General features: G+C 46.1%; 1 protein-coding gene and 1 non-coding gene across 2 annotated transcripts; both read right to left on the minus strand.

Moving 5' to 3' along the window:
- Window positions 1-22,589: 22,589 nt before the first annotated feature.
- Window positions 22,590-22,748, minus strand: LOC142430152 (U1 spliceosomal RNA). The gene has a single exon (XR_012780617.1). It is a non-coding gene; the product is annotated as a U1 spliceosomal RNA (small nuclear RNA).
- Window positions 22,749-45,221: 22,473 nt separating this feature from the next.
- LOC142429063 (sphingosine-1-phosphate lyase 1-like) lies at window positions 45,222-97,182 on the minus strand. Its single transcript, XM_075534045.1, has 14 exons — window positions 97,156-97,182; window positions 88,957-89,122; window positions 77,346-77,413; window positions 72,669-72,816; window positions 67,558-67,634; window positions 63,089-63,217; window positions 52,809-52,897; window positions 51,813-51,918; window positions 50,892-50,990; window positions 50,135-50,284; window positions 48,145-48,383; window positions 46,879-47,025; window positions 45,911-46,031; window positions 45,222-45,362 (listed from the first exon to the last, which is right to left on the minus strand). Exons 1-14 carry the CDS (start codon window positions 97,180-97,182, stop codon window positions 45,222-45,224), a joined length of 1,707 nt encoding a protein of 568 aa, XP_075390160.1.
- Between the last annotated feature and the right edge of the window lie 24,810 nt (window positions 97,183-121,992).

Consider the following 121,992-nt stretch of genomic DNA (forward strand, 5'->3'; position numbering starts at 1 on the left):
TCGCCCTAGGGAAGCTGGGCACCATTACCAGCTAGCACAGGGTCCCTGGGCTGTCTCCAGCAGACGTTTGGCTGGTCAGAATGGAAGCATTTGTGCAGCTTATTTCCCTTAGTGGCTTGTATGTGTGTCTGAAGCAGGGGGCTTTCTGCTCCTTCCTCTTCACCAGTCGGCTAATGGTCACTCAGAGTCACCTCTATGACTGCTGGTTTGTTTTTTGCAGTACAAGATTGAGCAGAACACAACTGGCGGGGCCTAGCATGTCTGCTCAGACTGGTACAGATGTCCCCTTCATGACCTCTGCCATGCTTGCTGTCCCATCTGCCCCTTGGTTGACGCCACATTGAGGGCTTCTTGTTTCCCATGATGCTCCCGTTGCTTTGTTGGGAAGGGAGCCTGGCTTCCAGACGCGCTGATGAGACTGTCTGGATCGAGCTGCCTCTATGAGTGGGCAGTGAGCAGAGCCAGCCTGAACCCTCCCTGTGGTGAAGTTGGTCAGACACCAGGCTCCCTTCTGTCTTTCTGAGCACCAGAGCAGGGTGAGCACCCAGGGGCAGGTGCACACCTCCGGTGTTGGTGGTCCCCTTTCCCCACGCCTGAAGCTCTCACGTAAAGACCAGCTCCCCCTCCCTTATGTTTGTCTGAAGGATATGTGTGAACAGGAGGGGAGAGCCCTCTGGCAAGATTTCCCTCTCCCTTAATGTGTTTTTCTAGCTCTTTTCCCTCTTAACTCCGCTCCCCAAGGTACTAGGACACTGTAGCCTCAGGTACCAGACGTTCCTCAGTTTTGGCGTAAAGGGAGCATTTTAAGATGAGGAACTCTCTTAAGACAAGCAAAGCATTTTGGGCCAGCACCAATGTGTGCGAAAGCCTGGAATTCTTTCACAAGACTCTTCCCTCAGGGTGATGCAGGACAGGACCCAGCCCTGTGCTCACTCCCTGCCCTCTCCCCTCACCATGTGGGGGCCCAGTCTCAGTTGGGCCCCTATCCTCCTTTCTCCTCCTACTCCGGAAACAGCAAGCTACTACTGATCAGGACCCTGGGGAAATGAGTCCTCTTGGAGTGTTTTGTTTGTGTCAGGGCTTCTTAGGACAAGTCCTTTAAATGTACCTCTGCTCCATCCCCTTCTCAGGGACTCCCGGATATTCCGCTCTGTTTAGAAGGTCTTCCTTAGCGGTCCAAGGGGCTGCTGGCCAGGGATAGCCAGGCTGACAGAGAAGGTGTCCCCCAGCTCACAGCCCGTGTGTCTGAAACGTTATTCCTACACTGTAGTCGAGTCTAGCTGGCCGCCTGCCCGCAGGCGTGTGTGTGTGTGTGTGTGTGTGTGTGTGTGCGCGCTGCGCGCGCGTGCGCATGTATTCCTCCTGTTTGCTGCACAGTGCATTGTGGGTGCCAAAAGTGGGTGGTGCCTGTGCGTGTCCGGGGAAGGGCTGGGCTCCCATGCACGTGGCGATGACATGCTTCTCCGCAGCTGCTGAAATGGAGTGTCCCAGTCAACACAGTGCAGGACCTGCCCTTCGTCTCCCCAGCCGCATTGCTGGGGCTCCAGGGACCCAGGTCCACCCGGTTGGCAACACTGACCTTGGCCAGCTGGTGAAATGGAGAAACAAGGGTCCCAGTGAGTGTGCTAACACTTCCAGTGTCTCCCTCCACCCCCGGGCTGACCCTGAGCCACTCTCTGCCTCTGGGTGGGAGCCTGGGTTCTGGTATGGAGGGTGCAGCTTTTGAAGGGACCTCCTGCAACCATTTTAATGTGTGATCTGGGGCTGATTTCTCTTTTCTTTGGTTTTATTTGTGTCTGTGTGTGGGTGGGTGTGAGAAACTTCAACTTTGGAAAAATCATGTTCAAGTCCAGGGGGTTGACTGCCACTTAAAAGCCATGCCCTTTGGCATGATGCTTGGTTCCTGTGCACGTCACTCCTGTCCTTTGAAATTGAGGAGACAATACAGTGAGCCTTCTAGGAGCTGGCACGCAGCGGACGGCCTTGTTTCCCAGGTGTCCCAAGATTTCTTTCCCGGACTGGGCAGGGTTGCCCCTGCATGGGCATCAAGAGGAGCCAAATGTTGGGGTTGTTAAGTCCTGGAAGGAGCTGTGGAGATGATCCACTGCCCCCTCCTCTCCTGTCCTAGATGAGAAAAGCGTGTTTTAGACCAAGGTTATGACTTCATGACCTGTGGTGTGAGGCTGGGGCGCGTCCCCAATGTGAGACTGGTCTTGGTTTAGAGCAGGCCTCCACAGACTGCCACTCCCTGGCCATGTGCTGCTCGTTCGGTACATACATGTGACGCTGAAGTAAAATTTTTAAAAATACATGATGTTATTTAGATGATTTCATTTGTTTTGTAAACATATAGTTATGGCTCTCAAATAATTTTTGTATTGTGAGGGGCAGGAGTGGCGCCTCCATCTCAAGTTTGCTGACCTGTGGTTTAGAACATAATTTCCAAATGTATTTGGCCTACAGCCCCCTTTTCAGAAAAAGAATCTCAGCACCTCCTGACAATGAACAACTTTCACACCACAGTTATAATCCAGGAAAGGGTGGAAGTGTTTTCTTTCTCAGTTCCCGTGGGGGAGTGGTGCAGCGTGACCCCCTGCTCCATGGGACTTTATTGCCCACTTTGGAAAACACTGGTTGAGAGGAAATGAGCAGTGTCTTTCACCTGTGATCTGATGGGTGGATGGGTGGATTTTCAAAATCCCCTAGACCCCTGCCCTAGAGTACTACGTAGTGTTCCCACATGTGTTAGTCTGGGTAAACTAGGGAAACAAATCCACAGAAACTCATGTGTAAGAAAGAGTTTTATATAAAGTGTAAGTGTACATTAAGAAATCATCCCAACCTAGTGCTGCCCAAGCCCACAAGTCCAACATTAGCCCATATGTCCAACACCAATCTACAAAGTCCTCCCCAATCTCACAAAACACATGCTGACTGCAGGAGAAAGCCGAATCGGTGAGCATGTAAGCATCTCAGCACTGGCAGGGGCCTCCACACGGCTGCTCTAGGACCCAGGGCTTCATCGGGGTGGGTCCATGTGGCTTCTTACCACACAGCTCACATCTTGGGGTTAGGACATCACCCGGAGAAGCCCCAGGGCAAAGCCACTTCTTCCTGAGGTGGACCACATACAGGCACTCTCACTGAGCAGGGACTAATTGTGTGGATTCAACAACTTGAGCAAATTGGAAAGCTGTGAGGGGTCCATCACCCACAGCATGGGGTGACCTAGAATGAGGAAAGGTGCAGACAAGACTCTAAGACACAACTGCCCACCTCTTCCCCGGGCAGCCTAGACTCTGATTCACTCGAGACCACATGTGGCTACAAAGGGGAGAGAAATCCCAACCCCTACCCAGGCACCCCCCTCAGAGCTCAGTGTGGAGGGGAGTGGGAGTTTCAGAAGAGGCCAGCCAAAGGGAGAGCCTGACTGGTTTAAACACAGGGTTAATGACAACAGGAAGACAGGTAGGTGTCTCCTGGCCTCGCATTGACATCAGTGGCTATAGCTCTTGTATAAATGAGGCCCTGTTATGTTCAGACAGATAGAACGAGTCCATTTTTCAAAGGCTGACACTTCACATTGCCCCTATTTCCACCTCAGGACCCAGCTCAGAACCCTCTATTCTGTCTCTAACAACTTGCTCCCATCTCCACATAATCCCCAGGGCATTGCCCAGAGGTGGCACAGCACCCCTTTGAAAGTCTCTGGTTTGAAATTAGCTTCCACACTTTGTGGCAGACAACTAGCTAAGACAAGTCCCTCACTCACACTTCTCACGCCAGCCTCTTCCCTCAGGTGCCACCTTACGAGGGACTTGCTTGACTCCAGGTGGGAGTGATTCCCCACTCGCCATGGTGGGGAGCACCTGCAGGGACTCTTGCTATGGTTACTGCTGTGGGTTTGAGAGGGAGCTCTTGTGCCGGCTTCATGATCCTTGTACTCTGGAGGCCACTGTGCTGGCCTTGCAGTTACTGTGCTGATCCAGCTCAGTAAGGATTTGTAATGTGCAGGGGAAGTTCCTGTCACAGGGCAACCCTTGACCAGTGGAGTATGGGAGCAGGTGGACAGATCTTTCCTGGTTACTGCCTTCGGTGAAGGTTCAAGAACATCTTTCAAAGGATTCACAGGCAGTCTGAGCAGCAATTACCTGTAGAAATTGGATAACACATGATTATGATTTAATTGTGCTCTCCCCAAAGAAATGGGAAGTGCTAAATTTGCCATACTTGTGAATGCACCCTATTTGGAAATAGGATCCTGCAGATGTAGGTAGTAGGAGGTCGTACCGGAGTTTGCTGGGTCCTGATATGAAAGTGTCATCTTTATAAAAAAAGAGAAAACTTCCCCTGAATAACTGGTAGAAAAGTTAGAGCTACTTTAGGAAACAATTATTTAAACAAGTGAGGTAACTGAAACCCTGAGATGGAAAAATTATTCCAGTGATGTGGCAGCAGAGATGGGCTGAGGAAGGAAGAACTGGGCTTATGTTCTAGCTTCATCATGCACTTACTACCTTCCACTCTGTATTAGTCTGGGTTGACTAGAGAAGCAAATTCATAGACACTCATATGTATATAAGAAAGAGCTTAACTTCAAATACTCTAAGCAAACACCCCAGCCCAGTCCAGATCAAGTCCATAAGTCCGATATTAGTCCCTATGTCTGATACTAGTCCATAAATTCCTCTGCAGACTCTCCCGGCACATTCAATGATGCTGAATTCAGGAAGATTACAGACAAGTAGGTAGAAAGTCTTGTGGATCCAGTGGCAGTGGAATCATCTCAGCACTGGTGTGGTTTCTAGAATCCTCAGTAAGCCATGCCCACATAGAGGCCTCATTGACTATGACCTGATTGATAGGCTGGACTGCACCCCTTCATTCATGTTGACTGGAGATTATGTAATTGCTGCACACCATATGGATCTCAATTTTCCCTGTCTCTATAATGGAGCCTATTCCTTTTTCATAGTCCATTCTTAGTCTGGAAGCTCCACTGAGACCTGTTTTCCTTGGGCAACTCCGCTGGTGTTGGAAATACCCGTGACCTAGCTTCCAGCATCACAGCAACACTCAGCAGTAGGACAAGCTAATGAAACTTTCCGACTAAGAGCAGAGTAGAAAGAAGGACTACACTGTTTATGAGGAATTATCCACTGAATAACCACATGTGTAGCCGTGGAACACTGTCATTCACATATGCTCTCAAAATATGACCGAAGAAAAGCTGCTTTTCTTAAACAGAGTCAACCATAATGACGTGAATAATGTGAAGCTTTCTGGACCTTAAATTACCCACGGGGCATGACAAAATGAGAAGAAACAGCTGCACATTAGCTACCAAAAACAGAATGTGGGATATATGAAAAAAGAATCCAGGAAAATTTGAAGTTGTCAAAAATGAAATAGAATGAAAAAGGTAGATATTAGGGAGCTAATGCAGCTAAAGGTAGGTATTAGGGAGCTGAAATGGACTGTCCTTAACCATTTTCAATTAGGCAACCAAGTGGTTTACTGTGCCAAGAATGACAATTTCAAGAGGGATGGTGCCTCATGCATTGTCATAAAAGACATTTCAAGATCAACCTTGCACTGGAATGCTGCCTGGGATAGGATAATATCTATAAACATACAAGGAAATCCAGTCAATACAACTGTTATTCAAATTTGCACACTAACCACTAAAGCTAGTGAAAAAGAAATTGAAGACTTATACCAAATTCTTTCCACCTGAAGTTGATCAAACATGCAAGCAAGATGCATTGATAATTACTGGCAACTGGGATGCACAAATTGGAAACAGAGGAAGGAATAATAGTTGAAAAAAATATGCCTTTTGTGTTAGAAAGGAAGTTGGAGATCACATGATAAAATTTTGTAAGAACACTGCCTTCTTCATTACAAATACCTTTTCAGCAACATAAACAACAGCTATGCCTCAGACCTCACCAGATGGAATACACAAAAATCAAATTGACTGTATCTGTGGGAAGAGATGATGGAGAAACTCAGTTCCTGGCAGCTAAGACTAGGCATGGGGCCAGCTGTGGAACAGACCATCAATTTCTCATATGCAAATTAAGGTTGACACTGAAGAAAATTAAAACAAGTCCACAAGAGTCCAAATACAACCTTGAGTACATCCCATTAAATTTCAGAAACTGCTCAAGAACAGCTATGACTCATTGACCACTGATGACAGAAGACCTGAAGTGCTGTGGGAGGACACCCAGATGACCACGTGTGAAGAGAACGAAAGACCATTCAGAAGATTGGAACAAAAGCAAAGGTTAAAGTGGATGTCAGGAGAGACGCTGACACATGTTTTTAAGTGTAAACGGCTAAAATAATTGGAAGAAATGAAGTCAAAGAGCTGAACAGAAATTTTCAAAGGTCAGCTCGAGAAGACAGCATAAAGTATTTCCATGAAATGTGAGAAGACCTAGAATTAGAAAACCAAAAATGGAAGAACATGCTCAACCCAACTGAAGCAAAACAGAAGCCTTGAGTTGGAATATTAAAAGTTCTATAGGTAAAATATTGAATGATGCAGGAAGCATCAAAAGAAGATGGAAAGAATACACACTATCGAAAAGAATCAGTTGACAGTCAACCATTTTAAGAAGTTACTTATACACAGAAACCAATGGTACTGAAGGAAGAAGTCCAAGCTGCACTCTCTGAAGGCATTAGCCAAAAACAAGGCTCCAGGAGTTGATGGAATACCAATAGAAACGTTTCAACAACTTGATGAAGCGCTGGAAACACTCCCTGTCCTATATAGCTAGAAATTTGAAAGAGATACTTGACCAACCAATTGGAAGAGATCCATATTTGCACTCATTCCAAAGAAAGGTGATCAAACAGAATGTAGAAATTGTAGAACAATATCATTAATATCACATGCAAGTGGAATTTTTCTTGTAGATCATCCAACAATGTTGCAGCAATACATTAACACGGAGTTATCAGAAATTTGAGCTCGATTCAGAAGAGGACATAGAATAAGGGATATAATTTCAGATGAATCTTCATCTTGGCTGAAAGCAGAGAACACCAGGAAGATGCTTACTTGTGTTTTACTGACTATTGCAAGGCATTCCACTGTGTGAACCATTACACACTATTGACAGCCTTGAGAAGATTGGGAATTCCAGAACACTTCACCGTGCTTCTGTGGAACCTATACATGAACCAAGAGGCAGACTTTGGACTAGAGTAAGGGAACACTGCATGACTTAAAATCAGGAGAGACATGTTTTGGGGTTGTATCTATTCATCATAAAATCCTCACAATGGGATCGGTAAACAATATCATGATAAATGGGGAAAAGATTGAAGTTGTAAAGGATTTCATCTTGCTTGTATCTACAATCAATGCTCATGAAAACTGCAGTCAACAAATGACACGTTGCTTGGGTAAATCTATTGCAGATGAGCTTTTTAAACCATCGAAGAGCAAGGATGTCACTTTAAAGACTAAGGTGTGCCAAGCCACAGTACTTTCAATGGCCTCATATGCATTTGAAAGCTTGATATAGAATAAAGAAGATCACAGAATAATTGATGCATTTGAATTACAGTCTTAGTGAAGAATATTGAAGCCACCAGGCACTGCCAAAAGAACACATCCTTCTTGGATGAAGTACCAGCAGAACGCTCCTTAGAAGGAAGGATGATGAGATTTTATCTCACATACTTTGGGCATGTTTTCAGGAGGGACAGGTCCCTGGAGAGGGACAGGGAAAGAGAGGAAGACCTAACAGCGGCTGCTACAATGTGTGCAAACTTAACAATTTCCAGGAGGGCCCTGCCTCGGCAGTGTTCCCTCCGGCTGTGTGTAGGGTGGCTCTAAGTTGGAGCAGACTCAATGACACCTAACAGTGGGAAATGAGGACCCAGAGGAGAGTGTATGTAGATGCATTGTTTACTCTCATATTTAAGAAGCCTGGGAGGCCAGGGCTCTTGGTGGAGGGAGGCCTTCCTACTTGTGAGTTAGAGATGAGTCCCAATAACGTTCTCATCATTAAGACGAATCCCTACAATATCCTCCCATAATAGTGCGACTTTAAAGTTACTTCTTATAAGCACATGACAGCTTTAACTATAGAAGCAGACATGATGAGATTGCTCTTCCTGCTCAGGGAACAGTCACTTCCCCTTTACCTGCACCCAGCACTAGTGTTATATTACTCCTCCAATGAACTCAGGGATTTCTAGGGTTACAATACTGCCCACTTTGTTATGTATGTATTTACCTGTAATTAGGGGGCTTGCATTACCTGAGACTATATAAGTTATTATAAGAATACATTCGCCTCTCCTCTCCTTGACCTGCTTCTTGATGCCAGAGGAGATTGAGCAACCCCAAACTTCTATCTGTCTCTTAATTTTTTCCCTTCAATCACACAACCTTCCCTTAGGACCAATCCGGATGTGGGTTGGATCCCACATATGGCACCACAGATCAGGAAGGAAGAAGGTCTCTTGAAGGAAGAATAATCTCTGTGGAGACAGTGGTTGTATAACCGCACCAGATGGTAGGGTGAATTGGGAGAATTATTTTGAAGTGAGAGTCTGGTTGAAGGACTTCTAAATATTTAGATAGAAAAAGGGGCAAAAATTAAATCTAAAACTTACTGTACTATGCTCACCCATCTACTGAATAAAGAGAACACAGTAGTAACAAGCAAAAAGATACAATGATTTCTTTTACAAGCAGTGAAAAAGTATAACACAAGGTTCCCTGAGGAAGGAACTTTTGACCTAGAGACCTGGGAGAAGGTCGCTGTAAACTTAAAGGGCACAGAGAGTGCAGGATATCCTCATGGGATCCTGGGCTCTAAAATAACATGATTTCAGAGCATCTACAGACAGAGCAGGAGCAGGAAAATGAGCATCAGTAAGGAAAAGACTGAAGTGAGCTACGCAATCATACAGAAGCCAGCAAAAGTCATCCAGAATAAGCATGAAATAGTTGAAAAGGCTTAAAAAAAAAAACGGAAGAAACTGTCTGATTCAAAAGAAAGCCTCATGGTAAATGCCTCCACTGGCCCCCACTCCTACCCCAGCCCTCAAGCAATGCAGCGGGGAGAGGCCCCAAAGCCATAAAATAGCAGAGGAAAGAGATAAGGGCAAGAAGAATACTAAGATTAGCAAAGCATCATTACTTTCAAAGATAGTAAGAGGAATTGCTGAAAAAGGAGATTTTAAGACTCGATTAGCCTTCCCTGTCTGTGTTAGCAAGAGGGAACCTAACACAGAGAAGCACAGGGATTTCAGAAATGTCATTGTAATGGTTTCCCTTTTAAGGTGTTAAAGGACTTGAAACAAGCTGTCTCAAATTACATTCCTGAATTTCCCTTTGTAATTAGCACAATTAGATAATTAGTGGAAGCTAATGGGTACCCACAGACTGGCAAGCCTTAACAAAAGGTTGCCTTTGTCCAGTTTATTTACCATATCTAGTCTGGTGCTCTGGGATGCTAAAACACAAGCTCACAATGTCAGGCTGAAGCAGGAGATAGCAGGGCAGGCTGGTGAGGAGATAGAGCTGGTGAAAACACTTCAAGGACACTGCGAGAGGCCAGACCCCTCGTCCGCCCTCCTCCCCCCCTTCGGTGGCCCTCAGGCCCAGGTGCAGAAGACTAACCATTACAGATAACTTTGAATGCTGCTGCTTAGCTCCAGACCTGCAGACAACAGTTACAGTGGAAAATTCCCAGGCTACTCCCTTCTCCAGACCTGAACTATAAAACTCCTTACCTCCCTCCCGGGCCCACAACTTCTCTGGTCCTGATTTAGGGAACCGTGGATCTTGCCCAGGAGCTCTGAAATAAACCTTTGAAACGGTTTTTCTACTTTTGCCTTCTTTCTTTCCGTTGCCAAATCAACCTCACGTTTGGTGCTGAAACCTGGGAGGAGTAAGAGGTGTCTTGACATGCCACCGCCCTCCCCCCCCCCGCCCTTGGGCAAGTGAGGCACCCCTCTCTCCTCCATCCCTCTTCCCTCAGACCGAGAACTCTCAGCTGCCATCCTCCACATCTATGAGTGAGTACTTGACTAAATTTTATCTCTGCTATTTCGGCGGCTGTCTCTTGCTGCTGGGTTCTTTCAATGGAGGCTCTGTCCATTAATTTCTGCTGCTGCTAAATCGTGAGCCCACGTCAGAGCATCGAAAGGACAGACACCTGAGTCTCACTGTTCCTTTTTGGGGGTAGCTTGGAATTCAGGCTTCCACCTCCCCCCTTTCCAAGGGTCAGAGACATTCGGGGATGCCTGGGTCTCTCTGTTTCCTTTCTGGGGAGTTGGGAGGCTGCTGAGCCTCCTTTCTTTCATCCAAAGTTCAGAGACTTTTGGGGACACCTGAGTCTCTTTGCTAGTTTTCCATGAGAGTTGAGAAACCAGGCTCCTCCTCCCTCCCCCCAGTTACAGAGACCCAGTTGGATACTCGGTACACTGATTGTCTAGCACAGTCTCTTCCAAGAACCCTGCAACATGGGAAACAAAAATTCTAAGCCAGACTCCTCCACACCTGTAGCTTGTTTCCTGGCTAATCTCTCAATCTTCAGCTTAAGCCCTGATCTCCGACCTAAACACTTTGTTTTTTTTTTCACTGCAGTTCTGTTTGGTCACAATATAAACTAGATAATGAGTCTCAATGGCCACTAAATGATACTTTCGATTTCAACATTTTGACTGATCGCAGTAACTTTTGCCAGTGAACTGGCAAATGGCCTGAGGCTCCCTACATCCAAGCCTTCTTTTTTCTATGCTCCTGTCCCTCTCTCTGTACTACCTGTCACCCCTCTCAAGTTCTTTTAGCCCCATACTCTCCTAACCAGAAACACTTGTCAGCTCAGACAGACCCACTGCTCCCCAATATTATCCCCTTGTCTTTCTCCAACCCAACTCCTTGTCTGCCACCCCAGTTAAGCCTCCTCCATATTCTGCGTGCCCCTCACCATAACCTCCCTCTGATACCCCCTCAACTCCCAACCACCTCTCCGACAATCCCCCTACTCCAGGGCCTAAGCTCTCTCCTTTGTCTTCCTTGTCAGTCATCATACCCGTTTGCGCCAACCCCTCCTCTACCCCTAGGGGAAGTTGTGGGCACTGAAGATCTCATCCGCATCCATGTTCCCTTCTCCCACACTGACTTGCCCAAATTGGAAAGTGCTTAGATTCCTTTCCCAATGAGTCCACCACCTACATCAAAGAGTTTTGCTACTTGTCTCAAGCCTATGATTTATCCCGGCATGATATATTTGTATTCATTTCATCCACTATCACCTCAGCTGAAGGAGAGTGTATTTTTTGCCACTGCCCAGCAGCATGCACCAGGTTCATCTCACTGAACCCAACATGCCCGTGTGTACTGAGGCCGGTTGGAGGCAAGAATCAGGCTGGAATTATCAAACATATCCAGCTGTGTCTTGGTCAGTCTCTAGGAAATCTCTCACAAAGTAATTGATTTTGATAAGCTCAGGGAAATTACTCAAAGGCCGGATGAAAATCCAGTGGCATTTTAAAATTGCCTGACAGAAGCCCTTACCTAATACACCCTCCTAGACCCAACTTCACCAGCAGGGACCACTGTCCTTGCCACACATTTCATTACTCAATCAGCTTCAGACATTAGAAAAAAGTTTTAAAAGGCCAAGTTGGCCCTCAAACTTCTCTTCAGGTCCCGGTAAATATGGCCTTTAAAGTCTTTAATACCAGAGAGGAGCAGGCAGAGGTAGACATGGAGTCTTGAAATCACCAGAAGGCCAATTTACGGGCCCAAATCTTGCCTTGATTGAAGCTCTGAGGCCCTTGACAACCACGAAGACATCCACATTCTTCCCAGGCCCTGGAAACAAGTTTCAGACCACCCCCAGGAGTCTGCTTCAAGTGTGGTCAGCAAGGTCAATAGGCCAAGTGCTGCCCACAACCTTGCCTGCCCAACAAGCCTTGTCCAGCGTGTGGTCAATGGGGTCCCTGGAGAAGTGACTATCCTTCAGTGCCCAGATGCAGAAGGCCAGTCCCTCCAGCCCTGACCCCCTGTTGACGCTACTGGGCCCAGTTGCTGAGGACTGACAGGGACTCAACCCTTGCTGAGAGTAGTGAGACAATCAAGGTAGCAGGTAAGATTTTGTCCTTTCTGGTCAAGACAGGAGTTACCTTCTTTGTTTTGCCTTCCTTCTCTGGTCCTGTACACCCTTCTCAGGTCTCTGTCATGGGAATCAATAACCTTCCTTCACACCCATTGTCCACTGGACCCCTTACATGTCTGGTGGACAACAAGCCAGTTATGCATTCTTTTTTAGTTATGCACTCCTGTTCTACCCCTCTGTTTGGCCGTGATTTTTTTAACCAAGCTGGGAGCCACTTTACATTGGGGCCACTACCCTTCTGCAGCCTTTATCTTCTCCCTCCTTCCCACCTCAGCCACCACAGACCCACCCCCCTTACCTCCATTGTTAGTCAATCTAGTAGTATGGGGTACCACCACTCCAGTTATTGCTACCATTGCCCAGTTCTCGTAAACTTAAAGAACCCTACTGTTTTCCCTCCCAGTCTTAGTTCCCCATCTCGTTAACCCACCACAGAGGCCTAAAACCCATCATAGGTTGCCTCCTCATCAATAACCTCCTTACTCCAGTTCACTCCCCCTGTAACACTCCAATTTTGCCAGTAAGAAAACCCAATGGTTCTTATCGTTTAGTCCAGGACTTGTGCCTCATCAATGAAGCTGTTATTCCTATACACTGTGTAGTTCCAAATCCTTACACTCTTTTATCACACTTCCCCCCATCTCCACTACCCATTTTTCTGTTTTGGAACTTAAGGATGCTTTTTTTCACCATTCTCCTTAACCCTGTTTGTCAGCATTTATGTGTCTTTACCTGGGAAGACCCTGACACCCATACTGCTTCCCAATAGTCCTGGACCATCTTGCTCCAGGGTTTCTGAGATTCACCTAGTATTTTCAAACAGGCCTTAGCACATGATGTGCTTCAATGTAGTTTATTCCCCAGCACCCTCCTGCAGTATGTTGATGATCTACTGTTATGCAGCTCTTCCCTTGATCAATCAGCTGCCCATACCATTGTCCTACTTAACTTTATGGCTGACAAGGGATACCGGGTGTCCCCATCAAAAGCAAAACTTTCAAAAACCTCAGTTACATACTTGGGGCTTCGCCTCACTCTGACAACCAGGGGACTGACCACAGATAGATGACAGCCGTTAGTGACCTCCAGCTTGGCAGAACGATCCTTTCCTTTTTAGGTTTCTTGGGCTTTTCCAAGCATTGGATTCCTAATTTTACCCTAATAGCTAAACCATTATATACAGCAGCAAAGGCCACCCTACTGGGCGACTTGATTGTCCTCATACTGTTAAAAATGCTTTCCTCACTCTCAAAACCCTGTCATTACAATCTCCAACCCTAACCTTAGCTAATCCAAATAAGTCATTTTCACTGATGAACGCTGGGACATTGGGTGGGGTCTCCTGTAGCCTATCTTTACAAGCAACTAGACGCCACTGTACAGGGTTGATAGCCCTGTCTCCAAGTCCTGGCAGCTGCCGCTCTCTTAACAAGAGTCCCTGAAATTTTCCTTAGGATAGCCCCTACAAGTCTTCTCTCCTCATCACTTGCAAGATCTCCTATCCTACCATTCCTTTTTCCTCTCTCCCCTTCATGAGTTCAGGAGCTTCATTTGCTTTTTATAGAAAATCTGTCCATTGCTCTTTCTCAGTACCCATCTCCCAACCCAGCAACCCTATTACCCCATCAAATGCAGCCCCCAGTTTTCATTCATGCACAGATGTTGTTGAGACCCTACCTTCCCCCAGACAAAATTTGAGGGACCAGCCTCTCCCGGAAGCTGATTTCACCCTGTTCGTAGATAGAAGCTCAAGTGTAGACACTCAGGGCCACCGCCGAGTCTCATATGCTGTAGTTTCACTCACTGACACAGTCGAGAAGGATCAACTTTGCAAAAAGCTAAACTATCGCCCTGACCCAAACCCTACACATAGCCAAACATAAGTCAGTCAATATATTCACTGACTCCAATTACACCTTTATGATCACTCACTATCATTCAGCAATAAGGAAAGATGGGGGCTCCTATCTACTAAAGGCTTCCTCATCATTAATGCTAAACTAATTGCCAACCTCACCATCCATTGCAAAGGACATCAAACTGATGGTTCCCTGTTAACACAGGGAAACAACAGAGCAGACATAGTTGCCTGCAGTCTAACTAATTCAAACCAGCCTCACCCCTCTCCCATGCTCTTCTTGACACTGCACAATGTCCAGTCACAGTATACAGACACAGAAGTACACTCCTTGCTGTCCTAGGGAGGAACCTTAACCCCAGAAGGATAGGTGATCCTGCAAGAAAAGCTATTCTTACCCCAAGCCCAGCCAGTCACCATCATGCAACAGATCTGTCACTCTTCACACATCGGCCCAAAAAAACCTTGGCCATTTCCTTAAGCCTCTGTTTCATCACCCATCATTGCAAACCCTTGTGAACACTGTTTGTTCTGCCTGCTGCACTCGTGCCTCTGCCAGTCTGCAGGGAGGACTTAAGCCAAACTTCACCACCATCAGCTAAAAGGACATCTCCCAGGACAAAATTGGCAAGTATACTTCACCCACATGCCACCACACAAAAAGCTGATGTACCTCCTCACCTGGTTGATACCCTTACAGGGTGAGTAGAAGCTGTTCTTACCAAACATGAAACTGCAGAAGTAGTGACAGACACCCTGCTGACCCACTTCATTCCCAGATTTGGTCTCCTCACCTCCATCCAATCTGATCATGGGCCTGCTTTCATTTCCAAGATTACTCATCAGCTGTGTTCAGATCTAGACATAGATTGGAAGCTATACATTCCATACAGACCTCAGTCATCCAGAAAAATAGAAAGGACTATTGGGCTCCTTAGAAATCACTTCACAGTTTACTGTAGAACTCTGCCAATTCTGGGTCACACTTTTACCTATAGCTATTGCTCAGGCTAGAGCCTCCCCTCGTAGTCCGACCTTCCTTGGTCCTTTGAAATTCATGTTTAGAAGACCATTCCTACATAACCACCACCTACCAGTCCAAGAACCCACCCCCTTGGCATCCTACCTCCCTTATCTCTCTCTTTTAAGACAGCTGCTCTGGGAACACAGAGACAGGTACCTGCCCTGACCTGAAGAAACAGAACAAACTTCTCAGGTGGCAGCACTGCAACCAGAAGCCGCAGTGCTTCTTAAGATTCTTCATCTGAAACTTCTACAACCACGGTGGTCAGGTCCACACATCATAATCCTTACCACTCCTACCATAAAACTCTTAGGAGATCCCAGATGGCATCATATTTCTCGAGTCAAACGCCCTCATGAGGCCCCTTACATTTGTCAGGTTTTGGAACCCACTCGAATTCAACTTAGCTATAGCCATAACCCTGATAACAATGGCTGAAGCCCATACCCATGTATGTGGTGCTTTAAAGTCAAAGAAACCTACACCCCTCAGTCAACTGAAATAACTCATCTTGTTGGCCAGAAAGACTGCTCTCTCCAAGGGTGCCAAAGTCAGCTTGTTATTCGCCTCAATCTTAAGGCAGTCACAACCCATTTTAGACCACATGCTTGCTTCTATATGATCAAAAATGGGCCGCTATTGGTTGTGACCTGAGCGGTATGGAGGGTGTCCATGCTGGTCATGCAAAATACACAACGCATACAGCGGACGAGTACTTGCTGAGTCAACCTTTTTCATTCAGGGCGGGACATTCCACCTTCCTATTACTGACCCACAGAACCATAAATGGGCCCAGGGAGTCACAGGCAAATTATACAAGTCTGAATACAGCTCATGACCCTCAGACAGTAATAACATTTACAGGGAATACGTTTTAACCTTTCAAATCCAGGGACAAGTCTCCGCCAATATTCTCAAGGAGGAACAAACACTTCAAAATGAGATACCTCACCAACCTTGGACTACTGTCATGTCCTCGTGGATCCAGATAATCCAACACACTCTACTCTTCCTTAATCGAACCCATGCACTAACAAATGCACTCATTGCTTCCTGTGTGCCTCCCTTCAAAGACCCCTGTTGGCCACAGTCCCTGTCAACTTTCGTAAGCTTGTTCCCAAAAATGCACCCCCAATAGGATGTACCACTCCACTGAGTCAGATCTCACTTTGGGCACCAGAGGAAGTGGATTAGACTCAGCCACAGCAAGTCTGTTACGTCGAGATCAGAATGTAAGTGACTTTTCTCTGCATGGAATTTGCAGACATTATATAACTGTTAATACTAAAATTTTCTCCAATCCCGGACAATTCTTTTGGTGAAATGGAACTTTAACTAAATGTGTAAATTCCTCCGCAGCAGGACTTTGTTCTCCAGTTACTGTAGTTGCTCAGTTCACTCTGTATGGTCAGTCTGAGTTAGCAAGGGTCCTCATTTTCCGACGATCAAAGAGAGTGGTATTCCTTCCTATAATGGTAGGTGTAAGTCTAGCCTCTTCAATCGCAGCATCTGGAGTGGATGCAGGTGCACTCAACCACTCCATCATCTCAGCACAAGGATTTTGAAGAATGACTGCAGATTAATTTGGAGTCTACCACAGCCCCCTTGGCCTCCATTTCCTACAAAACAGATGGACCTTACATCTTCTCACTGCTGAAAAAGAATCTGGGCTGGTGGAACAAGACATAGAAATGCTGACCCACCTAAGCGAGGACCTCTGCGGTTACAGAAGGGCAAACTACTCTCCGTTTGGCTGGCTGCAACCTCTCTTGGCTACCTGGTGTTACCCCCATTAGGGTCACTAATCCTTATCTCTTTATTTTTTCTCTTAGCTCCATGTTTTCTCAGATCTATCCAGCAGCACATACAAGAACTGTCCAGGGTCACAGTGAACCAGCTACAACTTCACCCGTATACTCACTAGTCTATGAGCCCCTCTTCTGCTTGTTCCGGTGTCTAATTGTACAGCACCCCCTGCCAACAAGAAGTAGTTAGACAGATGACGTCCTGTATCACCAAAAACACCAGAATGTCAGGCTGAAGCAGGAGTTAGCAGGGCAGGCTGGTGAGGAGATAGAGCTGGTGAAAACACTTCAAGGACACTGCGAGAGGCCAGACCCCTCGTCCACCCTCCTCCTCCCCTTCGGTGGCCTTCAGGCCCAGGTGCAGAAGACTAACCGTTATAGATAACTGTGAATGCTGTTGCTTAGCTCCGGACCTGCAGACAACAAAGTTACAGTGGAAAATTCCCAGGCTACTCCCTTCTCCAGACCTGAACTATAAAACTCCTCGCCTCCCTTCTGGGCCCACAGCTTCTCTGGTCCTGATTTAGGGACCTGTGGATCTCGCCCAGGATCTCTGAAATAAACCTTTGAAAATCTTTTCTACTTTTGCCTTCTTTCTTTCTTTCCATCGCCAAACCAAGCTCACATACAAGACATAGAAGGTATAGCAATAGGGGTAAACCAGTTACTAAGGGAAGGGAATTTTATGACAGGGGAAGTGCAACTTCCACTTACTGAACAGCCATTCTCACAGATTCCTGAGGTTTGTCTAAGGATCTGGGAGAAATAACACCATCAGGAGGGAAACGGCCCAGTTACCTTGTGATAAGGCAGTGGAATGATGAGTTCTATATAGATTTTGTGTCCCGATTATAGGAGGCTAGGAACGAAAGGGTCAATAATGAGGAAGCAGTGGACAGTCTAATTCACAACCTTGCTTATGAATATGGAAATTTATATTGTAAAAATTCCATATGTCCATATAGGGGACAGGGCATACTTTTAGACTATGTCAAGATTTGCAGGGGAGTACCATCTGCAACATATAGGGCAGGCCTCACTGCCGCTATGGCCAGTTACACAAAGCCTAAAGGGAAATATTTCAGCTGTGGGAAAATCAGTTAAGTTCAAAGAGAGTGCAGGCAATGCAGGCCAATCAGCCAAACTGTGAGACGTGAGTTGAGGCCCAAGTCAGATCACGGGCCAGGACCACCATGGTCAGATCCAAAAGAACCAAGACTTTGCCCCTGCTGCAGGAAGGAGGATCACAGGGTAAATAAATACTGCTGAAGATTTAGCAGTATGGAGTTCCATTAGCAAATGTTACCCAGCAGGGAAACAGGAAACAGAGCTTGGTCCAAGCCCTTTCCAGCAGAGCATGGGTGGTGAGTCTGAAGTCTAACTCATCACAAAAATCCTTAAGCATCGATAACACCTATCACCCACCCACGCAGCAAGGGGCCAAATCAGGCATGGCTTGCAAGAGCTTGGTCTTTGTTCTCCCTGCAGTAAATTTAACTAGCCCAGAAAAAGTTCAAGAGCTCCCACAGCAGTATGTTAAATCCCAAATTCAGGAGCCTTTGCATGAAAGAGCAATACAGCTTTTATCAGGGAAATGTAGCCTAATTATTCAAGACATTCAAGTACCGTATATACTGGAATATAAGCCAACCCGAGTATATGCCAAGGTACCTGGGAATTGTTACCTGGGAAACCGGAAAAACTGATTGACTCGAGTATAAGCCTAGGGTGGAAAATGCAGAAGCTATTGGTGACTTTCAATAATCAAAACAAATGAAAATAAAATTACAAAAAATTGAGACATCAGTGGGGTAATGTATTTAAATATTTATTTAAAATAAAAAACATAAATAAAGGACAAAATATTTAACATTAGTAAACCTGCACAGTAAGTGGAAAATAGGTTCAACAAAAACAATAAGGTATCAACAATGATACCTTAAGAGTATGATTCCCTGAGCTCAATCAACAACCAAGCTAAAATGTAAAGAGTTAAAATCCTTCAAAACCGGATTCCTCATCATCATCATCCGTATCCCAATGCAGAGCTTCAGCTGGTGTGAGGTCATCATAGACGCTGTCCTCACTGAGATCGCCGTCATCACCATCACTGCTGTCATTTTCATACAAAGCGCAGTCTTCACTGCCATCCATAGCATTACTAATACTACATTTCTGGAATGCACGTCGCACCATGTCTTCAGGAATGTCTACCTATGCATTCTCAGCCCATTTTGCTATTAACTCTATGTCAGGCTTCATGAGATTTCCTCCTTTTGTTAGTCGGGCTTGACCAGATGACATCCATCCATGCCACATCCTTCGTACATGGTCTTTAAAAGGCTTATTCAAGGATACATGTCATAGGATGGCTCTGATTGGTTAGATGTGAGTAAACAAACATTCAAAGCCCTGCAGTGTCAGCAGGGCTTTGAATGAACAGCGGAGAAACAGGTATCACCCATGAGATAACAGGCGTTCGTCCCATTACCTGGGGGGAGGGGGCAGCCTTAATTAAGCCTGTAACCACACCTAAGTTTTATAAGTTAGTTCAAAAATGGTTGAACAAACTCATGAAGAATTTTTTCAGTCTTTCAAATTCTTCTGAGAGTGCTGAGCGCTCACAGTGTCATCTTGTGTCATTTTTCAAAGTATGCATGTTTCTCAGAAAGCAAAGCAAAGCTCCTGAACATGCGATCTGATCTATTTTTGTTTATTTTATTTTAATAAATAATTGTATTTGGGGCTCTTAGAGCTCTTATAACAATCCATACATCAATTATATCGAGTACATTTGTACATATGTTGCCATCATCATTTTCATAATATTTTCTTTCTGTTTGAGCCCTTGGTATCAGCTCCTCTATTTTCCCCTCCCCCAACACCTCCCCCCACATATCCCCCCTGATAAATTAGAAATTATTTTCATATTTTACATCTCCCGCTGTCTCCTTTAGCCCATCTTAATGTTGTTTGTCTCCCTAGGAAGGGGGGAAATTATGCATCTATCATTGTAGTTGGTTCCTGTTTCTCCCCCTTCTCCCTATCCTCAGGATATCGCCCCTCCCATTGCTGTTCCAGAGGGGGTTATCTGTCCTGGATTCTATGTGTTCAGAGCTCTTATCTGTACCAGGGTACATGCTCGGGTCTAGCCAGATTTGTAAGGTAGAATTGGGGTCGTGATAGTGGGGGTGGGAGGAGCATTGAAGCATAAAGAACTAGAGGAATGTTGTGTGATTTGTCAGTGTTATGCTGCACCCTCCCTGTCTCCTAATTCCCTTTTGACCCTTCTGTGAGGGAATGTCCAATTATCTACAGATGGGCTTTGGGTCTGCACTCTGACCCCCATCATTGGCATCAATATATTTGTTTGTTTTGCCATTATGGAAGTTAATATGGCGATACCTAAAACAAATGGAAATTGAGCAACCACATGACCCAGTAATACCCGTGAGAAGTAAGTAACAGTTCACAACCAGACATCGGTGCTCCAATGTTCAATGCAGTGCAGTTCACAATCTCAAAAGAATGGGAAAAAGTCTGAATTTCCATCAACTGACAAAGGATTAAAAAACTCTGGTGCATACATATAATGCAGTCCTGTGCATCTCTAAAAAGTAGTGAAGATTGCATGAAGCACATCGCCTCATGGGAAGAGTTGGAGGAAATAATGCTAAGGGAAGTAGGTCAATCACAAAAGGACAAGTACATTAGCCCACTGAGGTAAGCTTAGAAAGCACAAGGGGCAGAGGGGAAACGCCACCAAGTGCATAAATCTCTAGGGTGAGATCCAGGCACTCTAGCAGGGGTCGGACCCAATCCAGGGATGCATGTGGCAGCCAACTAAAAAGGAGGGAAAACAGGGGGCGGGGAGAGGACATAGATAGTGGGGAACAAGGCACTACCCCATGCAGGGGAGGGAATTTTTCATGTCTCCACAGGAAAGCAAGAACGGGACCAGACTCTCTGGACAGGAGCAGGAAAGCAAGGGCTGAACACCCCCCACAAGAGCGAAAGCAAGCCAGAACAAAAGGTGCAAGATAAGACAACCGGCACCAGCAAGTGAGACCAGATGTGCCCAGTACAAAGGAAGCTGCAAGAAGTCGACAAACAATTCTCTGAGTGGCCAACTCCCATCTGCTAATTGCCCCACATGCTGGAAATTCCTCACCAACCCTTAAAGACCCATGTCCCGTGGCTGGCCGTGACTTCCCTGGGCTACTTGCTAGCCCACAGAACCTCGTCCGGGAGCTTCCCTCTAATACAGCTACTGCTGTTTCTGCTCTCTCTTGTCCTGTCAGCTATCTGTGTCCATCTCCTTGTGCCTCAGTTTCCTTTACACAGACCACAATCTGGGGTGCCAAGTCTCTAGGGCAGTGGTTCTCAACCTTCCTAATGCCGCAACCTTTTACTACAATTCCTCATGTTGTGATGACCCCTCAACCATTAAACTATTTTTTGTTGCTACTTCATCACTGTAATTTTGCTACTGTCATGAACCGGGCGACCCCTGTGAAAGGGTCATTCAACCCCCAAAGGAGTCGCGACCCACAGGTTGAGAACCGCTGCTCTAAGGCAACATATAGGTATGAAACTGTGAACTAACAGAAAGGCCTGCTGGGCTGGCCCCAGTCCCAGCTACACGAATCCCCTCCCCAGAAGAATGAACTACAGAGGAGGGCACTGAGGATACAGCCTAGGGAGAGTGGGCAACCTGGCCCACCATACTTCCAGGATAACATTCCTGCTCAAAGCAGCCAATGCACAGAGAGGACGGTGGTGCTGGCCCTACCATGAGCCCCACAGGGCTACAGGGGACAGCACTGGAGACACAGAGTGGGAATTGTGCCCGGTCTGACCCCCACCTCCTCCGCCACTGGAGCAAAACATGAAGGGAGTGCTGCAGAACAGAAAGGGGAGCAAAAAGATGAAGTACCCGAGTAATCCTGGAAATAGGCCTTGGAATCAGTGGGCAGGTTGTGGCTGATTGGGAGACATTCAGAAGGGTCAGCAGAAAGGCCTGAAACTACTGATAGGACTGGGGGGGGGGTTTGGTGGTGGTGGTGGGGGCTCTTTTTCTTTTTTCTTTCCTTTTCCTTTTTCTCATGTCTATCCACATAGGATAGGCAGGATAAGATCCGGAGGAGAAAACAATTGAGCTGACTGTTCTGGGGGGACATGGGAAAGGAGGAGGTGGGAGAAAGTGAGGGGGAGCCAACTAACCTAGGGACAAGAGGACAATAAGAGACCTAAAATTGATGGTGAGGAGGACATAGAATGCCTGATGGGGTTGCTCAAGCGCAATTAGCTGAGAGAAAGTACTGAGAGTCGAATGAATGTCGAACATGATAGTGGGACAGGAGGAAAGAAAACAGAAATAGAGGGAAGAACTAAGAGGCAAAGGACATTTATGGAGGTATAAATGTAGGCATGCACATATGTAAATAAATATATATCATGATGGGAATATAGGTCTATGTACATATATTTAAATGTTAAGTTTTAAGGTAGCAGACGGGCATTGGGCCTCTACTCAAGTCCTCCCTCTCTCAGTGCAAGAACACTTTGTTCTAATGATCCAACATTTTGTGATGCTCACCTTCCTGACACAATTGCTGAAGTGATTTATTTTATTAAAGATCATTTTATTGAGGGCTCTTAAACAGTTCTTATAAAAATTCATACATCAATTGTATCAAGCATATTTGCACATATGTTGCCATCATTAGTTTATTTTTTTTCAGGGGAGAGCACGAACGCAGTCCCCCACTACCACAAATTATGCAGTTTCCCACATTTGGGGAAATGGCAGGGGTCAGCACATCTGAAGTGCAATAAATAAGCCCTGCACTGGGAAAGCCACCTTCGTGATCATGGTATCTCCCCTGCCAGGGAAGTATGTCATCGTTATTTTTTAAACATTTATTTTCTATTTCAGCCCTGGTATCCGCCCATGTTTTTTCCCTCCCTCGCTGCTCCCACCTTTGGGGGCCCTGATAAAATGTAAATTATTCTTTTCATGGCTTACACTGACCACTGTGTCTCTTACCCCATGGTTTCTGTTGTTCATCCCCCACGGGGTGGTGGGGTGGTGGTGGAGGTGGTGTGGGTGGTTCTATGTCCATCACTGCGATCGACAAGCCTTCCTCCCTTCCTCTGTCCCGCTTACCTTTACCCTCCTGGTATCGTTACTCCTATTTCTGTCCCTGAGGGGTTTATCTTTCCTGAATTCTGTGTCCTGAGCTCTTATCTGTACCAGTGTACAGGCTCGTCTAGCCCGAATTGGAAGGCAGGACTGGGGTCATGATATTGGAGGGTGAGGCAGTCGCAAGGAAACAGAGCAATATTGTGTGTTTCATTGGTGCTATACTGTGCCCTTGTTGGCTCATCCCTTCCTGTGACCTTTCTGTGAGGGGATGTCCCATAGTCTACAGATGGGTTTCAGGGCTCTGCTCTGATCCCCCTTGTTCTCCACAATACGATTTTTCTTTGTTTGTTTGTTTTAGATTTTATGATGCCTGTTTCCTGATCCCATCAATACCTCATGATTTCACAGGCTGGTGTGCTTCTTCCATGTGGGCTTGTTGCTTCTGAGCTAGATGGCCGCTTGTTTAACTGCAAGCCTTTAAGACCCAGATGCCATATCTTTTGATAGCCGGGCACCAACAGCTTTCTTCACCACATTTGCTTTTGTATCCATTTTGTCTTCAGTGATCGTGCCAGGAGGGTGAGCATCGTAGAATGCCAGGCTGTTAGAACAAAGTGCTATTGCCTTGAGGGAGGGCTTGAGCAGAAGTCCAAAGTCAGTCCAGTACCTCAATGTGCTGCCATGTAAATACACGTGTATGGGCAAGTAACTCTATTTTTATGAATTAATATATTTACATATGTATACGCCCATGTTTATAGCTTTGCTTCCTAGATTTTCCTCTGCCTCGTTTTACCTTCGTCCTGTCTCACCATCACACTCATCCTTCTTCTGCCTCTTTGTAATTCCGCTCAGATAGATTACTGTTGCTCCAACACCCCCAGGATTCATCCATCTTCCTCCAGGTTCTACATCCTCCTCCTTGTTGATTTTAATTTCCTAATTGTTTTCCTGTCTGTGGAATTGTTTGCTCACTACTCCCTCTCCCTACTTCCTTATCCCCCCAAGTCCCTCCGGAACCCTTGGTCTTGTTGCTTTCTCTCAGGATTGCTTCCCATACCTATCTTGTATTTGTAGACTAATGGAGACAAAACAAAAAGAAAACAAAAGATTGACTACAATGAGAAAATAAATAAAATAACGAGCAAAAAACCCTGAGAAAGCATACAATATTCCAAGTCTGTATGCCAACCTTTGTGACTTTCCCCCCCCCCTGGTCCTGGGGAGTTCTGAGAACTGCCACTCCTAGCCTGAAGTCTACTTTTGGGGCTCCGCGGGGGCTTTGTGGCTTGGCTTTGCTCCCGCTGCTGATCTATTATGTTTCCTTCTTGGTTTGCCCCACTGTCGGGCATTCAGCCCACACCCACTCCCTACCATGTTTTCCCAGTATTGTCATCTGTCGCAGCCTGCTCCAGTGAGGGGACCACACATCTCAACCTGTCCTTCGCTGTACAGTCCTCTCTGTGCTTTAGCAGCTCCGTGCAGGGATGTCAACCTCAGGCCTTGGTGGGCCGATAAGGGGACTAGACCCTCACTCTCTCTTTTCCTTCTTGGTTTGCTTCCATGTGGATGTGGTAGGCCAGCCCCTCTCCCCAACCTGCAGGTTTAGTGTTGTCCTCTGTAAGCATGTACATCTAGGGGAGGGGTCAGTTTGGCTCTGATCGGGGCCAGCCCTGTAGCCCACTCTGTTCACGAGTTGCTCCACGTGGCTACATTTCCCTCAAGGTTTGGCATGCAGTGCTGGGGTCAGCATGCACACTCCATATCTGTAGAGACATAAATACCATCCCCTTGGGTGGGTTAGTGTCCTGCTCCCTCAGTGCCTTCGTTTTTTTTAACCCCTTTCTCCATCCCCCTTTTCCCCTTTCCCCTTCTTTGTGTTGGAATGACATGTACATCCTTGGGTGTGGCCTGTCCCCCACCTGACTGCCTGGATCTCAACCCATATAATGTGAGAGAAGTGGCTTTTCTTCTGTACCTACTATGCTGATTATACTTACCTCGGCGGACTCATGTTGTCCTCCTTTAGTGATTAACTACCTTCACTTAGCATAATTTCCTCCAACTCTTCTCTTGAGACAAAGTGCTTCACGAGATCTTCGGTGCTTTTTATTTATGCGTAGTACTCCAGTGTGTGTATGAGTTTTCTAATCCACTCATCTATCGATTGTTGTTTCCAATTCTTTGCGTTTGTGAATTTCACCACAGTAAACATTGGAGCCCAAACAACTGGTCCTGGTCTACTGCTTACCTCTTCTGCCTATATAAATGCTCAGTAGAGGATTTCTGGGTCATAGGTAGTTCAATTTCCATTTGCTTCAAATATCACCAGATGGCTTTCCCCAGTGACTATACGTAGCTACACAACCACCAGCAGCGGAGGAGAGTTGCGGTTTCCACAGTCCCTCCAATATTTGTTGCTCTCTGATTTTCTGATTTGGGATATCCTGAAAGTTGTTGGGTGGTAGTTTATAGTTGTTTAATTTGCATTTATCTGATGGCTAATTGTTGGGAGCATTTTCTCATATGTTTTTTGGCCTTTCAGGTCTCTTTCCTAGTGAAACTTCTGCTCACATCTTTTGCCCACTTCCTCGGGGGGTTAACTGGTTCTTCTTTTTACAGGCTAGCAGGGTATTATAGATTTTAGTATGAAGCCCTGTTTCCGTTGTGTCATTGTTAAAGTCCTCTCCCAGTTTGTTGGTTCTTTTGTTACTCTCTTGGTGAAGTCATTTATCACACACATGTTCTTTATCCTTAGTATATCCCATTTGTTAGTTTTGGTTTTATCTGTGCATGTACAGTTCCCTCTTACAGTTAGCTTATGTCAGCAATTCCCAACCTGTGGGTCACTGCCCCTTTAGGGGTCAAATGACCCTTTCACATTGGTCATCTATGACTATCTGAAAACACCTATTTCCGATGGTCTTAGGTACCAAGACACCGCTCTATCAGTCTCCATGAGGATCCGCCCACATGCAAATATAACTACATATGAGTGCCCGGCATGAAGACTGTTACACATGCTACATCATGCTTCAAGACTAAATTTAATTTATTTGTAATTAGAAATAAATATTTCATAATATATAATTACATATTGTTTTGTGATTAATCACTATACTTTAATAATCTTTAATTGTCTGGTGCAGGAGCATTTTTCTTTAATTGCTGTTTATACTCAAGTATAAGGCAACCTGAATATCCTCGGAGGCACCTAAGTTTACCACAAAAATCGCATAAAAATGTGCTGAAAAAATAGGCTTATACTTGAGTATATAGGTATGTTATTTTTATGTTTTTCTCCCCTGGGATCTTTTTTTTTGGTAGTTTCTTTCTTCTTTTAAATTGTTGGTAGTTTCTTGATAGCCATAGGTATTTCTTCTTTTGCTGTGGGTCTGTTAAATTTCTTGACCTGTATCTCAGATCATCAATTTTCCAAGTATTTGTTTATGTCTTCCACATTTTTATATTCATTTAAATACAGGTTTTCATGATGCTTTGGATGTTCCTTTTAATTTTGTTGGGGTCCATTTTGATTTCCCCAGTTTCATTCCTCATGCTGTCTGTCTATTGATATTTGCTCCTTCTTTTCCTTGCTTAGGTTTGCCAGCAGTCTGTCGATTCTGTTGTTCCTTTCAAAGAACCAGCTTTTTGCTGCATTGTTCTCCTGTTTTCCCACTCTTTTAACTCAGTAGTGGTTTTTATTATTTATTTTCTTTTACGATTGAATGGGTTCTTCTGTTGACTCTGTTCTAATTGGTGGAGGTTTTGTGATAGCCTATCAGTGATATGTCTCTCCTTTTTCATATATGCATTAATCACTATCCAACTTCCTGTGATACCTGTTTTCGCTGTATCCCATTGGTTTTGCTATGGTGCATTCTCATTCTCGTTACTTTCTAGTAACTTCCTAATTTCCTCTCTAATCTGTGCCAGTACCCATTCATGTCGCAGAAGATTTTTATTCATCCCCCATTTGTTTTCTCTTTTTTTCTGGCTGTCCTTTTGTTGATCTCCAACTTTATGGCATGGTGGTCTGAGGGACATCTTAGTGATCTCTATGTGTTTGAATCTACTCAGGCTTGAGTGGTGTCCCAGTGAGTGTTCTATTTTTGAAAATGAGTCATATTCACTGGAAAGGAAAGTGATTTTTTTTTGCATTTGGATGGAGAGTTCTATAAATGTCTTTCAGCTCTAGTCACCTAATTGAAGTGTTTAGCTCTGAAGCCTCCTTGATTAGCTTCTTTCCAGTTATCTATCTTTCTCTAATAGTAGTGTATTTAAGTCACTTACTATGATTGTTGAGTCTGTGATTTTTCTTTTCATCTTCTGAGTAGTTTGAAGAATTTCATTAGGGTCTCTTGTTAGGCACATATATATTTACAATGTTACTGGTGCCTGGTCTCCTGATCCCTTGAGTATTATACAGTACTCATCCGTGTCTCTTGCTATGGTTTGAACATTGAGGTCACTTTTTTCAGAGATTAGCATTGCAACTCCTGCTTTTTTTAAGTTGATGTTTGCCTGATGTATTTTCCACCAGCCTTTTATTCTTAGTCTATTTTTGTCTGCGAGTTTAAGATGTGTTTCTTGCAGGCAACAGATTGATGGGTTTTGTTTTCTGAACCAGCCTGCTAAGCTTTGTCTCTGGTTGTTGTTGTTGACTGGGAAGAGGTATCAGAAGATGCTCTTTTCTGGCAAGACTCTTACCTCACTGTCTATCTTAATACATAGTTTGGCAGGGTAGAGTATTCTCAGGTTGGCATTTTTTCTTTCAACCTTTGTAAGATATTACTTCGCTCTCTTCTCCTCTTCATGGTATCTGCTCATATGTCTGAGCATATCCTTAAATGAGCACCATTGTAATTGACTACCGTTTTTCCTCTAGCTCCTCTTCAAATTTTCTATTTTTCCTCAAAGTTGGACAATTTAATTATTATGTGCCTTGGTGAGTTCTTCCTGGAGTTTAGTTTGGTTGTTGTCCTCTCTGCTTCCTTTATGAATACCTGCTGCTCATTCATGAAGGTAGGGAAGTTTGCTTCGAGAAATTCCCTCACTACTTTAACTGTTGCCTTCTTCCTTGCACCTTGATGTGGTAGACGAATTACTCAAATATTCTTACTCTTCATTGCATACGTCATTGATTTTGAGATTTTTCTCCCACCTCCTTATTTATCTTGTTTGGCTGTCTTTCCCATTTGTTGAAGTCTGATTGTCCTCAAATCTCTGGTACGATTCTCTGCCTCTTCTAGCCTGTTGGTGCAGACCATGATCTTGTGTTTTGCTTCGATTACTTCATCCATTAGTTCTTGTATTTACCTTTGTTGTGTGGGCTGCATCCCCTCTATTATGGGCGTCAGCTTCTCTATCTTTGTGTCCTTATTCTGTGTTTCTCCCCTCATATGCTGTATTACTACAAGTAGCATTCTGAAGAATTCTTTTTGTGGCAGATCAACATCTGATTCTTTTATGAGTGTCATGAGGTTTATGACTTCCTCTGCTGCTGCATTTTGTTTTCTTGTTGATGGTGTTGAGGTATGTTGCTGTTCACGCGTCATTTTGGAAGAACTTGGGCACCATGTTCATTGGAGAACAGGGGTCCTGAGCTCTTTGTCTGTGAAACCAATAAGAGTGTTTTTGAGGACTACCTGTGGCCAACAATGATGTTGGGTCAGATTGCTATGTAGGCAGGGTGCTGGTTTGGGGTAGTGCTGAAGCTTGGGCACAGGGCTGGTCTGGACTGCCCACAATTTAAAGAAATTTAAAGACTCTCTATAGAGTCCCAAAGTGGTAGATCCAGAATTAGGTTTGGGCTGTAACAATCAGAACATGTTGGTTTTTCCTGTTTTGTTATGTTAAAATCCTAGGCTCTGTTCTGGTGATTGGAATCCTGGCTGTCTTGTTATGTTAATGCTATGCTAATGGCCAGAGTTCTGGCAGCTTACATTGAAAGTTACACAAAAGTACACAGCCTGGAACTGAAAGCATATTTTAAAATGTATTGTTTTTTAATTTTTATAATGGGCTTGTGGGTGTCCTTGTATTGGGGCTGTACTGCTATGTCCCCTATGGAAAGGATGGATACCAAATTAGAAGAGAGGGTTTAGGCCAAACTGGATCTGAATTCTCCCCCAGCTGCACTTCTGTGTCATTCCAGGCTCTGTGCTGGACAACACGGCAGATTGTGCTCTGGGGATCTGTGTACTGTCACAGGTAAATACCTCTGTGGCACTTCGGTTGCTGTACATTAATATCTAGTTGTCTATCGTTATCCACATTGGTAGGTGTGGAGCTGGGGAGAGGGGAAAAGAAGATTGCAGATACAGTCACTCCGCTTCTGGCTGGGGAGGGGGCTGCATAGTCTGAGACTGCAGAAGCTACGTTTGTAGCAGAGAGGAGAACTCCGGTGTAAGGTCTTGTCGCTAGTTCTTGGAGGCTCTGTGAGAATCAGATTATCACTACTTTTAGAAAACAGCTTGGGGAAACTACTTCTTGATGCAGGACTCAGAGCTTGCATGCAGAAAGGGGTGATGGCTATCGTCCTTTAAGACCTAGAGATGGGTTAACAGAGCCTGTAGGCGGACTCTGTGAACTTAGAGCATTTCAGCGAGTTCTCAAATCACTTCTTGGGTGAAAATCACCAGGGGATGTCTGAACCAGACCCTAGTACACCAAATCTATTTTTTAGCACCCAGCATCCCAGTATTGGCCTCTTTACCTCTTAATTTTCTGATTTAGCAATAGCAGGTGCCAGACAGATGATTCTACCTGGACGCCATTTTCCCTGTTCTCTTGTCTGTCGATCGGGTCTATTTTGAATCAAACAAATCGCCCGAGATTGCTAACAGTGTCTTAAAATCTCAATTATTAAAACAGAAGGGGGAGATGAAAAGTAGTTTTATGTGTGGCAAACTTCATTTAGACATCTAACTCAATTTTGTTTTTCTCTATGAAAAGCTCCTAACAAAATTGGGGCAGATAAACACATTTTCACACCCCATCCCAGTTTAAGTCCATTGTTCTGATGGTGTCTTGGGCCTTCTTCAGACTCATGTAGTTGCAGTCTGATGATGCAGAAGGGTAAAACGGGAACCAAAGAGCTCACAAGCTCTGGGTGCAGAGTTGTGTGGATCTAAGGTTGATGAAAATATAGAAGAGTGCCAACAGTTTTCAGGGTGAGGGGGGGGGGACACATGAAGGCACGCCTAGAGGCAGATCCCAGCAAGGATGAACACAAAGGGCCAGAGAGAAGGACGCTCCAAGTTTCTCTTACAAAAAGGTCAGGCACCTCCTAGCAAGGACCATTAGGCTGTGACCCCATTGACAGGTTGGCCTCCACTCCTACAACCTGATAGACACTCTAAACTCTACGCACATCTTCTCACTGGTGCCATGTTGGCACACAAAATATAACTACCACAGGCAGCGAAGGGCATCAATCCAGAATAAGTATCTATTTTGGTAAAGGAAAACAGCAACTCCTCCACTATAGGAGTCCAATGGAAGGACCTTGCCATCAGCTTGTCTCCCAGAGTATAGGTGACTTATCAGGGACCCAGGGTCACCATGCTAGCAAGAGATGTTACCAGTTCAGCCTTCATCCTGTTTCCATACATGACCTTATTCCTATACCCACATCACTTCACTCATGATCCCATTAAGCAAGGATAAGGTAGCTGTGGAAGGAGACTCACAAACTTAAAGACAGACCATTGTATTTCTCTAAGCTTCCTTCAGAGGAGAGAGTATTTTTCCCTACCATGATAATTCTGTATCATTCTAGGAATTCTTATATAAAACTCCTCCCTGAATAGCCTTGTCAGTCATCATATCAGCTTGCTTCTTTCCAAAAATATGGTCATCTAGGCACACCCTTCATCTCTGACCCCAGATCTATGTACATTTTGCATCTTATGTTCTAGTCCAGTGGATTTCAACCTTCTTAATACCGTGACCCTTTAATACAGTTACTCATGTTGTGGTGACCCCACAACCATAAAATTTTCATTGTTACTTCATAACTGTAATTTTGCTACTGTTATGAATTGGGTGACTCTGTGAAAGGGTCATTCAACCCTCCAAAGGTTCACAACTCACTGGTTGAGAACCACTGTTCTAGACAGAAATAGCCTGCCTGAAGCCTGGTTCACTGGGAAGATTCGGCCTTTTCATGGACCTGCAGGACCACCCTGAGCAAGGTTACAATGCCATATCTGAAGATATCTAACTCATAACATCATCCAGAATAATTTATGAACCTTAGATATTTGTTTTCATTCAAATGACCATAAGGAACTCTATGAGCCATAGGTATGGATAGAAGGATTGTGGCATCAAGGATTAGGATTAGCTATGCTGTGATAGCTAAAACCTTATGTAGTACACACGTGCTCTTAGATAAACCTATTTGGTCCCCTCTTATATAGAGTTCCATTTTTTTAATAGAATTTATGTTTAACCATGGGCTGGGTAGATCAACTGATACCTGCCTCATTTGGGCCCATTTATCATGGGCAAGACAGCAAGCTAAGCATCATTTCACAGTAGAGGCTATTTGCAGAAGACAGATTGTCTTACCCTAAAATCCTTGGCCCTCCTCTGAGATTCTTCTAATTAAGGGTTGCCAAAATGTTCATAGATCATCTCAGTCTACCACACATGCTTTGATACCAACATCCGGCCAGATCATGAAAGCCAAGTGGCAGCAGTATACCACAGGCTATTCTAGTTGGAGTTTCTTACTGCTCTGGATGCTCCTCAAAGCATTCCACCTTTGCTGTCACCACTGAAGTGGCTGGTGGCAAGTGAGGTACATACTCTCTTCAAAACCCAAATCTGGCTGTCAGGCATTGTGAATTTGGCTGACCAGTGAATGTCAGGTCAACAGCAATCGTACCACTAGAGGCAAGGCTTTGGGGGCCAAGCTACTGTCTTAGATATGGCATGAAGTATATGACATTCAAGGACTGTGCAGGAGTGGTTATTGGACAATTGTAAGGACACTTCATTCTCAGTGACAGCTTGTTTTGTTTCCATGGATGCCGCAGGCTGAGAAAGTCCTATGCCTTTTTACCAGCTGAGTTGGCACTTCATTCATCCCCAACCAGGCCTGCGTGCCAGACTCAGTTCCCTGGAGACCTAGGGGTCTGCAGCCCCTCGTCCAGTTAGCTACAGGCAGCTGAAGCGGAATTCATGGACAGACTGGAAGTAGTACAGACAATCTCCTGGGGACCTGGAATGAGCGTGTGAGAAGCTACATCATGACATCTGGAGAAGGCATCTCAGCCTCCACCACCAAACACTAGATGCTGCAGCCGACACTGCTAATGGGGCCCAGAGTGGTCATGTAGAGTGACGCCCTGCAGTTTGGTGCAGTGTAGCTGTCACCGTGAGCAGGGCAGACTTTTATCCATGGTCCTTGACAGCTTCTAGTCCATATCTGAAGGCACATCTCTTTGAGGAAGCCGGAGCCATGTGGCTATAGTCAATCTATGAGAGATGTGACAGAGGTGATCAGAATTTCAGTTTCTATAGTGGGAAGCGGGGTTGCTTCCCAACAAGACTTAAAGGGCCAACACCTTTCCCCAAGAAGGGTGAGCGTTCAGACACCAGGGTGTGTCAGCAAGGCTAGGTTTCTACGTGTGACCCTGGTCTCCCCGGTATGCCTCTTACCTGCTCACATAAGATGAAAGTCCCTCGAGCCTCTTAACATGTCTGCGGAGGGACACCGACTAGCCTTCTGGCAGGGGCTGTTTCACTGCCACCTGGACTCCACTGGGGATGCCTTCACTCACAAGGTCACTTACAGGTGTTTCCAGGCTCTCAGCCAGGGCCACATGGGCAAGCCAAGTTTCATGCCAACGACCTGAGCTGTAGACATCTCAACTCAGGGTGCAGAGACAGACCTGGTTCCAAACAGAAAACAGAGGGTGATGGGAGAAAAAAAAAGTTTTTTATACCCTTATAAGAGAGTACTCAGGGATACAAAAGGCACATTTAGAGACCCTTGATCATAATTCTCCCTGACCCCCAGCCTTTCCCTGCTTTTCAAAGAGCAGGGTATATAATACGTTGTTATCTATATTGGTCCCAAAGTAGTAATTTCAGTGTTGCTCCCCACACCCAGAAAAGGGGCCTCGGGATACCCCTTTTCTCCTTCAGCCAGAAGCCACAGTCTGGGCCCCGCTCCACACCGAGCCCCTCATGCTCCCCGGGAATACCTTTGGGTGGGGAGTAGGCGGGCACATTTAGTCCAGACCATCACCTCTGCTCTTGGCTTCTCGTCGACATACATGGGCGATCGCTTCCAGCCTTCCGCCGGTGTTGGCCCAAGTCTTCCCATGACGTTTCCCGTGAGTTCTGGAACCTAGAGAGCTAAACCAGTGTCAGGGCAGCTGTGCTGAGTAATAAGCCCAAGGCCGCCCACAGCGGTGAGATGTGTGCTGGGGGCTGTTTCCCCTCCTTTACCATATGCTTTCAGGGCACAGTGACACTCCGGCTAGGAACCCCCTCCTTTCCCTCGAGGGCTGTTTGCTCTTCTGGGTCCCCTTGGCTTCAGGGACCGAGTGGGGAAGACAGTTCACCATGTAGCCCAGGGTCTGCCAACTAGCTTCACGCAGAAACCAAGCCCCGTGGGAAATATGGGAAAGGACTTACCTGGGTAGACTTTCCCGAGCTGTGGACAATATGCAAGAAATGCAGGGAAGTCTCTTCTGAGGATCATGAAGTGCATCATCTAGGTGGACAACTGAAGCTTCTCAGCAGGGCCAGAAACTAAGCTGTGTAGACCTGAGTCCTTCTAGCAGACGTGGTATGGCCTCCCAGCCAGTCTGACCAGTACCAGACAGTGTCTGCCCCCCTGAGCACTAAACAGATGTCAGTTCATTGCGGGTTCTTTGCTCAGTGTCTGCTGCTGCAAACTGCCTGTCCTAGAAGCCTCTGCACAGAAGATTCAGGAGTCCCCTGCAGGAAGGGTGGTCTTGCTCCTTGCATGCCGGTTCTGTGTCTGCAGGAGGATTTTCTGCTGCTCCATCGCAATCACTGTCATAGTGGCTACTGCTTATGTGTTAAGTTTACAGTCAACATTATAACATGCAGCTCTAAGGCCCTCACTGATCAAAGTCCCCCACTCTGCACTGCAAATGTCTACACATGGACCAAGGGTCTTCTTTCCAAGCTGAACAACCTCTGGTTTTGACTTCATCACATCCTCCAACAAATATTTTGGTTCAAATACGTACATACTTCCACAGAAAACCAATCCTGACTGGATGTCTAATGACCCAGACCCCTCAGGAATGAAGGTTGCTGTCACCCCACCAGGCAAACACCATGGCCAGCTGAGGTGAAGGGCTGAAGGCAAAGGGAATACAGAGAAGACATGTTCTATGTACTGGATACAATTAGTTTGTTTTCATTTATATGTATGGTAGATGTGTGATGTTAGGTTTAAATGTTATTTAATTAATGTATGGAAATTATCTATGGCTAAAGAATGGTGTAATGGTGCCAAGTTGGCAAGGAGTTGACTGTGATAGATAGGTTTATTCGGCCAACCTGACCAATAGAAACATGTGGGATCAATCAGGTCGTAGTTTGCTTGGAACACAAAGAGATAAATGGATCTACAAGGCGTGCGCCCCTCTGCCTTGCTCTCTGGTGATTGGAACATGCAGGAACGTGCTGCTGTTTTAGCTAGTTCTCTGCCTCAACCTGTGTGCGACGCTACCTGTGGGCAAAGCCAACCTATGGATTGTGTCATTACAGATAGTGGTCACGAGGAATAGTTCTGAGGTAGGAATCCATATAAAGAGCTTCCAGGGCGGACCCTTTGGCTGGGGGTAGTGGGGCAACATGTTCCAGTAAATGCTCCCCCTTCTGGAAACCCAATGGTTCTGGAACCTGGGCTCTGTGAGCGGCCCCTGAAGGTCAGTTTGCTCACCTTCATATTTCCAGCATCTAGCCTAGTATCTGGCCATCGTCAGCACTTAACACATACACCTTAGGTTAGCTATTCCTCCTGGATCTCAGAGTCCCCTTCTGGGTAAGAGTCAATAATTTCCAAGTCTCCTTCCAAGATGCTGATCAGGTGAGCTCATACCACTTGAGATTTTGATTAGAAGTCACTGGCCTTCCCTCTTCCCTGCCTCTTCACCCAAAGCCAATCTCAGGCCAGACGGACCACCTGGAGCTGTGGGAAATGAGTACCTCCATGGCGAGGGTGGGCCAAGGCTGCTCTAGACTTGACAGTAAAGCCAAGGACCCATTCATCCTCTTCTCCCTCGAGTCCTCTGCCCCTCATTTGCTCCTCGCATACCAGGAACATGGTATCCGCCATCGGCACTGACCGCAGGAAAGGCCACCACAGAGGGAACGCTCTTTGCAGAGGTACCTCCTGAATATGGTGGTGTTGGCATTTCATGCAGTCAAAGTGCTCAGCTGCTAACTGAAAGGTTGGAGATACCAGTCCACTCAGGGGTGGCTCAGAACAAAGGGCTGGCAACCTACTTCTTAAAAGTAGCCACTGAACCCACTTCAGAGAGCAGTTTTACTCTGACACATATGGGGTCCACAAGAGTCAAAACTGAGTCGATGGCAAACCATGGCAGTGAGCACTGACTGTGAGGGGCTGTAAGAGGACATGCCCTGGTGGGAGTCCGGGGTAGAGAGGGCATCCAGAAGGCCAAGAGTGATAGACACTTGGACACATGCGTCCCAGAGATTGGCAAAGGGGTGGAGGGAGGAACTTCAGAAAGCAACCTGCCCTCTGCTCAGAGGCTGAGGCATGAGTTTGGCACAGAGGTGTGGGAGATAGGCAGACGGCGGGGCTACAGGGGACGGGGAGGAAGAGAAGTTGAGGGCAGATCATCAGAGCCTCCAGGCAATAAGCTAAGCCATGGCCCCCTCTCACGCCTCTGTCTCAGGGGAGACAGCGATACATGATGTCCTCTCGGCCCTGGACCACCTTGGACCTTTTCAGCAATCTGAGCTCCTAGCTTGCTCTGTGAGCCCAGGTCATCCATTGGTGCCCCGGGGGCCTGCATGTCTCTGCTTGGACATGAAGAAGGTTCCTATAGGGCCTTTACAATTGATAACTGTCAGCCTGCCACACAAAGGGGGCTATCGCTCTGCTTGAAGTCTACCATACTACCCCCAGGGGCCCATCCCCCCTTCCCTCAGAACCCAGCCATCCCTGTGGCCCCAGTGACATTGAAAGACATGCTGTTCTCCATCCTACCCAATGGGCCATGTGCCAGCACCTGCCTTATCCCCAGGAGCCATCTGTCATTGTCTCAATATGTTGGTGGGAAAATGACTTCATTAGCTCCTCCTCAACCATCCGTTCCCTGGTGCAGAGAAATATGAAGCCTCCTGCCCCCCAGTCAGGGATGGCTCAGAGCTCTGAGGGCAGATTCTTAAACGCTTCCCAGGCACGTCTACTTCCCATACCATTCTTCCATGTGAAGTCAGAGGGATGCTCCACAGGGCAGGGGGAGCAGCCTGAGCAGGTATCCCCAACTACCCCTCCCAATGTCACTGAAGTCCCTACTGAGGTGCTCCAGTCTCCGGGGTCCATATATGCAAATGCACCTCAAAGGGAGAGAGCACTCAACTGGGAGACACAGATCTAGATCTGCTTTCTTTGCTGTGTGAACTTGATCAACTGAACCCAACCCCAATCCTGGGCCCCATAATTAAATTTAAAAGTTGGTCTATGTGTTAGTCCAGGTAGACTACACAATCACATCCACAGACTCATATGCATACAAGCGCATTTAATATTGCGAGAACATCCCAGAAGAGTCCAGTCCATAAGTCTGATATTAGCCCATAGATCCTCTTCAGACTCATGAAACACATGCAACGACACTGAATGCAGGATGGATCCAGTGGCAGTGTAAGAATCTTAGTGGCGTCAGGAGTCTCAACGTGGCTTCTCCAGCTAAGGGCACTAGCGTAGTTCCATGCATCTTATCAGTAGAGTTTCTCAAAGGGAGTCAGTGGAGAGAAGCCTTCCATCTCCAAGGAGGAAAAACCAGATTTCCCAGAATTCTCAGGAGAAGGCCATGCCCACACACAGAGGCCTCACTGGCTATGACCCAATTGACAGACTAGACCCCACCCCTTCACTCTTAATCCTCTCAAGTCCCAAATTGACACCAGATTAAGTGACTACCAGTCTAGCATCTAGATGATCACCAAGCCCTGAGGAGGAAAAGCTCTGGGATTCGGAGCGCCGACATTTCTTGGAGAAAGGAAGCACATTCTGATGCCCTCTTCTTGCAGGTGGCTCAGGTCTGTCAGCACGGGCACACTGGCTGGCAAACAGGGCTTTCCACTAAACACCACCTTCTTGAACCTGGGCTTAATTTGGAACTTCTCGTTACCACTGGCTGCGGCCTCAGGGTTCTCCCAAGCAGTAGGCCGTGCGCAGACCTGAGGCCAACCCCTGCCACAGTGCCTTCGTTGATGATGGGACCACAAGGTTGGGAGAAGCTTCCTCCCAAGGATTCTCAGACCCACAAAACCATCGCGCCTCCCCAGTCGATGGAGACTGTGTGTGATGAGAGACGTAGGCGGTGACTCCTGATGGGCTCCCCTGGAGCTCAAGAGTTGTCACTTCCCTGCCATCCAACACTGGAAACCCCTGGGTTTCAAAACACCGAGAACGGCAACTTGCCTGTATTGGAGCGCTATCCAGGGAACTCAATTAATAAAGCCAAGTTGGATCTCCCAGTGTGGCACTCCAGAGAAACTGCCAGTCCATGGATCAGTCCATGGGTTTGGGCAAGCTTCCTTTCAGGACTCTGGGGGTAAAGCTGAAGCAGCCATGCTAACTGTCCAATAAGTGTGCTAACTCATCTTTTTCCAGGGAGGTGGGGGCTGTGTCCACACCGGCATGTATGTATTGGCACCCCATGGGGAAATGAGGCAGACTCATGAGTGTATATTAATGTGATGTTATCCACCAACATCAGCTGAGAGGAAGGACTCAGAGAAGGGAGAACAAGCCTCTCAGCAATTGTGGTTTATTTGAAAAGTTTATGGGTCTTTTTATCCCAATTACCTAGCCATGCTCCTCCCTCCTCCCCCTCCCCCAACACAGTCCTGGCCTGACAGGGCCCTGGTCTCAAGACTCTGGTCTGAGGAGTTGAAAACACAGCAACTACAAGGCCCTAGTTTTCTTTTATTGTTGTTGTTGTTGCTGACTCTGCTCTAATTGCTGGAGGCCCTAGGGATGCAACAAGGGGTGTGTATCCTGGCTGTTTGCCCAGAGTTTAAGGAGGAAGAGTCCATGGAAGAAGTTGGGCAGTGAGGGTGACAGACTCAGGACCACAAGGAGAGTGGGTGCTGGGCTGGAGAGACACTTCGTCTATCTGGACCGAGGCTGTGTAAGAGGGAGAGCAGAGAGGCCTTTGAAGTCAGTCAAAGAATTTAGAAACTGATCCCATAGGTAGGCTGTTTTAGAAGGCCTTTAGTAGCAAAAATGGCTAGACCTGGGGATGCGGGGACTCAGAGAGTATTTCACCCAACCATTTGTCTTATAGGTGGGAGACATGAGATCCAGAGGTGGGAAGGGATATGTTTAAAGTCACTTTGGTGTCTTAAAAACAGGGTCAGGCACGGTAAATTCAAACCACTGCCCACTCCATGCCAGAGTAAGTATCTTCAGTGGGGGTGGGAGGAGGGGGCACCATAAGAGCCCTGGGGTCACTGTTGCCTCTGGAGTCAGGACATGGTTCTGTGGCTCACAGTGTGGTCAGCCCGCAGGCTTCCTGCTTTTTCCTTAGAAACAGAGAATATATCCAGGTTTTAGCACTAAGGCCCTGACAGTCACTCGACACCAGGAGGCAATTAATGACTGCTACGTTCAGCACCAAGAGTCAGTGGACAGCTCCTGGCTGTGCAGCCAGGAGACTAGCAGGCCCTTAAGGTGTGAGGAGCAGTGGACAGAGGGGCTGGTTTACTGGCTTCTTTACTGGGAGACCCAGATGTAAAGTGAATGGTTGTGATACTTATCCCTCTCCTCGCTAATAATAAGTGGCCTGATTTGTTAAGTGGAGACAGATCCGAAGATGTCATTTAAAAAATGAAACGAGCCCAGCTGTACTGCCTTTATGTACTGCGCAGATGCTTGGTGGGGGACAGGCTTCCAGGGCTTGGGGCCTGTCTTTAACCCGCCCCCAACTCTCCCTCTCCTTCCACCTCACTGGGCCTGCGTCCCCTGCCTGGTGACCCTTCTGTTGGCAGCTCTCCTTTCTCTCGTGCATTGCCCCCCTCTCTGCCAACCACCCCCCTCCCCCTTGTAGTCCTTCCTGCCTCTGCCTCTTTTCCTCCTCTGAGCTCTCCTCCCTCCTTCTCTCATGCCCCCTGGACTGTCTACCTCTCACTGACGCCCTTAAGTTTACCAACACCCTTCAAATATTGCTCCCAAGGACCAAGGTTCGCTAGTACTTGAAACCCAGAACCCACTCCTGGGACACAATCACCGGAGCCATCTTTCTTCTTCCCAGGTTTCCCCCCCTCCCCCCCGAGGATCTGCCTGAGCCTCCTGATGTGGCATGATGACATCTGGGATAGGTTTATTGCGCCAAGGAGGCTCCTGTAGGAACATGTGGGCGCAGTCTAAATCAGTTTGCAGTTTGATTGGAGGGCGACCAAGATGACTGGCTCTGCTAGGCTGTTGGCTGAGCTAGTGATTTGCCTCAACCATGTGCTCCACTACCTGTGTGCCAAACCAACCCATGGATCATGCAGCCCTGTGTGCATCACTTGGGCTGTATTGGGGCTTGCTTTGCTTTCCTCCTGTGCTATGCCTCAATTTCTCATCTTCCTGCTGTTGCCACCCTACCTGTGTCTGCTGCCTGCAGGCAGACTCTGCTCATGTTGCCTGGGGGCAGATTCCACTGTGTTCTTCCTTGACCTTAGATCAGCAGCAGGTGTGAGTTGAAGGACCTTCAGTATATTAACTGTTCCAAGAACGTGAGTTGAACTGAGCCTTTTGTACTGCTCTGTGGACTAATTGACATAAATACTTGAGTATAAGTATACCTAAATATCAATCATAGCATATAATTTTACCACAAAAACAGCATTAAAATGTGGTGAAAACTTGGCATGAGTATATACAGTAGCTATTGTGTTCCATCTTGCTAAATAAACCTATTATATGTGGGTCCTGGTAGAGAACCCTGCCTAACACAATTGGTACTGGGAGTGGTTCTACATAAACAGGATCATCAATATGGGTTTCCTGAACTGGTCCTCCAGCCTTTGTGAGCCTAATAGTACTGAGAATGCTGCCCCCGGAAGCCTGGATGAGTCTGCCACTGTTACTAGAAAGGGTGGGGTTGATCCATGGTGTGCAGTGGCCAAGTTAATATCCACGACATCACCACCAATAGATGAAGTGCTGGTGAAAGGAGAGGCTCCGAGTGATCATGTGTTTGATTTTTCCAGCAGTTTTGTCAGGATGACAAGGAGAGGGAAGCTGGTTGGCTGGTCCTCCTTACAATGGAAAGTGTGATCAAGGAGAGGGATAATCTAGAACCTCAGAAGCACAGCTCAAGTGCCGAATAGAAGACCTAAAAGCTTCTGCATGTGCTACAAAGGAGAGCCTTCTCTCCTCTAGTAATAGAGCAGACGTTGCTGAGAACAAAGCCAGAGTCTGATCATGCAAGAAGCTGAATTACAGTGACAGCTGAATTGTAGGTCTAGAACAGAGTCTGGTATTAAAGTAAGGGCATTAATCACAAAGAATTGGGATCCTGAAACGTGGATGGGAACATATGGGCTGATGATCCAGAAGAGGAGGCTATTGAGCCCCTAGAGTCTATTGAGCCACCCAGTCAATAGATCCATGCTTCCCATCCGAGGGGATTAATCCACTATTAATCAGTAAAACAATTCACACTTGAGCAGATTAACCAAACTGTTCAAGCTGAAACCTGGAGCACTGCCTGGGGGAGATACTGTATAAGATATTGCTGAGAGCCCCCAGGAAACACCCTCACCACCTGTTATTTCCACTGGACATGTTACCAGAATTGCCTCCGAAAGCTCCTAAAGGTGAAGTGCAGATGATGGCCCGGGAAGAAGTGCTGCATACTCACGAAGACCCAAGTTTTCTAATCCGTACAAGCAGAGGCCTGGGGATATCCTTGGGAATGGTTTCTGAGGGTGTGGGGAACGTAAGAGTAGAGATCGGTCTGAGCTTCCTGATACGGCCCCTAAGCACAGATGCCTCTTTCAAGGTCTCACCTCGAGAGGCTATGAGAGGATCTAATAGCTTCTCTGGTTGGTTCCCGGAAGCAGGGGCTGCCAGATGGCCTAGATTAGCCCAACTTGAGGAACCTGACCTGCCTTGGTACACTGTAGAAGAAGGCACCCAAGAGCTTAGAGAAATTGGTATGTTGAAATGGATCCATCAGGATAATCCATAGACCCGCAAAAGGAGTGCCCGAGGGCATACCTGTCACCACGACCATCAGACCCTGGTTCCTTACTCAGGGGACAGGAATCAAGTCAGCTGCTCTAGTCCCACAGCTCTTCCATTCGTGGACACTTTGGGTGGGGGTTGATGGCAGCGGTTCTCAATCTGTGAGATGTGACCCCTTTGGGGGTGGAACGACCCTATCACAGGGGTTGTCCAATTCATAACTGTAGCAAATTGCAGTTATGAAATAGCAACAAAAAGAATTTTATGGTTGGGGGGTCAGCACAATATGAGGAACTGTATTAAAGGGTCGCGGCATGAGGAAGGTTGAGAACTTCTGGTTTATGGTTTTCAAGGCAGGCCGACATGCCTGGTCCCCGCCTTTTTAAAATTCCACAGTCTGACTGATCTTTGCCACAGCGGTGTAATGTCTCTGTTGCAGATGAGACCGCTGACGCTCATGGCAGAGCCCGAAGTAGAATACAGACCCCTGTCCAGGAGGTCTTCCTCTGCAAGCTCGCACATGCTCAGGGCAGCGACAAAACAGAGCACCAGTATTAAATGAAACGTGAAGACCCTCGGATGCCAGATAGAAAGGTGAGCACTGTGTGGGAGGCAACAGGTGAGCATCCATGAAATGGATACCAGCCCCGGTGTTGGGCAAAGTGCTGGCCGGAAATAAGGCTCATGCAGGTCACCCACGGGCAAGGTGGCTCGAGCTATGAGACCCCGGGCCCCACTGCCCTTTTTGGGCAACTGAGAGATCCTAAACAGGGCTAAGGATTCTTGGCCCATGCCTCTACCACTTCAATGCCTTCATTGGCATCTGTCCCGTAGGGCTGCCCGCTGTGTAACTGAAACCCCTGAGCTCAGAGGGCCTCTCGGGAGTATGGTGTCTCTTTCTAATAGATAAAAGATGGAGGGCTCCCCAGTCTAACTCTTGCTACTCTCAGCCCATGCGTTTGGATCCAACCCAAGTGGTTCCGGGGCAAGGCCAGTCGATTGCAGTTTCCATTCTCAGAAAAGGGAGCTACATGACAGACAACAGAGCCACACGCACACACACACACACACACACACACACACATACATCACTCACGTATACCATTGGAATGTGGGAGGGAGCTGAGGGGGACACCATAGATCATCCATGCTTGCGCCCCTCCCACATCTGAATGCACATCTCCAACATCTGCTCCGGGGGGTGGGGCGGGGGGGCCAAGGATGATAAAATGATGACAAGATAATGCCTGAAGTTCATTGTTCAGTTCCTGGGGACACCGATGTCACAGACACAGGAGTGATCGTCTCCTCCAGTAGCCACGTGCACAGATGCACAGAGTCGCTCACATAGGGACTCAATTTGAGGTCATAAGGTCTAGAAATGTTCCCAGACTGTCCTTTCATCCCAAGGTCACAGTGGCCCCTGACAACCTCTCCGGCTGCAAACTGGCAGCATTTCTGTAAGCGTCCTTCTTTAGGCATCCCGGGAACGATAATGGACAGGGAGTATCAGCCTGTGCATTCACTGAGCACACGATATGTGTAAGGTACCAGGTAACACTTCACCGTTACTCTGCTTATTGACTAAGAGCACCCCTGAGCACAGGTGCTACAGTAAGTGGCCTGTGAAAGGCAGAACGTGGGCAGGCAGAACGCTGGCGGAAAGGAAAACTCTATTACTGCCACTCAAAGGATCGCTCTGCCAGGGCAACCCTGCCCAGTCTGGCATAGAAACCTTAGGAGACCTGGGAAACAAGGCCATCCGCTGCGTGCCAGCTCTGAGAAGGCTCACTATATTGTCTCCTCGATTTCAAAGGCCAGGAGTGAAGTGCACAGGAACCGGGCATCATGCCAAAAGGCATTGCGTATAAGTGGCAGTCAGCCCCCAAACTTGAACATGACTTTTCTAAAGTTGAAGTTTCTCACACACAGACACAAATAAAACCAAAGAAAAGAGAAATCAGCCCCGGATCACACGTTAAAATGGCTGCAGGAGGTCCCTTCAAAAGCTGCACCCTCCATACCAGCACCCAGGCTCCCACCCAGAGACAGGGAGTGGCTCAGGGTCAGCCGGGGGTGGAGGAGACACTGGAAGTGTTAGCACACTCAATGGGACCCTTGTTTCTCCATTACACCAGCTGGCCAAGGTCAGTGTGGCCGACCGGTGGGCCTGGGTCCCTGGAGCCCCAGCAATGCAGCTGGGGAGACCTAGGGGCAGGTCCTGCACTGTGTTGACTGGGACACTCCATTTCAGCAGCTGCGGAGAAGCATGCCATCGCCACGTGCACAGCCCTTCCCCGGACACGCACAGGCACCACCCACTCTTGGCACTCACAGTGCACTGCAGAACAATCAGGAGGAAAACACACACACACACACACACACAGACACAGACACGCGCGTGCACACGTGCAGGCAGGTGGCCAGCTAGACTCGACTACAGTGTAGGAAGAATGCTTCAAACACAAGGCTGTGAGCTGCAGGACACCTCGTCTGGCAGCCTGGCTCTCCCAGCCAGCAGCCCCTTAGACGGCTAAGGGAGACCTTCTAGACAGAGCTGACTATCAGGGAGTCCCTGAGAAGAGGATGGAGCAGAGGTACATTTGCCTGACTTGTCCTAAGAATGCCCTTGACCACCAAATGGACTCATTTCCCCTGGGGCCTGATCAGGAGTAGCTTGCTGTTCCCCGAGGAGGAGAGAGGCACACTATATGACATCATAGAGGAGGACAGGGTCTCAACTGAGACTGGGCCCCCAGATGGTGAGGGGAGAGGGCAGGGAGGGGGCGCAGGGCTGGGTCCTGTCCTGCACCACCCTGAGGGAAGAGTCATGAGAAGGAATCCCCCAGGCTCTCGCACACATTGGTGCTGGCCCATCATGCTTTGCTTGTCTTAAGAGAGTTCCTCATCTTAAGCTGCTCCCTGTAGGCCAAGGCTGAGGAATGTCCGGAACCTGAGGCTACAGTGTCCTAGTACCTTGGGGAGCTGAGTTAAGAGGGAAAAGAGCTAGAAAAACGCACTAAGGGAGAGGGAAATCTCGCCAGAGGGCTCTCCCTTCCTGCTCACACCTATCCAGGTAAGAAGGAACTGCTGGTTCCTTCAGACAAACATAAGGGAGGGGAAGCTGGTCTTCACGTGAGAGCTTCAGGCGTGGGGAAAGGGGACCAACACCGGGGATGTGCATCTGCCCCTGGGTGCTCACACTGCTCTGGTGCTCAGAAAGACAGAAGGGAGCCTGGTGTCTGACCACCTTCACCACAGGGAGGGTTCAGGCTGGCTCTGCTCACTGCCCACTCATAGAGGCAGCTCGATCCAGACAGTCGCATTAGCGACTCTGTAAGCCAGGCTCCCTTCCCAACAAAGCAACGGGAGCATCATGGGAAACAAGAAGCCCTCAATGTGGCATCAACCAAGTGTCATATGGGACAGCAAGCATGCAGAGGACAAGTGAGGGGACGTCTGTACCAGTCTGAGCAGGCATGCGAGGCCCCACCACTTGTGCTCTGCTCAGTTGTGCTCTGCACAGAGTGACCACACATTGAGTAAGGTGAAAGCTAGAGGTTAGAGAAGGAGATGGTTAGAACACTTCCTAGTGTAGCACTTAAAACACGGGCAAAATCACTATGTGATGAAGCCCGCCTTCAGGAAAGGATGGTGAAAGGTGGAAGGAGAGTCCTGAGGGCCGAGCTGTCTTGCCATCCGGGTGGCTGTGCGCTATGGAGTAAGGCCAGATGTCGAAGCTGTGCGAGGTCCGTGCCACACCCGGGGAACTTCTGAAGGCCAGGCTCAGCGGGGCTTGGGAGAGCCATTCATCTGGCTGCCCGAGGTCACTGTGTCTGTAGTGAAGAGACTGTCCAGGTAGGACAAGCCGACCTCTGTCACCATGTTCCGGTCAACTATTGTCTGGACCAGGCCGTAGATAGCACCCTACAAATCCAAGCAAGTCAAATAGTCAGTGATTGCGGGGCAGCAGCAAGACTAAGGTTTGGTTTCCAATCTCTTTTCTGCAGCCCTGGCTTCCCACATGGCCCCATCCTGCAGCCTCCACCAGGTCACCCCCATCCCAGCCAGGCGTGTCATCGCACAGACAGCAGCCATAGGACATTGCTCATAGGTACTGGCCAGCCTGTCTTTTCTGTCTAAAGAAACCCTCTTATGGGATTTACCATGGACAATTCCAGAAAAAAATATCATTTGTTGACCTGGTGTCAAGATGTCCTTTAGAAATGCACAAAACCACCACCTGTTTGGTTCAGCAGGTCTTAGATTTCAGCTGCTCTACAGAGACGGGGTGTCTCATGGGAGCCCTCAGCCCCCCTGGGAATGGGGGAGGCAGAATTCCTCCAATGAACAAACAGGTAAGAGGTCTGCGGGACAGGAACGGAGTGGACCAGGCACCGGTCATTCCTTCTTCCACAGGATCCCTGTCCCTGCACCCCCACCGCCCCCAGGCGAGTGAGAGCCTGTGTCCCTACCATTCCGGTGGTCTTTGCTTTGGGGTTCTTCATGATTTGGGTGACAGATTCCCGGACGTCCTTCAGAAACTGTATGGCTACTCGATTCCGGGTATGGAGTAACGTGATGCCGAAATGGATACTGTGGGTGGGAGAGAGGAGGATGCGCAGTTTTTAGGACAGCATCCCACAAGCAGGCGTCCACGTCCAAGTCATGGGGACATTGCTGCATCTGGTTTGCCAACAACCATGCTGCCCTCAGGCTCGCAAGCCCCGTGTCCGCTTCAGCACAGCAAGTTGGAAGGAGAGCCAGACCTGTCATGCCGCCCTCCTGCCCAAGTCAGGCCTCTGCGCACAGCCATGCTCCCACCAATGAGACTCTTCTGTCTTAGAACCACTCTGACAGCTCAGGGCTACTGGCTGAAATCTTGAGGAACTTTGGACAAAGAAGCAATGAACACAGCTGGAAGGAGGAAGGGCACAGGGGCACTGAGAAGGCCTGGTCGCGTGTCAGAGGAGAAAGGAGACGAGATCATGAGCACTGAGCAGGCTGGTCAGCTACAGCGGACTCTTCCTCTCCAAGCGTGGAGGCTGCGTGGCTAGGAAAGCGCACTAACCAAGCTCCTGGCAGGCTCTGAACGAATACAGAGCAGCAGAGGGTTCCCAGCTAACTATTAATCAGGAATTACAAGGCACATTGGAAACACAGGTGTTGTCATGTCATAGACTGAAGGGCACAGGGATAGAAAGAGAATGGAGGGAAAGCTCCTTCACCCTTGGTCCCAGGAGGCTGTACCGAAGTTTACCAGGCACTGAAGTAGCTTACGCCTTATTTAGAAAGGTGTAAAGGCCTTAGAGGCTACATCTCACGATGCCAGGGGACAAGGAAGAAGAAACCTAGACTCTAGCAGCCAAAGTCCACCTTCAGAAGCCCAGGCTCTCTGCCAGCCAAGGAGCAAGGGGAGGAGAAGAGGATTCCTCAAGCTTACCTGGGCGGGAACTGCAAGGGGTTCAGGTACCAGCCTTTAGCACTCATCAGGTTATACAGGCGGTAGATGTCAAAGTCATTGGAGCCCAGAGCAATGATGGACAACTGAGGATCCCCGATGACAAAGATGCCTTTGATATTCTTCAACCTGAAAACCAGAGGAGAGAAAAGAGGAAGTCCAGTCACACAGGCGTCTCCTTAATCACCTGTGGACCTCTGGTTTTCTCACCTTATAAATAGAGTAAGCTAGGCGGGGATAGTAGGTTGTATGGGTGTGTTTGGGGGGGTGGGGGACATGGGTCAATGCTATGAATATTCAGAGCTCCAAGGCCCACCCAGGTAACATGCACATGTGTCCCTAATTCCTAGCCTGTCTGCCCAACTTCAACCGGTGACATGCGCACAGGGCCATGTGAACACCAGGCTGGCCAAGGAGGACCTGACTCAGTGTGGTGCCAAATCAAGGCTGTAGGACGAGACGTCACCACAGTCCCCAAGCCGCGTCACACATCCTCAGTGTGCACTTTCCTATGGCACTGAAAGAAAGTCCAATTCACAGAGCGGGGAGGAGGGTGGGATTCTGGGAAATTCATCCCTCCACCCCTACAGTGCTGAAAAGTCCACAGTCATGTATGTAATCCCCAGAGAAAGGGAGGGTACAGTGTCCCTCACTCGGCAGCACATAGGGACCACACGTGGGCCTTTACAAATGGCACTTGGCTGCTGACCCCTCCCCTTCACCTTCCAACATCCCATGGTCAGGGAGAGGGAGGGCGGGCAACATGTGGACAGAGAGTGCAGCCAGTTCCAGGCTGACAGGAGCCCAGCTTTCAACCTCCTCCCTTGTCCACGCCCTCTCTCACTCTTGAGACTCTGTATTCCAGCAACTGTCCAGTGTGATTCCTGAACCACCAGCACCAGATCTCCTGGAAATGTGCTAGAAATCCACACCCTGGATCTGTCAGTCTGAACCGTCTGTCTACCACCACCCTGTGTGGCTCCCCTCGGCAAGACGTATCCAGGGAATTGGTGGCCTGCAGAGCAGCCCTGATGTCCGGCTACCCAGATACTGCGCTGTCACAACAGAGCACGGAGCTGACTGTCCTGCCAAGCCAGCACCACACTCCTCCCTGGCCACCCTCCACGCTGGTCTCAAGGGATCACACTGGGGCTCAGCTAAGGGAGGATGAAAATGCCTGGGCCTACGAGCTACAACAAAATCCCCAAACCCAAGGGACAAAGCAGAATCCCAGTGGCCCACACGTACTCTGCTTTGAGGAAGCGAGTGGTTTTGATGATGTGCTTGGTCGCCTCCACATAGCCGTTCTCACCGAAGTGCATCAGGGTGGCCCAGCAGGCTGCACTAATGCCGCCAGGACGGGAGCCGGCCATGGTGGGGGAGGCGTAGACGCCACCCTGCCAGTCTGTAGTCACAAAGAACTGGTAGCTCCTATACTTCTGGTCACTGTACAAGATCACCGAGGAGCCTTTGGGGGCATAGCCATACTGAGAGGGAAGAAGCAGAGAGGTCAGAGTGCAGGCTTGACCAGACAGCTTACCACCTAGTGTCACACCCGTTTCCTCAGCAGTTTCTCTGTAGTCTGTGTCCCACTCACCTTAAGGATTCAAATTCATGTCACGGGTGGAAAGGGCATACGGGATGTGCAGGGGGACGAACCTGAGGCCCAGGGAAGGACAGTGCAGGCCCAGTGAGGGGTTGACCTCCTGTCACCGGGCACTTGCTCTCCCCTGTTTCCACCACGTACGTCAGAGTGATGGTTCTACTGGACGCCGGAGCAGACAGCACGAATTAACATCACGGTCGAAGTAAGCGTCTAGGGGAACCTGACTCAGGGAGCCCGAAGCACGTCTTCTAGGGGTTGTACAGCAGTTGCTGAGCGGCTGCTGATCAGCAACCCAGCACTAAGTTGCAGGACACCGGACTCCTTCCTGAGCATCACAAGCCAAGCCTTTCACTTGTTGTGACTTTTCCTTTTTGTGAGCGCCGTGATGCTCTGAATCAAAAGTCGACTTAAGCTGGCTTTATAAATAAACTATGTGACTGCTTTCCTGATGAAAACATGCCCTGTCAATCAGCTCTCACTGACGCCATGTGGGACGACTCATTCTCTGATCACACAGACAGATGGTAAGGAGAACAGGCTGGAGATTGTAGGGAAAGATGGATCATGAGGAAAATGAATCGACCCCTTAGCAAAGACCAAGAGGTCTTACCTAGACTCATTTAGAGCAGGCTCAGGGAGCACACCCAAAGCAGGGACCATTCCTGAGGCTGCCGGGAGTTCTCCCGCACCTGGAGACCATCTGTAGAGTCCCGACCATGGTTCCTAGGACATGCCGTGGTGGTTACGCTTTGGGCTGTGATCCACATGGGTGACAGTTTGAAACCACCAGCCTCTACTCGGGAGAAATAAGGGACTTTCTACTCCCATAAGAGTTAGGGTTTTGGAAATTTCCAGGTGAAGTTCTACCATGTCCTATAGGGTCAATAGGATGGCAATGACTGGTCAGTACTGTGTACCTTGATTGTGACTCCGTCCAGCTGAGGTGACAGCACAGGCATTGCAAATCTCACAAGCCAGCAGTTCCTAAGCACATGGTTCTTCTTGTCTCCAAGGTTCAGGAGCCCAGGAGCATGGGAGTCATGAAATCCCCATGGTCTTTACTCGCTCACTGCCATGGAGTCAATGATGACTCATAGTGACACCTCCCTGCCACCCCCCACAATCCCCACCCACGCCAGGGTTGGGTTTCTGAGAATGTAACTCTTTCCAGGAGCAGAAAGCTCCCTCTTTCTCCCACAGAGCGGCTGGTGGTTTCAACCTGCCACCCATATTTGGATCACAGTTCAACTGGTAACCACTACAGCACCAGGGCTGCTGCCACACTCCCAGGAACGCCGCCATCAGCGCCTCTCTTCTCCCGGCCACACTCACTAAGCTCAAGGCTTCAGGGAAGGTTTTTACAGGGGCAACTAAAGGAGTCACACAGTCCCTCAGGCAGCCAGCGGACACCTATCCTCTCCTGGCCACTGCTAAGACACAGGCTACAGGTTCTGGTTCACTGCAGCCTGGCACCCCTACCTCCCGTTCTTAGCTGCTGAGGTACTTGCCCCCATGAGAGCAGCTTCCAGGTATTTGTTCTGTTCAAGGAAGGCTTCAGCCAGCTAATGTAGTGTAGTCACAGAGCCAACTGGCTCCTCTGGTTCCCACTCGCTGTCCTCAGGCTCAGCTCACCTTATGAGTGTCCGCGGAAATGCTGGTCACACCCTCCACCTGGAAATCAAATGGCTGCTCCAGGGGGTAGCCTGCCTTCTCCATGAAGACGAGGAGGAAGCCGCCCAGACAAGCATCTACGTGCAGAGGTATTTTGTACTTGACAGCCAGCTAGTTTGAGAAACAAGAACATTTTACAAGATGCTGGGGGAGAGGTGCCTATCAAGACCAGACTCCTGGGGTCTGTCTCGGTGTTTTTTTTTTTAATGCTGGCTATTTTGTTTTATGCCGAACAAATCTCATCTTTCAAATACACTTATTCTTCAAACTATTCACCGAAAACGTACACTCTCTGAGTTCTATTCAAATACAAGCTCAAAGTCACTGCACAATCCAGTAGGAAGCGGGTGGTGCCCTGAGGGGTAAGTCCTTTAGTAACTGCAGCGGGAAGAGGTGTGAAGGGCAACCCATTGAACACCATCCTCTGGTGAGCAGGTTCCCAAGGGTGGCTATTCCTCATCTGAAGCTCAAGGTCATTCTCACTGCAGAATGACGAGTTCAAACAGAGGCCTCTGCCCTGTATTATTCCTCCCCAAGAACAGAAGCTAGTGCCTTTCGGCCCAGAGCTGCAGGCTGACCGCAGGGCTGAAGAACGCTCTTGAGGAAAGCTGTGGTCTGCCCTAGGATCAGCGCCGCTCCTCCTTGCCACGCAGGCACCAGTGGATTCCACGTGAAGATCCCACACTGGCCGCTAGACCAGCCCATGGCTCTCGTGTACCTTGGCCACTTCTGGGACAGGGTCGATCACACCATGAGGAAACTGTGGGGCGGAGCAGACGAGCATGGCGGTGTTCCGGGAGATGGCTCTTTTCATGGCCTGAGGACACAGGGTTAGAGGAAAGTGAACATCCATGTCACCACTGTGCTCTCTTCTGCTGCCAAGTGCATCTTGGGCACTAGTTGCAGTCAGCTGCTCCTCCTCCCCAGGCTGGGAGAAGCCCGTCCCTGTGGCAGCACCCAAGCACACCCCAGGGGGCCCATTTGGGGGAAACTACCTGTGAGTAAAATATAAGGGGAGGCTGGGGGAAGGTGGGAAAGATGTGTGAGGAGACTAGTGGGTTGGCTGGCAAACGATCAAATTGTACGTCCCAAGCCAAGGTCTCTAGCGGGGACACCAGGAATGAGGTTGTTTACTTTGCCAGGTGTGTTTCCTCATCAGTGAACAGTAATAATATCAACAGGTTCAGGACCTTCCTGGCAGGGTGCAAGGCTCAACTGTCCAGCTGAGAAGCCTCTGAGAACTGCAGTCCTGCCCAAATCCTCAGCACACGAAGTCCGATGATTACAACAACAACAGCAGGAGGACCTCTATCAGGCCGATCACAGCCACGGCGAGAGTCTCGGGGTGTAGTTTGTCCTTTATCGACAGAGAAGAGGAAGGTGATGGTTTCCAAGCAAAACCCAAGGCTGTAAAGACCTGGGCTGCCGATTGGATCATGTCCCCATGGGGAGTCACGTAGCCATGAAAAGACTGAAGCTCCATCAATCATCACTGCCAGTGCCACTTGGCATAGCCTGGCTGCTACAGCCCGGGGCCCTGTCGAGACGTTGGAGGTAGCTCTGGGGAAGCTAGTGTGTCCCATGTATTTCCTGCTTCTCAGAGTCCAGGGCAGACAACACACCCTCCAGGGCCACTCACCTGCACATCCACCTCCATCATTTTGTTCAGGGGAACTCGCACGATCTTCATTCCGAAATAATTGGCTGCTTTGTCAAAGGCAGCATGGGCAGTTTGGGGGACCACCCTATGCGACAGGGAGACAACAGGTAAATTCAGATAGGATTTCCAAGAGTCCACAAGCACACTTCTGATATTCTCCCCCACATTTCCTTAGATGGTCTATACATTGGTTTTACATTTCAAGCAAACCCAGAATATGATCAACAGACTTCTCCATAGAAATTTCTGCGGACACTGTGCATATTTGCTTTCTGACCTCCCTCAGTCACACCTCTCTTACACTTCCACTGTCCCCTAGGGGTTCAACAGCTCAGTGCTGAGCAATGACAGACACACCAGGGACTCCCAGAAGAAAAAAACTGGAAACAGATTCATGCTCTTTGACTAAGTATGAATGACAGCACGAGACCGGGTGCAAATGAATTCCAAACCATTGCCCAGCCCCCGGGGAGAAAGCCCTGAACCCAAAAATGCCGCGTGCCCACACTGTGCCTGGCGGGGCTGCACAAGGGGCGTCCAACGGCCACAATGTTGGCTGTGGGGCCGCAGGCCGTCTCAGAAAAGATTCTTCTTGAGTTTGGTTTTGTCCCTCTCCAGTCAGGCGCTGGGCTGAGATTTCCTAAGGGGACCCTGGGCAGTCTATTGAGGCGTCTTTTGATGACCTGAGATGAGCAGAGCTTTCCTGAGACTTCAGATCGCTGAACCTAAATGACACAGCACTCACAAAGATAGCCCTCCCACTCTGTGCCCCCACGCGGAAAGAGGACTCTCCTCACTGCTGAGGACTGATCATGGATAAACTTGGGCTGGGGCAGGAGGGAGCTAGTGGGCAGACAGAGGGGAGAGTGGCATACGTGTGTCAAGAGGAAGCCCTACGGTCTGGCTCAGGTTCACCTGGCAGTGCTCCTCCACACAGATGTGGAACGACAGGAAGAAACCACCACGAATACGTACATCTCTGGGTACTTGATCCCATTATCAAAGGCCAGGTCCCGATAGGCTTTGCAGGCCATCAATATGCTTTCTGTCCCGCCAGAGGTTACCTGGAATAAAGAGGAGATGCCATGTGGGTGCGGGAGCTAGGAAGAGCCCTTAGGACGCCCCTCCTTCCCAGGCCTCGAAATTTCTGACCCAGAAACAGAAGTGAGCTGGGTAGCATGCTGGGCGGCACACAGTGGAGGCATCATGAGAAGGGAAAGGGGCTTTGCTAGCTAGTCTAGAACCAGTTCAGGGAAGGGTCAAATTCCTAAGAGTGAGCAAAACGCCCACAACTGTCTAATTCAATGGTTCTCAACCTTCCTAATGCCTCCACCCTTTAATACAGTTCCTCATGTTGTGGTGACCTCCAACAATAAAATTATTTTTGTTGCTACTCTGTAACTCTAATTTTGCTACTGTATGATCATAATGTAAATATCTGATATGCAGGATGTATTTTCATTATAAATTGAACATAATTAAAACATAGTGATTAATCACTAAAGCAGTATGTAATTATATCTTGTGAATACTTATCTCTAATGACAAATAAATGAAAGTTGTTCTTGAAGCATAGGTAACAGTCTTCACACCGGGTACTCGTAGGCGGGCAATCTGCATGTGGACAGACCCGCATAGAGACAGATAGAGGCGCAGCGTTCGGTCCCTAAGACCATCAGAAATATGTGTTTTCCAATGCTCTTAGGCAACCCCTGTGAAAAGGTCATTTAACCTCCAAAGTGGTTGCGACCCACAGGTTGAGAACCGCTGGTTTAGACAAACGCATTCTTGTCCAGAGCCCATCTACGGGAAACCATTTCCATCTCCATCGTCTCATCTCGTCCATTTGTGATTTCACAGGGCCCTCAACTCCACTCAAAAGCATCAGAATCACTGGCTTTGACTTTCAAATATCAAAATCCTTTCAGGAAGGTGCAATGATGGGGTTACCCACAATGCTAGTGAGCCGTGCACCACAGAGGCTGCAACACTGGGCTCAAACATCACAATTGTGATGACAAAGGACTGGTGACGTTTACTCTGTCCATCACAGGGTCCTGAGAGTGGGAATGGAACTCGGTGGCGCCCAGCTAGAACAATGCCATGCACGGGAGGCACACACAGTTTGCACGTTCGGGATTCCATGGGGATGGAGGTGACCTACTCAAGCTACTGCCTTTAGATGGTCTGTGAACATTGAGACAACTGGTTTCCTAACGCCACCTGGAAGTCAAAGAATGGTCTATGGACTTAATAAATGCCATGTTTTCTTGAGAGCTGTGTTGTCGGGTTTTTTTAAAATAACAGAATCATCTATGTACAGTTTTGGCAAACAGAGCTCCACAGGTCAGATGAGGGTTATGTTTTGGGCAAATCAGTCATTGTGCTTTAAGAAAATGACACTTGACCACCAGCTATTATTGAACTTATTCTGCGCTTGTTTCCCTTACCACACAGTCATTGAGAAATCATCTTGAATAAAATTCTACTCAGATATTGCATTATTGATGCTGCTCCATAGTACCCACATGATGTTGAGCCACCTTCCTTTGGAATGGCCATAGATACAGATATCTTCCTGCCAGTTCGTCAGGTAGGCTACTCTCCAACTGTCTTGGCACAGAGGAGTGAGCCTTTTTACTAGAGCATCCATCTGCAGAAGTGGGTTACAGTCTAGGAAACCGATGGGGCAGTTGGCTCTTTCATACAAGGTCACTATTTCTTGGCACTGTCTTGAGCACACACAACAAAAGACTCCACACTTGTAAGGGTGGGGATGAATTCAGTCATCCCAAAACTCCTAGCTCCTAGCACAGTCATGGAGTGAGTGCCTGGGTGATGCAAACTGTGAATGTGCCCTGCTGCTGCTAATCTAAAGGTTGAAAGTTCGACTCCTCCCAGAGGTGCTAAGGGAGAAATCCTTGGAGATTGAGTTCAGGAACATCAGTCACTGAAAATCATATGGGACACAGAGCTACGGACACCTGACACATGGATGGGCACAAGGAGAAGTCAACTCCAACGCAACTGTGTTTTTAGCATATTAGTAGCTGGCAACTAATAGACACCCAGCTAACATTTCCTGAGGGCGAACTTGAGCCTTCATTACATCATGGTCCCCACAGGCTCTTTATATTCATATTCATCTGTCTACGTTTTGGTAATATCTGAAAGAAAGAAAATCTTCCAAATAAATAAAAAGGCAGAGCACTGAGCTAGATGGACATCTTAGTTTTATCATCACTAGAGACTGACAAAATCTTAGAGAGGAGCTAAGTATTTAATGTACAAGGAAGAAACTTGAGCGCCTGGAAGATCACAGCCATTCACCCAATGTCATATTTTAACATCTACTGATAAGTAAAACTGAGATTTGTTATCCAGTGTGGAGTAAGATGAGATGGAATGAGAAAAGTCATGACTAAAATTTCCTAAAACCCACACAGAGGGCAAACATACCACTGGATACAAAGTCCCAGTGGTCAGAAGAAACCATTAGCTGAGAAAAGTCAGGCATGTTTTCACTCAGCAAGTCTTCATGAAGCATGTGACCACTGTGTCCACATAGACATGCATGCATTCAGCTGGGGCACCAGGCACGCGCTTTGTGGCACTGTGCATCCCAAGTTGCAAAAGACAAAGTTCTGAGAGTTGAGGTCAGATCTGCAGAGCAGCAGCATGTCCTGTGGGCCGGCATCCAGTCTGACTCAGAAGGTACCATGGGGAGGCAAAGTCAGCAAAGGACCAGCAGTGTTCGATTCTTCAGTCATTAAACACTGACCTCAGCAAAAATACTCCCAGACCTCTGGTCAATGACTCCCTATGTCCTTGTTTACAACTAATCAATTCTAAATAATCAATTTTGGGCAAAGTCCTGTTTGCCTGTGATGGTAAAAACAGGGCCAAGTAAACTCTAATTTTTATTTTTGACTTTGCCACTTCTGTCTAAACGTGCTCCCACTTTCATAAGTTTTCCTTCACCGCATCCCCAAGGAGAAAGAAATGTAATTACAAAGTTAAAAAACACAACCGAGAAGCCTCCATATCTACCTGTGATGTTATTCAACTCCCTTGAGCTGCTATACAAAACTCTGGTTATAGAATATGATATGTAGTTCAGAAATCAGAGCCGGCTGCGCCTGGGAGAGAGGTGCTCTTTCTGCTCCTGTAAAGACTCAGGTTCTCGCAAATCCACACAGGTAGTTCTACTCTGCCCTATAGGGTCGATGTGCATAGACCTCAACTACGTGAAGGTTTTGTGTTTGTGTGTCTCAGAAAATGAGAGCAGAATGTAGCTCACTTCAGAATATTGTCTTAGATGTTGTTTGGCCAAATGACTCTTCCACAAGCTAAGATTCACTTTCAGGTAACAGTAATTTCATTTGTTTGTAAAAGTATGCATATGGCTCTTGAAAATTTTTTACATTGTTGTGTGGGGCAGGATTGGCTCTTCCGTCTCAAAAGTTTGCCGACCCTCAGTCTACAGACTATGTGGCCAACCACAGACAGCCAAAAGGCATTCAGCAAAAGGCTGGGGTGGGGGTAGGGGGAGGGCAGTGGAAATCATGGACATCATAGTCAATAAAGAGCACCAGAGCCACCTAGAAAAACAAATGTATGGAAGAAAAAATTCCATGGGACGGGGCCTTTTAATATGTAATGGTCTGCCACAGGGGGAAGGAGCCATTTATGGGACTTGTAGTTCCAACAAGATAGATTAAAAACCCCGAGAAGACCTCCTGACTAAAAAGCTCTGTGTAACAACAGAGGCCACACGCATTTGAGAGCTGAATTTACACCATTATGTAAAGGAAGATCACAAAATAAGCATTTCTGCTCAATTGGTTCTATTTTTTATAACACTTTCCAGTAATGACAAAGGTAATCCCAAAGCTTCCCTGAAAAACTTCATGTTAATCCTAAGTCACCTTATGAGCTGCTTAGAGAGGGCCAAAAAAAAAAAATCACGAATATAAGGAAATTTGGCATCAAGAGTAAAGTCACTGAAAACAATCAAGAGCAGAAATAGGTAATATTCACAGATATATGAATGACGAGACATGAATGATTATATGGAAAATATCTAAAGAAACAAAAGATACTATCGAAATGATACGGCAAGAATAGTGACTTTAAAGAACTAAACCTGGCTCAGTATTAGAAAATGAACGCAATATACCACATCAACAGAACATAAGAAAACTACACGATCCTCACTACAGATGTAGAAAAAGCATTCGATGAAAGACAACACCTTCTCTTGATGAAGCCCAACAGAAGAATGGAATCTAAAGAAATCCCTCAGTAGGATTCAGGGTACATGTGAAAAGGCAGCACTCAACATAATACTTAATGGACAAGACTGAGCGCCTTCCTCTTGAAGTTGGGAAGAAGACAACAATATGAACGAATGTACAAGAACTGGATGAAGTAGGCAAATTCTCACAAGTACACACCCTACCCAAATTCTCAACAGATGCACAACAAGTGAAGAGAGGGAATCAATGATGAACCACAATAAAAGCCCCAATCCAGATGGTTTCACTTGAATATCAAATCTTTATAGAAAAACTGAAACCATGCTCTTTCAATATTGTTTAAACTCTTCCGAAGAAATACTCCATAATTCAGCGTATGAAGACAACATCACTCTGACACTGAAACCATAAAAAGACACTATAAATGAAAAAAACAACAACTATAGGCCAAGATCCCTTATGAATACAGATGCAAAAATCCTCAACAAAATGCTACTGAACAGAATCCAACAGCAACAACACTCGTCCCCAGGGACAATGCGGGATTTACTGCAGGGGTACAGATGGTTCAACCTCAGGGAGCCAACAAAGAAGAACAATGACACGATCACCATCAGTGGATGTGCAAAAAGCATTCCATAAGAGCATTCTTGATAGAAGCGCAGCAGATCTGGCATAGAAGGGAAACAAAGATTCAGAGCATGCATGGGGGTGCCTACCCCAAACACGGATTTTTCCTCCTCGAATTTGTATTTAAATGTGTTTACAGAACAACCTTATCCCCTTCAAAGCACTCCAGTACACTGCATTCATTGGTCAAATCTGTGATTCCATTCTGGCAAACACCTTTCAGAGCATCTGCTTGGATGGCTGACAGCACTCCCTCGTTTTTTCTTCACCTCTTCTAATCGCTGTCATTTCATGTCCCTCCTCTTTCACGGAAACAAAAATAAGTCCCAGGCAGCAAGGCCAGGTGAGTCAGGTGTGTGGGGCAAGAGAGGCATGTTGTTTTGTTGTCAAAGAGTGGTGCTCTGACATGGCTGCATGAGCAGTGCATTATCATTGGGCAAAAGCAGTCCCCCATCTGCCACACATCAGGCCTTCTGATGCACACTGCTATGCAAGCTTTCCAGAATCTCTGAACAGAAAGCTTGATTAACAGTCTGACCTGATGGAATGAACTACAAATCGACATTTTCATCCATTCAGGAAGTTGAGAGATATCCAGAAGGAGGTTTGACATCAATCAACATTTCACGTTTTTTTTAAACGAGAAAATTACTCATTGTACACTTGAGTTTTTCCCATAGTGCTGTCCTTGTAAGCTGTGTTCAACATCACAACTGTTTCTGCAGAATTCTTCCCTGCAGGAAACAAATTTCACAGCCACATGCTGTTCTCTTAAATCAGCCATCAGAACAAAACGAGGTGGGAGCGAAACTGCTTTCACAGAAAAATTCAGTGGCCAGCGAGAACATTGGCCAAGAATCAATCTAAGTCTCCCACATGGAGGATGAGGATTCGACCACTGAGTCCCCACTGCTCCCCTACTTTGCCTTAACACCCACTGTGGGTAAGTCCATTCTGACTCGCAGCAAGTGGTGGGACAGACAGAAGTGCTCCACAGGCTGTGTAAGGCTGTTAGTCTTCATGGGAGCAGAAAGTCTCCACTTTCTCAGTTAGAGATCACCATCCCTCTGCTGCCCCCATGCCACCAAAGAAGTTCTTACAATTACATGCATCTTTCAGGACTGCTCTTAACAAGAGGGCAGAGTCCACGTCTGTCTGGTTCATCACCAAATGTAGGGCCTTGATCTGAGGTTTGAGTGAAACTACTTTCATGAAAAAGTTCACTGTGACCAGAGAGAACCTTCCCAGGCGACACCACTGGGTGCACTAACTGGGAGTGAATTGCTTGATGCTCTTTATATATACTAAGAAAGCTCCACTCCACCCGGCGAAATTCTGGCTTTTGTTCTGTTTTTGTTGTAAATGAACACGGAACAACCAATATTAGTGAAAGACTGAGAAGTTCCCTCCGTCTCAGAACTGGAGCAAATCAAGGGGGTCTGGTTCTCATCACTTCTATTCAATATTGTATTGGACATTCCCACAGAGAAAGAAATTTAAAGCAACCGGACTGGAAAGGAGCAATTGAAATCATCTCTCTTCACAGATATCTTCATATATAAATACAAACACACACCCAAAGAGGCTTCAAAAAGTTCTGTGGAAATGTAATTAATATGATTCTCTACATAGAAAATCAAAGATTCCACAAAAAAATTTATGGAGCCAAGAGAGGTTTAGCAAAGGTGAAAAGTCCACAAACTAATTAAAATCAGCTGGGTTTCTAAACACCAGCAACTGAAATCTGAAAGGGAAATTCCGGAAACAATTCCATTTACAATAGCATCTAAGACAATAAAATACGCAGGATAAATCTAACAAACAACATGAGGGTATCAAACAATGAAAACAACAAAACACTTGTGTAGAACTACACTGCAGGCCTGGAGCCCCGTCCTCACCCCTCCCCACAAGCGGGCTCTAAGAGAATCACCACTTTCTGGGCCAAAGAACCTTTAGCACAGAGTGTGCAGGAAATCCCTGGACCCTTCGGGCCCCTAGCCCTGCTTGGACATAGGCCTAGCCAGTCCGCTGAACCTCAGAAGCAGTGGCGGGGGAAGGGCTGCACAGGGGATCCCTGGTAATGGCTCAGGCACAGGGAAGGGAGTGCTGGGATGGTGGACCAGTTCCCAGTGCTGATGCCCTAGTGATTCCTCCACTCTGTATGTGCTGAGCTCGCTGAGCTATGAAATGACGATCAAAATACTGCTGAAAGAGGTTAAAGAAGACTTCCATAAATTTAAGGATGACTCACTATAGTTAAGATGTCACCACGACCCAACGTGATCTATAGATTCAATGTAATCCCAATAAAACACTGCTAAGCCTTCTTTGCAGAAATAAAGTTTTAACACCTCCAACTTCGAAGGCATGGTAAAGGACCCCAAATAAGTGTTGAAAGAACAACAAGGTAGGGGAACTCACACTTACTGGTTGGAAAACATACTACAGGTACAGCAGTCCCCAAGACTGTTCCAGGTCCAACAGGGGACACACAGATCAGAGGCATACAACTCTGAGTCCAGAAGTGAACCCACATAGCTGTGCTCAACTGAATTTTGACAAGAGTGCTAAGGCCATTCAATAAGGAAATGAACAGTTTTGGGAAAACTGCATTTCCAAATGGAGAAAAGTGGAGCAGAATCCATGCCTCACACTAAAAAAATCTCAAATCAAATCAAGATGTTAATGTACACACTGAAACCATAAAATTATTAAGAGAGGAGGTCAACACTTTTAACACTGGATTTTCTATGTACAAGAAGCAAAAGCTAAAATAAATCACTGGAACTCATAAAAATGAAAACGCTCTGTTCATAGGACACTGAGCCAAATCCGACAAGGTAAGATACTAACAGGAGAACATCTGTGGAAATAACATATTGTGAGCAGCTAGAAAGCAGTTAAAGACCTGAACAGACCTTTCATCGAAAGCCATTCAGTGGTCACCAAACGTATGAAGTGATGCTGGAAGTCAGCAGCCCTCAGAAAGATGCTGCCAAGTCAACCCACTGGGATGCAAAGTTACAAACAATAAAAAGGATCAAATGCTGGTGAGGAAGTGGGGAACGGGAGCCCATGTGCATTGCTGGTGGGAATGCAAAAGGTACAGCTACTGAGACAGCGCCTCCAAAAGGTAAAAGTAGAACTATCATGTGACCCAGCAATTCCACTACTAGGTATTGACCCAAAACACTTGAAACCAAGACTCAAAAAGAGTCTTACACCACTGTTCTCCGCACCAGTTTTCCTAATGGCCCCACCGGGGAATCCGCTAAAAGCCCATCAACAGATGACTGCTCAACAAAGCATGGTACTTACATGCAATAAGCACTAGTCAGCCAGGAGGAGAAAGTCAGTCTGGATACATGCTACAGCATGCATGGACCTTGACGATATTATATTTATAGCGAGGGAAAGAAGTCAATCACAAAAGGAAAAATATTGTATGACCTCACGTATACAAAATGATAATCGATGTGCAAATGTATAGAGACAACATTTATGAGTGGGCCTCATGGGTGGGAAGATGTGTTTGCACTGACGGTAATTCCTTTGAGTAAGAGTAAGGTGTATTGCTGAGAATTCTAATTGCGGTCAATAATTAGCACACCTGTAAAAGTTGAATTGGAAAAAGTTGTGTGATGAGTGTACTTATAAGCAAAGCAACACAGAGAATACCTGCTGAAGCTGCTCATGTGTAACCAAACACATAGTGGGTTTGGTTCCTTAGGCTGGAGGTTTAGGGTAACTGTATGGGGTCATGGAGCAACCTAGTTAATTGGCCTTATAACACGCTTAGTGCTTCTGTTCTATCTCCTGCTATATTGGTTGCAAGTGGTGATTCAAGGCACATTATCTGGTCTCCGTTCTATAGCCACACAGGGAAGATGAATCCCTGAAACATTGCCCTAAAATCATCCTAAAAACCTTCAACCAAAACATTCCTTAAAATATTCTTCAAGCCAAACAGTAGTTTGGCTTAACTAGTGAAAAAGAAGAAGAAAAGATTTGCCTTTAGAATTGCGTTTTGAAGAACCGCCTGCATGGGATCAAATTGACAACAGCAACACAAAAGGTTCGGCAGGAACACTGGCGGGTGGGGGGCTGTTAGTGAACTTAGGTCAATGAGGAACAGCGCAGAACAGGAGGTGAGTGGTCATACAACTCAGATTGGAAGCAATGTCACTGAGCGTCCATGCTGAAACTGTTGGGGTGAACTAGGTTTTGCTCTTTGTAGTCTCAACAATAAACAACCAATTTTTTAAAAGAGGGAATAAAAAAGGAAACCAAACACAATTTTTAGCATGAAATGGAGAAGTCCAATGGAAGAACTAAAGAGTCTCATCAGATAGAGCTCATGAAGAATCACCTAGCTCCAACAATGATGAGCTCAGGGCTAACCTTCCATCCATTCCCAACTGTCCCCACCCCCCCTTATGACTGGGAATAGCTGCTGAGTTCTAGTTACACCTTTACAGCCTATCTATTTCTCTTCTCTGAACAGAAAAACTCACTGCCATCGAGTTGATTCTGACGCACGGCGACACTATATGGCAGGGTGGAACTGCCTCTGAGTTTAAAGACTACAACTCTTTATAGGAGTGCTAGTTAGATGTTGTATCTTCTATCCCGCATGTCTCTAAATATCTCTTTTATAATTTCTATATCTCTGTTTTTAGCATTTGCATTCTGGTTATGTGTTTAAGTTGCCTTGTTCCATAAATTAAGTGTGGAAACATGTAAATGTTTTACATTGTCATAAAATAAATTAGGGCTCATTAGACAAATGGCTGATTATAGGGCTGAAGCAAAAAAAAAAGATTAAGATGATGCGAAATATTTTGTAAAAGTAGTAAACAGGAAGCAAAGACCCGGGAGCCAAAATGGAGCCCCTTCTCCTAGCCAAAGGTAGGGTTATTTGAGCATCAGTAACAACTACAATGGATTAAAGCACATGTATAATTCTACAATTTACTTACCCATCTAACTATACATTCTTTTAACATTTTAGCTATTATGATTATGATACATGCATATAATAGTTTTTCTATGGTATATCCCAAAGGGCAGAATTGTTGGTCCAACAACTGGAAATCTTACTGGATAAGAACAAACTGCCTTTTAAACAATTCTAGCAACTTTATGTGGATTTCAAATTAGAGGGAAAAATTCCAAGAACAGTATATTCCAAAAAGGCGACAGTTTATTGATTACAACAGAACAAGCAGAATTTTGTCATTGTAATTGTTAACCTGCACTTTTGAATAATAATCACTATACTTGTATAGTAGTATATTTTTAATAAACACCACAATTTTGAGCTTAACAAAACAAAACTACTGGATGCTTCCTGCATGTACTTACGCTGCCACAGGAATTAGGTCCTCCATTGAAAAGGGAACAAGCCATCCTAACAATTTCCGCTTCAATCTTCCGGAGTCCAGGGAAGATATTTGCATGCAGTGGGTTACACCATGCAAAATCTCCATAAGCCTAAAAAAATCCAGCATGTATTACATGAAAGAACATTACACTACATAGGACAAAGAGCCATGCACCAAACAACAATGTCTAGGTATTAGAAATAACACTAGGAATTGGAAAAACAAAGAAAGCTCAGTTCCCTGACCAAATAGTGCAGCTGGCCATGCAAATGTGTTAACTCATAAAGCGGGAAGGGAGAGAGTATGCGTGTAGTTCACAACACAGCCGTGGACGGCTAAGAGAATCAGTTTGGCGTCTTAGGTTTGACTAGCACTCTTAGGTCAAATGACCTAACAGAGGCAAAAGGAGATGGTTCCGCTAGCTACTTTGTTGAGCTCTATTATAATTCAAGAGTATAATTCACGAAAAGAACTTACATAAGATGTAATGAACTGAGTATTTTTACGTGGCCTTTTGCCTTAGTTCTTTAGTAAAACAGCAGGGGGTGGGGATTTCCCTTAAGGCCGGGGAGGTTACCTTTCTTTCCCATAGAGTTCTTCCCCAAAGAGCTTGCTTTTATTGAGATGACGGAAATATCCTGGTTGAACTGTAAACACCTTAATGGTGTGATATTTTAGTCTGGCCCTGGCCTGAAATCTGCCAACTGATTGGGCGATTATACGCACCTTGCAGGGATTGGTCCACCAAGAGAAGATAGGTCAGTTGTGGTCCTGGAGGGAAGGCTGTGCCTTGACACTGACCAGCAGTTTGCATATATGTACACACCAAGGTTCACAAAGAGAGAAGAGGGAGAAGAAAGAGGGAGAGATGGTGCAGAGACTCCTCGAAGAGCTGAGACATGGGTCTCAGTAAGAAGCCTGGAGAGAACCCTGAGGCAGACCAAGTGTCAACAAGGCTGAGTCAGCATTTGACAGCAAAACCTGCCCCTGGGGATGCAGCCTAAAGACTCCAACAAACCTGCCCCACCGGCTATGGGGCAGTTAAGTAGTGTGGAGGCCAAAGGCAGGAAGGCCACCAGCAGAGAGGCCTGTCCCCAGGGAGCTGGGTTCTCCCGGAGGGGCGAGGGAGGGCTGAGAGAAAGGTCTGATGTCTTGCATGGCTGAGACCAGGTAGGGCACTATTGAGAAGTGCTAGGGGAGCTGTGCAGGTTTGGCCGGCAGCTTCCTGACCCTGACCCCCCAAGCTGTAGCCCATTCCTTCGTAACCCCTAACTGGAAGGACAGTTCTTGAGTTCTGTGACAGAGCTTTGCAACAGATTGCTGACCCAAATGTAGGAGGGAGGGAAGAGAGTTGAGGGGGAGGGAGAACGGTCAGTGTCAGAGGAGGAGTGTTACAGCAGCTTAGAAAAGGAAGAAAATTTAGTTAAAAGAAAATGGCACTTCTGCATGACCTTTTGGAAATACTCTCATCTTTGGTGAGCTCTGCGCCCTATGAACTGGTTTGCAGTGATGCGCACAAGTGCGTAACACAAAGCAGTCCCTGCTGGGCAGTGCAGCACTGGATTTGGGTACATGGTGCTCACAAACAGCCCGAGTCCTCGGGAAGAGTGTGCTGAGTGAATGTGGAGAGAATAACGGGATTCATCCCTCAGAACCAGGCGGATGTGGAAGAGGAAGAACAACAGAGTCAGAGCGAGATGTGTTCAGTAAAGAGATGAGGCACTTTAGCCAGTGTGGATCTATGGGTCTCCGAACATCAGGGACAGTCCTGCCCTGTCCTGTGGGGTCCTAGGAGTTGGAATGGGCCCGATGGCAGTGAGATGGGCTCCACACTGTACATAGTGAGAAGCTCCTGAAAAGTTTTGATGAATACAAAAGTTCTGATCAGCAAATCTATAATGCTTAGTACGGTGTGAGCAGCTTCAGGCCTAAGAAACAAAGGCATTCGGTTCATCTATATGACAAGAATTGACTTCAAAAGCAAGTTTGCTTGATTACCCCAAGAAGATGTGAGAGGCAATTGTCTTTGAGATTCAGCGACACAGCAAATAGGCTCACGATTCGGGGCCTTTTCTCTCCCCAGCAAACACGTTCCACCTTACCAGAAACATCCCCGGGGATGGCATTATCTACTCTAGGCACGGTGTCTAGGATCCAAACAAAAAACCAGAACTCACTGCCACTAAGCTGACTCATAGAACTGCCCCCGTGGGTTTCTGAGATGTAAATCGATATAGGAGTGGAAAGCCTTCTCTCTCTCCCGAGAAGCAGCTAGTAGTTCCGAGCTGCTGTTCCCAAGGTTAGCAGCCTGGCATGGAACCCACTTTGTACAGGCTGATGACATCTTTGGCATCTTGTGAGTCTGCCTCTGTGTGCGCAAAGAGAAACTTCCAAAGTGGTATGGTTTCATTTTCACCACAAATTTCTCTAAGTCACTGTGTCCAGTTAAAAAAGGAAGGGAGAACCCTAGAAGTATGTGCTGCAGAGGACAGCCCTAACCTACAGGTTGGGGAGAGGGGCCAGCCTGCCATGCCCACACAAAAGCAAACCAGGAAGGAAAAAAGAGAGAGCAAGGCTAGATCGCATACTGTCATACCCAGCCCTGAGGATGACATCCCTGCAAGGAGCTGCTGGGGCACAGAGAAGACTGAAGGACCGACAATAGCTTGAAACATGATGTCCCCTCGCTGGAGCCTACCACAACAAAGGACAATACTGTGGACACACGGCGGGGAGTGAGTTCAGCCTGACCACCCCCACAGTGGGGCGAACCAACATGGGAACATTACAGATCAGAAATGGACACAAAGCAAATCCACAAAGCCCCTGAGAGGTCCCAAATATAGACTTAAGACTAGGAGGGGCAGTTCCCTGAACCCCCAGAACAGATGGGGAGATAGTCATAAAGGTCAGTGGTTACAGTTGGAATTATATCTTCATTGTGGCGGTTTTTGCTAGTTTACTGCCCCTCTTGCTATTTAACCTTTTGTTTTCTTTTTTCTGTGTTATTGTTATTGTTTTGCCTACCAATATAAGATAGGCATAGGAAGTCAGCCAGAGGAGAAAGCAAGAGGGCTGATGGTTCTGGATGGATTTGAAGGCAGGAAGAGGCAGGGGAAAGGAGCAGTGAGCAAACAACTCGGGAATTAAGAACAGCAACAAAGGACGTAGAGACCCCAGTGGTGTTGGAATAACAACAATCTAGCTGAGAGGAATTATTAAGAGGCAGAAGAAGGGCAAGCATGATGGTGGGGCAGGAGGAAGGCAAAAGGAAACAGAGGAAAGATCTAGGAAGCAAAGATATGGTTAGAGATGTAAACATATGTGGGCACTTATGTAAATATATTCATTCATAAAAAGAGGTACGTATATTTATATGGCACTACATTGAGGAAGTGGACAGACTTAGGGCCTCTGCCCAAGCCCTCCCTCAATGCAAAAGCACTTTGTTCTAACAACCTGGTCTTCTGTGATACTCACCCTCCTGAAACAATCGCTGAAGACAAACTGGGTGAATAAGCAAATGTGGTGCAGAAAGCTGATGATGCCAGGCTATCAGAAGATATAGTGTCTGGGGTCTTACAGGCTTGAAGTTAAACAAGTACCCATCTTGCAGAGAAGCAACAAGCCCACATGGAAGAAGTACACCAGCCTGTGCGATCATGAGGTACTGAGAGAATCAGGTAATGAGGATAAGAAGACACCAAAACAAAACAAAAAATCCATACTGTTGAGAATGTGGGGGTCAGAGCAGAGACCCCAACCCATCAGTAGACAATAGGACATCCCCTCACGGAAGGGTCACAAGGAAGGGATGTGTCAACCAGGGTAAAGTATAGCACCCATGAAATACCCAATACTCCTTTGGTTCTTTGAGGTTTCCTCACCCCCTGCTACCAGCCCTGCTATCAATTCCTGCTAGACTGGAGCATGTACACCGGTACAGATAAGAGCTCAGGACATTCAGAATCCAAGTCAGTAAACCGCTCAGGAACAGATGTGGGAGCAGTCATACCCGGAAGGTAGGGGGAAAGTGGGGCAGCGGGCAGAGAGGAGGAAAGGGAGCAGATTTCAATGACTGACACGTAACAAACCCCATCCATGAGACAAACTACAGAAATGTGGGTGAAGGGAAACAGCAGTCAGTGCAAGATCTGAAAATACTAATAATTTATAATTTATCAAGGTCCATGAGAGTCGGAGGAGATGCAGGGAGGTTAAAAAGAGAAGCTGATATCAAGGGCTCAATAGAAAGTAAACGTTTAGAAAGTGTTGATGACATTATACATACCAACATGCTTGATATAACTGATGTATAGGTTGTTGTAAGAACTGTAAGAGCCCCCATAAAATGATATTTTTTATAAACGGAGGGAGAGCAAGGAGGTCAACTCAACCATCCGGGAGCACCCATCCCAGGTGATGTGTCCATCCCGTGCTGGGACTTACCTTAACAAGGAGCTCCGTGAGCTTCTGTTCCCCGTTGTACACACCTCCCGAGGCACGCCCTTCCTGCCAGGAGACATCTGTGGAGTAAGGGAAGGCCACCAGGTCAGTACACAGGGACCTTTGGGACGACTTTTGGGGTCTAGTTTGATACAGTCAGGAATCATCCCTCTGAATATAAAAGAACAAGACCACATTGGAGTGGGATTCCAGGGGTTCTCTTGTGTTACATCAGAAAGAAAACATCATCCAGAAATTACTTACAATGCAAAAAAAAAAAAAAGAACAATCTTCCGTTTTTTCCCAGTGGCTGCTGGGAAAGTCATCGAGAGCCCTTAATCCAGCCTCACCCGCCTTTGAAAAGCACAGGTATTTTCTTGGTCCATGTGACTATTCTGTCAGCTGTGCCTCGGCTTGCTTCTCCTCTCCTTCCCATCCAGGTGTTGGGAGGTGGGGCAGCTGTTAGAACAGTTGGCAGAGAAAATAACCAAAAAGACGTACTGCCACTGAGTCAATTCTGACTCATAGTGACCCTACTGGACAGCACAAACATTGCCCCTGTGGGTTTGCAAGACGGTAACTCTTACCTCTTAAGGGGAGTACAAAATGCCATCTTTCTACTGACCTTGCGGTGAGCTGGGTCAGAGGCAAGGAACAGAGCCCAAGTCTAGACAAACGATGATGAGAGAGAATGACTATCCAGCACCCTGGACTCGGCCTCCACCCTTCAGCCGAGCCGGACCTCACGCCATCGCCACTGGCTGCTGGCATCAAGGGAGGCCTTGGTGGGGCAAACAGTTTAAAGCTCTTGCCTTCTGGCTGAACGTTGGCAGTGTGATCCCACCCAGAGGTGGTGAGCAAGGCCTGGCAACCAACTTCCCAGCAATGGCAGCTTGGGAAAGCCCCACGGAGCACAGACTATTCCACACAGGTGAAGTCACAGAGGTCGCTTTCTCACCCCCCGCCCCCCCCCCCACTGGCTGGTGGCTTTCCATCTTGTTCTGTGCTGGAGCTTACCCCCACCATAGGCTGCAACCCTGCAGATCTGGGGCACGGTCAGCGCTGCATAAAGCTCAGAGGCACAGTTCCCAGAGGAACACAGCCGGTGGCCAGAAGTGTCACTTCCTGCCCACAGTGCTCGCTCCCAACTTACTACTTCAGATCCACAAACCTAGTGATGTGGGGGCCGTGGGTCCTTCTGCTGCAACCATGTCAAATCGTATGGAAACCGGGTAACAAGAAGCCTAGTACAGCAACACACCGTCATGGAGTGAACGGCTTCACATGGCTCTTCCACCCAAGTCTCTGCAATTCCCACCGGTGACTGGGTGGCACTGTGCACGTAGGGCGAGTGTCACACCAATAGAGGGGACTGGTCAGTTGGAGTACTACCACCCCTCTCTGCTGTAAGGATGAGTTATCTGTGAGGCAGAAGCAGAGAGACAAATCCCTGGACCCCTGGAAAGGGAGCACATTTGAGATCTCCATCTGAGCGGGAGGAGCCAGAGGTTGAGACCAGGAGACCCTGAGACAGAACAGAGGGACAACTCCAAAACTTTGAGACTGTGAGGCTGAGTAAGACAGAGGCGCCAGACTGCTTGGCTGAAAGGTGAGAATCAAATAGAGACCTGGCAGTGGCCGAGGAGAGGTGTGGATATGGGCAAAATAAAAGAGATATTCTGTGGTAATTTGTTAATACTGCTCATATCCCCCCTAATTTGTGAGTGCTATCTGTGAGTTCTGTGTGGCCACTGCAATGAATTTGGGAACTCAGCACAGGAGTGCTGTCGGCTGCACTGCGGGTTTCAGAAGAAGGTACAGAAGAACAGAAGGAAGTGGCCTGGCTGACCCCTGTCTCACAACAACAGGAAAGCCAAAGGAGGGCAGACAGGGCCGTCCTGTGCCATTGACCGAGCACACACTGAAAAGCGTCCCGGGCCAGAGACCGCACAAAGGCCTCCGCTCGCTGGCAGGATGACAGCAGTTTGGACAGCAAATCCACAAACAGATCCCTGACCTACACCTCAGTCTAGAAAGCACTGGCAGGCTGTGAGCTCACTCTCACACTGTCCCCAGGGGACACTGCTCAGCACCGAAGCCATCTTCAACCAGGGGTGCCACCAGTCTTTTACAAACAGGAAGAGCCCACTGCTGTTGGGTTAATTCCACTCAAGAGGAACTTGATGGGCAGAATAGGACTGACCCTACCCGGTTTCCAAGGCTCTCAGTCTTTATGGAGTCAGACTGCTTCATCATTCCTCCTAGGCGCAGGCCGGGGCTTCTAACCACGGACCTGCCATTGAACAGCCCAGTGCTAGCTTTGAGGGAGAAGCAGGAAGACAGATCCCTGGACTCCTGGAAGGGGAGCATATTGAGACCTGTCAGAGCTGACGAGACCAATGCTCAACTCACAGCACCAACAAGTTTCCAAGGGACTTGGTCCATGATGTCATTTTTTGTCCTTTGATTAGCACTACAGAATGTGGCAATGGCCAATTCCTTAAGGAAAGCAACATTTGGGAGCAACCAGCCCTCTCAATCACAGGACCTTGCAATACACAGGCTTTAGGGGGACACCCCTAGGTTTACACCACGAATATGGACGCTTCAGTAAGTTCAAGTTTATTGTGCCAACCTGGCTGTAAACACATAAGGAGTATATTGCAGGGCAGAGAGACAAATGGCTCAGTGAGCCTCGCCTTTTGAGTTCTCAGGTCTCTTGCTTTGTGGTGGCTGGACCAGGGAGCAGCGGCCTTAGCCAGTTCCCTGCTTGCGCTGGCAAGACTCACTTCCTGCAAGACAGCCCCAAGGAGAAGCCGCATGAACCTACCCGATGCATGCGGCCCTGGGTGCTGGAGCAGCCGTGTGGAGACCCCTGCCAGCACTGGGATGCTTACATGTTCTTTGATTTGGTTTTCCTCGTGCAGTCGGAGTCAGCGTGCGTGTTTTGTGAGATGGAGGAGGACTTTGTGGACTGGTGTCCAACATATGCATTAATGTTAGACTTGTGCGTTTGGGCAGCACTGGGTTGGGTTGTTTTTTGATGTGCACTTAACTTTTATATAAAACTCTCTCTTATACGTGAGTTTCTGTGGATTCGTTTCTCAAAAAGTACCCAATCTAACACAATACTCTAGACTCTATCTAATTCTGTACCACCCAAAGCACACCAACTAGGAATGGAAAATGTATTTGTCGAAATCCAATGTGGCAACCCTGACTGGACCCTCGAACCAAACCACACTCACTGCTACTGAGCCTATTCTTTGCACAGAGTCAAACTGCCCCAGGGATTTCCAAGGTTGGTCACCTTGCGAGTTGGCAGCCTCATCTTTCTCCCAGGGAGCGGCTGTTGAGTTTGAGCTGCTGACCTTGTGATGACTAACTCATAAGTTACTATACTGAGACCCTAGAGTAGAAAAATGAGCACTAGTGATGGAAACACGGGGAGACTTTGTAGAGAACTTGTAATTTTGCATGACTTTGTATGAGAAACTGTAAATTGTAGTATTTTACCAATAGTAATCTCTCCGTTTTCACACTTGTGAAATGTGTCAGTGTTCTCTGAGTGGCTTCAAAACTTCAAGGTAAAAAGAAATCAAAAGTTAATGAATTTTTTAAAAAGATAATTGAATTGTTCCATAAACTTTCTCAAGCCCTTTCACATAAAGATATTACATATAAGGAGAAATTGGGTGAAGGGTCTATGAGAACTCTGGACCATTTTGCAACTTTCCTATACATCTAAAATAATCTCAAATTAGAATGATTTGAAAAAAGTATTTTAAGTGTGATCTTAAATTGTAATAAAAGGTGTCTGTGATAAAAATCATTATAACATTTATAAAGCACTTACTGGATGCAACATATTTACACACAGGATTTCACTTACTCCTTTATAATATCCTTTAAGAAAAGTATGATTATTCTGGCCTCCATTATAGAGACATAGAAATGGATACATACAGAAGTTATGTAACTCATCCAAGGTCATACTTTTGAAGTGAGTCTAGGCTAATCCAATGGGCTGTATTTTAATCACTAAGCTAGTCGGTTTATTTACCCTTCCCATACGTGCATACCCATAACCTTAATAACATTCTGGTAGCAGAATATCAAAAGTGTTGCGACTGGGGCTCTGGTTCATGCATGCGTGTGTTTATTCCACACAGTATGAGTTTAAGCCTGTCTCTGGGATCAGTAGATGCCTGCATACAAGTCCTCTCCATAATGTACTGGTCTCACTAGGGTGCCGTTAAAATGTTCCAGTCCCAACAGTGGCTTGCCAGGGGAACTACAGGCCCCTCTCTAACATTCAAAGCAGAGGGTCGGCTCCGAAAATAGTGGTGACTGCTCCTTGTGTTCCTAAGCAACGAGCAAAGGGGTCCCTGGAGGTGGAGAGGGTTACTCCATGTGCTGCTAAGCACAGGTGAGCAGTTCAGACTCACCAGTTCCTCTAATGAGGGAAGATGAGGCTGCCTGATTCTGTCAAGATGTGAAAGTCTCAGAACCCAAAGGACCAGTTCTGCTCTATCCTATTGGGTCACGGACACTTCAAATGCATTCAATGGCAGTGGGATTGTCAGGGGTGAGCATGGGGAAAGCTGGGCAGCTTCCTCAGACGTGACTCAGAGACACCTAAACAAGGCACCACTCTTCACAAACTTTCTCTAAGGACAGGGATGATCATGAGGGGCTTCCTAGGTTTAAAGAAAACGTAGTGCTGCACTGGTAGTAAAGGACCAGGAAAGCTTTTACCAGGAATATCCCTCATCCTAACGACGTGCCTGCTCATTCGTCAAGGGAGCAAAGTTGTCCCCGCAGAGTTTTGTTAGAAACCCTTAGCCCGCCCTTCAGACCTTGTCCCTTCAGACTTCGTTTGGCTGTGAGGTCTCAGAGAACACTGCAGAGGAGCACAGCCGGAGGCCCTCGAGGAGGCCAAGCTGTGAAAGAGACCCGGACAAACCGGTCTCCCACGGGCTCCTTCAGGGCAGGGCTGGGGAGAGGGGGCGCCACACTCAGAAGGGGACAGCCACCGGGAATCGGGGCAAGTGCTCAAAGCAGACACAGCACCGGGGTAAGGGCCCAAGGGCCCGCGCACAGCGAGCACCTACCCATCGCGCTGTACTCCTTGAGCTGCTCCAGCACTGCGGCCGCACTCAGACCCTGGGCCGGCAGGGCTCTCACATACTCCTTGTCCACTTTCAGGAAGGACATGTTCCTATTAACATCACTCTTGACCTTGTCCAGTTTCTCTTGGATCTACAAAGACAAGAAAGGATGTGAAGGAGCCGGGAGGGCAGAGGGTGGTGAGAAGAAGAGCCAGTATGATATCCAGCAAGGACTCAATGGGCACCGGCCTGAGGATCCACAGCTAGGAGAGTATCTTCTTCGTGGACAGCGGTGGCACTCTGCTGACCATTCACTGAGTTCTCGCATGTGCAATGATAGCCCCTCACACATCTGAAAAGCCAACGTCGTCCTCTGAGGTTGAAGAGGCACTCCATTCCCTAATAGGCCTCCCTCCACCACTCTGACATCAGCGCTGACACTGGGCGTGGTTCTGCTGAAGGCAGGCCTTCTGGGAGGGCAGTGTTTGGACCCTACACTTGCCCTGGCAGCAGCTACAGCAATGGAAGGAGAGCCACCAATGGCACCAGCAATCAGGCCAAGCTACAGCATCCCGTGCAAGTGAGAAGGGGCTCCTTTGGTGCCACGAATTAGGGGACCATGCACATCTCCCCACGTACCAAATAAGAATGGCCAGGAGGACTGCATTACATCTCAAACTGTTCACAGCTTGTTCTGTTTGACGCTAACGTGCGTAGAGGCACGAAGGTCCTTTCTGCTTTGGCATGTGTCTGCCATGGCTCTTTAGTTAACATCCTCCTAGCCATAGCTTCAGAGGCATTTTCTTTCACTCACTGACTCACACACCAAATATGAGCAGCTACAGGTAAGTACTGCTGAGTTCAGGTAACAATGCTCAACTGACTTTTATTCAGGGAGCAGGAGGAGGGGCTTGCTAAAAGGGACAGCCTCAGTCTAGCGTCTGCAGTTGCTGTGAGTCCACCTTGCTGGAGCTGTGCAAAGCCTGACAGCCCCAAGCCTGAGCAGGACAGAAGTTTGGGCTGGTGGTACATGCCCTGCCCAGACACCCACAAGTAGATGTTTGTCAGGAAGTGTTGGGCTGCAGTTTCCTTGCTGCATCCCTCAGGGCTTCCAATCCCAGCCAGGCTCTCCTCAGGACTGCTGGGAGAGCTCCAGGTGCTCACAGAGCCAGAGCAGCTTGCTCAAAGTTACTTTGATTAATGTGTACCCAGTATATACAAAAATGCATACTAGACATACTACAGTGTTCGCACAACATCCAAAAGAGTCTAAATCATATGACATCATTTTATCACCAAAAGCATAGCGGACATTGACGCATACCCGTACTAAGCCACAGATTCCCATGGAGCTGTCTGTCAGCGAGGAGGACAGAAAGGAGGAAAAGCACTAGAGCAGGGTAAGGGGGTAGAAGGACAGCAGCTGCTCTTTGTGATCAAAGATGTGCCGGGTCGGTGTGGAGTTTGCCTTACATGTAAGAGTTTATACCTATTACAGTGATTGTTCTCAGCAATATATTGACAAATGTTTGAAGTACGAGACCTCATTCTAAACTAGTTGAATGGTCTCATTGCCCACCCTGGATGATTAGAATACAGACAGATATGGCTCTCAGGGAAATCTGCACAGGAGGATATGCTAGGGGAATAGTTGCAAAGTTGTGAATAAAGGATGTGTATGTATACATGGCATGACATTATATTAACATGAAACACATAAAAATGATAATGAGCTGTGTTAGAGAGCACAGCACTACACATCTCGACTCCAATCCTTGCCCATGTCTACACCAACCTACCCAATTCTAGCTTCCTAATAGAACGGATCTCAAAGTGAAATCCTTAATTTGTCTATGAATTTCCATCTTTCCTACTAAAACATCAGTATCACACCAGGAAACACATGGTGATGCCAGCGTCCAGAGTATCCGGTAGTAAATGGGCACTCAGTAAATGTGCCGAACAAATGAGTATGAGTGCATAAGAGAAACACAGACACACAGATACACACACACACACACACACACACACACCACTAAATGACTTAGAATCTGCTTCTGAAAAATGAAGGGTAATTACATAGCCCCTCAGGCCCCTCTAATTCTGGTACTTTACAGATTTAACAATGGGTCTGGAACCCAAGCCTTCATTTGTCTCAAAAGCTGGATGTTCCTATCATTGACTGTACACCTCCATGATAGGATCGCTGAAGACAAATGGGTGCATAAGCAAATGTGGTGAAGAAAGCTGATGGTGCCCGGCTATCAAAAGAGATAATGTCTGGGGTCTTAAAGGCTTGAAGGTGAAAAAGCGGCCATCTAGCTCAGAAGCAAAAAAGCCCACATGGAAGAAGCACACCGGCCAGTGCGATCACGAGGTGCCAAGGGACCAGGTATAAGGCATCATGCAAAAAAAACAACAACGATATAAGTGTGTGTATATATGTGTATATGTATATGTATATATATGTACCATATTAAATGAAGGGGGAAGTGCAGACCCAAGGCCCAAGTGTCGGCCAATGGAGATACCCTCATAGAGGCGTTTAGCAGAGGAGATGGGTTAATTAGGGTGCGAGGTAGTACCGATGAAGAACACAGCTTTCCCCCAGATCCTGAATGCTTCCTCTCCCCAACTACCATGGTCCGAATTCTACCTTGCAGGCCTGGATAGGACAGAGGCTGTACACTGGTACATATGAGGGCTGGAGGTACAGGGAATCCAGGGTGGATGATACCTTCAGGACCAAGGGTGTGAGGGACGATGCTGGGAGAGTGGAGGGTGAGTAGGTTGGAAGGGGGGAACTGATTATAAGGATCCACATGTGACCTCTTCCCTGGGAGAGGGACAGCAGAAAAGGGGGGAAGGGAGACTCCGGATAGGGCAAGATATGACAAAATAACTAGGTATAAATTACCAAGGGCACATGAGGGAGGGGGGAAAGGGGAGGGAGGAGGAAAAAAAGAGGACCTGATGCAAGGGGCTTAAGTGGAGAGCAAATGCTTTGAGAATGATTGGGGCAGGGAATGTATGGATGTGCTTTATACAGTTGATGTATGTATATGTATGGATGGTGATAAGAGTTGTATGGGTCCCTAATAAAATGTAAAAAAAGAAAAGAGGAGAAAAAAATGATTAGGGCAGGGACTGTATAGATGTGCTTTATACAATTGATGTATGTATATGTATGAACTGTGATAAGAATTGTATGAGCCCCTAATAAATTGTTAAAATTAAAAAAAAAATTTTTTTAAAGATAAAAAAAAAAGAAAATGATTAGGGCAAAGAATGTACAGATGTGTTTTATACAATTGATGTATGTATATGTATGGATTGTGATAAGAGTTGTATGAGCCCCTAATAAAATGTTTTTTAATTAAAAAATTTTTTTAAAAAGCTGGATGTTCCTATATTGTCTATGAGGAGGGTCAGAAGAGAAACATGAGAAATCTGACATCTTTTGCCGTATGGTCAATCCTCTGTAAGACCTCCTGTGACCCTGGACTCTCCCAGACTAATGGGAATTTATTTCTAGGACTTAAAGTGACTCGGGATGTAAATACAAGGGGACTTCAAATTGTTTGTGGAAAAAATGATCCTATAGCTCTTATCCATTTTCTCACTAATATTTGGAAAGCTTTTAGTAGAAGTCTACTCATTCTCATTCCCCTTCTCTGCTCGAGTTATCACTTCGACTTCTCTCTCAGAAAACCAGCCTGGCCGCATGCGTTTGGGGAAGGTAGCACAATGGTCTGCCTGCATGGGTCTGAGTGTGGCCAGGAAAGGGAACTGGGATTCTCACTGAGAGCTAGCTCTTGGGCAGGGGCAAAAGAAGTCCAGAGAGAATGGAGGAAAGTCCAGGGGCAGGCAGGCTTCATGTGCCAAAGGCACACCCTGTTGATCTTCATCTGCCATAAAGACAAAAACAACAGGGTACAAAGGTGGCTATCTTACCGTCAAGGGAAGGTGGAGGGTGGAGGGTGGAGGGGACCCAGCGCAGATAGGTACAAAGACCAAGAGACTCACTTGTTATCTCCCTGAATGGCTGCACCTGCAATCAGCAAACTACGGCCAGGGGCCAAATCCGGTCTTTATACAGAAAAGTTGAGTAGAACACAGGCAGCTGCGTCCTTTCCCAGCTGTCCCATGGGTGCTTTCCTCCACACAGGCCAAAGTAGCTATGCCAGAGCCGACTGCCGGCAAAGCCTAACATGTTCCTTATCCAAGCTTTCCGAAGGGCCTACACATCCCTGAGCGGCATTAGCACACAATCCCCAGATAAACATCGAAATGGAAAACCACTGAGACCTGCTCCAAGGCTTCAGGCCCCGTCTCTCAGGTCTCCGGTATTCCATGTTCATCAAGCTTCTCACATCTTGCCGTGGCCCAGACAGATTTGTTGGGGAACAGCACAGGTCAGACTGTCTCTATCTTGACAGTGCTGACATTTGGGCCAGATCATTCTGTGGTGGTGGCTCTCCTGCACATCCAGGATGCTGACAGCCTCCCTGGCCTCCATCCAACCCCACGCGTGACAACCCAACCTGCCTCCAAACACTGCCAAGCATTGCCTGAAGATGGGGACAAAGTCGCCCCGAGAATACTGGGATAAATGGATAGAAGAAAGAAAATACCATCATTAATGGGAGGAAAGAGAAAATCTACAAAGATTCCACTCACCTTGCGGCCCACAAAGGGCATCTTCCTGGCCAGCTTAAAACATTTCTTCTTAAACCTTGACCATAAACCTAATAGAAGCAAATGGTTCTATTAGGCAAATAAATGTTCATGGAATAAACAGCTCATCATAATATGCATGCTATTCAGTATGACACCAGCATCCTCAACTTGCCTTCAGAATACAGGAGGAAAGATGTACTCTTCTCAAAATGTCTGCTTTCAACAATCTTCACAGGTACAGCTCAGTGACATTACGTATGTCCATCATACTGCTCAACCATCACCACTAGCCAGTCTTTCCTGACTCTTTGATCATCTCAACAGAAGCTCAGTGCCCTCCATCAGGGCTTCCTTTCCCTTCCCTCCGACTGACCTTGGAAAGTCACTAATACGTGTTGCTTTCTATGTTTGTGCCTGTTCTGGAAATTGCTTTCCTATTTAATGAAACCTTTAAGTTTTTGAATAAATGCTCCATAGTTCCAAAATACGTCAAAAGACACATACACAGAAAGTGAGACAATTCCTTCTCTCATCTATCCCCACCCCTGAAACCAACCCCACAGAGCACTGTTGGGTACTGCTGAGTCAGAGCAACTCATAGCAACCCCCTACGTGCTCGCATACACACACACACACACACACACACACACAACCCTGTCTTTTGTCTACTAATTTTGTTGAGGGTCAGTCATACGTTTTCTCTGACCCTCTACCAAGGATGATGTCCACCTCCAGGGACTGATTGCTCCCTATCACGTATCCAAAGTAAGTGACACAAGTCTTGACATCAACCATTCGGATGTCCTTTATCCAAGAGAGACCTGTTCATTTATTGGCAGTCCGTGGCATGCTCAGTCTTCTTCACCATCCCATTATTGCAAGGCGTCTTTTAAGCAATGGAAAATGTCATGCCTTGGGTCAGGCAAATTTACACCATCAAAGTGACAATTTTGTTTTCTAAGATCTTAGAGAGGCTCATTGCAGACATTTGCTCCATGAAATGCATTCTTTGGTTGCTTTGTTTCTTTTTAGCTTTATTGCTGCATAATTCACGAGCTATGTAATTCATTGGTTTAAATATTTAAACAGGAGTCCTGCAACATTCTTTGATTTCTTGACAGCTCAGAAAACTGAAGGGGCAGTTCCACTCTGTCCTAAGAGGTCGCTATGAGTCAGAATCAGTTAATGGCCGTGGATTTGGTTCATCCCATGGGTGTTGATGACACTTTCAAATAAAACGAAACCCTGGTAACTTCACTATCTATCATGATTTTGCTTATTGGTTCCCTTGTATTGACTTTGTTTCATGTTGAGGTATAATCTATACTGAAGATCTTTCACCTTCATTGATAACTACCTGAAGTCCACTTCATTTTCTTAAGCTTAGGGCACCTGCACATCAGATTCTTATGAGTCTTCCTCCAATCCTGATGCCACATTCTTCTTTACATAGTCCAGCTTCTGGGGTTAATTTCCCAGAATGCAGACTGAGTACATCGAGTCAAAGGATACAACTTCAGCACACAACTTTTCTGGTATTAAGACCATAGAGCAATCCCTTGTTCTGTGCTAATAGATTAAAAAATTGGCAAATCTAACAAAGTAATGGAATGAGATCATATAAATAACATAATAAAGAAATAAAACGGGCAACATCACATCAGAAGCTGAAGAACAATAGTGACAAAAAACTATTAAGAACAATACTGACAAATGTGAAAACCTAGAATAAAAAAGCATATTTCTAAAGGCATACTTACCCCTTCAAACTATCACATACTGAGGTAGAAACATTGAACAGACCCATAGCAAAGGAAGAAATTGAACAGGGTATGTAAAAATTCCCATCAACAAAAACAAAGAAGACTGAGACCACATAGCTTCACTGGCAAATTCTACCAAACATTCACAGGCTGTCACTAATTCTATCCAAACATTTCTAGAATGTACTAAAACATGGAGGGCTCCCTAATGCTTTTTATGAAGCAAGCATAATTGTAATACTCCAAATCAGGCAAAACATTACTAAAAAAATAATTTGTATGCCAATATCGCTCATGATCTCAAACAAAAGTCAAGCAAATAAAACCCAACAATATATTGAAAAAGTTATATATCATGATCAAGTAGGCACAACACCAGGCATCCAAGGATAGTTCAACATTAGTAAAATAATCACTATAACCTACCACATAAATAAAAAGAACCACACGATCCTATCAGAAAAGGCATTTTAGAAAATCCATTGGCCATTCCTGACAAAAATTCTGAACAGAATAGAAAGGGAAATCCTCAGCATAACTAAATGTTGATGTATAAAACCGATGGTCCTCATTAGTCTCAACAAAGGGAGACTGAAATCATGTTTCTTGTGAATGAGACCCAAACAAGGATGTCCTTTGACTCCATCCTATTCAATATTATACTGGAAGCCTTAACAAGAGCAAGAAGGCCAGAAAGGGAAATAAATGGCATTCGAGTGGCAATGAACTCACTCTCTCTTTAGAAAAGTCCAGCGACTCAGCAAGAAAACTACCGGAACTGCCTGCAGGTTCAGCAAAGTGATAGGTACAAGATCAACACGAAAAACAGATGTTTCTACACTCCCACAGAGAACCCTAGAATGGACATTCCATTTACAATAACCACCCACATGAAATACTTACTAATAAATCTAACCAGAGAAACTAAGACCTATGCACAGAAAAAGTAACAATGGAAGAATATATCATAAATAGGAAGACTTGTTAAAATAAATGCCAATACTACCAGAATCAGTTTATATATGTAATGCAGTCCTGATTTAGAATCCACCATCATTCTTTAAAGACAGAGAAAAATGAATCACCAACGTCATACTGAAAGGAGAAAGAACAAGAAAAGCAAAGCACTATTAACCAAGAACAAAGTAGAAGACATTCACACTCACCCATCTCAAAGCCTACTCGCCAGCTATGGTCATCAAAATAGCCTGGTACTAGTACAACAACAGAGATGTAGACTGGTGGTACAGAATTCAGAACCCAGAAGTAGATCTTTGATAAAAGTCTGAAACTCAGTAGATGAGAAAGAGACAGTCTCCTGAACAAAAGGTGATGACAAAACTGAACAGCCAATTATAGAAAAAGGAATCAGGACCTGTTATGTAGCTGGCATAGGCACTGGGGTACCCTTTCACATGCTCAGAGGTTCTAGCTTCCAGCCAGGAAGGGATGGGACACGTAGGTGAGCATTACACCTGGACTGGCCCATTCGGGCTAGATGAATTCAATTCAGCCAATGTGGTTGACCGGTATCATCGACCACACCTCCCAGGGGAGGACTTGCAAAGGCAGCACCCAGAGCCCACCAGGGGACATTTTCATCTTTAGAGCAGCTTCTCGGCAGGCAGCGTGGGGGTGAAGGGCCCTGAGGGTGCCTGTGGAAATCTGAAACTTCTATCTTTCATGCCACTCACCGGGATCATGAACCAGGCTTTGGCATGAATTCTCTCTCACACAAAGCCAAGGAACAAAGTTTATCTGTCCCATGAGAGAGATCTAACAGACCCATATCTTTCACCCTATTGAAAATGAACACAAGACAGACCAAAGACTTTGAAGTTAAACCTAAAAAGAAAGGTATCACAGAAAAAATTTTGACAAGCTCACAGGTCCTGATACATAGGAAAATATATTATCAACCATAACTTAAAATGTACAAAGAGCAGAAGACAAAATAGATGACGGGGACCACATAAAAATTAAAACACATAGGCACATAGAAAGAATTCAGTACAAGAGGAAAAGTAGAAACCGCAGCCTGGGGGATAAATTGGCAATGACGTATCATACAAGGCATAAGTCTACAAAATGGATAGAAACTTCAGCACTTCAAAAGAAAGACCAAAAGTTCAATTAGAAAATGGGCAGAAGTTATTAACATGCAAGAAGACATTCAAGCAGTCAGCAAACACATGAGAAAACGCTTACAATCGTTAGCCATTTGACAGATCCAACAAAAGACGGCAATGAGAGGGATCATCCCACACCAGCACGAGTAGCAAACAACAGGAACACCCAGAGCTGTTGAGGGGCAGAGACTGGAATCCTCATACAGTTTTGATGACATTTTTAATGGGACAAAGAGAGTGGAAAATAGTTCAGCATTTCCTTAGAAAGCTGTAAAGACATACACCACATACTCTAGCAATCCTACGAGCTCTCTATCTTTAGGAAACAAGAGCTGTGACACCACTAGACAAACGCCCAACCGTGCTCATGGCAGCAATATTCACATTAGCAAAACGATGTAAACAACCTGAACGCCCACGAGGAGAACAGATAAACAAAGCATGATGGGAACACACAATGGAATAGAACACAATGGTAAGAGGCCAACAACCAATCTGGGGGGACACCTGAGGACATGGATGGACCTGGAGGGCATTTTGCTGAGTGACATAAATGACTCACAAAGGACAATACTGCATGAGGCCGCTCTTATAGAAAGTCAACGGAAGGTTACACGCCCATACAAACATTGTCTGGTGGTCACCAGGGTGGGAGAAGACCTGCAGGGCAAGATCAGAGACCAGCGAGTAGACAGTGCTCCCTGTGTGATGGAGAAAGCAATATCAACTAAGAGGAAGGTCAGCCAAAAATGATGCTGACCGAGGAGGACCTTGGGAGGACATACAGGTAGGAAGTGGGATATATGTCATTCCATTGTGGAGACTGCAGTCAACGACATGAAACAAAATGAAAACAAAGTGTCGAGTGGAAAACAGATGTTCTCTGTAAACGTTCACCCAACTCACAAAATGCAGGAAGGAAGGAAGGAAGGAAGGAAGGAAGGAAGGAAGGAAGGAAGGAAGGAAGGAAGGAAGGAAGGAAGGAAGGAAAGCTTGATGGTGCATTTATGAAAAATCAACTCTTGAAGACCCTGTGGAACACAGCTCTTCCCTGACACACGTGGGCTTACCACGAGGTACATGGATTCCATGACAACTGTCTCTGTTTCAAGTGTGTCCGTGGCTTTCCACTTCGCCCTTCAGTGGCTCGCACTGGACCGGCCACGAGAATGGCTGGGACAAAACCAGGACACTGAGGTACACTGCATGCACAGCTGCGGGGATCTTCTGTATGAAAATAGTGTGGTCTCTCCTAACGTCTGCAGTTTCCTTTATTAATCAAGATCTGTCCTAGATAACTTTAAATAGTATCAAAATGGCCTGACAACCGAATATAGCCTAAGGTTAAATAGTTAAGGTGCTAGTTATCAGAACATTCCCAACAGTGTTACAGTTGAAGAAATACAAAAACACTTCCTTATTTAACAGAAAAAGTAATTAAGTAATGAGATGGAAACCAGTCCAAACATCTGCAAATGGTCAGTACTCTAACCAGGTGGAGGCAAAAGAACAGATTGATTTTATGAAAGCCACAAGAGAAAATGATGCAGGGCAAAAAGAAGAGATTGTAGGATCAAAGATGGGAGAAATTAAATATGATAAGAAAGTGTAATCATGGGCTGAACATAAGCTATCTCAAACATGTAATTCCCAAAGGAGCAGAAAGTAAACTCTTCAGAAATGTCTAAGGTAATACATCGAAAATACCAGTAAGAACCACGGTACATGACTCTACAGCTGACAAATTCCTGCCACATGAATTACTCCAGAATCTTCCTGGGAGCCCTGTGACGAGGTTAGACAGGCATTGCGATGCCCATTTTGCTGTGAAGACGCAGGCCAAGAGAATTTAGGAGAGTTGCACAAGATGACACACTGGACGCTGGGAGTGTTTACTGCTTCAACTCACGACAGAAGACTGATTTCTGCTGATGCACTATGAGCGACCCAAGGTAAAAGCACTATTAAGAACAGTTTCAGCTGCTCACCTTCCTGACACAACCACTGAAGACAAAGCTAGTGAGTGGGCAAATGTGGTGAAGAAAGCTGATGGTGCCCGGCTATCAAAAGATATAGTGTCTGGGGATCTTAAAGGCTTGAAGTAAACAAGTGGCCATCTAGCTCAGAAGCAAAAAAGCTCACATGGAAAAAGCACACCAGCCTGTGTGATCACGAGGTGCTGAAGGGATCAGTTATCAGGCATCAAAGAACAAAAACACATATCATTGACTGCACACCTCCACGATAGGATCGCTGAAGACAAATGGGTGCATAAGCAAATGTGGTGAAGAAAGCTGATAGTGCCCGGCTATCAAACGATATAGCGTCTGGGGTCTTAAAGGCTTGAAGGTAAAGAAGCGGCCATCTAGCTGAGAAGTAACAAAGACCACATGGAAGAAGCACGCCAGCCTGTGCTATCATGAGGTGTGGAAGGGATCAGGTTTTAGACTTCATCAGAACAAAAAAAAATGACCATAGTGATTGAGTGGGGGGAGTGCGGAGTGGAGACCCAAAGCCCATTTGGAGGCCACTGGATATTCCTTTACAGAAGGGTCTCAGGGAGGAGATGAGCCAGTCAGGGTGTGATGTAGCAATGATGAAAAGTACATTTAGTTCTTAAATGCTTCTTCCTTCCCCACCATCATGATCCCAATTCTACCTTGCAAGTCTGGCTAGATCAGAGAATATACAGTTGGGAACTGGAAACACAAGGAATCCAGGGTGGATGATCCCTTCAGGACCAGTGGTGTGAGTGTGGTGCTGGGAGGGTGGAGGACGGTGGGTTGGAAAGGAGAAACTGTTTACAAGGATCTATGTGTGACCTCCTCCCTGGGGGACGGACAACAGAAAAGTGGGTGAAGGGAGAAGTCGGACAGGTCAAGATATAACAAAAATAGTAATTTGTAAGTTGTCAAGGGTTCATGAGGGAGGGGAAGCGGGGAAGGAGGGGGAATTGAGGAGCTGATGCCAGGGGCTGAAGTGGAGAGCAAATATTTTGAGAATAATGAAGGCAATGAATGTACAAATGTGCTTTACATAATAGATGTATAGATTGTGATAAGAGTTGTATGAGCCCCTAATAAAACGATTTTAAAAAGAGCAGTATCAGCTGATAAGCATGGAGCAGCATTACAGAAGAGATAACCACTCAGAGAGCACTAAGCCCTGCCCAGAACACTCTGCCTGCCCATTCTCATGTCAAGTGTACAGTTCTTAAGTGCCAGGTCCTCTGAGCTTATTCCAGAATTACCTATCCCCATTCCCCCTTTCAGGAGAGGATTTAGGGATTAAAGATCAGCAAAGTTGTATCAGTAGTCCAAACTTCAGTCTCCTCTTGAGAAATATAGTAATAATATCTTAATTGTAAAGCAATTATTAGAATACTTTTACAGTAGCAACGCCCTAGAGCAAAAGCAGTGGTGATGGTGGTGGTGGCAATTCTCCCCAAACTGTCCCCATACTCTAGAGGGCAGACATTTTGAGCCTGCTAAAATTCTAGTCAGAACTTAAAAACTTAAACAGGGTGCTGTAGATGTGTATGAGATTGCTAAGATCATACAGCTCTGAGCTGCAAACACTGCCGTCTGGTTCCACCGGACTCAGATTTAGCTACAGGCACATTGGTCACAGGACTTCAAGTTGGGTCTTCTGGCCTATCTGTATTTTCAAAATTTCCTATATTGAACATGTATTCCTTTTATATCAGAAAACAGTACATGTTATGAAAAAAATAATCAAAAATGGCTCGATGCAAGCTCATAAAGATTTAATGTCATTTCCCATTAATAGATGGTTATTAATAATTTTCTCATGACTGCTCAGAGGTCAGGCTATGGGTGTTTGAACACGAAGGGCAGGTGAACCCAAGGAGGCTGTGCCTTTCCTGCCAGTTCGGCAGATCACAAGGGCATGGTGAGCTGCAGAACTACGCACGAGGGGAAGCCCTGAACAGACTGTGATCACAGAAGGAAACACAAACCGCGCTAGGCCAAACTTGCTTCATAAATGCACCTTCTTCAAAAGAAGCCTGTCATTTCTGCTGCTCCTCAGAGTCCTATGAATGGGACACTTCTTGTGAGATGGCAGACACCACACTCATTAGACAAAAGGCTTCCTGAGACAGAAAGAAGCCTGAGCTGAAAGACAGGGCTTTCCCCACAGCCAAACCAGAGGCAGCAAAATGTAGTCACACTACACAATTACAAGACAATCTGGCAAAGAGTAGGAATAGAGACAGGAGAACATTGTTTTTGTGTATTTTTCATAGTTCAAGGTGTTATTTGATTCTGTGGTCTATTGTTGCACCAATAACATACTTTTAAAATTAATATAATTAAAAATCATCTTATTGGGGGCTCATACAACTCTTATCACAATCCATTCATCCATCCATTGTATCAAGCACATTTGTACATTTGTTGCCATCATCATTCTCAAAACATTTGTTTTCTACCTGAGCTGGTATTAGCTCCTCATTTCTCCCCTTCCCTTCCCCCTCCCTCATGAAGCCTTGATAATTTATAAACTATTATTATTTTGTCATACCTTACACTATCCGACATCTCCCTTCACCCACTTTTCTGTTGTCCATCCCAGAGGGAGGGGGTAATATATAGATCCGTGTATTCGGTTACCCCTTTGCACACCACCCTCCCGGTATCACCACTCTCACCACTGGTCCTGAAGCAATCATCTGCCCTGGATTCCCTGTGTTTCCAGTTACTATGTGTACCAGCATACATCCTCTGGTCTAGCCGGATTTGTAAGGTAGAATTGCTATCGTGATAGTAGTGTGGGGGGAGTAGTAAAATGGGAAGCATTTAGGAAGTAGAGGAAAATGATTCCTTGTCGCTCCTGACTGGTTCATCTCTTCCCTGAGACCCTTCTGTAAGGAAATGTCCAGTTGCCTACAGATGGATCTTAGGTCCTCAATCTTTACTCCCTCTCATTCACAATGATTTGATTTTTTTCTTCTTCTTTGATGCCTGATACCTGATAACCTTCAGCACATCGTAATCGCACAGGATGGTGTGCTTCTTCCATGAGGTTTGTTGCTTCTGAGCGAGATGGCTGCCTGTTTACCTTCAATCCTTTAAAACGCCAGACGCTATATTTTTTGATAGCTGGACACCATCAACTTTCTTCACCACATTTGCTTATGCACCCATTTGTCTTTAGTGATCGTATTGGGCAGGTGAGCACACATTGATATGATATTTTGTTCTTTGATGCCTGATAACTGATCTCTTCTGTACCTTGTAACCACATGGGCTGGTGTGCTTCTTCCATGTGGCTTTGTTGCTTCTGAGCTAGATGGCTGCTTATTTACCTTCAAGTCTTTAAGACCCTAGACGCTATATCTTTTGATAGTCAGACTCCATCAGCTTTCTTCACCACATTTGCTTATGCACCCGCTTTGTCTTCAGCGATCTTGCCCCAAAGTTGGGCATCATGGAATGCCAGTTTAATAGAACAAAGTATTCTTGCACTGAGAAAGTACTTGAGTGGAGGCCCAATGTTTATCTGCTACCTTAATACTAAACCTATAAATATATGCACATACATCAATTTCTCCAAGCTCATATATAAATATATTTACATATGTACATGCCTTTTTTGAGACCTCTATAAATGCCCTTTGCCTCCCAGTTCTTTCCTTTATTTCCTTTTACTTTCCTCATGTCCCACTATCATGCTCAGCCTTCAATTGGGGTTCAGTAATTTGACAGGAGAAATTTTTAAAACATTTAAATAGTTTGGGCATGACTCATTCTACTTAATTCGAAAGCAATAAGCACTGAAATTTGCCTCTTGGTTGTCAATTTTGCAAGGCTTACTAGGTCTTGAACAGAACAACGGCTACCTTTATGGTGAAGATGCATACACACACACACACACTAACACACACATTATCAAAGCACAAAAACTAGCTTCTAAAGTTGAAGTTACTGGGGGAAGAAGTAGTAAACAGAAATGTACAGTTAAAGAGGCTGGTCAATGTGCTAAGGTTCCTTTCCCCAGGATGTTAACTCAGACACCCTATGAAGAATGAGAGAAGAGGGGCAGAGAGATTGCTACAGAAGATCCTCCACAAACTCCACCTTTTGTGTTTGGATAAAATACAGCAAAAGTTACCCAGCACAGCCTACTGGGGAAAATGATTCACGAAGCAGTACCAGGCAGCAGGACTCCGGGTGAGGAAAAAGAGGTGGGCAAGAGAGGGCCTTACACCTTAGGAAGGAGGAAGGATTTGCTAGCTGACCACTTCCACACTGCTCATCTTCTGTAGAACGTCTCCTCGTCAATCAAGCGTCCTGAGGAGTCCCTGCCTACGAAGCTCAAAGGACAGTAGCCCTGAAGTGAAAGTTCAGCTCTAAGAGGACAGGGACCCTATCTCACTTGTATCAGTCTCACAGGGGCCGAGCACAGTGCCTACCCAACAATGGGGATACGCACGGTCGCTGCATGAACGTTACTCTAAATTCACCTAATCTTCATTGAGGAAGGTAAACCCAAATGAAAGCAGTAAATTCCTGTTTTAGCAACTCCAGGCAAGAAACCAGAATTTGAGAAGGTTTAAGTCACACTGAGCTATCTATGGATCCTTCTAAAGCCCAGCTTCCGAGGAGTTTCTACGTGAGCTGCTCTAATAAAGACGTGGGGAGGTGTCTGAGCTGACGTCACATGAAGGAAGGAAGGAAGGAGATGCAAACTTACCAGAACAAAGTCCATCTCTATCAGATGGAGGTCAGACACGCCTTTACCCTCCAACCTTCTCACTGACCCCGACACCAACCCGAAACTCTACTTCTCGGCGGGCCTCCATCATTCCTTGCAATGGCCACGAGAGCTCGAGACAGCACTCCCAAGTATGGAGGTCCTTGAGGAAGTTAACAGGTTACAATTCGGGATCAAAAATACTCAGGATACAGTTCTGCCAATTAGGAGGACTCTTCTCTGCTGTGCGCCCAGGCACACCTCTCTCAGGTCCTCCATCGCTCAGGCATGTGGTCCCTTGGCCTCTTCCCTGTCCAGGAAACGTACAAAGCTCTTTTAGAACTGCCAATAATTAATGCGCAGCACTCTAACTTAAGCTGATACTCGGCAACATCAGCAAACCCAGCTCCCTCAATAAGTGCCTGGGAAGTTCTGACTTGGCAAGAGAGCCTCCTGACCAGTGGCACTCACTTCCCCTGGCTCTGTGTGCTGGGATCCTGTATGCTGCTGCTTCTCCTGTGCCACGGCTCTGCTGCTTCCTTGGTCTTACAACTGTGTCTCTTCGGTTGAAGAGGTTCGGTGGGCACGAATCTTGAGGTCCAAAGGAGGTTCTCCACTCTTAGCTCTGCTCTCTTGATGGTAGTGAATGTCCTCTTCCTGCTTCTTACCCAGCCCCAACAGACAAAATGCATATGTACCAATCTGCATGGTCTCCCCCATTCTTTTGGAGGGAGTTACAAAGACAATGGTTAGAAGAGCCATATCAAGAAAATCCCACGTACCACAGCTGCAACCCAAGGAAATCAACATAAATGGCACTCACACTCGTACAACAGTCCTATTATAACCTCACCAACTATAACGTATTGTACAGCTTTCAAGTGAATCAGATTTAAAAAACCAGAACCAAACAAAAACTCAAGCAGCCACGCCACTGGGCCATGAGTTTCAATGCTAGAAAAATGCCACCACTATGCTTTTAGTGACAGGCAGTAAACTTACTCTCTGACTGGAAGACAAATCCATATACCCAGACGACCAGCAGGGTCCACAGGACACTCCATGCTATTAGCTGCCATGGCTCGTACTTGGTGCAGTGCCCATTGACGTAATTCTTGGCCTTTGTAGAGTATACTTCCAACATCTCAAAGTAGGGTTCAAAGACCTTCTAGAAATCAAGAGAAAATACAAAACACTAGTTTTGGAAATCTCTGTTGCTTAACTTTCCTTTTCCAAAGCCAAGGACATTCACGGTCAGACTCCGCCCACAATACTCTCGCCATCCTCTGGCTCGCTCTAGCTCCTGCTCTAGGAGCACCTGCGCATCCAGCCACTCACCAGCTCTGTGCATGTGGACACGCTTTCAAAGCTTGTGTCTCTTCTGTTAAACAAAAAGCCTGAGCTAGTGCATCACTTCAACTCTCAGGCTCTCTAGTGACTGCCAGTATTCACTGGTCCATTCTCAAAGGAACCGTTGCTGCATAAACGTCATTTCTCTTCTCCACTTTAGTTCAACCTGCCCCAATCCCTTTTCTGTAAAGAGCGGCCAGATAGCAAATATTTCTAGGCTTGGTGGGCCACATCATTACAATTAAACTCAGTGAAAAAGCAGTCATAGACAAAGCATAAAACAAATGAGAGAGGCTATTTCAATAGAAATTTTATTTATGGACACTCTAAGTTTTCCTATTAGTTCACATGTCAAAAAACATTTCTTTGGTTTTTTTTTTTTGGTTTTCTAATTAAAGATAAGTCATTCTTAGCTCGTGTGCTACATGAATAGGGGCTGGCTGGATTTGCCGCTAGGCCATTTTTGCCCACACTTGCTCTAAGGCCATATTTGACCATAAGGCTCTTAAGATCAGGGAGTGTGGCTAATAATTATTTGTATCCCTTGCAATGCCTGGCACAAGAACAAGGGTGGAATCATCCATCAACTAACCAGGATACCTCACTCAAGAGAATAATCTCATTCTTTAAACATTCCTAAAGAACTCACCTATGCCTTTATCTACAACTTATCACAACCTATCTTGCAGTTTCCTCATCTCTTTCTTATCTTCCCGACTCTGTGGTTAAGCTCCTTGAGGAATTCATTGCTCTGAACAAAATAGGTTTATCTGATAGCTCATTTATTCACCTATTCACACTTACTAAGCAAGGCTTTAGGCAGTACAGGAGAAAAGACTGGGCTTTCTACTTCATTATAGTTAACAGTGACAGTGTCGGAAACTACAGGGGAAGTTCTACCCTGTCCTATAGGGTTGCTATGAGTCAGAAACAACTCCGTGGCAGTGAGTCTGGTTTGCTTTTGGGTAAGGTACTAGATGAGAAAAGACATCACAGCTCCTTTATCCTTAACTGAGCTTACAATCAATTGGGAGAAGCATGTGTGCACAAACATGCACACACATGCACATGCAGCCATATATGTACACACACACACATAAACAAATCATCAAATTCTCCAGGGTAAGGAAGCTGTGATGGCTCATTGTCTGGAAGTTTCTAACACAAAATTCCATTGAAAACACCCTCTGAAATGTGTGCTTTCAGCTCCACAACTGAAACAGGAAGGTGGAGGAATCTAAAGTTAACACTAAAATCTGGGCTGTTTTGGTGATGTGTTACAAGTGCAAGGAAAAGTCCTAACAGAAAATCGTCTGTGACATTCCCCGAAGTTCTCTGGCTCTGACTCTGCTGAAGTCATTGAACAACTTTGAGACTGGAGGCTGGTGATAACAAAAAGAAAGAAAACAAATGGACTGCCATCGAGTCCACTCTAATTCATATTGACCTAGAGGATTGCAGGATAGAGTTGACCTGCTCCTGTGAGTTTCTGAGGATATAAATCTTTACAGAAACAGGAAGTGACCTCTTCCTCCCATGGAGCAGCTATTAGGTTAGAATTAGCAATCCTGTGGTTAGCAGCCCCACTAGGAACCCACTATGCCACCAGGACTCCTACATAATCAATAGCAATGCAAAATCATCTCCACTTGTAAACACTAAAATTCTGTCCTGCTTAGTAGGCAGAGATGCAGTTGACTTCCCTCGCTCACTAGGAAATAACAAGCTTTGCCTTAATTTGCATATTCATTTCAAGAATTCTGGATAAAAAATTATGTCTATTCCTGGAACTTCACCTTTGAACCAAGTTAAACCTACCTAGTTTCTTTATTAGAAGTAAAATCTTTAACATGTATTCAGTTGGTATTTTTAAGAGACCTATGGTTTTACCTTTTAAAAAATAGTATCGGACATATCTGATCAGAGCACACGGGAGCAGATGAAGGGGCAGGAGGAGAGAGTGGAACACAGCCTGGCCCACCAAGCCCTTAGGATGATGTTCCCGCTCAGGGCAGCGAGAGCACACCGAGGATCATAGGGCTGGCCCTACTATGAGACATGATGTCTCTCATTGACCCATAGCTACGGGGGACAACATTGGAGACACAGTCTTTGAAACCCAGGGCAGTTCTACCCTGCCATATGGGCTCGCTGTGCGTCAGCACCAACTCGATGGCAGTGAGTTTTGTTGTTTTTCAGAGAAGGAAAATAGATAAGCTATAAAGCAGTGGTTCTCAACCTTCTAGTGCCGTGACCCTTTAATACAGTTCCTTATGTTGTGACCCCAATCATAAAATCATTTTGTTGCTGCTTCATAACTAAATTTGCTACTGTTATGAATCATAATTTAAGACATAATGTGTTTTCCAATGATCTTGGGCAACCCCTGTGAAAGGGTCGTTCAACCCCCCAAAGGGGTCGTGACCCACAGGTTGAGAACGGCTGCAGTAAAGGTATAACTAGAACGCAGTGACTGTTCCCAATCATAAGAGGGTGGAATGCGAGAGAACAACATGGCTGGCCCCACTATGAGACATGATGCCCCTCAGTGACTAAGGGCAATACAGGGGACAGCACCGGAGACATGGTGAGGGAAATTGCACCTGACCTGATCCCACCACACCGAGGCAAAGCACTGGGGGAGTGCAGCGGAACAGCAAGGGAATGGAGTGGCAAGGTCCCCAGGGAATGCTGAAAGTGGACTTTGGGGCCAGGGCGTGGTGCCCCAACAGACTGGACTGGAAAACGCTCCTAAGGGCCAGCAAACGATCCTTGAACGAACAAGTTTTTCTTTTGTGAAGTGTTTTGTTTTGTACTTTGTCAGTGGTTTGTTTTAGTTGTTTTGTTGTCTGGTTCTATACTGTTACTTTGTTTTCCTCTGTCTTGTTTTCGTGCATGTTAGTGTCTCCACAGGTCTGTCTGAATAGCACAGGCTGGATGAACTATCTGGAGGAAAAACAACGGGACCGACAGTTCCGGGGGGGCTTGGGGTGGGGGAGGGCTAGGGTGGTAAGGAAGTGGTGTTAACAAACACAGGGACAAGGGAACAACATAGGACCCAAAACGGTAGTGAGGGGGGAGTGGGAGGACTGGTGGGGAATGATCAAGGGTAAGGTTGCGTAGAGAAGAGGTATAGCTGTAGCCCAGGTGGAGACAGAGCATGGTAGTGGGTCAGGAGGAAAGTCAAGGAAGATGGAGGAAGGAGCTGGGAGTCAAGGGGCATTTATGGAGGTCTAGACAAAGACATGTACATGCAAATATATATATGAGGATGGGGAAATAGATCTAAGTGTCTACATTTATAGGTTTAGTATTAAGGTGACGGAAGGACCTTGGGCCTCTACTGAAGCACTCCCTCAATGCATGAATACTTTCTTCTATTAAATTGGCACTCTATGATGCTCACTCTCCCGACACAACCGCTGAAGTCAAAGCAGGTGAACAAGTAAATGTGGTGAAGAAAGCTGATGGTGCCTGGCTATCAAAAGAGATAGTGACTGGGGTCTTAAAGGCTTGAATGTGAACAGCAGCCATCTAGCTCAGAAGCAATAAAGCCCACATGGAAGAAGCATACCAGCCGGTGCGATCACGAGGTGCCAAAGGGACCAGGTATAAGGCATCATGCAAAAAAAAAAAAAGAATATATATATATATGTGTGTGTGTGTGTGTGTGTGTGTGTGTGTGTGTATGTATGTGAATGAAGGGGGATGTGCAGAGTGGAGACCCAAGGCCCAAGTGTCGGCCACTGGAGATCCCCTCACAGAGGGGTTTAGGAGAGGAGACGGGTCAGTCAGGGTGCGAGGTAGTACCGACGAAGAACACAGCTTTCCCCCAGATCCTGGATGCTTCCTCCCCCCAACTACCATGATCCGAATTCTACCTTGCAGGACTGGATAGGGCAGAGATTGTACACTGGTGCATATGGGAGCTGGAGGCACAGGGATTCCAGGGTGGACGATACCTTCAGGACCAGGGGTGTGAGGGGCGAGACTGGGAGAGTGGAGGGTGAGTGGGTTGGAAAGGGGGAACTGATTAAAAGGATCCACATGTGACCTCCTCCCTGGGAGATGGACAGCAGAGAAGGGGGGGAAGGGAGACTCCGGATAGGGCAAGATATGACAAAATAACAATCTGTGGATTATCAAGGGAGAGGGGAGCGGGGAGGGAGGGGAAATAAAAAAGAGGACCTCGTGCAGAGGGTTTAAGTGGAGAGCAAATGCTTTGAAAATGATTAGGGCAAAGAATGTATGGATGTGCTTTATACAATTGATATATGTATATGTGTGGATTGAGATAAGAGTTGTATGAGCCCCTAATAAAATGTAAAAAAAGAAAGAAAGAAAATGATTAGGGCAAAGAATGTACAGATATGCTTTATACAATTGATGTATGTATATGCATGGATTGTGATAAGAGTTGTATGAGCCCCTAATAAAATGTTTTTTTTAAAGAATTTTATAGAAGACAGAAAAAAAATAGTATCTTTTACAGAGATGGAGATCTTCTCATTTTCCCACATGCAAAAGTGGTTGCCTTTACAAAATCTTGCAAATAACCACAAAGGCTCAGAGTATGTGAAAGGCCCATCCCTGGGGTCCATGTTTTCCCAAATCTAAGATGCATCAGAGAGTTCCAGGGTTGCAAATTGTCCCATTCACTGCCAAAAGACCCCATGCAAACAGAAAACATGCAAAAGAGAACCCTGACTGGATTTATTCATGACTTAAAATTCTCCAGAAAAACTCTGAAGACTGCAGTAAAAGGAATGATCATGAACTTATTCATGCTACAAAATAGTTGAGCCTTGAAAATATTAATCTCAGTAAGAGAAATTCAAACAGACCATATATATATGTGCAGGGACTGTCTGATTCCGTCTATGTGAAATCTTCACAATAGAGAAATGTATAGAGACAAAAGGTAGATTAGTGGTTACCAGGGGGAGAAAGGAGGCGGTTATAAAAGAATTATGTACACCAAAAATGTGTCAAATTGGTTAGGCTAGGATTTTGTATTTATCCTCAGTATTTGTTAATCTCTACCATTTTGTGATCTGATATAATTATCTGTGAATTGTAAATCCTATATTCTAAGATATTAATGAGGCAGGATTAGAAAAGTTAAGATAATGAGGCAGGATAGACTCTACAGGAATAGGCTATACCTTGAAACAATCTCTTTGGAAATATGAAAGGGATTACACAAGCTAGCAAAGATCAGAGGGACCGACCACCATCACCACCATCATAGAATCAGATCGCAGTTGGGTGGGGGATGAAGGGAAAATAGAGGAGCTGATACCAAGGGCTCAAGCAGAAAGAAAATTTTTTGAAAATGATAATGGCAACAAATGTACTAATGTGCTTGACACATGGAGGTATGTATGGATTGTGGTAAGAACTGGAAGAGCCCCCAATAAAATAAAAAAAGAATCAAATGTTAGACCAACTGGGATTAAATTGTGGTTCCACCACTTAATTGCTTCCTCTAAATTAGTTACTCCAAGTCTCTTCTTCCCACCATCACCCCCCCCCCAGCACCCCCTCTAATAAGAAGACTACCAACATACTTTTCTAAGGGTTTCAGAGTAAAAATTCAGGATACAGAGTATCTATTTTCTGTACCTAACGCATAATAGATGCTCCATTTGTGTTAAAGGGAGCTGCTGATCTTGCTTGCCCTTCCTGTCTCCCCTTCTGCCCCTGCCACAGGACGGGCTATCCCTGATCAGAGGGTTCTACAAAGGATGCACACACAATGTAACTTGCACCACGGGATTATTTCTAACAGTGATAGTCCAGGAAATGCTGCCATGCACTAAAGAATTTCCCCCCAATTAATCTATGTCTTTTCTTTCCAGCTAGAGGGCAAAGAACATGTCTTCCTCATCACAGAAAGTACCCAAGACAGACCCTGGGCTAAAACCAGGTGACGGTGGGTTAGTGCCCCACGGCAAATCCTGCCCTGATCCTTCTTTACCGTCTGTCTTACACAGCCCTCCCTGCACAGTTCAAGGAAGGGAGGGCCTCAGTCAGCAAGTACCTGTGACAGACGTCGGGACCCAGTCAGATCTACAGGCAACCACCAAAGCAACGTCCCGAAATGTTCTAGACGTTCAGATAAGGAGGTGAAGGTAATGGTGGCTATCGCTTTAAGACACCACTATTCCAGTTAGCACTCTGAGGAAAAGCCATCATTGCTCTGCTACAGGGAACTCACAGGCCTAAGAAGTGAAAAGCATTTCTCTGCATGTGGAGGCTTCCTGTGTAAATTCCCAAAATATACTGATCTACGAGGGGGCTGCAAAAACTTTGTGGAAAATGGAATTAAAAGGTGATGTACATTTTCCATGGACTTTATGGAAGCCCCTGCATATAAGAGGAAAAACAAACTGCTGATTATGACAAGTCATAAAGCATTAGCCCTGCAAGCTACCAAGAGTGCTGACCTGAGCGACGGAATCACGGGGGGGGGGGGGGGGGAGGGCGGGGGGGAATGTGCTTTCTCCCAATTACCTATAGTCCTAACTTTCTAATATAAACAATGCCCTGGTACCAAGATTAAAAATTATCTAAGGCTGTTGATTGCCTAGGAGTCTGTGGTTACCAGTAGACCTGGTAACCTGAACAGTTAACAGTTCAAAACCACCAGCCACTCTGTGGAGAAGATGGGGTTTCTACTCCCGTAAACAGTTACAGTATCAGACATACACAGGGGGTAGTTCTACCCTGTCCCATAGGATGTATATGAGTCAGCATCCACCTGATGGCAGTAGGTTAAACGAGTTTTTCTGGCTTATTATCTACTAGAAATTCATTACATTTGGGGCAAGAAACTCTGTTAGGGGACTTGTTCACTAGGATCCATGTTTAACTCAAGAATTTCCCTGTTTAACCTAAAACCATTTCAAACCTGAACTAATCACAACCCAGATTCCCTCTTTTACCCCTCTCCCGCAGACATACAGACCTTGCCATAAAGAAAATGTAAGAAATCCTCGCTGTTCATTTTCTTCATTCTCCCCATGATACCAACTTACTCTCGGGGATAGTTACAGGGAAGGTAGAAGACTGTTTTTAAAATCTCAGCTCTTGTACAAAAAGATTTCCGACTCAGAAGAGTGGCTCATGGAAAAAGAAATCCAAAACACTATAACCTTATCTTTTTTGTTATCACAAGCAGAATGCTAAGAGCCCTGGGGGCATAGCGGGTTATGAACTGGGCTGCTAACCACAAGGTCAGCAGTTCGAAACCACCAGTCACTCTGTAGGAAAAATACATGGGGTCCTCTACTCCCTTCAAGCCTCAGGAAGCCACAGGTGCAGTTCTGTCCTATCTATAGGCCCTCCATGAGCCAGAACTGATGCAGTGAGTATCTGAGTGACCTAGCTTCCCAAGAGCCTCGCCCTACACAGCCCCTGTGGGATCTTCACTAGCTGAAGAGGGGCAACAAAATTCTCTTTAGTGCACATTGTGCTTGAGCAGATTTAAAAACAACAACGAGCACAGCAAGATCCCAGGGACCAAGGATCCTAGCGTCCACCAGAGCAGCCAGCTTGGCCCAACCAAACCACGCATTCTCACTGGTCCCAGTCAAGCCCCATTGGGTAAGCGCTGGGCACAAGCAGCACTGGGACAGGTGCTCCTTCGCCTCTAGGCAGGAGAGGTGCTCCCTCTGCCTTGCACAAAGTCAAACTCTAGGTGATTAGTCAACCCGAATTAAGAGGCTGGGGGCTCTGCTTCCCCAACACAAAGCATCAGAGGTGAAGTCTGCCCTCTCAGATCACCCAGACTAAAATAAATCTTAGAGCCAAGAGCCCAGCAACCAGGTGGGTGTCTGGAAAACTCACCAAAGTCAGCAGGCCCCAGCTAGGCATCTTCCTCTTCTGGCCTTGCCTCTTTAAAAGGGACCTAGGTTTGTGCACTACTAAAGCTTTAAACTCTCCCTTCAGCCCTCCCAGAGATCAGGTTCACTCCTTTATTTGGCAACCCAGCGAATCAGGATGGGGCTGGAGCTGAACTTCCCGCCCACAGACCAAAGGAATCCAGACTCAGGATCCCACAAAGCTTCCCACCCAGGTAAATACCCAGAAATGCCCAGGATGCCTGAGTCTGGCCCATTAGACCTAAAGACTCCCTGAGACCTGGCACTGGGGCAGCCCCACTCCCAGGGACTGGCCTCCACTGGAGTCCCTTTAGAAATAAACGGACCCTGAGGGGGTTATCTATCCTGGGTTCCCTGTGTTTCTGGCTCTTATCTGTAGCAGTGTGCATGTTCTGTTCTAATCTGATTTGTAAGGTAGAATTGAAGTCATGATAGTGGTGGTGGTGGGGAGGGTGGGAAGGGTTGAGGAAGCATTAAAAAACTAGAAGAAATTTGTGTGTTTCGTAGGTGCTGTACTGCACCCTGACTGGCTCATCTCATCCTTGTGACCCTTCTGTGAGGGGATGTACAATTGTCTATAGTTGAGTTTGAGGTCTCCACTCCTCACGCCCGCCAACCCCCATTTCACATTGGTATGATTTTGTTCTGGGTCTTATATGATACCTTATCCCATTGACACCTCATGATCACACAGGCTGGTGTGCTTCTTCCATGTGGGCTTTGCTGCTTCTGAGCTAGATGGCCACTTGTTTCTCTTCAAGCCCTTTAAGACCCCATAAGCAATATCTTTTGATAGCTGGCCACCATCAGCTTTCTTTCAGGGCCAACAATGACAATAGAGGCACCAGGAAGATGAGGAAAAGGTGGAGGTTGAAAGGGGAAATCAATCACAAGGATCAACTTATAATCCCCTCCCAGGGGGATGAGCAACAGAAAAGTGGGTGAAGGGTGACAGAGGATAAGGTGAGAATAATAATCTGTAACTTATGACGAGTTCATGAGGGGGGTGGACGGAAGAAGGGAGAAAAATGAGGAGCTGAAACCAGGGGCTTAAGTAAAAAGAAAATGCTTTAAAAATGATGATGGCAATGGATGTACAAATGTGCTTGGCACAGTGGATGACTGCATGGATTGTGAAACGAGATGTAAGAGCCCCCAATCAAAGTATTTAATAATAAAATAAGAGAAGGAAAGAAGCTGAGCTCGCAGTCGATCTCCTCCCTCCCACCCTGTGCCAGGGAAGAGTCAGCAAGCCCAGCCGCCCTGCGCCTGCTCCCACCCTGCAGGCAGTGCAGCCGCTCCCGCTCCCGCTCCGTCTCCGCTCGCCCCGGTCCCGCCCACACCCTCCCCTGCACCTCCACCTGTGCGGGCCCGGACCCCACTCTCAGCCCGGCTGCCCCGCGTCCAGGACCCGCCCCACCGCCGCCGGGGTCCTCCCGAGCAGACCCTGCGCTTGACTGCCTCACCGTCCCTCCTCCCCGCTCCACACGCTGACAGGTCCTCCCGGGCCCGAACCCGTCCCCTCCCGCCGCCCGGCCCGGAGAAGGGGACCCCGATTCCCGTTCCTGGTCTTGGGCACTCGCCCCCGCCGACCGGGCTCCACCCCGCGCTCTTCTTCCTCAGTGCGGGCCCCTGTCGGGCAGCGCGGCTCTCGGGCGCCCCCTGCCGCCGCCGCCGCCGCCATCGCCTCAGCCTCCGAGATTGGAAAACCGGGCCCCGCTGCTGGCCCCGCCCCACCGGAAGTGACTCCTGTGGCGTTCCCCCACCCCTCGCTGAGCCCACCACGTGGGCGGCGCGGGCCCCACTCAGAGTCCTCGACGTGCACACGGCCCGCCGCCTTCTGTGCACACGGCCCGCTGCGGGCCCAGGCGCCCTACCATGCTCCGTGCTGCGCACGCGACTCCCTGCCATGGCGGCGCGACCCAGGACCCTCTGCGAAGGTCACCCTGAAACCAGACCATACTCACTGCCCTGGAGTGGGTGTCGACCCCTAGCGACCCTGTAGGACGCGGTAGAAAGGCCCTTGTGAGTTTCCCACAGCCCAGTTTTTCTCCCCCGCGGCTCACAAGGAGGCCATTATTTTCAAAATCTAACTTGCTGGCTGCAGTTTGGGGCCTGGAGCCCAGAGAAAGTCTGTCTGCAGAGCATTATGCAGTTCGTCCAACACAAGGACTCAAGATGGGTCTCTAAAGGAGGGCTTTGGGACTCTAGTGGTGACCCTGTGATTTCAACCATGTCTCTTTCATGGGTGGGAGACTTCATTTTTATAGTGAGATTATGGATTTTGTAAGAAAATTACATTAAAAAGCCCCTAGAAGAATGATGAGTCTCCCACCCCCAAATAAAGAGCAGAGATGATGGACTTTGGGCCAAAATGCTACCAGTACTAGTGTATTTATCCAAGCAGTGTTAGGAACCTGTAATATTCAGGTGACACTTGCCCATGAGGCTCACCGAGACAACTCTTCATTTCTAGAATAAATGAATGTGCACTACATTTTCCAAGACTTATCCATGGTGCCATTATGCTAATTTAGTAGACATGGAAAACAGTACGTGAAATGGAACAATTTTGGTAGATGTTTTCAAAGTAGCACACAGTAACAAACTAGAATATTGTTATCTGTATACAGATGAAATTTTGGATCACACCTACTTGGAACCTTGAAATCTGATCAAAAATGTCCCTACTGGTGCTACCCAATTCCATCCTCTTAAAAAACGTTGTCATGACACTAATTTAGGGCATCGTGATCTCTAGATTCATCATTCTCAGCTTTTGCTTTTAGGATACAATCCCTTGTTTTCATACCCCATCTCACTACTGAGTTTCCCAACCCAGAATAGTCCCGAGGGAGTCCAGTAGGTTATTTCTTGGCTTCCTCACCAAACGCCAACCCTTTGGAAATCCCAGACCTCTGCCAAGCAGAGCACTCACCCATGCCTCCACACCATACCTTTGCCTGACTTACTGCTTTTCCCTCTAACAACAAACAATCTCTGTGTTTAAGGGTCAGCCAATGACTTGCCAATGCCCACTCATCAGAACTTAGAGTTTATACATACATAACATGTATATATATATATATATATATATATATATATATATATATATATATATATATAGAGAGAGAGAGAGAGAGAGAGAGAGAGAGAGAGAGAGAGAGAGAAAATAGCACAAAGTTGTTGCTATGGGCATATCCAAGTCCCAGCAGGTACCAAGTCTGTGATTCATTTGTTAGGCTGAAGGATTTTCTCGTAGCTGTGGGAGATGATGAAACCAAGCTCAACAGGAAGACAATAGGCTGGTGGCTGCCCAGGAGAATTAATACAGGGTCAGCATGTCAGGCTTGTGACGCAGAAGTCAATGAATCCAAGGGTCAGCTGGTCAGATGCAGGTGGCTGATGTGTCCTAGGATCAGCAGCAGTGTGGCAAGCTGTTGGCTCCGGTCCACAGAACTTGAACTTCTGAGTGTGTTAGGTGTAGGATCCATACCCAGCGAACATCGAACAAGCTTTTCCACAGCATTCACCTCTATTAGAAGCAGGTCACGTCCCCAAGGAAACTTCATTCAATGGATTCCATCAAGGCTATGATTTGAGTAAGGTTGTTGCATCCATCTTTAACATTTTTATAACCAATAGACTGCTAATAGTGGAGTATGGGGATGATTGCATTGTGTTTGATCACGTCCTGGGGAATTACTAGGTCTTCACTGCAAAACCACGGAGAATCTTAGTATAAACAAGTGAACACAAAGTTTAACTATCATACCCTTCTTTTTTTCTTCTCCATTTCCTAGGAATGACTCTCCCTAATCTCCCACCCTATAATCTTCCACCTCTTCTCAGACAAATTCAGACAAATGGAGAATAGGGCCCATATCTGACCCCACCCCTCCCTGTATTCTCTGTAATTCATCTTTACTGTTCCTGACACTTAGTGAGTACTCCGTTATTTCTTCCCCGATAAACTACTTAATTCATTCATACTAATTTTTGTCTTTTCAACTACTGTGCAAGGTCATTCACATGCAAGGCCCTATTTATGGTGTAACTTCTTCGGAAGGAGCACTGTATATTACAAATGATTAAGTGTTTGACTACAAGGAGGTTTGGTGGTGCAAATCCATCAAGAGGGACCTCAAAAGACAGGCATAATGATCTGTTTCCAAAACGCGACCCTCTGCAAACTCTTCCATTCCACTCGACAGCCTAGGAGTTGCATGAGTCAGAATCAGCAGAATGGCAACAACCAAGCTCAGAGCAGAACACCTTACCCATGGGAGGAATGGTTCGTGTCAGCATGAGAAGACACGTCTGACCTCTGGCCGGGAGGAACCATTCTTGGGCAGATGTGGAGTTGCCCTTCTACCAGGTAGACGCAGGATCAACACCTGAAGCAATATGCCCTTGCTGCAATCTGTGTGGTCGGTGGGGGCAGTTTTCTTCACGATGAAGGTTGTCTTAGGGTTTCTCTTGTCCATCTTCACTCCCACTGAAGACTGGCATGAAAATGCTTTTATCAAACCTGCTGCTGTAGGAGTCATGGCAGGTAACCCTTTCAACTGCCAGATTTGCCATCTCATTCCAGAATCTGACCATGTAACTTCAGACCCACTCGTTCTCCCTTTCTCTCCATGGGGGGCGCTCAGAGGGGCTTCACTGCTGCTTCTGCTGCTTGCTCGTCATGGGATTTTCATTTCTGCTTCTGCAACACCATCCCTAGTGGAATGGAAAAATGGACAAATCCTCCCTATTAGAGTCCCTCACACCCTCTGTGAATGGCCCCAGCCAGTCATTTGGTGGCAGTTACAAAGGCTATGGATAGAAGCGTCACATAAGTAACTTCATTTCCCCACACGTGGTTATGAGCAACATATAAGATGAAACATATAACTTTCCTCTCGTTCTTAAATGCTATCATGATCCCAATTCTACCTTACAAATCTGGCTAGAGCAGAGGATGTACATTGGCACAGATAGCAACTGGAAACACAGGGAATCCAGGACACATGATCCCTTCAGGACCAGTGCTGAGAGTGATGATACCGGGAGGGTGGAGAGGAGGATGAGGTAGAAAGGGGGAACCAATTACAAGGATCTACATATAACCTCCTCCCTGGGGGGCACAAAACAGAAAAAGTGGGTGAAGGGAGACGTTGAACAGTGTAAGATATGACAAAATAATAATTTTAAATTATCAAGTGTTCGTGAGAGAGGGGGGAGCAGGGAGGGACGGGGAAAAAATGAGCTGATGCCAGGGCCTTAAGTGGAGAGCAAATGTTTTTAGAATGATGAGGGCAACGAATGTACAAATGTGCTTTACACAATTGATGTATGGATGGATTTTTATGAGTTGTGTGAGCTCCCAATAAAATGATTTTAAAAAATGAAAAAAAGTAGGCATCTCAATTCATTTATGTACTTTTAAATGGACTTAGATGTTTTGAAAGACAAGATCATTAAGTCATTTCTTTCTAATTTTTAGTATTTTCTTAGTTGCAGTTTAACTTTCTTAAGCACAACACTCTTAAACAATATTGTAGATTAACCCATACTTTTCTATTTAATCTTCTAATCTTCCACCCTCCATATCCATTCATTTTTATCTGTGAGTTTCTCATTCTCATCCTGGAACAACCAGTTTCTTTTATTTTAAGAAAAAACTACAACAGGACAGAATTACAATCTTTTAACAAACACATTCATGTATTCAATGTAGCCTAAATTAATTTAGAAGGTAGTGAAGACTGCTTTTAATTGACACAATAGAAAACATAAAGGCTTTTGTCAGAATTAATCAACTTTAATTTATTTCTGTGACAAATACACACACTCATATATACTCATATACACACATGTATATGCTTTATTTGTCAATTAAAATATCAATAAGTTCTTTAAAGAAATATGATTTAATAATAATTACTATGTGGAGGTAATATATATTTTGACATCTACTATGCATCCACTCCTGTGCTTCACAAACTGGGAAGCACAACAGAAACAATAAAAAACAAAATAAAGTGGCAAAGATAACATAATAATAATATAAAGATAAAAATAAAATCTTCCCCTTGACTGGAGATATTCAGTCCAAGCTCTGGGTTCAGGGAATGAACTCTGTTCCGAGTTCTTCCTTCTTGATGGTAATTGGGACCCTTCTCTCTAGGCTTGTGTCTCTTCCATTTTATCTCTTGTAACACAAGATGTGTCTCAAGCAAAGGCATGGTTTGAGTGAGGGTAGTGACTTCCGGAAGGGTGTGATGAGCAAGGATGGGATTTAGAGCACCTGCTCTGTAAGCCTGTGACTCGATAGCAACCCTGCCTCGTTAACACATACAGCCTATGATTTACAGCACATCACAAAAAGAGAGGATAATCCCATCAAATCACAAAAGGAGGACAACCACACAATCATGACCCATCCAAATTGACACATATTTGGGGGGACAAAATTCAATCCATGATAGTGGGTGAGCACATATATGACATAAACTATCAAAAATGAATAAATGTGTCCCTTTAAAGCTCAGCCTTATCTCTAAGCCCAGTTCCATTTCTGTCACTTTTCCTTTGTGCTGACAAAGGTCATCGCTGTCACCACTATAGTATATAGCTATCTAAACCTTTTTCTTGCAAGGCATATGTTTTTAGTGCAATATTTTACAATGTGCTATTCTGAATGAAAAGGATATAAATGAAGGTAGTTCTTTCTCAGTAGATACAATAACTGTGACATATAGTTCCATTTTATAGTGCTAACATTATCTCTCTTATTACTAATGGATATTTATATGGCTTCTGATACTTTTAAAATCTGAAACCATATTTTTAATTTCCATTTTATTTCTTTTTTGTTATTTTTATAGCATCACTTGTTATGGACACCATATACTTCTCATCTTTCTGGTATGCATTTTTAAAGTTCTTTCTTATTGTACAAATTAATTCTTTTTTTAGAACAATTTTATTTACCCTTTATCCACATGTCATACAATTGAAATTTTCAATCATATAAAGAAGAGTTGTACAATTTTCATCATATTCAGTTCTAGAACATTTTCTTCCTCGTAGTCATTATTCACGTCATTTTTTCTAATTGTGGCAATAATTTACACAACAGAACATTCTCCAATTCCACAACTTCTACTAGTGCAGTATAATTCAGTGTCATTGATTGTACTATTCTTCAAGCCGTATGTCACTATTTATATCCTTTTCCAAATTATTCTACCTCCATTGACATAAACTCAATGCTCCTTCACAACAACTCTTTCCCAGTCACCTTTGGTAACCACTGGTCAAGTTTGAGAGTCTTTTTATGGGGGGGGGGGGGGGTTCTTGATATAGATTTGCATATCCTATACTCCCAAGGTTAAATTACTTTTAAATGAGTTGTGTAATCACAATCAGTTCTAGGACTCCCTCCAGTCTCCCACATTGATTATTTGCTCCCCAAATCCCCTCACACTCCCTGTCTCCCCGCTACACACACTTTCCCTATAAACCCTTGCATCAGTTACTATCTCTATGCATCAACTCCTGCTGAGCTTCACAAACTGGGAAGCCAACAGAATCAACCGAAAACCAAATAAGGTGGTAAAGATAAAATAATGGTGATATAAAGATAAAAATAAAACAATCCATTATATTTTCATAGTCCTACTTTCTCTGTCTTTTATATGGTCTGTTAGGGCAACAAGGCGCCCTGGCGGCATCGTGGGTTACTAGGTGGAGCAGTTCACACCCACCAGCCTCTCTGTGGGAGAAGGATGAGGCTTTCTGCTCCCATAAAGATTGACAGACAGCCTTGGGGGCCCACCGGGGCAGTGCAGCTCTCTCCCATACTCTCTCCTACAGGGTCATCATTGTAGTTGATCCCAACTCAATGGCAGTGATTTTGGTTTATAAATATTTGAGAGAAATAATGTAAAATAACTTGTTCTTTTTAAGCACCTTTAAAAAGCATTTTGTGTAAAAGTTTCTCAAAATAACCATTAAAACTAGGCACAATAAGCAGATTTAAGACTGTCTCATGAGGAAAAGAGAAAATCAAAAGCAACCACTAACAACTGTTAAACATGGCTTCCTGAAACAAAGCAAAAACCAAAATCTTAGACACAAGGCAAAAACGTTACATAAATTTACTAGTTGTGTGACCAGCTCTAAAACCAGGCTTATATACAATACTTGTTCATAGCAAATACCACTTTCAACAATACTAACAGAGGCTGTACACTTTGGGACTCTCCAGATGGAGTCCACAAAATCAAATTGACTACATCTGTGGGAAGAGACAATGCAGACATAAATATCAGCAGCTAAAACTAGACCAACAGCTTCCTGTGAAACAGACCATTAATTGCTCATATGCAAGTTCAGGTTGTAGCTGAAGAAAATAAATAAAAGAAGTCCACAAGAGCCAAAATATGACCTTGAGTCTATCCCATGTGACTTTTGAGAACATCTCAAGAACAGATGTGATGCACTGAACACTAATGACAGAAGACCTGGTGAGCCTTGGGAGGACATCAAGACCATCATTTATGAAGAAAGCAGAAGGTCATTAAAAAGACAGGAAAGAAAGAAAAGATCAAAGTGGATGTCTGACGAGACTCTGAAACATGCTCTTGATTGTAAAGTAGCTGCCGCAAATGGAATGTCGTCCAAGCAGTGGGTGGAAAATGACAATAGAAAGCAAGAGATTTTACAATAAATCCCAAAGTGCTATCGAATACAACAGAGTGGAGGCTTGCGTTCTGACAGGACCACTGCTGAGAACAAGGGAGGAGGTGAAGCACCCTTTCAGAATCAGTACCACAAGCACTGGAATCAGTTACTCTGATCCAGTCAGAGAAAAGAACCCTTCAAATTCTACCTGCCCTGCCAAAGGAGGGTCCTACAGTGTAAATGCCCACCCTGTCAGTGCAAACTCAGAGAGACTGGCTGAAATCTCAGAGGTGGTACGGGGCAAACATCCAAATTCAGAGAATGAGAAGATGGCTACATATGGTTTTATTATTGTTTGTTTGAAAATCATGTATGGCTAAAGAGTTGTGTCAAAGTGTTAAGTTGACAAAGGGTGATCTGTGGTACTTGAATAATCTGTTGTCAGCTTGAGACTATTAAGAGTAAAGGGGTGGAGTTTCATCAATCAATCAGGTCACAGCTTGATGACCTCATTTGGAGGCATGAAGGATATAAATATCTCCCTGAAAGTAGGGCATACACACACTTCCTGCAAGACATTCCTGCTGACAAGTCACATGGAGCCACGCTGATGGAGCCAGACCCCTGGATCTTGAGGAGCCACGCAGAGACCCACGCCAGTGCTGAGATGCTTCCACCGCCACTGATCCACAAGACTTCCCACCCACTGGCCTATGATCTTCCTGCATTCGGTATCATTGCATGGCTGCGTGCGTCTAAAGAGGAATTTATGGACTAGTATCGAAATATGGGATAATAACAGACTTATGGGCTTGATCTGGACTGGGTTGGGATGCTTTAATGTACAGTTGCTCTTTGATAGAAAGTTCTCTCACACACAAATGAGTGCCTTTGGATTTGTTTCTCTAGTCCACCTGGACTAACACACGTGTCCTACTTGCCAATTAGGTCGGGAGTCAGAGTGAGCAAGCCCTCAGGGAATTGAGAGTTACTTCCCAAGGAAGCCTTACCTTTCCCGAAGCAGGCTGCCTTTGCTGGTCAGCCTGCACGCCCACTCATAGAAACATAAAAATCAGAGTGCCTGTTTATCAGAAGCCAAATCCACACAAACTTCCTGTGGAGAGGGAAAGCAACTGGGATAATGGAGCAGTGTTGAAGGACGGCAGGTTGATTTCTCCCCAAACACCACGTGGCCTCAGGCAACTTCTTTTAGGTGCCTGATACCACTTTCCTCTCTGTAAAACAAATATCAATAATCTTTACCACCACCTACGCCCAGAACTAGTGTGATAATGGAGGCAAAAGGAATTTGTGCCTCCATTTTGGAATGGGGTATGAGCGTGCCCAACCTGGGCCCACAGTAGACACACAAGAGCTGTTACCTTAAGCGTGGTAGTCTGGTTAGACTAGAAAAACAAATTCACAGGCACGCGTATGTATATAAGAAAGAGGTTTGTATGCAAGAGCAATTGAATATTGAAAAACATCCCAGCCCAGTCCAGATCAAGTCCACAAGTCCAATGTTAGCCTACATGTCCAATACCAATCTATAAAGTCCTCTTCAGACTCACAAAATACATGCAATGATGCTGAATGCAGGAGGATCACAGGCCTATGGGTTGGAAGTCTTGTGGATCCAGTGGTGTTGTAAACATCTCAGTGCTGGCAGGGATCTTCTACATGGCTTCTCTGGCTCCAGAGGTCTGGTTGCATCAGGGTAGATCCATGTGGCTTCACCAGCTCTCAGGGCATAGCGCCACGTGTCTTGTTAGTAGAGCATCTCTCAGGGAGTAAGCAGAGAAAGAGAAGTCTCTCCCACCTCCAAGAAGGAAAATACAGGCGTTTCCAGAATTCTCGGGACAAGGTCATGCCCACACAGAGGCCTATACATCTTGAATGACAGACCAGACTCCACCCTTTCACTCAATCCTCTCAAGTCCCAAATTGACATCAGAGTATGTAACTACCACACTAAGCCCCTCCAAGGCCAAGGGTGAGTGCAACTAAAAATCCTATCTGGGTTCTGTGATTATCTAAAGTATATGGACTCTAAGTTCTTTCACTGTGTTGCTCAAAGTGCACTTCTGCCTCTCTGAGCCCCACAAGGTAACTAGGCCTTCTAGCATATCCTCTGTCCTTCTCATAATATCCTAGCATTCTAGCCCCCGAGTTCAGGCTCAGGAGACCTCATGAAACCTATGGATTCTGGCGAGTCCTTGGCTGCTAAATGAGAGGTTGAAGGTTGGAGCCCATCCAGAGGTAACTTGGAAGAAAGGTCTGGTGGTCTACGTCTAAAAAATGCAACCATTGAACACCCTGCGGAGCGCAGTTCCACTCTGACACACTTGAGGTCAGACATGAGTTGGAATTGGTTCAATGGTAATAGTTTGATTTGGGGCACTTTTCTTGGGGGTGGGGTACTGGGAGGTCGGGTTCTTGTGTTGGCTTTGAGATTTATGTACTCTTTGGCTTTGTGTAAATTATTTACTTTAGCTGGGTCTCAATTTCTTCATCTCAAAATTGGGTAGAGAGGTGAAGTTCTCTCCAGCTGGGCCTAGCTAAAATTCTCAGGTTACACTTCCTAGAAGCCTCAATGTGGTAACTGGCCCCTGACCCTGGCCCCAGCCCCCACTTCTCAGGAAGGGCCTCAATCACAAGGTCATTTGATGGGGGTGGGGGTGGGGGTCTTCTTTGGTCTTGCTCTTAGCCGAAGCAGTGTGGCCAGAATTCCCCGGGAGGCCAGGCCGGCTCTTGGCCTCACCACCAGTATTGACACAGATGGGACATGATGAATAGGCCCAGGGTAATACAAGTCCTGGATAAACAGGGCTCCAAAGTGGGTGCTTAGAAACCTTGGCTGGAGGAACTCCTGGTTTGGCCCTGCAGAACCCGTTTCCAGGGTTGACTCAGTGGGGCTTACCTTGGGCCAGTACATCAGTCGCTCTACCCCCAGGTCAGGGGTCAGGATAAGCAGGGACAGGAAGGGATTCATTGCCATAAGGCCATAACAAGTCTCCCTCCCCTTTAAAACACCAAGTTAAAGAGCTTTTCTTTACATTAAACATATATATGCACAAAACTTCAGGGCAGAATTATTCTCTAACTTCTGGATGACCCCAAATGAGGGATCAGGTGGCTTGAATTGAGAGTGTAGGATGAGCAGGCAGAGTGAAGGAGCCATGGCCCCGAGGCAGGATGGAGGAAGGTCAGAGTGGCCTGGGGGGCAAGGGGAGGGATGGGGGAGGATAGGAAATGCCTAGAATGTGGGCTGTGGGGGACCTGCACATACAGGTAAGGTCATTTGGGAAAGTAGGCCCCAGGTCTGTTTCCATCTCAGAAACCCGCAAGGGGCAGTTTGACCCTGTCTTCCAGAGTCACAATCAACTTGATGGCTCTAAGTTTTTGTTTGTTTTGGGGGGTTGACTAGAGGGGTGGCCCACAGTCCCCGGCTGGCCCAAGCTCCTTGGGGATGACAGGGCTGCTGCTGCAAAAGGGAGCACCCTATCCCGCCGTCCTCCCGCCTCTGAGTGTGCATCAGAGGCAGCATGCCGGGCCCTCTTTAGCTTAGCAACGTAAACCGTGCACCAGCACCCTTTCTGGACTAGAAAGAAAGTGCTCATAAAAATGGTATAGGAGTGTGGTGTGTCCTTGCACAACTGGCACCATTTATTTTGTGACCAGATGTGATGTACAGAATCACCTGGTTGATAATTCATTGTGCCCTCTCTCAAGTAAGCGATTGTCAATTGATCCAAAAGGTCCCAAAGGGAAATATGACTCACCGACTGCCAGATTTTTGAACAACTAAATCGTTTGAACGTGAAAAAGAACAGGACCGTGAGTACATACAGGAAAAACCTGAAAATAGAAGTGCAGAGCTTGATGACCGTCCACAAAGCCAACAGCCGTGTCTAGTGCCCACATCAAGAACTGCATCACCCAGTCCCTTCTTTTCAAGGAAATGTGCCCAAGGGACAGATGCAGATGGTACAGGTCTTGTGGGAGACCCGAGGACTCTGTTGGACCTCACATTTTGATCTTTATCCAAAGAGCACCAGTGGTCCATGGGGCTGGTTTTGCCACACTGTGATAATGGTACTTTTGTGCCTCTCCCACAGTATGAACCATGGCTTGCAAGGGATCCAGTTGGGCAACCTAGGGTCTAGGTCTTCACATCAGTCCAAGCAAAGAATTAAGATGGCTGTTTTTGGGGTCCACGATAGGCATACTTTTAGGGGGGGCTGTTTAAGAAGTGGGTTGGCAGATGAAAAAAGGCACCCCTTCCCCACCAGAGCTACAAGTTATCAACTGTGTCCCAGCTAACTGTCCCCATGTGTGCCCTCCACTCAAGCCAGGAGACTTTGCATGCACAGATCAGTGAAGACTAACCTGCATGTGGAGAGCTAGCCCTTTACCCTGTTACAGCAGACTTGAGGCACCTCTTGCTGAAAATCAGACTTTTTATCTGCCTCAAGGGTTTGCCATAAAGTAGAGTTGATTCCAGCAGTAACCAATAGAGTGGTTGCATTCGTACTGCGCCTACGTCTGTCTAGCTGAGGTTCCCCAGACCTCGCCCCTATGGCATTGAAGGAGCAGGAGCAGTTGGCCCACTCCAGAAATCCTGGGGTGCCGCCCTTTGGCTTCCTGATGAGCAATGCAGCAGCTGATTTCAATGATTGGAAGAGGGCCTGAAGCTTCTCATTATAGACTCACATAAGGAAACAGCTACACTGAGTGTGGGGATATAATACCAACCTTGCCCCACTGAGAGACAGATTTTGCATGGGTGGAGAGGTTTTCACTGCAGAGAGAACTACTTACTCAAACATATTTCAGAGGCCCACTCTTATTTCCTACTACCATGTAATTCAAGTATGTATAGATCATTCCCACTAGCTGCTCATTCAAACAGTTAGCTCCATACTTCTGACTATTGCATCGTTTTAGAGCCCATTGAACTGTTGTCATTTGAATCTTGCTTACAAGTCTTTTGGATACCCAACCCACACCTGTCCTTTAAAACAAGTTGTCTATGGCGAGTAGGCCTGCTCCTTACCCCGGCTGTCCCCGTCCTGGAAAGCCTTGCAGAACTTCTAGTTGTGAACAGAAGGCCCTGTGAGGATTGTCCATGTTTGTCTCAGGACACAGCACAAACAAGTCAATAGCTAAGGAAGGCCTATTGGCCGAGACTCAGGTACAAGGCATGCATACAAGACTCAGTTACAAGGTCGGCGCAGATTGACTGGACCCCATTCCAGGCCTGTGGAAAACACCCAGTCCTGTGCCAGGCATTTGGCAAACCCTTCATAAGTGGTAGCTCATCACTATAATCATTTACCAGTAAGTACACTGAGCTATCAATGACTTAGCCTCCTATCCGTAGATGATGACTTATAGGGTCGTCTGGAACATGACCCACAAGACTCCTTATGATCAACTCCTACCTCTCTCCAGCTTCATGTCCTCAATTTCTACCTTGTGCTCAGACTTTGTGAACCAGTCACCCTGAAGGTATATGACTGAGCATCCAAACTGGGGCACGTTCAAGACTGCATGAGGACGTATTAAGTTAACGGGCACAATTACCTGGATGTAACTATTTAGAGATCCCGTAACATGCCATGGAAAATCATCCCCCGGACTTCTGCATTTCTTCTTGTGTCTCTTCTTGGAACATCTCCTCTTTCATATCTGGATTAAATTCTATAGCCCACTCCTCAGTGGGATCTTCTTCAAAGCCTCCAGGTGGGCTTGTGCGCGCTTTCCCTCTGGTCGCTGTCCACATTGCTTGTTTCATTCTATCTTAGTTTCTCTGACTCCTCGCAAATCCAGTCACCTCTTGAGGAAAAGTATTATATCTTTTGATCTTTGTGTGCCCAGTCTATTTCAGAGACTGATGTTTGTGGCAGGCATTCAACAAATATATATCCAGTCTTTGTGTTAAAAGGAGATGGGTGTGAGAATGGAATTCAAACTCTTAAGAGTTGTCATGACACAGTAGGACTGCAGTGGTCTTTTGTGACCTTACAAGATGGGACAAGAATACTGAGTTGAGTCCTCAAGGGTCATTATTAGGAAAACCTTTCTAGCCAACAGAACGACTCAGACAGTGAACAGGCTGCTTTGGGCAATAAAGAACCTCCCGTCACTGTTCTTGAGAGGGGCTTTCCAGGTGGATCCAGCTCCTGGTGAGCCTCGCTATGACAGAATGGAACACCACCTGGTCTTGTGCCATCTCACAATTGTTGCTGTATTTGAGCCCACTGAGTCTAATTGAGCACCTTCTTCTTTTTCACTGACCCTCTATATTCCAACCATGAGGTCCTTTTCCAGGGACTGGTCGCTCTCGATACCATGCCCTAATAATAATAATAATAACATGCTCAATGTATGAGGTGCACTCCCCAAATCTGGAATTTTTTCAAAGATATGTATATAATTTTTTTACACAACAACCTTCAAAGTATTCTCCATTACACTTAATACATATGTCTAATCTGCAATTCCATTCTTGCAAACATTTTTCAAATTCATCTGTTTGGATGACTGACAGCACATCCCTGGTTTTTGTCTTCATCTTTTCTATGTCATCAAATTACTGTCCTTTCAAATCCCTCTTAATTCTCGGAAACAAAAAGAAGTCCCACAGAATGAGGTCAGGTGTGTGGGACAAGAGAGGCATGCTGGTTTTTTGCCCAAAACTAGCACACTGAGATGGCTGAGTGAGCAGGTGCATTGTCAAGGAGCAAAGCCAGTGCACATCTACCACAAATCAGGTCTTTTTTGTCACACACTATTATGCTATCTTTTTAGAACCTCTATATAAAAAACTTGGTTAACAAACTGACCTGGTGGAATGAATTCCAAAAATGCACTACAAGTTGATAATTTCGTCCATTAGGGAAGTTGACGGACGTCCAGAATGAAGTTTGTCATCAATCAACATTTCACCTTTGTTAAAATGAGAAAACCACTCATACATTAAGAGTTTTTCCCATAGCACTGTCTTTATAAGCTGTGTTCAACATCACAATAATTGCTGTGGTATTTCTCCTGAGCAGGAAACAAACATTCACAGCTGCATGCTGTTCTTTTCAATTGGCCATCACAAAAACTGAGGTTAGAGCAAAATTGCTTTTATGAAAAAATTCACTATGATCAGAGAGAACCTTCCTAGGCGACACCACACAGGTTCATTAACTCAGAATGTGTTGCTTGATACTTGCCTAGAGGGGAAAATGCGTACTACAAAAGCTCCACTCTGTCCAGCTCAATTCTGGATTTTTTTTTTTTTTTGCAGAGCGGGGGGTAGCCCCTCATATGTGAGATGAAGTCTTGCCATCCTTGGTTGTACTTCTTCTTTGTCATTCAAACTCAATAAATAAATAAATGAGTAAAAACATACATACACGTATACCACTCACTGCCATCAAGTTGATTCTGACTATAGTGACCCTATAGGATAGAGTAGAGTTTCCACTGTGGGTTTCTGAGATGGAACTATTTACATGAGCAGAAAGCCTCACCTTTCTCCTGTGGAGCAGTTGGTGAGTATGGACTACTGACCCATCTCATAACCCACTACACCATCAATGCTGTTTAATTGACAAATAAGAGTACTAGCAAACAGTTGATAGGGATGTTGAAGCAAGAAGTGGATAGATGGTCTGGAGAGCTGGCTGAGACTGTAACTCATTTATTTAATGTGTATTTATTTAATGATTAAATTTATTTATGGGCATTGCATGCAGGACCAGGCAGTGTTAAGTTCTGTTACTTATAGGGTCACCATGGGTGGAACCGACTTGGTGGCACCTAACAGCATGCTCTATATCAGAAGCCTAATGAATTGGCACAAAACAAACACACTCATGTAACCATCACACAGATCAAGGCCCTGTTTTTGGTGATGAACCAGACAGACGTGGGCTCTGCCCTCTTGTTGCGAGCAGGCCTGAAAGTTGCACATAATTGTAAGAACTTCCTTGGTGGCATGGGGGGCAGCAGATGGATGGTGATCTCTAACTGAGAAAGAGGAGGCTTTCTGCTCCCATGAAGACTAACAGCCTTACACAGCCTGTGGAGCTCTTCTGTCTGTCCCACCCACTTGCTGTGAGTCAGAATGGACTTACCTACAGTGGGTGTTAAGGTAAAGTAGCGGGGCAGTGGGGGCTCAGTGGTCGAATCCTCATCCTCCATGTGGAAAACTTAAGATTGATTCTTGGCCAATGTTCTCTCTGATCACTGTGAATTTTTTTTTTTTGTAAAAGCAGTTTCACTCAAACCTCATTTTTTGTGATGGCCAATTTAAGAGAACAGCATGGAGCTGTGAAATGTTGTTTCCTGCAGGAAAAAATGCTGCAGACACTGTTGTGATGTTGAACACAGCTTACAGAGACAGCGCTATGGGAAACACTCAAGTGGTAGGAGTGGTTTTCTCATTTCAATAAAGGTAAAATGTCGATTGATGACAAACTTCATTCTGGACGTCCGTCAACTTCCCATACGAATGAAATTGCCGACTCACAGTGCATTTGGAGTTTGTTCCACCAGGTCAGAGGTTCTGAACAGATTGCATAACTTTGTGGCAGACGTGCACTGGTTTTGCCCCACGACATTGCACCTGCTCACGCAGCCATCTCAGTGTGCTAATTTGGGGCAAAAACCAGCATGCCTCTCTTGTCCCACCCACCTGACTCACCTGACCTCACCCCGTGGTACTTCTTTTAGTTTCTGCAAATGCAGAGGGACATGAAAGGACAGCAATTTGACAACATAGAAGAGGTGAAGAAAAAAACAATGGGGTGCTGTCAGTCATCCAAACAGATGAATTTTAATAATGTTTTCAAGAATGGAATCGCAGATTTGACAAATGATTTAAGTGTAATGGAGAGTACTCTGAAGGTGATAAGGTTGATTTGTAAAACTAAATAAATACATAACTTGGGGGATGGAATATTCTGGGGTTTTTTGGTACCCCCTCATACTTCTGAAAATAGCCAATGAAAATTCTCTGAATCACAAAGATCCAATTCTGTTGTATATAAGATCACCATGCATCAGGGGTTAACTCTACAGCAGCCGGCACCAACCATAGAGGATTTTTGAGAAGAGATATGTAAATTCAGACCTGGGGATGGATGGAGGAAGATTGTTTGGTTCCATGACTTTGACGACTTTAAACTTCTAGAGAGGTTAGACTTCCATTCTATCCTCTGATGCCTACTCTTCCAATCAGGTGACCTTCTTGCATGCTGCCTTAGACCAGTCTGTACCTGTCAGTTTCAGGGCTGAATCCTGTTCCGATGACAGGTAACCAGGTAACTTTGATCATCCCAGGGGAGACACGTGGGTGAGCCATGTGGGGTCCTTAATATCGCACAGCCTCATCTTACTACCCGTTTTCACTGAAAGATTGTCAGAAGGCCAGTCACGTGTACTTCGGGACAATAAAGGCACATAGGCAATGCCACGGTAAGTCTGCGTGGGGGTCTGGCAGCAATTCAAAGTCTACAAGCAGCCGAACCTCATCAAAGAACTCAATGGAACTGGCCTTAATCCAGAAGTGCATGCATGAAAGACCTAGCAAGTGAGCCAAGGGACATGCAGTGACATATTTTCTTCTAAGGGGGAGTAGCACAGAGTTATACAATATTCACTCTTAAAGTCTGCGCTTTTCTTGATAATCAATAATTAAAGTCCTGTATCAAGGCTTTATTCTGTGCTAGGCATTGTGCTGGAAGCTCATATCTATGTGACCTAAATAAGATGAAATAAGTCATAAGGTTGGCAGGTTACCCCTGTGTTAAAGATAAGGAAAGTGCACCTTAGCCATGGTCAAAACGTGCCCGAGGACAAGGACGCTGCTCCTAGCATCACTCTGTGGATCCTCTTATGGTGTTAAATGACAGCCCAGCTCCATCCCAACCCGCCAAAAAACCCCAATAAATCCCCTGCTGCCTCAGCACAAAGGAGGATGACTCATCCTCAGCCAAGTTGCAGGAGCAGGGGAGGGATCTGGTATCTGTGTGCACAGGCAAATGCAAAGAGAAATCACAAACTAGAGACAATGTGGGGGGGTTTTATTACCCATATTACAAAGGGCTAATGTTCTAATAAGTAAACCCACATATCCATATGAGAAAAACTAACAAGCCAGTGGGAAAATGGGCAGAGAATATGAACAGAGATCACACACAACATATGCAAAGAGTACGTAAACACAGGGAAAATCGCTCAACTTCACTCATTTATACCGAAGTAGCAGCTTCTCCTACAAAATTGACAGACTTATGAGATGTGACTATTATGTCCTTAAACTAAACCCAAACCAAGCACACTGCCATTGCATTTGGTCTGGCTTTGGCTTAAGCAACCCTATAGGACAAAATAGAATGTCCCCATGAGGTTCTGGAGGCTGAAACTCTTTATGGAAACAGACTGCCTCATCGTTCTCCCACAGAGCAGCTGGGCAGTTCCAAAATGCTTAACCTGCTGTGCCACCAGGGATCCTTTATATGCAAACAGACAATACGCTTACTTGTTTTTATCTTAATAATATCCTTTACTTTTTTCCCATTTTGACTTCAGAGCCACATGTACACACCAAGAGCTGCATATGCGTCAAGAGCCACAGAGAGCCAACCCCTGAGCTCTCCCAATGACCCCCCAGAACTCACAGATCCCCTTCAAAGCTAGGGGCTTGTTAGGGACCGAAGAGGTTACAACTCAGCTTCAGAAATACTGGGATTCAGTGCTTCCAACAAGACAGCGTTTTCTCAGCCATGCCCACAGGCATGCCTCTCTCTGACCTTGGGCCCTCAGCCTAGCCCCACTCTGCTCAGGCAATTAGTTTTGCTATCAAATTAGCCACCCAAGAGGTTCCTTCAGCTCTGCGAATAAGTGCTCAAAGGCACACCCTCCGCCAGCAAACCTCCTGCCAACACGCGCTCAGCTTTCTTGTTCAGGGAGCCAGAAAGCCCACCACTCTGTGGGTCTCCTGCCGCTGCTGTCACCACCACTGCCATTTCTCTGCCGCCGCCTCTCACCATCTCTCGTCGCCTTGGAAGTCATAGCTCTTAGGCTCCTGGATGAGAGAGGTTCCGCACAAGGATCTCAGGTCCACAGGATGCATTCCACTCCTGGCTCTTTGTTCATGATAGTGAGCTCTCCCGTTCTGCCTCTGTGATAGCTCATTTGAAAACTAGCAGGATGGTAAAACTAACCAATCGTCTCATTAGAGGGTCAGACACCTTCTCCATAGCCACACCCCATAAAGATGTCAAGTACCTTATTTACATTATTAGCAAGATATCCATTCTCTTTGATGGGCCACAAGGACCTCCCATTTGCATAGTCTTTCCCAGTCCTTTTGTGGGAGTGAGAAAACAATAGCTGGAAGAGTCCTATCAAGTAATCCACTGCTCTGCACTGGTTCATTGCTTCCTATACAACTGCTCTTGGTTTATAGAGTGTTACTTTTTCAATCTTTTCAAGTCTTCTTTGAACATGAACCTTTCTCTTTTTACTCAAACTGCAAAAAATTAAATGAGATCACCTCAAGATCAGGACAAGACCTTCTCATTTGGCCTGGGAGTCTTATTGTCAGCGTCTTGTAACTGCAGGTCATCTATAACTTTTCACCAGTTTTACACACAGACAGTCTTTTTTGAGCCCTTAATCCTCCCAGGAAAGTATCCCAACAAGCAAATATCGATTATGACCAGACCTCCTAGCACAAGCAGAAAGCACAATCATGACCTTCAAGTCACCTCGGAACAAAAGTACTTTGGTCAAGGAAACAAATGTCACTGAAATGACATCCCCACGCCAACTCTGGAGACATTTGTAAGTGAAGAGTCCGATAAACCACGACTCATACCGCCACTTTTACGCATATTCAGGACATCTCCTGTGAAACCTGTGACAGCATAATCATGTGACACCATAATCACCTCAATGCACATCCTGATGTGCGGTGTCAAACTTTAAGCCCTCTTCCCGCCCCCCTCACCCCTCACCCAAGAGCTTGCCTTGGCGACTCTAGTCCTGACTAGCTTCTTTTTTTTCTTTTAAACACTTTTATTGGGGACTCTTATATCTCTTATCACAATCCATACATTCCTCCAATGTGTCATGCACATTTGCTGCCATCATCATTTTCAAAGCACTCTCTTCCCACTTTAGCCCCTGATATCAGCAACTCATTTCTTTCCCCTCCAACCCCTCCCGCCCTCCCTCATGAATGCTTGGAAATTATAGATTATTTTTTTCATATCTTACATCTTCCTCCATTGCCCCTCACCCACTTTTTCATTATTCATCCCCCTGGCAGGGGGTTTTAGGTTGATCCTTGTGATAGCTTACCCCATTCTCCGCCCACCCTCCCATAATCCTCCTGGTATCTCTAGTCTCCTTGTTGGCCCTAAGGGGTTTATCTATCTTGGATCCCTGTGTTGTGGGCTCTTATCTGTAGCAGTGTGCATGCTCTGGTCTACCTTACAAATCTAACGTGTAAGGTATAATTGAGGTCATGATGGTGGGGGGAAGGAAGCACCAAAGAACTAGAGGAAAGTTGTATATTTCATTGGTGCTATATTGCATCCTGACTGGCTCATCTCTTCCCTGTGACCCTTCTGTGAGGGGATGTCCAATTGTGTACAGATGGGCATTGGGTTTCCACTCCATGTCCCCCACCATTCACTTTGGGTATGGTTTTATTCTATGCTAGCGGATCCCCATCGACACCTCATGTTCACACAGGCTGGTGTGCTTCTTTCATGTGGGCTTTGTTGCTTCTCAGCTAGATGACCCCTTGTTTATCTTCAAGGCTTTAAGACCCCAGATGCTATACCTTTTGAGAGCCGGGCACCATCAGCTTACTTCACCACACTTGCCCATGCACCCATTTTGTCATCAGTGATCTTGTCGGGAAGGTGAGCATCACAGAATGCCAGACTGTTAGAACAAAGTGTTCTTGTGTTAAGGGAGCACTTGAGTTGAGGTCCAATGTCCATCCGCAACCTTAATCCTTAACATATAGATATAAGTTCATAGTTCTATTCCCCTGTCACTTTATATGTATATGTATTTGGGCCTCTATAAATGTCCCTTGCCTCCTGGTTCTTCCCTTTATTTCGTTTTTACTTCCCTCTTGTCCCATCATCATGTTCGAGCTTCATTCGGGTTCAGTAATTCTTCGCAGCTTCATTGCCCTTGATTGAGCCCCACTAGGCATCCTATAACCTTCCTTCCATTGATTTTAGTTCACTTGGTGTTCCCCTGTCTCTGGGTTGGTGCACCCTCCCACCTCCCCTTCTCCTGAATCCTGCCGGAATCCTGGCCCCATTCTTTTCATCTCTGAATTGTTTATCCCACCTATCTTATCTAGATAGACATGTAGATACATTAATAAGTGCAAAAAACAGGCAAAGCCAAACAAAACAACAAAGGAAGTCAAAACCAACAAAACAATAGCAACAGCAGCAAAAAACAAAATAATGATAACAGAAAGAAAGTCACTGACAAAAATGGAAAAGCCTATAAATAGTTCAAGGTCTGTTTGTTGGTCTTTATGATTGTTTCCCAGTCGAGTCTGATGGGGTGCCACACTCTGTCTCCAAAGTCTATATTTGGTATTCTCCTGGGGTTTCATCACTCTGTTCCCTCTGCTGCTCTGCTGCATGCCCCCAGTGCCTTGCCCCAGTGTGATGGGGTCAGACCGTGCACTCTTCCCACGCTGTGTATCCAATGCTGTTTCCCACAGCATCATGGTTTAGTGAGGGATGCTGAGTCCCGTGATGGGACCCGTCCTATGATCCTCCCCTTGTATTGTCTGCTCTGAGCAGTAGCATCGTCCTGGGGCTTGGTGGGCCAGGATATCCTCTCCTCCCTCTCCATCCCTTTTTGTTTCTCCCGTGTGCTCTAATCCGATGCACCCCTCTCTCCAGGCTATAGCCCCAGTGCTGTCCCCTGAGGTGCATTCTTTTGACTGTGAGTGTGTGTGTGTGTGTGTGACCACATAGTTGGGATTGGGTCAGCCCCACAGACCTCTCTATTGCTTCACTGGTACATGTCAGTATGTTGTATTCACGTCTTGGTGCACTGGGTTGGAGCCTGGTCTGTCTCTCCCTCTCCTGTAGAGATATAAATAATACCGTCCCCTTGGGTGGGTTAGTGCCCTGATCCCCCCCAACCATGTCTTTTTCCCCCATCTTATTTAGTTGGCTGCCATATGTATCCCTGCATTGGGTTTGATCCCTTTCATAGTTTCTGGACCTCACCCCAGGGATGTATGTATATAGTAGCTCTTCCCCTGTGCCCCATTTTTCATTAAGCTAACCTCAGTGGACTCATGTTGTACTTGTCCTTTTGTGCTTGACTTACTCCACTTAGCATGATTTCATCCAGTTCTTCCCGTGCGGCCATGTGCTTCATGTACTGCATTTTTAGGGACACGTAGTACTCCGTTGTGTGTATGTACCTTAGTTTGTTTTTTTAATCTATTCATCCACTGATGGAATTTTGGGTTGTTTCCAACTCTTTGAAATTGTGAACTGTGCCGCGGTGAACATTGGAGCACAGATGTCTGGAAGTGCACAATACCTTTAAAATGAAGTAAATCTAAAGTTGGTGATATAAGTATCCATCTCAAAAAATTATAGAAAGAACAACAAACAAATGGAAAGAAATAGAAGAGAGAAAATAAGAAGGCCTAAAACAAAGACTGGGTCTTTGAAAAATACTAGTACAAACAAATAATCTCTGGTAGGACAGGCCAAGAAGAAAAAAAAGGTGAATGACAGCTTACCAATATCAAGAATAAAAAGGTAAAAATAACTATAGTTCCTGAGACATTACAAAATGAATATGAGAATATTAGGGCCTTTATGTCATAGTATAGATGACATGCGGGGAAAATCCATGTAAAACACAACAAAAACATATGACAGAATTAAGATGTTAGAATGATCTGATGAAGATTGAATAACCGCCAAGATAAAAATACTTCCGCAAGCAATTAAAAGCATCTGTGAAACAAAGGAGCAAAAAAGAGAGAGAAAGTCTCAGCAAAGAAATAGGACGTCTCAACAAGAAATGGAAGACATGAAGAAAAACCACATGCAAGTGTAAACCCTGAAGAGTACAAACCACCCTGATGGCACAGAGGTGGTGCTCAACAGCAGAGTGGAGAGGGCACAGGAAAAGCATAAGTGATTAGGAGCTAGAACAATGGAAAGTACCAAGTCTACATAACAGAAAGATAATAGATCTTTAAAATTTTAACAAAACCTCTGGGATATATGGAATTATAGAAAAAGATCTAACATTTAGGCTATCAAAGTCCCAGGACAGGACAAAAAGAGCAGGATTGTAAAACCACTCAAATGAACAATAGCTAAAAACTACAGACCACAGTCCTTCAGAAATGTAGATGCCAAATTCCTTTTTAAATTTTTAGAAAATACCCCTCCCCCCAGGATAATTTGTTTCAAAGGACGACATTGCATCTGCAGGTCCAGGAGAGGGACATATCTGATCAGCGCACACGGGAGCAGATGAAGGGGGAGGAGGAGAGAGTGGAACACATCCTGGCCCACTAGGCCGTGAGGATAATGTTCCTGATTAGAGCAACCAGTCCACAGAGAGGACAACATGGCTGGCCCCACTATGAGACATGATGCCCCTCAGTGACCAATGGCACTACAGGGGACAGCACCGGAGACACAGTGTGTGAATTGTGCCCGACCTGGTCCCACCACACTGAGGCAAAGCACTGGGACCAACAGTTCCGGGGGGACATGGGATAGGGGGGGTGGGGAGTAAGGAAGTGGTGTTAACAAACCCAGGGACAAGGGAACAACAAGGGATCCAAATTGGTGGTAAGGTGTGAGTGGCAGGCCTGGTAGGGAATGATCAAGGGTAAGGTAACCCAGGTGGGGACGGAGCATAGTAGTGGGACAGGAGGAAAGTCAAGGGAAATAGAGGAAAGAGCTGAGAGGCAAAGGACATTTATAGAGGTCTAGACAAAGACATGTACATATGCAAATATATATATGAGAATGGGGGAATAGATCTATGTGCCTATATTTATAGGTTTAGTATTAAGGTGGCAGAAGGACCTTGA

This window comes from Tenrec ecaudatus, chromosome 16 (assembly GCF_050624435.1).
Source record: "Tenrec ecaudatus isolate mTenEca1 chromosome 16, mTenEca1.hap1, whole genome shotgun sequence".
In the NCBI taxonomy this organism is placed as follows: Eukaryota; Metazoa; Chordata; class Mammalia; order Afrosoricida; family Tenrecidae; genus Tenrec; species Tenrec ecaudatus.

Excerpts from the sequence above, each read along its gene's own strand:
- LOC142429063 (XM_075534045.1), bottom strand. The coding sequence starts at position 97,182 with ATGCCTAGCTGGGGCCTGCTGACTTTG. Across the intron at positions 72,817-77,345 it reads TGCCCTTTGTGGGCCGCAAG|ATCCAAGAGAAACTGGACAA; the intron begins GTGAGTGGAATC and ends TTGTCTTTGTAG. Across the intron at positions 50,285-50,891 it reads CTGTCCCAGAAGTGGCCAAG|CTGGCTGTCAAGTACAAAAT; the intron begins GTACACGAGAGC and ends TTCTCAAACTAG.